The sequence below is a fragment of the Spermophilus citellus genome, assembly GCF_964194105.1.
Source record: "Spermophilus citellus genome assembly, chromosome: 16".
NCBI lineage: Eukaryota > Metazoa > Chordata > Mammalia > Rodentia > Sciuridae > Spermophilus > Spermophilus citellus.
In genome coordinates this window covers 52,410,861-52,555,039 of record NC_138196.1, presented here as the reverse complement: position 1 = coordinate 52,555,039, position 144,179 = coordinate 52,410,861, and the positions used below count along the sequence as shown (strand labels likewise).

Genomic DNA, 144,179 nt, shown 5'->3' with positions numbered 1-144,179 from the left:
ATTTTAGCATTTTTTATGATAGGTATTTTTTCTTATCATTTCAGGGTTCAGGTTTGTTTGTTTATTTTTGTTTTGTTTTTCTTGTTTCTTTTTGTCTCCTTCTCCCCTAACAATCAAATTCTCTTCTCTCTTTCCCTTTCCCTTTACTTTGAATTTTCTATTTTATTTTATTTTTCTCTTCCTTCTTTATAGTCATCACTTGCTACATCTCTTCGGCATTCTTTGTCGACATTTTGAACATTCTAAACTTTCCTTTACCTTCCTGGCACATTTTCATTCATCTTATGAAATGTGTTTGTACAATCCTTAGAACTACTTGGTTTCTATAACTCTTGTCCCCATTATTCATCTTGTTGCAGTTATTAGTACTGGCATAGTTGACACCTGCTGTTTATTTCAATGCCAGATCTAGTTCGTGGCTATTTATTGGCTTTTACTTTTGGCAGTTACTGACCCCTCCGTTTCTATTCTTTGGGTAATCGGTGTTGTAAATGTCATAATAGGCACTGATATTTACTCTAATGCTATATATCATTTGCTTTGGTTATTGCTATTATTCATTTCCCCCTTTAGTATGAGGTGCTGGGAAATCTACAAGAACACAACAAGTTCACAAGCAAGGGATTCTGCTGCCGAACTAATCCCAGGCAACAGACAGCACAACTTGCTCCACACACAAATTAACCACACTCAAACTTTAGCAATATGTAATTGCAAAGAATATAGAAACAAGAGCCCCAAACTAATGACAGCTAATGACCAGGCCCCAAGTAGGAACACATGGGGGGGCCCTCAGTTTGCACTCATGGACATTCACTCTTACATAGTAAAAAGAGAGAATTACAACAAAGATCGTGCATAATGCTTCTATAAAGGATCTCAATCTAGATCATTCTATGACACTTTGGCAACAGAAGTCTGTGCCCTACAAAGGCCAGCACATAATAGTGGAAGAGAAATCCCTCTCAGAAGACGCATAAAACCCAAAACATGAATATAAAAAATTTGAAAATTAAGGTAACACAATGTCTCCTAAAGTTAATTCACCAGATAATTGACTCCAAAGATACTGAAGTGAAAAAAAATATCAGATAAAGAATTCAAAAGAATGGTTACAAAAATGACCAATGAATTCCAAGAGAAAACAGAAAAAATAATTAAATTAATGAAAGAATTCAGAAGAGAATGTGAATGAAAAAATTAAAATTAAGATAGAAATACTGGGGCTGGTATTATGGCTCAGTGGTAGAGCATTTCCTTGCAAGTGTGAGCACTGGGTTTGATTCTCAGCACTGAATATAGATAAATGAATAAAATAAAGGTCCATTAACAACTAAAAAAAATTTAGAAAATAAAAGATAGAAATACTGAAAAATACCCAAACAGAAATGAAAGACACAATAAAGCAAACAAAATGTTCAGTTGAAAGTCTCCCTAATAGAGTAGACCATGCAGAGGAAAACCTTAGACAAAATTCAGCACCCAATCATGATAAAAGCCCTGAAGAAACTAGGGATACAAGGAACCTACCTGAACATCATAAAGGCCACATACAAAAAACCCAAAGCCAAAATCATATTGAATGTAAAAAACTGAAAGCATTTCCTTTAAAATCTGGAACAAAACAAGGATGCCCACTCTCATAACTCCTATTCAATATAATGCTAGAAATTCTAGCCAGATCAATTAAGCAAGAGAAGGAAATAAAAGAGATAAAAATAGGAAAGCAATAACTCAAATTTTCACTATTTGCAGGTGATGTAGTCCTATACTTAGAAGACCCAAAAATCTCAACCAGAAGACTCCTATAACAAACAAATTCAGCAAAATGGCAGGTTACAAAATCAACATACAAAAACAATAGCTGTCCTATATACCAATAAATAATCTGCCAAGAAGAATACAGGAAAATAATCCCATTCACAATAGCCCCTCAAAAAAAAAAAAAAAAAAAAAAAAGGAAAGAAAGAAAGAGAAGAAATCCTAAGAATAAATCTAACCAAGGAGGTGAAAGATCTCTACAATGAAAACTATAGAAGACTGAAGAAAGATATTGAAGAAGACACATGAAAATGAATAGACCTCTGATGTCCTTGGAAAGGTAGAATTAATATTGTTAAAACACCAAACTACCAAAAGCAATATACAGATTCAATGTGATACCCATCAAAATACCAATGATTTTCTTTACAGAACTCAGAAAAACAGTCCTAAAATTCATTTGGAAAAATAAAAGACCCAGAATAGCCAAAGCAATTTTCAGTCAAAATAGCAATGCTGGACGCATCGTAATACCTGACTTCAAATTATACTGCAGAGCTATAATAACAAAAACTGCAGGTTACTGGCATAAAAACGGACACATAGAGCAATGGTACGGAATAGAAGACACCGAGATAAATCACACAGATACAGTCATCTGATCCTTGACAAAGGTACTGAAAACATACATTGGAGAAAAGACAGACTTTTTTTTTTTTTAAGAGAGAGTGAGAGACACAGAGAGAGAGAGAGAATTTTTTAATCTTTTTTTTTTTTTTTTTTTTTTTTTTTTTTAGTTTTCGGCGGGCACAACATCTTTGCTTGTATGTGGTGCTGAGGATCGAACCTGGGCCGAACGCATGCCAGGCGAGCGCTACCGCTTGAGCCACATCCCCAGCCCAAAAGACAGACTTTTTAACCAATGGTGCTGGGAAAACTGGTTATACATATGTTGAAGAACATGATGAGATCCTTATCTCCCACTCTGCACAAAAATCAACTTAATGGATCAAAGATCTAGGAATTAGACCAGAAACTATGCAACTCCTAGAACAAAGCATAGGGTCAATATTCCAACATATAGGCTCAGGCAACAACCTTCTCAATAGGACCTCTAAAGTTCAGGAAATGATGCCAGGAGTTAGAAAGCGGGATAGCATCAAAATTTAAAATTTTCTGCAAAGTAAAGGAAACAATTGAAAGTATAAAGAGAACCTACAGAATGGGAGGAAACTTGGCTATCTACTCTTCCGACAGAAGACTAATATCCAGAATATATCAAGAAGTGAAAAACAAACAAACAAATAACTCAGGTAATAAATGGGCAAATTAACTAAACAGACACTTCTCAAAAGAAGAAATACAAATGGTTAACACATATATGAAAAAATGTTTATCATTGTTAGCAATTGGGGAAATGTAAATCAAAACTACACTGAAATTTCATTTCACTCCATTTAGAATTACAGCCATTAAAAATATAAAACAGGGACTGGGGATATAGCTTAGTCAGTAGAGTGCTTGCCTCACATGCACAAGGCCCTGAGTTCAATCCTCAGTACCAAAAAAAAAAAAAAAAAATAGTACAAAACATAAGTGCTGGAAAGCATGTGGAGAAAAAGAAACGCTTTTGCAATATTGGTGGGATTGTAAATTACTACAACCACTATGGAAATCAGTATGCAGTTTTCTAAAAAAAAACTAGGAATGACCTAGCTATACCACTCCTTGATATTTATCCTAAAGAATTAAGATATATATATATATATATATTCCTTAATAGAATTAAAGATTATATATCTTTATCTTTATTATATCTATTATATATATACATATATATGTGTGTGTATACACACACATACACACACGCACACACACACAAATGTATGAATTCACAATATCACAATAGCCAAACTAGGGAACCAGCCTAGGTTTCCATCAAGAGAAGAATGAATAAAGAAAATGTGGCATATATACACAATGGAATTTTCTTCAGCCATAAAGAAAAATGAAAGTATGTCAGTTGCAGGAAAATGGATAGAACCTGAGAATCTTCTGTTAAGTGAAATAAGCCAAACTCAGAAAATCAAGAGCTGTATGTTTTATCTCATATATGGAAGCTAGAAAGGAAAAGGGAAAAGAAATGTGTGGGGTGTCATGAAAATCAAAGGGAGATCTACAGAGTTGAGGAAAGGGACCAGAGGGAAGGAGTAGGAGAGAGAACAGGGAAATACCAGGGAATGATTATATAGCTATATTGTGTGCCTGTACAAATACATAACAATGAATTCCACCATTATGTAAAATTATAATGTACCAGTAAAAATGTAGAAAAAAGAATGTAAATAGTATAACTATTTTATAAAAACTCTTTGGCCATTTCCTAAGCATTTAGATACATATTTATTTTATGATCTAGTCATTCTCCTAGATAATAAGCCAAGAGAAATGGAAACATATCTATATGAAGGCTTGTGCATGAATGCTTATAACTTTATTTGTAATATCCCAGAACAGAGAACGACCTAAATGTCCTTTAACAGGTGAATGAATAAACAAACCATGGTGTACATATACCAAGGAATACTGCTCAGGAACAGAAAGAAGTGAAATATTGATACATACAACCACATGGATAAATCTCAAAATAACTATGCTAAGTGAAATAGGCTGGAGAAAAAAAAGGATTTCATGTAGTTTTTCACTTACATAAAATTTTAGAAAATATAAACTGATATAAGCAGGTATTACCTGCGGGACAAAAAAGAGGAAGGGATTACCAAGGGTCACATTTTAGTCAGATTACTGTCTGTGTCACAAATATCTGAGGTAAATTTCAAAGGAGGTAAAAGGTTGAATTTGACTCATGGTTGCAGGGTTTTAGTCCACGGTGGCTCGGCCACATTGATTTGGGCCTGTGGAAGCACAGTGCATCATGACAGGAAGCACCCAGCAGAGAAAACCTGATCAACTCATCATGGTGGCTAGGAAGCAAAGAGAAAGAAATGGGCCCCTGGTCCCTATACCCCCCTTGATGACACACCCCAATGGCCCCATTTCTTCCATTAGGCCCCACCACCTCCCAATAGTGCCACAGGCTGGAAATCAAGACTTCCACACAGGAGCCTTCAGGGTTATTTAAGAACCAAACCCTAATGGGATAGAAGGAAACCTGTGGGTTCATAGAGATGCTCAGTATCTTAGGTGTGGTAGTGTTTTCATGGGTGTACATGAGAAAACTTATCAAATCGCAACTTTGAAATATGTTCACTTAGCAGGTGTGGTAGCTCACACCTGTAATCCCAGCAGCTAGGGAGGCTGAGGCAGGAGGATCGTGAGTTCAAAGCCAGCCTCAGCAAAAGCAAGGTGTTAAGCAACTCAGTGAGACCCTGTCTCTAAATAAAATACAAACTGGGTCTGGGGATGCGGCTCGGTGGGCAAGTGCCTCTGAGTTCAATCCCTGGTACCAAAAAAAAAAAAAAAAAAAAAAAGAGAGAAAAAGAAATATGTTCACTTAAATATTGTACATTTCAATTGTATATCAATTATACTCCAATAAACCTAAAAAAAATCTCACTACTTCTTGCTCAATATATCATTTCTTTAGTTGGAAAACTTCCTTCCCTGGTTACTGCCAACATGATTATTGGATGAGAGACCCAGTGGTCTGGTTTGAATATGAAGAATCCCCCCAAAAGCTCTTGTGTTAATGCAAGAATATTCAGAGGTGAAATGATTAGAGTACATGATCTATAACCTAATTATTCCATCCTATTTTGACTGGGTGGGAGCTGTAGGCAGATGGGGTGTGATTGGAGAAGGTGGGTCACTGGGGGCATGCCCTGAATGAGTTCATCTCCTGGAGCCCCACCCCCTCCCTCTCTCTACTTCCCTGTGGCCATGAGCTGAGTAGCTTTCCTCTGTCTCAAGTTTTGTCCAAGATGTTTTGCCTCACCTGGGGCTCAGAGCAATGGGGTCATCCACCATGGACTGAACTACTGAAACCTTGAGTTCAAAATAAACTTCCTCCTCTTAAGTTGTTCTTCTCAGGTCTTTGGGTCACAGCACAAAGACCTAATTAACATACCCAGTATTGATACCAAGTTGCAGCTCCCAGCTTGATTATAGACTTTTCTGAGTGCCTATTAAGAAAGGTCAGACATCTTTGAGATGCTAAAATGAATGCAGAAACTGGATTAGAAATGATTGAGGAAGCAACAGGGATGGGTAGAACATGGGTGGGGCAGCTGGGTTCAAGATGTAGTGCTGCACCAGAAACTGATACAAGCTAACTTGAGCCAAAAGGGAATTTATAGAAAGGAAAAAAAGAAAAGAAAATGAGACAGGACCAAAAGGAGTGCCACAGAATGAGATTTGTAACATAAGTAGAACCAGCTTCTCCAAAGGATCTCCAGAGCAGAAACCAGGTCTTCCCCCTTCCCCTCCCAACATATGTTCTTTTTTATTTTTATTTTTAGTTAAACATGATAGTAGAACATATTTTGGCAGAATGTACATACAGAAAGTATACTTTATTCTATTTAGGATCCCACTCTGTGGTTGTACATGATGTGGAGTTGACCTGGTTGTGTATACAAATATATAAATACAAGGCTAGGAAAGTTATGACCATTAATTCTACTGTCTTTCCTATTTTCTTCCCCCCTCCCTCCCCTTCATTTCCCTTTATCTAGTCCAATTTCTATTATTCCCTTTCCCAATCAACCTTTTTTGGGGTTAGCATCTACAAATCAGAGAGAACATTCAGCCTTTTGGAGGGGGGGCAGGATTGGCTTATTTCACTTGGCATGATATTCTCCAATTCCATTCATTTACTGGCAAGTGCTATAAAGAAATTTTTTTTTTGTTTCTCACAGGTTTATTTACAAAAGACACAAGGAAATTAACTGCAGCACTATTTGTAACAGCAAAAGACCTGGAAACAACCTAGCTGCCCATCATAGGAGGCTGGAAAATTAAGGTGGAATACTATATCACTGTTAAAAATAATGATGTGATCAACGACATGTAGTATATGTATATATAGAATAGCCAGCCGCCCTGTGGCATACACCTGTCATCCCAGAGACTTGGGAAGCTGAGGCAGGAGGATCACAAGTTCAAAGCCAGCCTCAGCAAAAGCGAGGTGCTAAGCAACTCAGCAAGGCCCTGTTTCTAAATAAAATACAGAATAGGGATAGAAGGCTCAGGGGTCAAGGGCCCCTGGGTTCAATCCCTGGTACCCATGCAAAAAAAAGTTTTGCTGAAAAAGAGTTGGCCACATTACACTGGCAGCAGCTTTATGCATCTTGCATTTACCACAGGTCACGTCTGTATCAAGACTGGAGCACAACTGGACCTACACCGTCCAGGTCTGGGTAAGTACATTCTAGGATGCTCACACTACCAGGTCCCTGAAGTGAAGCCTCACACAACCCTCTCTCCCTTTTGCAAGTGCTATAATTTCATTCTTCTTTATAGCTGAGTAATATTCCATCATGTATATATAACACATTTTCTTTATCCATTCATCTGTTGAAGGACATCAGGTCGTTTTCATAGCTTGACTAATGTGAGTTGAATTACTGTAAATATGGATGCAGCTGCGTCACTGTAGTATGCTGATTTTAAGTCTTTTGGGTATAGACTACGAAGTGGGATAACTGGGTCAAAGGGTAGTTCCATTCCAAGTTTTCTAAGGAATCTCCATACAGCAGAAACCAGATCTTAAGGCAGGTTGAGCACCCTAATCTGAAAATCCAAAATGCTCCAAACTCTGAAATATATTTGACCATTGACATCACAAGTGGAAAATTCCAGACCATGAAACTTGTTTTCATGTGAAAACTCATTCAAAATACTATATAAAATTATCTTTAGGCTATGTGTATACGGTATATATCAAACATAAATGAATTTCACATTTAGATTTGGATCCCATCCCCAAGATATCTCATTATATGTATACAAATATTCCAGGATCTGAAAACAGTCTAACATCTGAAATACTTCCCAAAGCCCAAGTATTTCAGCTAAGGGGTAGTCAACCTATACTGTCACCTAGAATTCTCCTTCCTCTGGTCATAAATCAAATTCCAGAGACAGAGCATCCAGTTGGACCACTTTGAGTCCTGTGCCTTCTCCTTGACTAGAGAAGATAAGCATCTTATTAGCAAAGACAATAAAATAAAATACAATAAAAGGGATTTGGGAAACTATTGACAAGCAAAAGTAGAATGAATATGAATGCAAAAAAAAAATATCCCCAGCAAACAACCACTTTATCAACTATATACTGCTGCACAGTGGACTTAGTGGCTTAAGACAATGATTTCCTATCTTGCACAATTCTGTAGGTTAGCTGGGTAGTTCCTCTTCCAGTTTTGCCTGGCCTGCAGTTGCTTTCGGTGAAAGGCTGTTGGACTAGAAGCTCAAGGATAGCCACACTCTAACCTCAGGAGGTTGGTACTGGCGGCTGGCTGAGGCATCTTGTGTCTTTTCCATACGGCCGGCCTCTCACCCTCCAACAGGCTAGATCTACTGCATTCAGGGACATTACAGCAGCGTTCCACGTGGAAGAAGGCAAAACCTGCCAGACCTTTCGAGTTTGACCTGTAGAAACCATTTTATCTTTTCCAGCACATTTTACAGACCAGAGTAAGTCATCTTAGATTCCAGAAAGTAAAGAATAGACTGCACCACTGCCTGGGAGGAATAGCTAAGTCTCAATGCAAAAAGGATGCATGCTGGGAGAGGGAGAGGAAGCCATTCTTTTGAGCTCCTACTCTAGGCCCCAACAGACCAAACCAAACCAGAGTCGCTTGTGTTAAGTGCCACATAATCAAACTGAAACTTTAAAAACAGGAAAATCCCCAGCTTAAAAAAAAAAAAAAAAGAGGAAATTCACAGCAACCCATCAAAAGGAGCTCAGTCAATCTGAGCTGACATGATAAAGAGGTTCCCTCTGCTTCAACCCATAAAGGGAATTAACCTGAAGTAACCTGATGTTAACCAATCAATCTACTTTTGTACAACGCTGTTTCCTGGTTCCTGTGCATACTACCTCACAAAATCTCACTGTTATCCACCCCCACAGAGTTCCTGTCTATTTTATAGACTGAATGCTGCCGGGTTAGAGAATCATTAATAAAAGTCAAAGAGATCTTAAAAATTCAATTGAAATTGGATGTTGAAATTTTGTTCTTAGACACCACCAAATGAAGTACACCACTATCAAAATACTTTATTTTCCTTGTATATGAAATGAGAGTGATAAGACTTCAAGGATTATTATGGACTAAATAAAATAACATTTTAAATGCCTAACATATAAAAGATAGTTGGTGAAAGGTCCTTTTTTTGAAATGTCATTATAGATTAAGATTATGAACAGGGATATCTGAAGGGAAAGTCTCTTGTCTAGAATATTTGCAGGGTCACCTGCTCTCTTTTCCTTGAAGGAGTCTCCAGAGTATATGACAAGGAACTGAGTTTTTTCTAGAACTTGTGAGGTAAAGAGTTGCTTACCCCTAAATAGGGGAAAAGACTAAACACACTAAATGTCTAATTTGATTTTTCTTCACTTCTTTTTTGTCTAGTGTATGTGTGTACATTGGTCAGTGTCCAATCAGAAAAACAGAAATCCTCTAGGAATTTCAGTAGAGGGAAGTTAACATAGGAAATTGGCTACAAATGTGTTAAAAGTTCTGAAGGAGAACAAAGGGGGAAGCAGAGATCACTGAGAGATTAGTAATCGAAGGAAGCTACTATCATCCTAAGGCTGACCGAACCAAAGAAGAAATGCTGTTATCCAGAATCCATGATTGCTGAGGTTGCTGGGATACCCACTGCCCCACCGCTGTGTTGGAAACTTTCAGGAATCCAGGAAGCTGAACTTGAATCAATAGTTGTCTGTTACAGATGCTGATGCAGCCAGACCCAGAGCCAGGGAATGCTGTGTTATAGAGGCTTCAGGAGCACCCCAGCCTCCAGGCTATGAAAATTCTCCTACCTGAGCAGAAACTCACATTCACTCACCATCACTGCTGCTGCTGTGGCTGCTACTGCAGCCATGGCCAAAGACTTCAACAGATGAAGAAATAAAAATAGGTTGCTCCCCTCCACCTTCTTTCTATCTCTCACCAGCCTCTGCCATTGGTAGACAGCCATCTGGGAATTATGGGAAATGTAGTTTGCAGCCTTCCAACCCTTCCTGAGAAGGGCAGGGAGAGTGGGAGTATACTGGGGAAGCCAACAGGCAACTAACCAGCACAAAGTGTGACTTATGCACAGATGTTTCCCATAGTACTGCTGCATGTGTGTATCTCCAGATGTTTTCCATTTGGGTCTGTTTGAAGTGAAGTGAACATGGGTTGAATGTTTCAAAACTTCTAATAGAACACTATCACACCACATTTAACCATCCGATGATCAAACCCCTCTTCCTTCTGGCCTTTTACTCTTTTCCTCTTTGGGTTTGGCACATGATATATAAATTCTGGCAAAAAAAAAAAAACAACTTATATTTCACAGTCTACTTCATAAAATACTGGTGGGATATTTCTAGTCTCCTACTTCTATCTTGTCTCCTGACTGTCTACTTGAAAGTGCTTAATTAAATACCAAGTGCACTGTATATATTACACAGGGCATCTCATGCAACAGATACATAAACTCCTTGTCTTCCTTAAATGGTCTCAAAAGATTCTCCCAGTGTCTCTCAAAATTGTCTATCATTCTTTTTGCAGGGGCAGGGGCAGTACCAGGGATTGACCTCAGGGCACTTGACCACTGAGCCACACCCCCAGCCCTATTTTGTATTTTATTTAGACACAGAATCTCACTGAGTTGCTTAGTATCTCAGTTTTGCTGAGGCTGGCTTTGAACTTGTGATCCTCAGCCAAAGTCACTTTCTTTCTGATCTATTGTTGGAATTAAGATGTTAAGTAACTAAGATCAGGAGGAATGCCAGGTAATAGGACAAGGGTTAGACAATTTCTTTGGACACAGGGTATAGAAGCAGGGAGGAGAGCCCTGGGGCTGGGATGACAATGTACTTGTCCCCGTTGTTTTATACTTCACTAATAACATCTCTCAGAAGTTGAGAGAGGACTGAGCTACTTCCATTTTTTTTTCCCAAGAAAGCAGTATAAGTTTGAATTTTTGGTTCCAGCCTAATTTCCTACTGATTCCCCCAGGTGGGCCCATTTTTCTTACATGCACTCTAATTTGTAGGAGTAACTCTCCTCTGAGAAAGCTCCTTTCATCACACACAAGACCTTCCTTTCCAAGAGGTTGTGAGTATCGTAAGGCAGAACCCATGCCTGCTCTTTAACTGGTATTCCTAGAGACCAACTACATCACTGTGTACCCAGGGATTGATCTATAAATAGCCCCTGACCAACTGAAAAAACATATTAACCTTTTTAAAAACAAATCTCCAGTGTTTTTGGAAAAATATGAGCGCTGAGGACAATTTTATGGGCTCACATTGGGATATGTGAGCTACATTTTGAGCAACTACAAAACATTAAGAAGTCAGTGACAAGGAACAAATGGAAGTAAGCAATAAATATATTGCCATTTTCTAAAATCTCAGAGTTTTAAAATGGGGCGCCATCAGACAGTATTTTCTGCCTTCATCAGACAGTATTTTCTGCCTTCCTCTTGGAGTTATGTCCTTATCCTCCAAACCTTGCTTTCCTCCTCCTCCTTCTCTTCTGAAAAGGAAGGAGGAAGAGGTGGAGGTGAAGGCGGAGAAGGAGGGAACTATTGGGAAGCTGGGAGGGTACTATTGGGAAACTGCTACCTAAAAATTCCTTCTGTCTCTACATTTTGTCCTCCTAACCTACTTCTGTGGAAGAGCCCAGTGATCAAAGTATTACCCATTTAAATCAAAGGGAACTCAGAAAGGGGGGCGGTATAGAAAGAAAGGGAGAAAGAGGATCTAAGGTCATAGAAAAAGCTATTCCAGGTGAATATCACTTATAGAAAAGTGTTTTTAATACCATTTTGTGAAAAAAAAATTATAGAAAGCAGTTTAAACCAAGGAATTTCTTCTTGGTGAGGAATTTGGTGCTGGTTTTTGGTATTTCAAAATTAATTCACTTTTTAGCAAGTGAAAAGAAAAGCAATAAGGGTGATCTGCAATCCATCTATTATACAACATGTGCATAGAGATCATTCAAAAGCTTGAAATAATACATCTCAGAGGCGATTTCTTAAAAACCAATCCCCAAAACACAAATGTTTTCTCTAAGGTGACCAACCCATAATGGGGTAGGCAGGGGGGCATGGGAGGAATAGAGGAACTCAGAGGGGTGGGAGGGGAAGGGAAGGGGCATGGGGTAATTAATGATGGTTGAATGTGATGATCATTATTATCCAAAGTACATGTATGAAGACATGAATTGGTGTGAACATACTTTATATACATATATGAAAAATTGTGTTCTATATGTGTAATAAGAATTGTAATGCATTCCTCTGTCATGTATTTAAAAAATAAAATCAATTAAATATTTTAAAAAATGGATTGGTTCTAACTCTGAATGAACTCCATAGACATTTCAAAATATTGCTTTCCTGTCTTCAATGTTAGCTCTTCTCTTCACTATGGAACAACAAACAGTGCTGCAGAAAATAGATTTTCCCACAGTTCTGGAGTCTTCAACTCCAAATGGGTTGGGATGGGTGGCAAGTGCATGATCTTCTATCTCTGGGCCTGAGAACTCTCTTTCCTTCTCTGTAATTTCATATTTCTATTACTGAAGAATTTACCCAATAACCTAGGAAACATCTTCTGGAGAGCAATACCAACTCCGACTCCTCCTCTATCTTGTTCATTTTCTGCAGTATGCAGAAAGGAAGTCATAACTTAAAAATAAAATTCACAGATAAACATTTGGCCAACATCTAAATCTTAATAATCTGAACTCCCAGTGTCTCATGGTGCACTTTTCCCAATGTCATTAACAGTTACGTGAATATTCAGACACTTCAGACCATCAGAGCTAGAATCTTCCTGAGGCAGCTAATTCACCAAAGTCAGTGGTGTCTTCCACTGCTTGGAAATATGCTGCCTCTGGTTGGGTTTGAGTCTCACACCTCTGAAACCAGATTTAAAGACAGGTAGTGTAGCTAGCTAACTCAGGTCTGATGGAGAAAATGGAGTTCAATTGAGTTGGAGGAAATCGGAAACTGCCCCTGGGAGATTGAAATGTTAATGTCCCCAAAGCCTGCCCTCCACTGCCCATCCTGAATTGTCAATAAAGCAACTCTGGAGGGAGCTGAGGGGGAATTACTAATTAATTCTCCCTGGACCCCCTTCCTGCTCTATCACTCCTCCCTGACCTTCCCACTGGCACCCCCTCACCCCATTACATATGCAGGATGAGGGGAAATGAACAAGATAAAGGAGAGGAATGTAAAAGGCAAAGAAAACTTTAGATGGGAGGGAATTCCTCATCCCAGATTCTACCTTTTGGGTCCCTTTCTTCCACGGGGAGAAGTCTGTTCTACTATCCTTCAAATAAAGCCTCTTACTTTCTACTTTATGCTTGCCGCTTGCCTCTGTGTGCTTCTCTGGTGTTATACTTCAACATCTGAGGAAGCAGGACTCCTCAAGGTAACTGGTAACCGGCGGTATCACCTCCAGTCCTATATGTTGCTGCTATGTCCATTTACCTAGAGATAAATTCCTCAAGAAAGTACAGCCCAGTGGGGTTGCTATTGTCCTTGGATCTCCTCAAGTGCTGCTTGCTCCTAGACATGAGTTATATGTAAAAGAACTGCTCTCTGGACCAAAGTGACAAACTGATGTGACTCCATTTTTGAGAAAACAGCTTCTACCTCAAGGCCTGTCCAGCGGGAGGGGGCATGACCCTTGTCCTTGGAAAAACCCACAGAGCTTCCTAAGCACATAGCCACCCTGCTGAGTTGTTTGTCTATAAGTAACAGGAGAGATCTGCTGCACCAAGTGTCCCTGACTAAGTTAGGCTAGGTGAGGACCCATAGCAACCCCCTAGCAACCACCCATCAGCATGAAACAGAGAAAATACCTGGGATTCCAGATGACCCCCAGTAGTTTATGGTGGTTGATAACATGTTGGGAAACCATGTAGTTCAGCACATACACCCCTCGTGGCTTAAACCAATCCGTTCAAAGGAATCCCCCTCTTGTACTAGCCAATCACCCCTACCCAACTTGTTCTTGCCAATGAATGTGCTAATCAATGATATGAGTTGTTGTTTGATTTTCCCGAGGTGTGAAATGATTTGCTGTGTGATGTGACACATAGAGTATCCCCCAAAAAAACCTATAAAATCTCACTGAACAAAAGACTGGCACTCACTCCTTGGGACCACTGTGTCGGAAACAGTCGTGAGTCCAGGCTCGAGCTTGCAATAAAGACTCTTGTGTGATTGCATCAGATTCGGCTCCTGGAGGTCTATGGGGGTCCCATGAATCTGGCATTACAAAAGAATCTCTCACCAATGTCTCTGCTTCCACAAAATTATCAAAGCAACAGCTTCCCTCTCTGGAGGCTGCCTCACCTGATGGAAGTCCCTGGGTGTGGCCTGGTAACACTTAGAACTCAGAGCAGCTGGGAGGAGGTCCTTCACAGAGGAGGTCCTTCTCAGAGAGAAAGCACATTTTGACACCTTCAGTGAATGAACTTTTCCAGACTACTCTTCAGCAAGAGATTCATTTCAACATCTGATACACATATTTATTTATATTTTTTAGGTCATTTCCTGGTAGTAGTCAGAAATTGTACTGATGACTGACTTTTTAAATAATTCTGCAACTGGCCTCACTGTTTCCAAAGCCTTTTACCCAGAGACAAGGCCCTGTGACCCAGACATCAATGCGAGGCCAGCAGTGGAGCCATCTGACACCCAGGGGCTGGGAAGTCTATTAAAAGACTTCAATTGGTAGTCCTGTGCTTCGCTGGATAAATTGTTTTTCTGAATATAAATATTCACTCCATACAAAAAAATAAAATGATACATCTAGTCTTAGAGAAGCAATGCACCCCCCATTGTTACTTTATGCACACTCATGTCCTCAATCCCTTCCTAGTTGGTCTCCCCACCCCCTGGCCACAATGAACTGGGTATTTGTTTGCTGACTGTAATTCTGGTTTCACAGTCTTCCCTCCCTTCATGTTAGAAGTTGCAAAGTTGCATAAACAACCTTATCTTTTGGCAGCAATTAAAAATACATATATATGTCCTTTTCTTTTCTCTCCACTGCCTGCCTACCATGTTATATCATATTATGTCAGCTTCCCAGGTTTTTCTCTAAAGGATTGTCCTTAAATACAAAGCACACAGAAAAACACTGCCCTATAGGATTGCTAATCCAGTGGCATGACTGGAGTTCAGTGGATTATGAAGATTATGGTGTTAATTGAAGGTCAAGGTCCACCGTAATTCATGCCACTCCTTTAAAACACAAAGGCCCGATATCATTCTCACCGCCCCAGCATAAAATCTGATACCTTGGAAGCAGGTTGGGTGTGGCAGCACAATGACTTGCTGAAACCAACTAGCAAGTAAATATTGGCACCTGCCAGAGCTGCTTCATGGAGCTGGAGCTGAGGGAGAAAAGAGAAGTTACCTTCTCGATTCCTTATTCCTCTTGCCTCGAACAAACTCCCCATTAAAACCAAGTTTAATTGCCTCCCTTTTGTAAAGCCTTTCAAAGAACTCATAATTGCCGTTGGTAGAGCTCCTTAATGAGTAATTTAAATCCAATTCACTTATATATTGAATTTGATCAGCACTTACTAATCCATAACATGTAACTCATTTTTCATGATTATTTCTTAAATGAGTGAGTGGAAAAAAATTGCACATGCCTACCTGATTCCCAAATCTCTTTCTGAATCTTTTTGTAACGGCGATAGAGCACGCTGCAGCTTTTATTTCCTTTTTAGTCCCACCTTCCCATAGCTCTGTCTTCTTGGGGAAATTTCAATGAACACTGACACACTGTCAATATCTTTCTTGTTATGCAGAAATGAAAGGGCTCCCCATTGTGTGCAGAAAAACAGCATTTACAGGTCTTCTAGCATCCCACCCTTTTTTTCCACATTATGGGGCCTCAGTTTCCCTGATTGTCTCTGTGGCTATCCTTTCACCCTCAGGAGGATTTGTTTTTTCCAACAACAAGGCATGCAGTGCTGGGTGTGGTCTAGCCTGGGCACAACTGATCACAGAGTTTATTTCTAAGTGAACAGCAGGCAGCAGGAGAAAACCTGAAAATAAAGTGATTTCTATGTGGTGCTTCAGGAACAAGGGTCCAAGGTCTTCAACAAGGGTCCAAGGTCATCCCTGAGTCCAGGAGCAAGAGTATGAGGACAGGTGCAGCAAATGGCAAGGACAGAAGCACAGCACAAAGTGTCTTCAATGTGCACAGCTGGGAGGAGCTGGGGAGCCACAGAGTACACACACAAGTTCCTTCCCTCCAGGAGTGTCACCTTCATATGAAGAGAGTAAATTTGAAAGGAGAGGAAAGAAAGAGACTCAGAAACAAACAGGGGGAAGAGAAGGAGAGGGAAGCAGACAGGGAAAAAATCTAATTGGAGATGAATTATGAGGACAAGAGGTGGTTTTAGAGTACATCTGAAGCCCTGGATTCGATCCTAAGCACCTCATAAAAATAAATGAATAAAATAAAGGTACTGTGTCCAACTACAACCAAAAAATAAATATTCAAAAAAAAAAGAAAGCAAATCTGAAAGCTCATGTTGTAACTTAGTAGTAGAGCACTTGCCTAGTATGTGTGAGGCACTAAGTTCGATCCTTAGCACCACATAAAAATAAATACATCAATTAAATACATCAAAAAAAATAAATACATCAAATACATCAAACTAAAAAAAATTCATTTTTTTTTCAAAGAGTAAATCTAAGGTTGAAAAACAGGTAGACATTCATTGCACACATTAATATAGAGAAGGCCCTGTATCTGTGGAGCCAGGGTATGGATTTGAAAATCCACCTATCTTCTTGGTGATATGTTAATGAGGCATTTTTTTCCCCTCAATGTCCTGTGGGAGGCAGAGCATTAAACTCATTGAAGGATGCATCTCTGGAACTACCTCTTCTGCTTTTATTTCATCCAGGAGTCCCAGTGCCACAAAAACGCAGGAGGATGCGTTAAAGGGTAAATTACAGGGATAAGGCAGCTGGAAGGCTAAAGCAGCAGTTTTTGTAGGTTGAGCCCAGGGGCATTACTGCCTTTTGGGGAGAAGGTTTTAAATGCCCAGAGTCCAAAACCATGAGAGCAGCAGCCAGGCATGCATGTGAATTACTACCTCAGGCCATCATGATTGCACCAGCCAGTGGTTTCCAGGCCAAACACTTCTCACCAGCCCACCTAACACCACAGTCCACCATGTTGGATGGACTTCCATGTTTTCTTCTCTCACCTTGAAGGTAATCCTCCATGGCTTTATTCATTCTTTTTTTTTTCTTTTTCATTCTTGAACTCAAGATCACATTCACCCTTGTTTGAACTCACAGTTCTCATTACTTCTACCAATTATAGTTTGCTCTTACTCAATTTTTCCAAGCACACTAATATTTTGAAATAAGGAAAAATTAGACTTTTCAAAATTAAATTGAAAGCTTTGGCATTGCATTTAAATCTTTAAATTAAAAAAAAAAAAAAAAAGTCTGGCCAGCCAGCCAAAGTATCATCTATTAATGCAAATAGGAGCTGGTTTCATGACTTCAAGAAGATGGACTTTCCACTACATCTGCAGAAGTTGTTAGTGAAAATGAAGAATATGCAAAGATACATCTCCTGGTATATAAAAAGAAATGAATGACCAAGCAGGCTACTTTAGGGATTACATTTTTTAATTTTAATGAAGTAGGTCACTATTAAAAAAAATTATCCCAAAGAACATTCCATTATCAAGGAGACAGGATGAGCCAGAGTATCAAACTTCAAAGAATGGACCAACTGACGTAGATGAAATGCCAGTGGAAAGTTAACTGAACTGATATTTTTTTAATTAGCATTTTTGTTTTTGTTAGTGCTCTGGTTATAAATTTCTTAAATTTTGAGTACTATTCCTCAGTCTTAATTTTCCATTCATCTTAATCATTTTTCATACTTGATTTTGCAGAAGTGAAACTTAGGGTGTGGGGGATGGAATGGATGAACAGATGGAGGGACAATAGAAACTCCAGTATTTGGCAATTTCTGCCTTATATTGACCTCTGACACTTTTTCTGGTTTCTTGTATCACTTAACTTTACTCTTTGCGTTAGTTTTCTAATGTTGCTGTAACAAATTACTATAAAGTTGATGGCTTAAAACAACACAAATGTGTTACCTTAGTCCCAATGTCAGAAACCTGCGATCCTTTTTACTGGACTAAAACCAAGGCATAGGCAGGTTATTTTCCTTCTTATATTTTCCAACTTCTAGTGACTGCTTTAGTTCCTTGGTTCCCTTCTATCTTTCAAATCCAACCACAGTTGGCCAGGTCTTTTTACATTACATCATTTGGACTCTCCTACCTTTTTTGCTTAAATGGACCCTTAGGTTACATTAGAATCACCTGGGTCATCTAAAATCATCTCCTCATCTCCAATTTTTAACTCAATCACATCTGCAATATTCCTTTTGTGATACTAGGTAACATAATTGAAAGATTCTAGAAACGATGTTACATATCTTCTAGGTCATAAAAGGCCATCAAATTTTGGTCTGTTTGCTGGAACACTTGCACTTGGATCCTGAGCTTCCATGTTAAAAGTCCAGGTGCCCCGAGGCCACCATACTGTGAGGAAATCACACCACATGGAGAGGCTCTGGGTAGGTGCTCCGGTCATCAGCCCTCAACTTCCAATGGTCCAGTCAGGCACCAGATAAGTGAGGGAAGGAGTCTTTAATATACCCTAACTGCTGTGTTACTCCCAGCTATCAAGGTCACAAATATGGAACAAAACAAGTCATTCCTACTGTCCAATTATTAAACCCACAAATTCCATGAGCATAAATAGGTTGTTGCTTTAAGCCTCTAAATTTAGAAGTCACTTCTCATGCAGCAATAGTAACTGAGGCACCAGGTAGGAGCAGTACCAAAGTACAAAACAACAACAGATTGGTTTAATCATCTTAATTGGCTTTATTTTTTTATTGTAGAATCTGGCAAAATGTCATTCATAAAATAGAGTTAGAGTTCCAACCTACAGAGCAGAGGGGGTTGGTTTTATACTGAGAAAAGGGCTGAAGAAAATAAAAACAAAAAGCAAACAAAAAAGTGGACGGGTCATTTCTCTCTTTTTCATTTTTTTAAATTGACATAAAACAATTGTACACGTTTATGGACTAGGATTTGTCACTCCAAGTTACTCCCTTGTAAGGTGGGGAATGGGAGATTAGACAATAAAAAATAAATTAAACCACTGGTTGGTTAATATCAGGTTACTTTAGGTTATCCTTTTTGTGTGTGAGGATTAGGGCAGAGGGAATTCTGTTATCATGCCAATTGAAACTGTACTGTTCCGGAAATTTGTCAGTTATCTCTATAATCTTGATTTCTTGGAAGGTCAAATAAACAGGTTAGTTTCAGTTGGTGATATGAAATATAGTGTGTGTGACTCCATTTTGACTTTTAGCCTGGTCTGTTGGGGTCTAGTACTGGCGCTTAGCCTCCAAACAATGGCCTCCTCTGATTTCTATTTATAAGCAGCAGACATATTTTCACTGAATTTATTGTCTGGGAAGTTTTTTTTTTTTTTAAATCAGAGTTATGACTACAGCCATTATGTTAACAGATAAATGAGCATCTGGGATGACTAGAAGACCATTAGTGGCTTCTCCAGAGTCTCAGACACAGTAATAAATGAGAGGAAATATGACAAAATCAATTCTAAGAGCATTATTTTACTATAAGCAAGAAAAAAATATTCTCTGGGAACAAACCACGTTTCTACAAGAGAAAAGTGAGCAGAATTGTGGTGCCTAGAGATCACTGAGAAAAGGCACATATCTCCTTGCCACATCCCCCAGAGTGAACTGCCCCTAGCCCAGGGAAGACCACCATCAATTCTGGCAAGAGTGGCCTCCACAGGACACTTATCAAGAAGGTGAGGGGCAGCCCCGTGAAAAGCCTTCTCTGTGGTTTTATGCAATTGTCTTTTATGTCACAGTGTAGCACACGCGTGCGCACACACACACACACACACACACACACACACACACACACCCCGACTCTGCACAGCTGACAGTGAGACAGGACTTCCTGGTGCCTGGGTGTAGTAATTCTTGCTGGGAAGAAAAGGGAAGTGCACACTTCCAGTGAGTTCTGCCTTATGTGGCTAAAATGTGAGGAACTTGGCAAACTTCCCAAATCTATAAGAAAGACTGATGAAGGAAAGGGAAATAATCCCCACCAAAGCTGCTCAAGTGTGGAAGAGAAGTCCTCATTCAAGGATATTTCCTTGTATGGGAGGGGTTAGAATGAAAAAAAAAAAAAAAGCTAGGTCAATTTTGTCATATTATCTGTCAGTGACGTAGTCTCTGAGTCACTGTACAAAACCTTTGGGAACCCAATTAATCACTATTTTTGGACTAATTTTTTCCTTTGCTTAAACTGTCCAAAGAATTTTATCTAAACTGTAATGACAAAATAGAGTCCTTGATGTTTCTTCTCTGATTAAATTAATTCAGCAATAATTATTTATTGAGTATTTATTGTTTACTACTGAGCAGTTAACATCAAAAATGTTCATTGGGATAAAGACACCCCCAAGGAAAAAAAACTTTTAAAATATGTAATAAGTGGATTTTCTGCCAAGTGCAGTGGCACACGCCTGTAATCCCAGCAGCTGGGGAGGCTGAGATGGGAGGATTGCAAGTTCAAAGCCTGCTTCAGCAAAAGCGAGGCACTAAGTAACTTAGTGAGACTCTGTCTCTAAATAAAATACAAAATAGGGCTGGGGATGTGGCTCAGTGGTCAAGTGCCCCTGAGTTCAATCCCTGGTACCAAAAAAATAGATAGACAGATTTTCCTTCTGAGGAGTAGAATTTATTCTGCAATAAAAATCTACTACACATTCAAAGACCCACCCTTAAATTTAAAATATCAAGCTCCCTTTATATCCTGAAATGTGAAACAGGGACTGGGTCTTGGTTTGAGGGTGCTTGGTCTTACTTAGTATAATCACCTACCAGACACCCTCGATTATTTGGCCACTACATAGCCAGATCTCCATCATACCTGGGCTGACATGCTAGAAAAAGTCCATTACAATAATCTTGTATTAAGGTAGTATTAACTGCTATTGCAAATAAACTCTCAAACTTCAGAGACAAAACACTATCCAAATATATCCAAAAATATATTCGTGTCATGTCCAAACAGCACAAGATGAAGAAAAACTCCACTCCACAAAATCCTGTGAAGACCCCAGCTGAGAGAGGTGATGCCACCCTAAAGTGTGACTCCCAATGCCACCAACGGCACTGACACCCAGCAAAAGGACAGGATTGTGAACGCAAAGAATCACGGGTCAATAAGGGCCAAGTTTTATGGGACAGGCCCAAAAGAGTTGTACATCGCTTCTGCCCACCTTCCAGTAGCTAGAACCAAGCCATCTGGCTCAAATTAGATGGGAGTGGTGGTTCCGGACACTGCCATCCCTGGCTGAGCAGCCACTTTCCAGCAACACAGAAAGGGAGCAGTGTTCTTTGGTGAATAATAAACCCACGTGGCTACACTTATCATTTACACTGAATTCTGCCCACCCAAGCTTTGGGATAGATGCCATCAATTATTAAATCAAGCCAACTCCTACCAGATCCACAAGACCCTGCATAGCTGTCTTGTTCTGTATTACAGTTAGATTGGAGGAGTTCTGTGGAATTAAGAGATGGTGCCTTCCATGCATACATGGAAAAGATGAATGAGGTTATGCCTGCCTGGCTCACACTCAGTACAGGAACATTATGACCCTTTGTGTTCCCAGGGCTCATTTACCCAAAGAGATCCACCAAAACGCCAGAGGACTTTATGTAAGAGAATTATGTTCCTTAGTTCTCAATGATAGATGAACCCATTAACATTAGCAGTACCCCTTGGGCAGCTCTGGGACACTGGCACCAGGCATCAAGAAGATTTGCTATGGACTAGGCCCTAGCTATAATTTCACTTAGTAATAAATTCAACTTGTCCTTTTCCCCCTGTGGACATCTAGTTATGATATAATGGGTGTACTTAATGTGGAGGAAAAGCAAGTGTGTTTAGAGAATGTTCATTTACACAATGAATTGGCCTGCTCAATGGACCCGTCATCCTCCTTTCATGCAAATTTAGATTATTTTTTAAGTAATGGTAATATAAACCACCATTTATTGTTATCCTATTACGCTAGGTACTGTGTGAAGTACAGTATAATTTAAAAAAAAATTTTAATAGAAACATCAGCTCTGCAAGGTAGACATTATCATTTTTAAATGAGGTACCTCAGCAAGGTTGGTAAGCTCGTTCAAGGTGAATGATGAATGCCTGGGCTGAGAACCTGAGTCCAGGCTCGTGTAACTCTCAAATGTATTCTCCTTTCTCCATGCCACATGAGTACCACCAGTTCCTCAGCTCAACACAAGGCAACAATCTACCCATCAATCCCTTCTTAAAAAGACCTACCCAAGTAAGCCCTCTAAGAGTACTCTTGCCATCATGAAACTTGTGCAGAAAATTTGAAGAAATACATTGTTGTAGAGTAAGTGTTCATCATATATAACTGCATATAAACAAATGCCACTCCTACTCCTCTTCAGCCATGTTTAGGATAAGTTGCAAAGACACAAATGATGTTTTGGATTCTTGTAAGTGTTCACTTATCTTCATCTCCCATATCTGCTCCTTCATAGTCAATAAATCAATAATGTGGGGCTGTTGTTGTAGCTCAGCAGTAAAGCGCTCGCTTAGCACGTGCGAGGCCTTGGGTTTAATCCTCAGCACCACATAAAAAATAAATAAATTAAATAAAGGTATTGTGTCCAACTACACCTAAAAAATGAATATTTTAAAAAATAAAAAAATAAAAAATAAATCAATAATGTATGTATCCCTTTTATTTCTCCAAAGATGTTATAAAAGCAGCATTGACTCAGAGAGTGACCAACTTGTCACTCCAATAGTCCTTTTGCCAAACCAGATTTTCAGAAAGTTTCTAAAGCCAAGAATCCACCACAGAGGAGCATATTCTCCAATGAAACATTTGTGTGTGTGTCTTTGAAGACTTTAGGCACAAACAGAGATTTTCGGTGTTGAAGATTATAGCAAAGAAAAGTTCAATGCACATTCCTTTACTGCTCTTATTAAAATAATGACCTCACTTATTGTGGTACCTAATATTGCCAGGCATTGTGCTGAATGCTTTACACACATGATCTTATTCAATCCATGCAATGATTCTACAAAGACCATAATACTATTATTCCATTTTATAGAACAAAGTAATAACAAAGAGTCAGATTAAGTAAGCACAGAGCAAACTACAGCGGAAAAACTTGTGTTCAGATTTGCTCTTGTCTCTGTACCAGCCCTACTTGGAGATCTCAGAGTTGTTTGCAAACAATGTCAGCCAGAAGGAAACCCTGGCATGGGGTACTGAAACCGTGGCAGTGTCGCTGTTACGCAGTTACAAGAAAGGGAACGCAGTGTTCTGACATTGCTCAAGGACTATAAACAGAACAAATGGAATCTCTCAGAATTGGTGTTAATCCGTTCCTGGAGGTTGATTTCAGAAAAAGGCCTTTTTGTGTAGCATTTGATTAACAAGGATGACCTCCAAAATACTAAAGTGGCAAGAGCAATCAACGGCTGTTCTGTGAGTGTACGCATTTAAGGTGGTTTATCTCTTCCTAAACAAATGGTTTCCTTGCTTATATTAGGTCTCAAATACTTGCTGAGCTATTTAAGAATTCCAAGGAAGCCTGGAATGAGCTTTTATAAGGAAAATTCCACGGCTGACATTTGTTGGCAAAAAGTAATTTTACAAATATGATAGAGCATCTCAGTCCTTCGAAGTGGATCTCAATGCCATCTATTTCAGATTTTCAACCACTTCCAGAGGAAGCAGAGAGTTGGAATTACATGAAGGGCCTTTCAAACACAATAAATAAGTCAAAATAACAAACTCTCTGAAAATGTTTCATTTACTTCAGATGAACATGCTCATCTGCAAAACTACAAATGTTATTTTATATGTAACCAAGGGTTTAATAATTTATAGACACAAATGAATTCATAAGATGTGCCACAAATTCGTTAGTGTTTGAAACTTGTCAGGTTCTTCAGGTATTATCTTATTTAATCCTGATAACACCTTGTCCATTTGTGAAGAAAAGAATTCTCATGTCTATGGTACAGATTGGGAACCTGAAATTCAGAAAGGTTAAGTCCACACGGGTTATCAGTGGCTGAGGTCTCTCTATATCCCAAGACAGGCTCTCTCACTTTTCTGAATAACACATCTAGCCCAAATGTATAATTACCACCTGAGATGCAGCAAAATTTCAGCATCACTTTGAACTTTCTATTCCTCTGAGACATCTAAGGAATCTTTGAGAAGAGAGGAAAAAAATTTATGTACAATTTCTTTCTTTATTTACACCCATAGCCATTTATTATTCCACACTGTGTCCAGGCCCAAAGTCTACCCATCTCTGTGTCTACCACGGATCACAAAACTCCCTTTCTTTAAGCTTCAAGAATTTGCTGACAATTTTCCATATATCATAAAATTCTTTTGCTTTTATTATTCAGTACCTTCACACCATTAACAATTTGGAGCTATAAAATCATCTGTCCTCCCTTGGAAGATCTTCTAGCCATTTGATCACAGGAATAACTTCCTCTTCCCTAAAATCATTGGGGCCATTCTGGCAGCATTCAGGAGTAGGGATTTTATGTGCTATTGACTTCATGTGGGAAATGCTACCCCTTTTCAATTTCTTTTATTCTTCCCAACGATATCCACAGGATTTGATCCCTACCAGTGCAGGCTATGGGGTGTAATGAGAATCACAAAAAAAATGGATGTTAGCTGCAAGCTCTGAGCTTGTGGACTTCTTCCTCATTCACCTAACTTCACTGCAGCTGGAGCTGAGGTAATCCAGCATGTTCTTCCTGTTCTCAGGATCTTGAAAAATCTTGCTATAATTTAACATCATCCTTCAGCTCCTGAAAGATATTGATGACACTATAGGCTTAGAAAATTCATCAAATAATCCTATTCCCTATTTCTTTCTGTTAAAGAAAGCCAATTTCAGTGTCCCCTATTCTCAAGAGATCACATTGTCAGAATTTCTTTGTCAGGAGTGCATGGAATGATTTGAAGATGAGACACAAAGATGGTTATCCTTCTTGTTCCAAAACACAAGGAAATAGTTGTCTTAATTGGCTTCTTTAAAGTCTTTCCAGACCTATGTGTTGCCCACTTCTCTACTAAAGAACTGACAGGCAAGAGTCCTTTTCCAACAGCATGGCTTCCCTCTACATTAAAACTCATTCATGTTCTGAGCTTCAAAAGACCAAATCCAGAGAAAGCCTGGAACAAACCTGCTGTGGTTAATAGCTTGCAAAGAGCCTAAGTAAGAAGCTCTTTCTTACCAAGTCAAATCTTTGGGATGAAGAAATAGAAGAGGAACTAATCGAAATTCCAGATAGCCAGATGTGGTGGTGCGTGCCTGTAATTCCAGCAGCTCTGGAGGCTGAGGCAGGAGGATCACAAGTTCAAAGTCAGCCTCAGCAAATTAGCAAGGCCCGAAGCAACTTAGTGAGACACTGTCTCATAAGAAAAAAATAAAATGTGTTGGGGATGTGGCTCAGTGGTTAAGTGCTCCTGAGTTTAATTCCTGGTATTGGAAAAAAAGAAAGAAAGAAAGAAATTCAAGAGAGAAAGAGACAGAACTGGATTTAAGATTTGTGGGACCACTAAGGAAAAGGATGGAAGATTATAAATATAAAAGTAGGTATGAGGGCTGGGACTGTAGCTCAGTGGTCAAGCTCTCGCCTCGCATGTGTGAGGCACTGGGTTTAATCCTCAGCACCGCTTAAAAAATAATAAAGATACTGTGTGTTCATCTACAACTAAATAAATATTTTTTAAAGTAGGTATGAATTTCAAAGAACATAAGACAATATATATCTTTTTTAAACAACAAGTAACACAAACATTATAAAATCCAGAAACTTAATGATTTTTCATTAACTGCTTAAAACACTTCTTTTCATGAATTTCCATACATTTATTAGCTACCTGTTTTATGAAATTTTTAATGGAAATAATAGAATTATAATGCTGACTTTTCTCTACATAGTTGATCAAAAATTTTTTTTATTATTGAGAAGTTTGGGAAAGTTTCTTTCAGTTTCACAAGTTCATTATGGATAGTGTCATCTAAATATGTAAATTGCTTTCTTGTTTGGGAAAACCTTTATGGTCTTTCTTTCATATAGGGCTTGTTATAGACGCATTCATCCTTCACAGAACTGTCACAGGCTGTCTCCAAAAAACAGTTATTCTGACAAATTCTGTTTCATAAAAACTCTATTTAAAGCTAAAAAATACACATGATGGGCTTAAAATAGCATATTCCTCATTGCCAAGGTTATTCTTAATGGGAAAGAACTACACTTTTGAATAGGCATCATTGAGAACTAAATTCTCTATTTACTTTGATGAAGGGAAGAATTTCCCACAGACTGGCTTCTGGTTGCACACATTTCAAACACTGTTTCTCCCCCACTCTCCATTTCTTCCAGGGCCAGTGCAAACTGCCATGTGTTCTCTGGCCCTGCACATTTATGTCTTGACACCGGGTAAATCAGTTCTGTGGTCTCAGGGAGTATTCCTGGAAGTTGTTCCTCATCACGATGGCTATTCATAACTCCGTCAAATTGTCTGAAAACCATATAAATATATCCCATTTAACCCAAACTAAATCTATTTCCAACCATCTCCATGAAAGCAAATAAAAAAAAAGAGGACCACTCCCAACACCAACAAAAGGAAAATAGAAACAGAGAGGAAGTCAGAGCAGAAAAAGGCAGCAGTCTTCACTTGTTTAAATATTTTACTTTTGCAAATTTTATGCATGTTATGACCATTTGAACACATTTGAAAGACGTTCTTAGGGTCTTAGAAGAAACCCAAGCAAGTCAAGGACTTGTAGTAGTCTAAGCATCAGTAGCTTCATGGTAAGCACTCCTGAAATGCCAGAGAAGACAGAGAATGGCTGTAGGTACTATACCTCTCTCATCACTGCTAGGCATTACATGAATCTCCCCTCCCGGAACCCCAAGCCCAACACACCACCACATAGAAGAATACAGAATATAACACTGAATTCAAGGTGATTAACTGAAAAGAGACTGCAGTTTCATTTATCTATTTTTGCATAATAAACTGTCCTAATACTTAGTGGTATGAAGCACAACTATTTTATCATGCTCCAAGATTCTGTAGGTCAATGCTACAGTTTGGATATTGAATATACCCCAAAGGCCCATGTGTTAAAGGCTCGGTCCCCAGGGTGGTAGAACCTTTGAGAGGTGGGACCCAGTGAGAGGTCCTTAGGTCACTGGGGCATGTGCCTTAAAAGGAGATAGTCCATGATTGATTAGCCCACTGCTTTTTGGCAGTAATCATGGTGGTAACATATAGCAGAGCAAAACTGCTCACCTCATGACCAGAAAGCAAGAGAGAGAATGGAATAAAACAGGACCCTACAATCTTTTTTGGGGGGTGCCCCAAATAACATAAAGGCCCACATTCTAAAGGTTCCCTCACCTCTCAATAGTACAATCTTGGGAACCAACCCCTTAACACATGGGTTTTTTAGGGGACATTTATGCTCTAGCAGAGGGAGTCAAAGCAGTACAAATCTGTGATGATGAGTAGCTGTTTTTTTGACCTACCCTTCACACCACCAATGCTATACCCCAGGAAACATGGCATATATCTGGAGTTCTGCTACAAGTTTTATTTACATACCTGCCTCCCATCAAATATATAAGTTCCTAGAATCCAAACTATGTTATATTCTTATCTGTATTTCCCAGGAATTCCTCTAGTGCTCGACACATAGTAGATGCTTATTTTGAACAAATAAATGACAGGAAGCTTTAGAGACTGTGAAACTGTGTACATCATGTTCCCACTGATTGATTTCTAGCTACCATCTATTTTGTTCTACCTGGTCCAATGCTGCTGCAGGGCTGAGGTGCTCCAAAAAGTCCAAGATGTGGAGAGCAGCTGTTACGACCCTTGACAGTCACCTTAGGACACCTGAGCACTCTTTTTTTCAGGGAGTGGGGTATACTGGGGATTGAACTCAGAGACTCTCAACCACTGAGTCACATCTCCAGCCCTTTTTGTATTTTATTTAGAGACAGGGCCTCACTGAGTTGTTTAGTGTTTAGTGTTGTTGCTGAGGCTGGCTTTGAACTCGTGACCTTCCTTTCTCAGCCTCCCGAGCTGCTGGGATTACAGGTATGCGACACCGCGCCTGGCACCTGAGCACTCTTGATTCAACATTTGCCCGGCCCAGCTAGTCCCTTTGGTTAAGGAGCTCAGCATGGGAAGTTTGCTGAGGCAGATGAGAGAGCCAGGGAGAGGAGGGAGGTCTGAAGTCTGAATGCCAAGTGCATCACTTCCTTCCAATCACAGGTGCCATCCAATGTCGCTGGCTGGATGATCTCATTTCTTATGGATTTCATGGACCACATGTCAAAGGAGAAGTGGTTTGAGGGTTTTGATGGTAGGCTTGACCATAAGTTTACAGTTTCACTTACAAATTCCAGGAGACCTAGCTTTGGGCTCTATATTTTCAATGAAATGTCTTCTTCCCAATTAGCCAAGAACCACAAACAAAGCTCTCTTTTTTGACATTTGTTTTTGGTTTCTGGCTAAATGGAGAGCTAACATTTAAGCCAGCTGAATATAAATGCCTGTTGATTTACTTGATATGAATTCAACAAGTGTGTATAAGCCGTAGCTATGCACAAAGCTCAATGCATTGGGGGATTTTATAAAAAGTCCAGGGTGGTAGGGCCTTCCACTATCTAATTAGAAAAATAGAGCAAAGCCACTTTGGAAAAATACAGAAGAAAAACTAGGCAGGGTCTGACCATGAGCGTCCATGAGTGGCCCAGTCATTGGGAGATGAGAGAAATGAGAGCACTGTGGGTCAGAAGAGGCATGAGATAGACTGGAGAGGCTGAGTAGGGTAAGGGACAAGAAAGGGAACGGAAGGGTATTCGACACAGGTAGAATGACATGAGCAAAGGCTTAGAGGTTGTCCAAAAATGTTTCTGTTATGAATAAACACAGGAAGGAATAATATTGAGTGTGTTAATTGAGAACAGATGAAAAGCTCTCCGGAAGAGTTAAGTTTTTCATCATGTAGGGAGGAAAAATTTTTCCTCTCCCCTGTATGTCCAGTGACTGGGGATAGAACATTTATGCTCTGCTGTCAGAAATCAGAAAAAGAGAACAAAGAACTCTTCCTGCATCTGCCAATTTTCAATTGCTTTCAGCCCAAAATAATCTTCATGCTAAAGTGGCAGATTTGGGGTTGGCATATTCTGGACCCTTTCAATCATGGATGTCATCATTTGCCAAAATTAAGTCACTGGAATTCTAGTCTTATAATCTTTATTTGACCATGGGAAAATAGTTCCCAGGATCTGTCCCTCAGGGATTCACACTGTGTTATTAATAAAGACTCTGAATAGTTCCTGGTAAAGAAATCTGTTTAGATTGGTTTAAAGCTCTATTAAACATAAAAAGATCAACATCACCAGTAATTAGGGAAGTGCAAATTAAAAATAGAACATACCTATTAGAGTGGATAACTTGAAAAAGAAAAATAAACAGTCAACACCAAGTGTTAATGAGGATGCTGGGAACCCATGCACACTGGGTGGAGTGTGAAAGGGTGCCATACTTTGGGAAATAGTTTGAAGGTCTTTTTAGATAAAGTTAAACACCCTCTCAGTAAGTTGGAGCTGCTATAATAAAGTGCCACGCACGGATTGGCTTAAATATCAGGCATGTATTTCTCACAATTCTGGAAGCTGGAGTTCTGATCAGTGTGGTTTCCGATGAGGGCTCTCTTCCTGGGTGGCAGATGGCCACCTTCTTGCTGTGTCCTCATATTGAGTCCGTAAGATTCATTCACCATATGCCCAGCAATCTCACGCCTATATATTTGCCCAAATTAAATAAAAGCTGTGTTTACACAAAACTAGAATGCAAATGTTTCAATGGCTTATTCATCATCACACCAATCTGAAAACAACTCGAATTTCCTTCAATGGATGAATGAACATGTCAATATAATGGAATAATACAGTAATTAAAAAATGACCTGAAGATACCCACGCAGATGAATATCCAATACATTAGGTGAAGGAAAAGAAGCCAGACCAAAAAGGCTACATATTATATAATTCCATTTGTGTGATATCTTGGATTAAGCAAAACTTACAAAAACAGAAAGCTGATAAGTGGATGCCAGAGTCTGGGACTAAGGGAAGGGACAAAGAGACATAAGGGAAATCTTTTGAAGGAGGGAAATGTTCTAATTAATGATTGAGGTGATTTTTTACATGGCTGTACTTTTGACAAAAAAACATAAAATTAATGTTTAGCAAGTTATTTTTACTGTATATAAATTATATCCCAATCATTAAAAAAAAAGATTTTTAAAAAATCACACAGAGACGGGCATGGTGGTGCATTCCTGTAATCCCAGTGGCTCGAGAGGCTGAGAGAGAAGAATCACAAGTTCAAAGCCAGCCTCAGCAATGGCAAGGCGCTAAAGCAACTCAGTGAGACTCTGTCTCAAAATAAAATACAAAACAGGGCTGGGGATGTGGCTCAGTGGTCAAGTGCCCCTGAGTTCAATTCTATGGAACTATTTAGTTTGTGAATGGGGTTTGCAATCAAAGATTCGGCATTCACTCTGTTACACAAGGATCCACCATTTATTCATTCATCTCTACCACATGCATTGTTCTAGATGCTGGGGCATTTAAAGGCAAATAAATAATGGAAATAAGTGGCTTAATTCTCGGTGTTGAAAAGAGACTCTCCCCCCTCCTTTCTTCCAGAATTTCTTTCTCCGTCCTTATAAAATGTTCTTAAATCTTTTTAATGGCTAAATAAGCCTCTTGCCAGTCTCATAACTCAAGAATGTTTTTCTTGGACCTGAGAGCCATCTCGGTGAAATGTAGTCACCAACGAAGGTAATGCTCTATCTCCCAGTTTCCCGGGAGAAAATAGGGCTAACTTCAGCTGTCACTTGATTCCAAATTACAAAAATTACCCAGGAAATGAATGGTGTGTGTTTACTTGGCTATATAAAAAGATGGGGTTTCTTTCTGTCCTTGAAATCTCTTCAGTGGTGCCAGAGCCTAAAAAAACAATACCCCAACATATCTTGTTTTGAACTATAAATGAGAGTCCCAGGGGAAGAGGGGGCAGCCAATGCAGGAAAGGGCTTTTGCTGCAGTTCCCTTATCTGCCTATAGACCTTATCTGCTAAAGAGGAGCACAAATGTCTTCAAATCTTACAAAAAATTATTAACCTCAGAGATTAAACTCAGACATCACAACTAGAGCCCAGAGGGATGTTTGTCCTGGGCTCCATTAAAAATCATTTACTTGTCTTCTAAACTTGCCTACAGTCTTTTCACCCAGCCCCTTCTCCCCTCTGAAGAGTGTATTAAAGCCTCAACTATCTGTCTCCTCTTTGAGTTTTGTATTTTGTATAGCTTTTGTGCACATGTGCACATTAATAAACTTGTATATTTTTTTCTCTTATTAATCTGCCTGTTGTCAATTTGAGCAGACTCAATTACTGAACCTTCAGAGGGACAATCTGAACTTCTGTATGGTAGATTGCCTGTGATGAGCCTGATGACCTGAATCAATGCTTACTAAATGACAAAATCACTTTCTCTTATATATTTGTAGAGAGGTTTTCTGGGTTGAGGTAAGATTTTTGTTTTTAATTAATTCTCCTAACAGTCAACAGCAGTAAACAAGAAAAAGAAAGCCTCCCCAAGTGCTATTAACATTGGAAGAGTTAGCGAGTACAGAAAACATTTAAAAAAAAAAAGTAAATTTACATGGTATCCTGGACAGTAATAAATGCTATGGGAGAAAGTGTGGGGATCAAGGAATGTACTAGTAGGAATTTGAAATTATTAATATGTGGAGTAGGGGAGAAAAAATAATTTCCTTTTACCTCTTTGAGCTCTTATTTGGGAAGGACCCCTGTAACAAAAGACAGATTCACAAGAGGAAAACAGAAATTAATTAACATCTATATCTCATATATACATGGGAGGTACCCAGACAAATTGAATAAATCTCAAAAAGGTGATTTTTTTTAAAGAGAGAGAGAGAGAAAGAGAGAGAATTTTTTTTAATATTTATTTTTTAGTTTTTGGCGGACATAACATCTTTGTTTGTATGTGGTGCTGAAGATCCAACCCGGGCCACACGTATGCCATGTGAGCACGCTACTGCTTGAGCCACATCCCCAGCCCAAAAGGTGATTTTTAATTCAGGTTTATCATCTTCAGCTGAAAAAAGAAAGAAGGAGGGTGAGGGGTAGCTTTGAAAACCATGAGGGTCAACTAGGAAAATCATGGTGACCAAGGGAGAGGTTTGTTATGCACATTTTCCATCACTGATACGAATTTCTGGTTATTTGAAGTCCTTCTCATATGGATACTCAGATGCAGACCAGACACTCTTGCAAATGGAGATTCTCCTTATGGATACTTCCCCCACCAAAGGGTAACTTCTCATCTGTTTTCAGAGCTTCTCCTGTGCTTGCATTTTCTCACAATAATCAGCTCAAAATGATCTTTATGCCAAGGAAGCAAGTTTTGGAGTGACATATCCTAGTATCCCACAGTGATCAGAGAAGACCTCACTGAGAAATTGAAATGTAACAAAAAAAAAAAATGAAGGAGATAAAGAAGAAAGCCCTTTGGCTATCTACAGGAAGAACACTCTGGGCAAAGAGAACAGCTGGTGCAGAAGCCCTGAAGCAGGTATATGCCTAATGAGAACTGGAATAGCAGGCTGGACACCTGGGATCTAGCCCCAGCTCTACAGATCTTTCTGTATATAAGCCCATTTTCCTCATCTACTAAATAAAGGCATTTGGATCTCTTCCAGCTTGAATCTTAGATTCCAGATGTTCAAACTTCACTGCCTTATCTTCTTTTGAGACTGCCACTTGCTTTTCTGCCTATATAACCCACTTGCCCTGCTCCCAAGCCCGAGACTTACTCTTTCTCTATCCATCCCAAGTAGGTTGGAGGAACCTAGGCTTGGACTGTTTTTATCTGTTGTTGAATCTTTTTTATTTAATTTTTTTTTTAGTTGTAGATGGACACAGACCTTTATTTTGTTTATTTATTTTTATGTGGAGCTGAGGATCGAACCCAGGTCCCCACACGTGCTAGGCGAGCGCTCTATCCTGAGCCACAAACTCAGGCCCTCTGCTGTGGAATCTTTTATGGTAATTCCACTTCATCATCATCTTCTTTAAAAAGAGATTTAGCAGTTTTGCTTAATTGCAAGTCATCCCCATCCCTTCATCCCTCAATGGCTAACTCCAGCAGCCTGACAAATACTATATATTCCCAATTCTAAGATGCCATCAATTGTAAGATGTACTATCAATCTATCAATTTAATAGCAACCTTTCAGTGGAAGGAATAAAGAAGGAAGAAAGCTTGGAAAGGAAGGAAGGAAGGAAAGAAAGAAAAGAAAAAGAAATAAGGCAAAGAAAGGGGGGAATGGACTTGGGGTTTATACACTCATCAGAGGCTAAATAATCTTCCAAATCATTTTGGACACTCCCAGTTACTCGCCGCCTTTGGAGACACTCCACTTTTCAGCCAAGATCATGAGCTTGGCCTCTTTAGCACCCTCAAGATTGACAAGGTAATTTCAGGGCATCATGGAGAATCCTGGCAGTTTACTGCCATTTCCTCTTTGGTTAGACTTATAATTTTGTTTTCCCTTTTTTCAAGATAAACATGATGCAGCTTCTTTTGAAAATCACTAGATGCTTTTGATAGTCTTCAGAGCCTGAATAACAGTTCTTTTTATGGTACATGAAGTAGTCACACCAGTTTCTTCTAGCTTGAAACTGTCATTTACTTGATGCCACCGAGCAATGTATCGTGCCCAGGACGCAGCAGGAGATCTTAGGCACAAGTCGTGGCCTTGTTACAGTAAAGCAGAATAAACTTTGTGAAGATGTTTTCAGTGACAGTGAGGGACATGAATCTAAGTAAGCAGTATGTGATGTCACCGAACAGATACTTCTAAGCAGTGGCTAAGATTATGTAGCCACAGGCAGTGCCAACCACACGGGCACCTCACTCCTGTATGCAGTCCCGATTTCCTAAATGTTAACATGTGAAAAAATAAAGTGAGACTTAAACTGGAGGTGACATACAGTCAAAAAAATCACAAAGCCTTGAGAGTTCCATTTAGCCTACAAAGCTGGAGCTGTGTCTGTTGACTCAAAACGTGTGTCTATCTCAGCCAGGCACTGTGGCACATGTCGGTAATGCCAACAGCTCCAGAGGTTGAGGCAGGAGGATGGTGAGTTCCAAGCCAGCCTCAGCAAAAGCGAGATGCTGAGCAACTTAGTGAGACCTTGTCTCTAAATAAAATACAAAATAGGGCTGGGATGTGGCTCAGTGGTTGAGTGCCCCTGAGTTCCAGTACCCCTCTCCCCCCAAAAAAGAAATTTGTGTCCATCTCTTCTCTTTGTGTCCTTACAACTCCCTCTCCATCTCCGATCCTGGAGATAAAAGAGTTCAAATCACTGTTTAGAGGGGAAAACCAATCTAAAAGGGAAGGAAAGAAGACAATAGTTAAACTTATTTTAAGCTTCCTATCTAAACCGCCATTAAGCTAATTTCTTCTAGATTAAGACTTCATTTCTGGAAGGTTCACGACAAAGGCACATTTTCATGGCTGTGCTAGGAGAAGCACAGTCTCTTTTCTAGGACCTTGACTCTCATCTGGATTAGTGGTGACATATAGCTGTTGTGAAACACCAACCTGAATCTAAGAAGGGAATTAGGAGTTAATCCCATGAAAATATTTTTCAGTTTTGTACATTCATGTGTGTGGTTATTTTTTTGCTTTTGGTGGATTTTGTTTCCTCTTTGTGATGAAGTTGTAAAGCAAACAACCTTTTCATGGTGGTTAAAAGCTCCCACACAAAAGCCCCTCCCTTCCTGTTTTACCAGGAAGAGCTTTGCTTTGCAGCCTCTGAAACAATTCCTAGCTAGTCCTTCACAAGAAAGAATAGATCCTCCAATGTGGGAATAAGTGGTAAGATCCTACACAGGAGGGCAACACCAAACCAGGCCAATATGCAGGTGTCTCTAGAAGGAATTTTACAAAGCTCCGGAAGAAACCCCTGGTGGCAGCTTGGTGCTTCTGTCTCCAAGAGTCTGCCCTGGAGTGAGAGTCAATCTGCCCAGTGTGTCTAGCTGCTCCAGCTGGTAACTGGAGTCCTGCAAATTCACAGGAATCACAAGACACAGCAAACAGGACCCCAGGCTTCTCCTCAGCACTCACCCCAGCTGTACTGCCTTAGCTGCACTTCATCACTGGACAGTAAAGAACAACAGCTCTATGGGGACAGCTAGAAAGGTGTTCATTTCTGGCCATGAAGTCCTTCATGTTTATCCCCCATGTTCACGTCATGCAAGCTTTCAAATATATCTTCTGTATACAGTTGGTTACTTTTATAGGGAAAAGGCTTTTTTTCAACATTACTGAATATCTCTGTGTGGCAGGTGAGGACCTGGACTTTTCCATGTGCTGTTGATCCTGTTAGCACCGATCGCCCTGCACTAGTAAGCTACAAATGAAAATGGAAATAAAAAGGCATTTAGAAGAACAGACGTTTGGTCTAAATAAAACGTCATCACTACTTCAAAGGGATATGTAAATTCACCTCAGCACCTGCTTGTGTTCAGTAGTCATTCCTCACAACCTTTTAAAACTAATTACTAACTTTGATACAGACGCTGATACTTCTTTAGCAGATTCTGCCCACAGGTTGCCTTGTGGTCAGTAAAAACATCATAGTTCTTTCTGGTATCACAAATGTCTGCAAACGTGTTATGAAAACTACATATTTATTATCAGCCTCCTTGAGAATCAACTTTTGTAAAACAGCCTGCTGTTGCCAAAATTGATTATTGTAAAAGGAGGAAAAAAAAGAATTACCAAATAACAAAATAAATAGTTGTCGATATAAGCTTTACAATAAACGACAAAACCAACTGTAGCATCAGCATTCTATGCTCTGTATGTATTCTAAGGAAGGACTTGCCCAGTGCAGTGGTACATACCTGTAATTCCAGCAGCTCAGGAGGCTGAGGCAGGAGGATCACGAGTTCAAAGCCAGCCTCAGCAATTTAGCAAGGCCTTAAGCAATTTAGTGAGCACCTGTCTCTAAATAAAATATTTAAAAAGAGGGTTGGGGATGTGGGTCAGTGGTTAAGCACTCTTGGTTCAATCCTTGGTACCAAAAACAAACAAACAAACAAAAAAGATAAAGGAAGGATTTGCAGCTTTTATTTCTTACATGTATGCTATATGCAACTAACTGATCATCCCCCATATTTCCCACTAACTCTCCTAAATGGCACTGTGATGACACTGCACAACCCACAGGCCACAGCACAGAGCACCAACACAACCAATTGGTATATTGGATGTCCAGCACGAACAGAGGTATCAATGACCTCTAACCAGGCCCAGGGACCTGATAGATAACTCCTATACCTAGATACTTGCATAAAAAGCAAATTTCATTTATAATAATCCCACATACTATGCTTAAATGGGAGATAATAGTATTGTGTCCGAAAAAAGTCAGAAAAGAGGACAGTATCATGTTAAAGCAACAATTGTTTTGCCAACAAGACCATAACAGAAGACAGAATAAAAGCAGAGGTCTCCCAAATCCATTCAGGTTGATTTAATGCAAGCATAAATATGAAAATATGATCAATTTGTCAAAATGATCCATGAACATTTTAGAAGATGATATATTCTTTATTATTAGGCTGTCATGTTGAATGTGTATAATAATATCTATTATTAATTAGATTGTTTCTGCCTATATATTTATTTTCTTTCCATTCAAACTATCATGAAATGAGTGTGATATGTCCTATTAATATTGTGTTTCTATTTCTCTTCTCTTCTCATAGTTTCTGCTTCATATTAGTGATCATTATGTTATTTGGTGCGTGGATATTCATAATTGTTGTAGCCTCACTGTAAATCAAGATTTGCAACATTACATAGTATCCATATCATCTCATTGAAAGATTTTTGGGTGATTTCACTTGTCTGTTATAAGAATCACAATCCCACCTTATTATTTTTATTTTTCTGATACATAGGCTTAAAAATTAGCTTTAATTTAACTCTTTTGTGGGGCTGGGGATGTGGCTCAAGTGGTAGCGCGCTCGCCTGGCATGTGTGCGGCCCAGGTTCGATCCTCAGTACCACATACAAACAAAGATGTTGTGTCTGCCGAAAACTAAAAATAAAATAAAATATTTTTAAAAATTCTCTCTCTCTCTTTCTTTCTCTCTCTCTCTCACTCACTCTCTCCTTAAAAAAAAAAAAAACTCTTTTGTGTGTTTTGGAGTCATGTCTATTAAATGCCAATTTGAGAACTGGCTCATTTGTCACTCTAACAAGAAAAAAAGAGAAACCAGTAAAGTCTATTCATTATATTGATATGACTCACACCTTTAGTCTCAAGTGTTACATTAGTTTAAAATTACTTCATGTATCATGTTTACTGAATTTCTTTAATTGGCATATTTTCTTTCTTTTTTATTCATTTATTTTGGCATTTCAGGATATTTGTATGTTTGTTTCAGGAGTTACCTTTTTATTTCTTCCATTTATTGTATGTATAATTTCCCTTTCTTCTTACTCAACATTTTATGGTCTGGTATGTCCAGCTGTACTCTTCTCCCTCATCCATTATCTAAATAATTGTCAGTTATACTGATCTATTTTCCTTCTTCTCTCTCCCACTTCCACTTTTGGTCATGTATTTCTTATTTTTCCAGAACACACAACATATACACATTACTCTTAAATCCAGGGCCCATCCTTGTATTCGGCTGAGCTATACAATTAAATATATTAAATTTTCACTATGCAATAAAGTTACATCATAAAACACCTTTCCATTACCAGTCCTTCGGCTAAAGTTTTCCCAGTATCTCTTGGACAGAGAAAGCTCAGCCTATAGGGGAATCTTACTGCACATGTGTGCAGTATTCACTGAGTTATTGCATGTTGAAAGTTTTTTCCTCTAATCTTAGCACTTGGAGGACAGCTTGGCTGGATAAAAAAAATCATTGGCTCATACCTTTTGCCTTTAAGTCTCCTAAGAACTCTACCTAGGACTGTGGGTATGGTTCTGTGGTACAGCACTCACCTACTATGCGCCAGGTCCTGGGTTTGATCCCCAGCATTAAAAAAAAAAAAAAAAGCCTTTGTTTTATTGACTTGCTTTGTGTGCTGCTCATGAGAAGTCTGACATCATTTCACATTCTTCCCTGATAAATCATTTGACATTTGTGACTGGAGATCCTATAGTAAGTTGAATAATAACTTCTAAAAGACACATCCACATCCAAGTCCCTGGAACATGTAATTGTTACCTTATTGGAGAGGAGCTTGAGATGACATCATCCTGGATAATTCAGGTGGGTCCTACTTTCGACGACAAATATTCTTATAAGAGAAAGGCTCAGGGAAATAGATTTAAGAGAGTAGAAGAAGGACTCCACGATGAAGAGGAGAAGCAATATGAAGTCACTCCAGGATAAAGGGAAGAAGCCATGAGAAGATAGAGGCAGAGATTCGGAATGATGCAGCCACAAGCCAAGGAACACTGGCATCATCAGAAGCTGGAAGAGGCAAAGAAAAAAAAAAAAAAAGAATGCTGCTGAGAGCCTTCAGAAGGAGCATGACTCTAACCTCCAGAACTGCTATTGAATAAATTTCTGTTTTTAAAGCACCAAATTTGTGGTTAATTTTTTCAGCAGACCTGGGAAACTAATATAGGACTGAAGTGTGTGTGTGTGTGTGTGTGTGTGTGTGTTTTAAATTTGGAAACTCAGATTTATAAAAGTTCTCGGAATTACTCTTTCTGGGTCAGCTTTCCTAGATACACACAGTTTTTTTAATTTATTATTTTTTTAGCTGTAGATGGACACAATATCTTTATTTTTATTATTTATTTTTGTGAGGTCCTGAGGATTGAACCAAGTACCTCATGCATGCTAGGCAAGTGCTCTACAACTGAGCTACAACCCCAGCCCCACACAGGTTTTTCAATATGAACAGTTATATTTCTCTTATTTCTGGAGAGTTCTCTAGGATTATAGCTCTGTTTCACTAATTACTTTTCTTCTTCAGGAACTTTCATTGTATGTGTGTTAGATCTTGATTAACACACAGAAAAGGACTGGTGCTCCTTGCAGAATTGGCAGTGAAGAGAAACATGGAAGTGAAAAAAAGAAATTTTGAGACTTTCTTGAAGAAACTAAAGAGGTCTGATTTTTTAGATCTCAGTAATCATGTTACAAGGAAAAAATTCCTGTTTTTATTACCCAGTTGGAATTTGAATGGCTCAGGAGTTTCCCATTTGTAGGTACACATGAGATAGTATTAATTCATAAACGGGCTGTCCCTAAACCTGAAAGCCAACCTATGCCAGCTCAGGAATTCAATAGCACTACCCTTGCCACAATTGCCACCCATTGTGAGGTTCCCCCTACCTCTCATACCTCAGGTTCTCTGCCTCTGCATATCAATCCACTACATACACTCTGTCCCTGGCCTGTGAAGGACTGGCTGCCTGCCCTACTGATTTGCTGCTTTTAGTCAAATTCTCATTCCTTAGCCAAGGCTTCTGCCTGCTTTTCTGCCTTAGTCAGTTTGGGCTGCTATGGCAAAATACCTTAGACTGGGTAATTTATAACCAATAGAAATTTACTGCTCACAGTTCTGGAAGCTATGAGGTCCAAGGTTAGGATGCCAGCAGATTCAGTGTCTGGTGAGGGCCTGTTTCTTAGAGATTGTAGCTTCTATGTTTCCTTACATGTTTGTAAGAGGCAAACAAACGTCCTTGGGCCTCTTTTAGAAGGGCACTAATCACATTCCTGAGGGCTTCACTGGGGATTAGGCTTTAACCTAAGAATTTTAGGGTAGGAGGCTGGGCAGGGGATACAGTCTTTCAGACTCTAACATCATAACAATATAATGTCTGGAAACTTTTATTGTCCAATTGCCCCTGCCCACTCCAGGGTAGTCTCATCATTCTACTTGATCTGACACCCATGCTCAGGCTACCAAGCAACCTTCACCTAAAAAGGTGAAGTTTTCCATAGCCTCAGCCATTCTCTCAAGGCAAGCAAATCCCTCAAAGGGAGCAGATGTTTTTATGGGCGTTAGCAATGGTTTCAACACTGTACCATGAACAGCTCCTTCCACCTTCAGGATCTAATTGGCCCCATCTGCTCACATCCTCAGGCTAGAGTCTCTCACTGGGATCTGCCTCTGACACACTCTTCTAGCTCTTTTCCCAAGAGGCTTCCCTGTTTTTATGTCAATCAATTCATGTAAACAGAGGCTATAGTAAGGAACAGTCTTGCCCTACACCTGGTATATGTTTATTTAGGCTCTGATAATGCACCTGCCACACAAACCCCCTCATCCTGCCCATGAGCTAGGATAAGATCCTATAATAAGGTAGGAAGATATTGAAAATGCACAAAAGCTTAGAAGTTTAGTCCTCTGCTTCATAATTATGTTGGAATATTCCTTATTTCAGCAGGCTGAATAAAAATATCATGCATTCTGTGAATCTGGTAGAAATTATACAATGGAAACTGTATTTGCTGACCCATAAGGAAGCACATTAATCACTTCAATCATCAAATGTTAATTCAATTCTACCTGGTGGTTTTAGAAGGCATTTAAAAAATTTGTTTGAATCTATGTTGTTTAAAACTATCAGCAGGTTTGGATCACTTCAGTTTCTATTAGAAAAGAATCAATTCTCTGTTCCTTTTAAGCCCAGTCAATAACAGAATTAGGCTTTTTTTTTTTTTCATTGAAGGATAGTTAGGGATGTAGGGGAACATAGGATTTTCTCATAGAGTTTGGGCTCACATGCTTGAGATGGTGCCCTTTTTAGCTATTTTACATGCAGATTGGTTGATATAACCGAATACCTACAATGTATTCCTTACTTTAATAGCATTATCTTGGTGGTGTTAATAGTCCTATTTTATATATAAACTTCTTTTCAAACATAAATGGATTGGCTGAAAGTCCCTGTAAGTAAGTTGAGAATCAAACACAGTCTGATCTGATTTCAGAAAACTATCTTCTTACCATGACACAATGTTGCTTTCTTATATGTCTGGGATGATAATGCCTCTTTCCCGATATTCTTACCTTGGGTTTTTGTTTGTTTGTTTGTTTTTGTTTTCTTTTTACCTCCTGTGGTATTCTTGACACAGTGGTTTTCTCAAGGTGTGACAAATGCCCCCAACAGCACTCAGCCCCCATTCTCACCTCCTTCTCACATGCCCTTCTCCACTGCAAAGGCTGGACATCCAGAATCATATTTCCCACTCTTACTTGCAGTTGGGCTTCTACCTTGGAATTCGTTTCAACCAATGATAGGCACTTGCAAGAGATTTGGAAGTCAGAATTGAGGCAGAAGCCACCTTTCCACCAATTTGGCTGTGACCACAGGAACAGGTAGTTTATGGAGATGTAGGAAGTTTTTGCAGCAGTGTCTCAATATCCAGTCACTCTATCATAGTGTTGAGAGAGAGTTAAGGTGGAGGTGATAGGGACTCTCTGATGAGCAGATTTCAGCAAAAGCAACATGTTCTTAGAGTCCCTGTTCCCTGCAACAGCCTGACTGCCCGCCTTCTCAGTGGTGGCAGAGGTGGAAGCAACCCTGAAGCTGCTCCTCCAGCCTTCCCAGCAAGGCTGTAAACACCTGCTTCTCTCTATTCAATGCCTTTCTGCTTAAAATAGCTCCTGTGGTTTTTGTTTCCTGCAACTGAGCTCTGCTGATACACGCCATTTTCCTGGCCTTTGCAGCTGCCTATCCAGCAATTGATCCTGTAAACACCAAGATGAAAGCTTTGAATATCTGCCCCATCTCCCTTATCTGCCTTCATTTTTTCTCCATAGCATTTATTATCTCCCAATGAATATTTTTATTAGCTGAATGTCCCCCTCAAATTTAAGCTCCATTAGAAGAAAGGCTCTATTCCCTTCTGTACCGCTCTGTAACGCTTAGAACAGTACCAGCAAATAGTGGGAACTCAATGGTGGTGAATGAATGAAATCAGCTTTTCTTCACTCAACACTCCTTAGAATGTATTAGTAATAGATTCATCAACAATGATGCATCCTCATGAAGGATTTTTTTTTTCACCTGGATTTTTAACAGCCTCAAAAAAACCACAAATGACATGCATCCTTAGATCTCAGCATTATATTCAGTGTGACCTATTCCTTCCGGTTTACCTGAGATGTTTTAGCCCTGAAAGTCCAATGTTTGAAGACCTCTCAGTCCTGCAAAAACCAAGATGATCTGTTACCCAAATTAAATTCATGAGCTGTTAAAGAAAGGCACTTGACATTGTATTACCTTAAATCAATCTTGCAAATGAAAGCTTGAAAACATGAATCTATTAAACCAGCCTGAAGTTTCCATCCAGTATCAGTTCAGTTGCATATGATCCTGAAACCACTAGGTTTTTAAAATTTGAGCAACGGCTTAGGCTGCATTTTGCATTTTTTTCCACTACAACTCTCATTTGGCTATATGCTGAGTATTTTACAACCAAGCCTATGAAATCTCTTCTGTATTTCACAGTCACATTAAAAAAGCCATACCTAGCCTTCCCACAGAAAAGATGCTGTAAAGGTTCATAGCATTGGAGAAGTACTGTGGAATATTTAGCAATGTTAATTCTAGGAGTGAATAAAGACATTTTTATCACTAATCATAAAAAAATCATTCCCATCTAGCGGCTAATGTTATCCTAAAACTTTAGGCAATGTGTTCCAGTGTAATCATGTGGACTTGAAATGTCAAGGACACTGAACTGGTGCATTACAGAGAATTTGGAAAATAAGAGCATTCTCAGTAAGACCCAAGCTTCTGGCAGATGTAACATCTTAGGTATTCTCTTTCTCTGGTGACTCATGTGGATGGGTATTTAGATTTTAAAATGTTCGTTTGAACCAAAACTGAAACTTAGATGTGTTATTATTGCCTTGGTTTTTTTTTTTTTTTTTTTTGTGCACCTGCAAAAACAATTGTGTAACTAAATGGACCATTTTCATGGTACAAGCAGTTACATGTGACAGTTCTGTTTCTCCAGCAGTGAATAAGTAAGTGGTTAAATGAGCAGCAGTTGCACAATCCCAACACAATACTTTCTGCAGAGCTAGCAGTCTCTGTCTGAACATGTTTATAAAGCAGATACGGAGAAACTGACCAAATCTCCAAAGGGCAGCTTGCTTAGAGGGATGAAGCACACATACTGCTTCTCATCTGAAAAAACTTGGTCAAAGGATTGCAGAACATGCTCTTGCCAGACTTTGTGAACTCTGAAATAAATGTTCTACGTCTTGATCTTTCCACAGCCTGACCCAGGTTCTTGGACAGATTTAACATTTTTGTTAAAACCGACTATTGGGCCTGACCACTTCCTTCCTTCCAGGGCTATTTTCAGAAGCAGAGAAACAGTGCCTCTGCACCTGTTGTTAGTGTAACTACAAAAGAAAACCTCCACGAAACCTTCATTTGTTCTCTCAGCAGGGTCAGCAGTGCCCAAGTGCAGGCAAGGGATAATACCAGTGTTCAGTGGAGTTGGCCGGGGACTCAGAGGCCAGGCAGCTTCAGGAGGGAGCATCTCACCTACCGTCTTCCTGTATGTATCTTCTGACTTGCAGCTTTGCACAGCCAGAGCTCCCTGCTTCAGGTCTGTGGCTGGCCTCATTGCTAAGAGGCACAGCTGAGGATCACAGCCCTATTGTCTTGACACTGGGAATGATGGGGCAAAGGGGAAGAGAAGCTCATATGAGCAATTGCCTACCAGATACCTGACCTTGTTCCACTTGTTGGGATGTGAATACGTGATCGAGACCCACTACCTCAAGAAGCTTACAGTCCCAGGGGAGATGGGCATCCACCCTCATACCTTTAGGGGAAGTCTACTGCAGCCTGGACAGAAAGCAGGAGCTACTCCAGATCCCCCGGCATTCAGGTTCCTGTCCCTGGCCCCGATCATCCTGGCCATGGGTTTGCCATAGGATGGAGTTTCAGGATGAGATCTGTGGCTAAACCTCATCAGCTAAGCCAGTTTCTGCCTGCATTCTCTTTCCAAGCCCAAACTTGGAATTAGTATTGAGTCTTGATATCTGACCCCTACATGCCAGGAACTCATCTTGGTTATCTAACACATCTTTGTTAAAATTTTCCTAACTTTTTGTCTTTCTTCACAGAAATTTGGCAGAGAAGTGGGATCCTTATTTTCACCTTTTCTCTGGGTCTGTTTGTTCAAAGCTAGAATAACAGGGGACTCCTAAAGCCGAATGAATTTGATGCTCCAAGAATGACCAGGAACAAGTGGAGGTCTAGTGTTCTATCTCACACACTCAGGGCAGGAGGCTGCTTGGAACTTAACATTTTTTTCATTCATATGCAAAATACCACCCCAAAACACAGTTTCTCCGAAACACAGAATCCTGAAACCAAATCACTGATGTTCCTCATTTTTAAAATTTCTGTCTCTGTAGTGGTTACACAATAGTGTACTACACTTTGTATTTGAGGAGAATAAAGAATATTTTATGGTTCTGATGTCCAGAGAATTTGTATTTCTTATGCACACATACTTCTTCTTCTCTGTAAATTCATTTCGATAGACTAAACACGGTCTTTGGTGGTTGCTTCATTTAAACATGGAAAAAATGCTACAGATGGGTATGGGTTTATTTAGACTTTCACACAGCCTTCTGGAAGCCTTTTCACCAAGGTGTGTTTGGTGCGCTGGCCTCCCCCAATTTAAGGCTGGGCAGGAAGTACCTGTGACTGGATTTATAGTCCATAGCTGGGCAACAAGCTTTGTTATCAAGGGAGGGACCCAAGTACTGGCTGCAGAAAATGGAAAATACTGTTCTAGGGGTGGTTACACTGAAATTGCTACTTAAGCACACACACGTACGCACACACAGCTAGACCCATCTTAAAACCGTATCAGCTCACACAGATGCAAAGCAAATGAAGCGCCTGTCTCTTGAACTTCCTCTAAATAACAACAACAAGGTCTGGGCTTGAGTCCCTAAGATGCCCCAACTCACCTGGTTTCCGTCCTTGTGTCTACCTAAGCATTGGATAACTGGCTTCTTCTCCTATACTACTGGTAAGTATTACTCAGAAACAGTCGAGCTTCTCAGAAATATTTTAAGCATGATTCTATTTTTCCCCCACCTCATCTTTAGCACTTAAATCCATGTCTCTGAATCCTGTATTTTTGTCCACCTGGTGAGGTTCAGAAGAGGAAGGCAATGGCCTGGGGCCTGCAGAGCTGCTGACCGAGGTAGGATGGGCGCTGGATGCTCTTTCTGGAGCAGGAAGAGGAAAGCGGGCAGAGAACCAGAGCTGCCCTAAACCCTCTGCAGGGACAGCTTTTGTTACTGCCTTCTTTTAAATTCACTTAAAAACTGGAGGACTAAACAACAGGATTTTGATACGAAGAACAGAACTCATTTACTTAGGACTTATGACTCCTCCTTTCACTAAGAAATTGACATAAACACCTTCCATGAAGGTGCTCCTCCCAGAAGCAGTCAGCCACCCACGTGCCACCCTCTTCCTGCAGCACACCAACCAGCAACAGACTTCAGTTGATTTCTGTTCAGGGTGGATAATTTTACGACCGCTAATTATATCTGCAGCCACATATGGAGAGATAGATATAAAAATAGCCCTTTGTCCTTTTACAAATCGAAGGAAATTTTCAAATATTAACTCTGGCAATCTCCTTACAATCTCCCAGAGGTGGTAGGGTAGGCAAGTAAGTTTTCATGTTCTAAGGCAGCATGAGAGGTTAGGGTGGTGGCTTTCTCAAGGTCAGGCCTACACCTAGAAATACCAAACAGGTGATGGGGACTGGTGTCCTTGAAGTCACACTGCTCTCTCCAGAGGACCAACCCTAAGTTTTGAGGGCAGGGCCTGCATCCAACTTCCTGGTCTTAGAAAGAAGAGTGACTAACACGGAGCAAGAACCCAATGGCGATACCCCACTATCGAAAACTTTCTATCCATGCACCCAGTGTGTGATGAACACAAAACCTCGGTCACGTATGATACTGTGGGTGAGAAAAGGAAAGAACCCAGGTGGCTAGAATCTGCTCACAGTAGAGAACAGTGGAGTGGATTAACAGGCTCCCTCCACAGTCGTTCCAGACTTGGGGTCCTCCCATGCCCATGACCCCTTCCTGCCCAGGTAACCGACAGAAAAGCATTTTACTTCACGTCTCCCATCTCCTCCACATGCAATGGAGATAAACCCCTATTCTGAGCACAACTAGGATGAGCAAGAAGGTAACTCACGTAAAACAATCAGCACAGGGCCCAGTACAGGGTAGGCATTCAGCAGAGGAAGCCAATTTTAGCTTCAGAGTAGGAACTTCCAGGGTCTCTTGTGGTTAACAAGGGGAAAAGTTTTGGCCCCAAAGAAGAAACATTTTGTTGGCCCTGTCCCAGGATTGTGCTCTAAGCAGACACAGACAAAGCCAGGAGTGATGCCCGTTAAAAATTTAACTATATATCATATTCATTTATTATCAATCCACAGGATAATCTGATTGCTACATGAGCTCATAAAAGCTTTTTTTTCACCTTTACAAAATTAAAAAAAAATGTGCCACAAGGATGTAATAACAACTGCTGATAAACAAGAAAAGGAATCTTAAAATTATAAATTTGCTGTAGAAAAGATAAAAAACAATTATATTTTATTTAGAATTTTACCTTGAATAAAATATTCCCCTGTATAAAAAATAAAAAAGCTTGCTCTGGTTAGAATTAGAGTATTTTCGTCTTCAAATCTGGGAATTTGCATAATATTTCCATGATAGTTTTCCTTTGTACCGCGTGGCATTCAAGCATAGCAGATTAGAAAGATTTTTTTTTTTCCTCCAAGCAGTCTTAAAAATGGGACATCTGTGGAGAAGTTCATTTTCTCCTCCTCCTCCTCCTCCAGGATGTGGATCACAGCCTCTGAGGGGAGGAAAAGGAAGAAAGGAACCGTGTGGGAGGGGATGGGAAGGGATGGGTGGAGGGTAAAGGGCAGAGAAGGGGACGATGAATGTGCTGTGGAATAGAGCAAGATCATAAGAAGGCCTATCATAAGTGCTTTAAGATAAGGTGCAGAAGCAGACTGCAGCGTCGCTAGTACTGCCCTATGTACATATTCACAAAGATTAAAAAATTCCAGCTAGTTCACATTTTCTCGTCCATTCTGAAGCATCCACTCCACCACGCTGGCCTTGACCATAGGCAACGCAGCACCTCCACTGCCCGTGTGGCTGTTGGTCCTTGAACTTGAGGGAGTCGCCCTGGGAGATCCAGCAGGCTCTAGAGACACGCGTCTACCAAGGGGCTGGAGTCCTGAGTTAAAAAGAAGCTCCAGGGCTGGAGTTGAACACAGCAATCAATGTTCTATTGTCAAGGCTTTTTCCCTTAGATTTGTCTAAAATAGGTGTCAGAAAGAAAAATAAAACACAAACAAACAACAACACAAAGCCAAGAAATCCCAACAACCACCGGGGAGACTCAAGGGCTTAGCAGCTCTTGACACGGGCCTGGGCGATGTCTGACGTCTTCTTGATGACACTGGCCCGAGTCTCTCGGTCCCGACTGCTGCTGGATGCAGGGGTCACGGAGGGAGTGAGGGGGAGGTCAGGAAACGTGGGCCAGGAGCTGTTGTAAGGCACCGGACAGCTCTCCTCCTTGATGGTGACCTGGAGATCCGGCTTGTTGGAAGTGACGAAGGTCGCCATGCTGGGCAGCAGATAGGTGCTCCGTGTCCCCATGTTGCTGAGGTACTGTTTACCTTCAATGTTCCTCTTCCGCCAGTGTGGTCTCCCCTTTCAAAGAAAATAATCCAGATATATATGTTCTTTTCCTTCCTCTGGATGCCTTTTAAAAAATGTGCCACCAAGGGTGGGCACAACCTGTAATCCTAGTAATTTAGGAGACTGCAGCAGGAGGATCACAAATTCCAGGCCAGCCTGGGCAACTTAGGGAGACCCTGCCTCAAAAAAATTCACAAAAGGCCTGCAGTACAGTGCTTGCCCAGCATGTGCAAGGCCCTGGGTTCAATCTCCAGTTCTCATGTGCGGGTGTTAGAATCACATTTTTTTAAAGTTAATGCAATGAACAAAAGCTTAGCAACTGTACATCCTTCAACTGAAATCTATACCCAGTTCTTCATACCCCAAGCAATGGTTTCTCTTCTCTTTTTATCAGTTCCCACTTGCTAACTCCAAGAAATATGGCTAAGGATATTCTATGAAGGCAGGAAAAGAAAGGGGAAGCTTGCTTTTCGACTCCTCTATGCTCTAGGCACCCACACAGACCATTCAATATGCTTCCGGCCATGATGGACAGTCGGTCAGGGCAACTTAGTCCTCACTGCTGGCCCAATTAGATCTTTGAGTCAACCTGCATTTTCAGAGGAAAGGAAATGAGGAACTCTCGAATAGATAGCGAGTGCCCTTGATTGTTTTCAAATGTGTCCAGCTTAGAGATGCAGGTGCTCAACAAACAGGGGCCCTGTACAGAGGATGGCTTCATTCAGAGTAAAAGGTAATTTTCTGACCTTGAAGAAGAATATATGTGAATGTAGCCACTGTCTTCTCAGAATTCCCACACTTTATTATAATGTATTGAAATCATTAATTGTGAAATCATTAATTCAACAAACCATTAGCTTCTCTCTTCCTCTCCCTCACTCTCTGCTTTCTTCCTCTCACCCCCTTTTCTCTTTCCATCATCATTTACAGCCATTTCCTGCCATTGTGTGGGCCCAGCTATAGGAGGGAAGTCGGAAATAGTCAGACTGGGAATCAAGATTGGACAGCGCTGGCCTCTGGGCAGGATCACGGAGGGAGGGAACCCATGGATGTGTGGAGGTAACTTTGCTAAGCTCTTCCTGGCTTGAATTTCTGGTCATTGCTTTTGGCCGGGCAGGACATTCTATTTCTGCTGGTGAATTAGGATGTTGACAGTGATAAGAATATCAACATTTCCTAGCCTCAATTTCAGTTTCCTTTTCCTGCTGTCATAGCCTCTCTTTCTGAGGATGACATTTTATCCCTTTTCCTCCCATTTGGTGCCCAACAATTTTATAACTTGAAATCTAGAAGGGTGGTGAATTTCAGGTCATGCATATTTTAACAGACACACAAAAACATCCACAAGTAAAACAGGATCACAAGCACAGGCACGTGGGTCGGAGCAGGAAGCAGGCTCACCTCAGCGCTCTCCTCGTCGCTGGGCACGCTGTCGGTAGTTTCGCTTTCTGTTCAAAGAGAGAAAAACATAGGACCATTATTTGTTCCTGTTGCTCAAGTTATTTTGAAGCTCAGGCAGTGTTGATAAAAGATATATCAGCACTTCTTTTCCAAAAGAGAAATGGGTAACCAAATTCATCAAGTCCCCCCCTTTATAAGATCAAACACTTCTATGTGGACAAGCTGGAGGGAGTTTGAATGACTTGGGCCCCCAAGAGAAAGCAGGTGGAGAATGAAGGGGAGGCACACTTCCCAAGAGCCAGCCAGCATGGGGTGCTGTCCCTGTGGCGCCCTTTTCTCCCTATAGCTCTGGCCATGATGCCCCATGCCATCCTCTTCCAGTCCATGTCAGTCATCATGGGGAAGTCCCAACTCAGAGTGAACATTTTCCAAGAAGTCTTCCTACATCATTCCCATTCTACTCAGACCCGCCTTACCCCACATCTGGTTAATCACTATCTTAGATTCTTAAGAGTTGCCTCTTCCACCTGGGTGACCACAGGTAGACAGACTTTCAGGTGGCCTCAGATCGTCATCTGGTATTCAATTTTTTGGAACCTCCTCCTCTTGAGTGTGAGTGGGACCTGTGACTTGCTTTTAACCAACAGAATACAGCAAAGGATCCAGGTTTTACATCTCCATGATCATGTCACATAAGACGGAACCTGTCCTTTTGAGAAGACTCCTGCTTGCTGGTCCCATTGGGGAAGCTCACAAGGAAAAGGACCAAGGGCCAAGTCTGGTTCAACAACCAGTGAGGAACTAAACTCTGTCAAAAACCACCTGAGCTTGGAACTGAACCTCTTCCCAGCTGAACCTCAGATGAGACAGCAGCCCCAGCCAACACCCTGATGGCAGGTCAGTGAGATTCTGCTGCAGAGAACCCACCTGAGCCACACCTGGACTCATGATCCACAGAAACTGTGGGATAAGAACTGTGTATTGTGTTAAGCCATTAAGTCTGTAGTCACACTGTCATTAAGCAACAGATAACTAACCAGTTACTATCCTGATTCCACTTGCCAGCTGTGAGACACGGAGCCAATTTCCTAATTCCTGGGAGCTACATATATGTTTCTCATCTGAAAAAATGGGGAGTGTCCTTCACTTCCACCTTCCAAGGAGGACTGTGTGATGAGTGAGTGAAAAGGGTTAAGGAAAGGCCTACCATGGGGCCTCGCACAGCATAGATAAGGAACTGGAGTTATTCAACATCGAATTTGCATGACAGGCCTGTTGAACAGAGTCAAAATGAATGCACCGAAGGTGGAACTTCCAAACCATAGACTCTTAGGAATCTTTCCATTTGGGACATTTATATTTTAGTGGAGGCCTGAAGAGAAATTGTAATAATGAATATTTGTGGAGTGCTAGGGCCAGGCGGGGCCACAGCCTTTGCATGTAGGCTTTGTTTAGACCTTATAAGGATTCAGAGTTGGACAGCAGGTACTATCGTCCCTCTATATGTAGAAATGCTAGTGTGTTCTAGAGCCTTCCACACTCTTCTACCGTGTCCCTGATGAGGAACTGGCTTCCAATCTCACATCTTCCTTGTGGGACAAGATGGCTGCAGCCCAGACTTGAGTCCTTTCCACCACCCAGAGCATGAGCTACAGATCAGACTCCCTATACATCATTAAAGGCTAAAGAACAGACAACTCATGCCATAGTTGCATTCCTTGGCCCAACAGCAAGCCTGTGGACCCCGCAGATCCCACAGGGCGCATTCTGCATGTTTCTCAGCCATTGTTCTCCAGGAGCTCTGCAAAGGCCTGGGTCATAGCTAGGGCTGAGACATGAGCAGCCAAAGGACAGGCGTCTGCACTCCGTGAACGGAGCATGTTTCCCCAAAGCACAGCTGGAGCATCAGATGCCAAAAGAAGGGTCGAGGCTTAGCTGACAATGATCCCAGCTACGAAGACCAAAGGACAACAATAAGCACATGAAATATTCCAGACAGAAACAAATGAAGAGCAATAGAAAAGGAAACCTCCCTCCAAACATAACCCCACACAAGCCCAGTCTCCAGAGGAGGCAAGAGGCTGGGCTGCTGCTCCCAAGAAGGAAAAAGAGGAACAGAGATGTTGAGAAACTTGCCAAAGTCACGGACTGAGTCAGCACAGAGGACAGAAAACAAAACTGCACTTCTGATTCCAGGGACACCCATCAAACACAGCAACTCTGCTTCCCTATTGGCTCTGTCTCTGGCAAAAGTTCAAGATCCCCTTTCCATTTTTATGCTTAGCTTTGTTTGTGCTCTGAAGCTCAAGTTTCCCTTCTTTCCAAGCATGCCAAGCCCCCTTCATTCTTAACGACCCTCCATAAATACCATGATCTTCCGTTCCTTTCCCTTCAAATAAAAATGTAAACAAATGCCACCTGGCATACTTTGGGGGCTGGAGCCTCAGGAAAATGAGCAATTGACACCAAGGTTCTGGGACTCTATCAAGCCCAAGCTGCAGTTACTGGAGGGTTTGGAAATCAGATCCTGGGTTAAGAGTCCTTGGTAAGCCAGGTGCTGGGGTACATCCCTGTAATTCCAGAGGCTTGGGAGGCTGAGGCAGGAGGATTGCAAGTTCAAGGCCATCTTCAGCAACTTGGTAAGGCCCTATGCAACTTAATGAGACCCTGTCTCAAAAAAAAATTAAAAATTAAAAAAGGGCTGAGGATGTAGCTTAGTGGCAAAGTGACTCTAGGTTCATGTTCTGGTAGCAAAAAAAAAAAAAAAAAAAAAAAAAGACTCTTTGGTCTCCTTGCACGGACCATGAATATGATCAGAATGTCCATTTTCACTAAATACCTAGTTTTCAACTTCAGGGGGAAAGCTGTGGATGAGAAAACGAACACATTGATATTTATTTCTCATGTTCTGGACTTTTGGTTTCAACGAACACAGAAGCTGGTGGAAGACCTTCATTTCTAAATGAAGATGGACTGCTTCTGAAGTAGTTATGAAGACTCTAAATTAGAAACTAAGTGTTGTGGTTTGGATCTTAAATGTCTTTAAAGGATCACGTGTTGAAGATGTGGACCCCAGACAATGGCAGTATTGGGAGCCAGTGGAACCTGTAGGACAGGGGGCCTTGCAGAAGGAAGTGAGGTCACTGGGGGCACGCCCCAGCTCCTCTTCTCCCATGCTCTACCACTGAGCTACACCTCCAGCCCTTCAGTTGTTTATCTCAGGTATTTTGTCAGTGAAAAAAGGCTGACTACCACACTGATGTCTCCAGCTTTTGTTGTTTGAAAAAAGTGGCCTTGATGGAGACACCTGAGGTTCCCACCTAAGGACCCCAGAGTCTTCTCTCCAGACCAACAGTGGTTCTCAGGGCTACTCCCAAATGGCTGCTCAAAGTGCTCACTTCCTCTGTCTCTCGGTTCTACTCTGCCACTGCCGTTTCCACGGTGACTTCTTACATGATAAATGAGTTCACTGCGGCCGCTGCTGCTTCCAGATTCATGTCACTCTGAAATACCAACACGCATTACTTCATTTTGCCTTTTGATTAGTCTGGATCTTGTAAAAACTAATTTCAAAAACAATGGAATAAAAACAATTGGAGTTGCTTTATAAGCATAATCCGAATAAGCAGGAAGTGCTGACACAATAGTTAATAGGTATGTGAGTAATTCACTTAACTTTCTGGTTTATATCCCTGAAAGAAGCTAAAGTAAAAGGTTGGGAAGCAGTATAGATCAGATGACTTCAAAGATTCTTCCAGAGCATCAGTTCTAGGATGTACTGTCTGGGTTCACATTCTCCTTTAGCCCATTTTTTTTTAAAATATATTTTTTAATAATGTTGTATTTTTTTTTACCTTTATTTATTTGTATGTGGTGCTGAGGATTGAATCCAGTGCCTCACACATGCTAGGCAAGCGCTCTACCACTGAGCCACAGCCCAGTTTTTAACACCTCCCTGAGAATATACATTGCTAAGCCATTTCAGGAACATTATGGAAAGAAAAATGATTATGTAATGCATTTTTGCACTATATGATATCTAGCACATTTTCCGAAAGGCTCTTGTTCAAAACTGACAAAAGATTTCTTTCCATCAATCATTTCCTCAATTACTTTCACTAGAAGACTCAGCTGAATGGTTCAAATTAGAATCCCCTTAGTGTCAAAGCTAATGGATCTCTGCTCTACCAACAGCTTGAAAGCCTGATGTGGTTTCCTTAAGGACCCAAAGTCCTCGCTGATGGTTATTGGTCAGTATAATCTCTATTCTCTGGATTACAACCAGTTAATTCTTTGTATATTGCTTCCTTTTCAAGGCTATTCTCCACACCCCCACCACACACACACACCGCCCCCCCCAAATACTACTGTGGTACTCTTTTACAAAACCATCAATAACCTAATCTAATCCTGGTGTCACAGATCAGGCAAAAGGAACTTCATGGTAGACATGAAGTTTAAAAGAAAAAGAAAAAAAAAAATTAAAACAAAAACGAGGGCAAGAGATGTGGCTTAAAGCATTTGTCTAGCATGCATGAGGCCCTGGGCTCAATTCCTAGTACCACAAACAAACAAACAAATAAGATGACTATCCCTGAGCTTCCCTAGGATGGGCTTTGGAACATTCCTTCCCAGTATGAAAATATTACAAATCAAACTAGAATTTTATGTTGTCTTAAAACATCCAATGCAAGTACTTCTCTGAGTTGTTACTGCATACCGTCTCTTCTCTTTCTCACCGTGATATTTTAGACTGAGAAGGCAGATTTGCAAAACTGAATGTGGTTTTGTAACACTACTGGGATTATATTTCATGACCAGTAGGGGGAAAATATAGCAAGTGACCTCCAACTAGCAATTTCCTTAACAGGTAAATGAATGCAAGTGGTTAGGAGGTTGAATTGGGTTTGAATAGCCTGAACAAAGGAATTCTGTCATGAAAAACAGGCAAACAGCCCATTCTACTGAGGAACATAAGACTAAAAGACCTCTACTAGCCATGGTCAGTAACTGATGAATGTCTGTAAGCTCTAGAAAAGCAGCAGCAATGGAACATTTTGGCTCCATCTAATAAACTTCCCTCTAAAAGATTCTGGAGAATTCAGACAATGAAAACAATGGAAAGATCCAGAGGCCAGTCTGAAAAGCCAGGCTCCAACAAAACCTCCCGCTGCCGGTCATCCCGGTACTGGAATCCTTGTTTTGAAATCTATGCAAATATCCTGAAAAGGGTAATGAAATTTTCATTTCTCTCTGCAGGGATCAGCTAGCTGTTCTTGGGATTCTCCTGCTAAAGCAAAATGCCACTGCTGGAACCCCTGCAAGAAGAGATCTTTCCAGAATCCCCAAGGAAGACTTCAGAAAAGACCTGATCCGCAGGTAAACATGAAAGTCAGCTCTCAAGCTCAAATACCCTTTCGCCTGCCAAAAGAAACCCTATTCATACATGGTAACAATGCCAGCAGCAACATGACATAGAAGAAAGCCATGGGATTTTTAGCCATAGTTATATAAATATGAGCAAAATGTCTTAGTCCTTCACATTTCAGGTACCTCTACTCCATGGTTAAGACCTAAACACTCGTCTCCACCTCCTACGGTGGCTTCCTATAAGTATCAAGGAAGTGGATGTGTCCAGGGCAGCACTGAAGTGTGAGGGGTCAAGCCCAGGCCATTGGCATCAGCTACACACAGATGCTGTCTGTGTCACCAGTTTTTCATACCTGGACAGACTGCTTAACCCGCTTCGGCTTAGATTCCTCATTTAAAAAAAATCTTGTTGTTGTTGTTATTATTATTATTATTTTGGTGGGGTTCTTTCTTTTGTTCTTCAAACCTAGAGCTTTGCTAATGCAAGGCAGATGCTTTGCTACTGAGCTACATCCTAGCCCTAGATTCCTCATTTTAAGAGAGAATAATGATGGTATTCCAGCTAACAGGGTTATTTTCTTGATAATTAAGCAAGTCAGTCAACACCAAGCATCTAGCATATTCCCATGGCACAATAAACATGCAACAAATAATACAGTTACTGGAAACTGGCTAAGACCAAATCCGGCCTGGCACATAGAAGAGTTCAAAATAGGTTTGATGAATGAACAAGTGATGACAAGCTTATCACATTTGACAGATTATTCCTTTAGCCAAGGTTTGTTCCCACCTTGCTTTCATGTTCCTAACACAAGAGCAATTTAGGACATAGGCTAAGTGAAATAAGCCAATTGCCAAAGGTCAAATACTATATGATTCCACTCATAAGAGCTACCTAGAGTAGCCGAATTCATAGAGACAGAAAGTAGATTGGTGGTTGCCAGGGGCAGGGTGGAGGGGGAGTGTTTAATGGGTACAGAGTTTCAGTTCTACAAGATGAAAAGAATTCTGGAGACAGTGGTGGTTAAGGGTTGCCCAACACCATGAATGCACTTAATGCCACTGAGTTATACCTGGAAAAATAGCAAATTTGTGCTATATGTATTTTACCACAATTTAAAAAATAAGTTAAAAAAGAAAGTAGGCACTCATGGAAGATGAGGTTAATTTAGTGTCTGTTAATATATATAAACAACCAGGCATTTGAATCCACTCTCAATTGTCATGCTGTTTCTGTGCCAGTCACTGGGGTGGCACCCTAGCTGGAAGACACTCTCCTTGGCAGTCTGCAAACACCGGGAAGAATCCCCAACCATTTCCTAGAGCTAACTGTAGTTTCCCAGGAGAGGGCCTCTGCTTTTTATTTTTAATATATGCAAGCAATAACACTGCTCAGAATTTAAATTTCCTAATTATAATTGAGTTCCAAAAAATTAAATGGAGATCATTAGGAAAATACAAGATGAAGTCATGTTGGTAAAGGAGCCATCATTTTCCTGAAACTGTTTCTAATCCTCTGACTCTGTCTGGACAGATTCCTGAAATTATGGGACCAGTTCTGTGGGGAATTATAAATGGGTTCCGTTGTTTGGACCCATTGGAAGCCGAAATAGATAGGAAAAAAAAGGGAGAAACCAATGGAAGTGACTGATAAACCTGGTGGAATGACATGGCTTTAACAATGACCTTGAGGTCTGAAAGCTGAGTTGAAATCCTGGCCCAAACATTTAATGGCTGTGTGGGGCCCTTAGCATCTGAAAAGAAAGGAATTGGAAAGATGATTTCTAAGGTCCCATTCTAGCTTAATCAATTTGAGATTCCATTAAAACACTCTGTCAAAAAATTTAACTTTGATGAACCACCTTCCCCCAAGAAATCTTATTTGTTAGTCCTGGATGAACATGTCGTGGGCAATCGTGCAGAGAATGCTGTGAACATGTTATCTAGCTGAAAACAAAAAAGTGTCCAAGATGATGCTGGTCAAGAAAATCAAATAACTCCAACAAGAAGAATTCCTAGGACAGAGAGGAGATGCTCTGTTGAGTAGTGAGATGGGGTGGAGCTAGACTAAAGGATGGCTCTGCTCTCTTCCCCCTTCAGTCCCCAGTTTTCCCTCCTGCCCACTCACCTGCGTAGGAAGAAACGGGGGAAATCTGCAGAGGGTACAGCTCACTCATGCTGACTGGCTGCTCATCACTCTCGGTGGTCACCTCCACAACTTGGCAAATGTCTGGCGGATTAGTAACAATCTCTTGATCCTCGATGGTGCTGTCCAGATGGGACTGTCCTACAACTTCAAAGGAAAGAGAACCATCATGCACCACTGTCTCCTGCCCTCACAATTCTAATACACACTCTCAAGAAAGAAAATCTTCCCCCACAGAGACAGCTTGGCAGCCAGGAGTGAGATTCCTGGTCACCACATGTCACCTGCCATGAAGCTGAAGAACAGACCTGAGAGCTGGGTTAATATTACTAGAGAAGCCTCCTACCGTCACCTGGCTCCCAGTGCAAGGTGGCAGTGTCCTACCTAGATCATCAAGAGTTTCAAACTCAATCCAGTCAGGCTGGATCCAGACCTAACCCCAGGCCAGATGTAACAGTGCTTTGAACTTGACCTATTCCTGCTCTCTGCTTTTGCTCAAGGAATATCCTGTACTTATTTTCTAAGAACTTTGGTCCAGAGAGACGTTATCAAACCTCAATGAGAAGAAAAACCATGAAAATCCACCCCATTGTGTTATTTTAAGTCATGGGGGAGGGGGCTCTATTCATACTCTCAGCTTCTTCCTTCTCTGAATATGACCAATTGGCCAAAATACCAAAACAATGTTAAAAGTTGGCTCTCCAATTCTAACAAGCATTAACTGCGTCTCCAAAACAGAATGCTAAGATGAATTCTGACCATCACTAGCTTTGCAACTGCCTCAATATTCTTTTATTAAATTTTAAATTTTGAAACAATTAAAAACTAACATTAGTTGTAAGAAATATTACAGACAGGGTAGGAGCTGTAGCTCAGTGGCAGAGCACTTGCCTAGCATGTGTGAGGCACTGGGTTTGATCCTCAGCACCACATAAAAATAAATAAAATAAAGGCATGCTGTCCATCTACAACAACAAAAATTTTTTTAAGTTTAAAGAAAGAAAGAAAAAATACAGAGAGATCATGTGTGCCCTTTAGTCTATTTCCTCCAACAGTACCATCTTATAAAAACTAGAATTTGATATCATAATCAGATACTGACATTGGTGAAAGTCCACCATCTTGTTGAGATCTCCTAAATTTTACTTGTGTTCCTGTATGTGAGTGTGCATACTTAGTTCTATACAATTTTTATCACATAGGTAGTTTCAAGTACCTACTACTACAGTCAAAATACTAACAAGTTCTGTGAAAGTATTTCTCATGTTACCATACCCACTTTCCTTCAGGACCTCCCTGTCCACTGTCTTCTCTCTAGCCCCTGGCAACCATTCATCTGTTCCATTTCTATATTTTTGTTATTTCAAGGATGTTACATAAATGGACTCATACAGTAATCCTTTGGGATTGGCATTTTTCACTCAGCATAATTCCCTGGAGAGTCACCCAAGGTCCTGTGTGTGTGCCAATAGTTGGTTCTTCTTTACTGGCCGAGTGGTATTCCATGGTATGGTGTACTTCATCTGTTTAACTATTCACCCACTGAAGGATGTCTGGGTTGATACCAGTCTTTAGCTATTACAAATAAGGGTGCTATGAACGTTGGTGTTCAAGTTCTGCATGAACATAAGTTTCCATTTCTCTGGGATAAATGCCCAAGAGTGCAACTGCCAGCTCATATGGGAATTGCATGTTGAGTTTTACAAGAAACGGCCAAACTGTTTCCCAGAGCGGCTGTACATTTATATTCTCACCAGCAATGACTGAGTCATCTAATATCTCTGTGTCCTCACCAGCATTTAGCATTGTCATTATTTTTTATTTTAGCCATTCTGATAGGTAAGTAATGATATTCCATTGTATTTTTAATTTAAATGTCCCAAATGCCCTGTCCTAATTTTACAGAGAATTGACCTTATACTCCTGTTGGCAGTTGATTAGATGAAATGTCCCTGAAAATTGGCTCCAATTAATAAAGGAGAAGATAATAGGATAGTAATTGGGAGGTAGAGCAATATTTTCCCAAGGTCCTCAAAAGCATTCGCCACCATAATCGATGTTATACTAACAATGTGTGTAAGTTCTTTTAACATTTAAACCCATGAGAATGACAGGGAAGCCATCATTATCCTGTTAAAGATGAAAACACTCCAACACAGAGAGGGAGAGTGTCCTGTTCAAACTCACACAGCTTGGATTTTATGCAGTGCCCTTTGTTCCTGTCCTTTTCCTCCCACTTCTGCAACTATACAATATTCAGGTTAGGCAGGAAGGAGCCCCATTGCCGTCTCCTGGAATTGGGAACTGGCTCTTGTTTCAGTCACTCAAAGTTTCTTATTGGCGCCTAGTTGTTTTAAGTCCCTGTTGTAATTACTTTGGGGGTGATGAGAACCTTATCTGATTTCTACTCAGGGAAGGTTTCAGAGTACAGTGGGAATTCCTAGGTTTTGTAACAAAGAAAAGAAGGCACCGAAGAGGCTGGGAACGGGGCTGGGGATGTGATAGGATGTGACAGGAGTTCACAAAGCCACAGCAAACAGAATGGAAGGGAAATGGGATTCTGTTAGGTTTTCCTGGCAGGGATATAATTAAAGAAGAGGCAAGCAGGCTATTTATGGCAAGCAGACTCCCAAATTCTGCTTTCACCCTTCAGACTATCCCATTTGAGTGTGAGGGCATGGATTATGCAGGTCATCAGGCTCCGACTGAGTGCCCACAAGGACCCCTCCCAAGGTTTCCTTTGCCATTTCTCCCTAGTCAATAAAGTGGCAGGAAAAGAAAACAAAGTCCTATCCAGTCCCGAGTCCTAAGAGGCACTTGGTGGGTGGAGACAGAAACCAAGCAAGCACTGTGAGTGTGTGTGTGAGTGTGTGTGTGTGTGTGTGTGTGTGTGTGTGTGTGTTTGAAGAGGGAAGGCACCATGCAAAGTCGAGTGCACCAAGGCAACAAAGGTCTCATGGAGCACCTGCTTGCAAGGTCCCTGTTATCCAGTACCAGGAGGGGCGGCAAGAGAGCCCCAGAGACAAGAGGGTTGCTAAGGAGTCTAGTAGGCGATTAGGCAGCACCAAGTGAGCTAAAGCTTACGGCAGTGAATATGGAGAAGGAGGGGAAGGCAAGAGGGAGAACACGAGATGAAAGCTGAGGAGCTGAAGTATTTCTTTCCAGTTCAAGGAATTCAGTGAGAGTGGGAGGTAGAGCAATGGGAATTTGTTGAGGGCCACAGCCAGTCGGAATGGCCCCTGGCATTTTGCCAATAGTATTGGTTGAGAGGCGAGGCATTAAGATGATGCTGGATTGATTCAATTGTATATTAGACCTTTACTGTTTGCTTTGGATCCTCTACTTTGGAGTTCTCTCGGGGATTCCTGGAGAGTTCACATTGGTTGGGGAAGTGCCGGAGGAGGGATTTCCGGTTGGTAGTTCCTGGAGGAGCAGTGTGGGTGGCATTTGGGAGAGTTCCTGGGGAGCATGTGTGGAGTGTGCTGGTGGAGTTCAGAAATAAAGTTTGCTCCTGCTTCAGTGGCTCGTGATTTGAGCCCAGCCAGACTGTGGCAGGAGTTATCCAGAATGCCCATTTTCTGGAGCCTTCTTGATCACTCCGGCACCTATAGACCTGTGTCTGCTCTGCACACCTCTCACTCTCCGTCCTTGGAACTCAGCCCAAACCACACCATGACAGGACCTTGTGGCATTCCTTGACTTTCTGTTTCATATTTCTTGTTAATTCTGTAAATTTTCACTTAACTTTTTAGCTGTATATACCATATCTCTTCAACCCAATCATGGCTCCTGAGAGCTGAGAACCAGCATTAGAACTTTTGCATCCTGTCAGGACACATGCTCACAGGTGGCACCAGGGAGGAGCGACAAATCTCCGCCCAAAAAACACATGAATGGAAGGTTGAGGCTCACAGGCTGGAGATGAGATCATGCAGAAATTCACAACTTGCAAATGTGGACTGTGACAATTAATGCTTTCTAGAACGTTCCAAGATTCACAGCCAATGGACTCTAATTTAAACTTAAATGCAGCAATGAAGACCTAGGCTATGCTGCTGTGTGGGGGCTGGGGGAGAACATGTTTGGGGGTGACAAAAATGTTCTGACTGGAGTATGGTGGTCACACAACTGAGTGTACCTGTCAAAACATTAAGAACTGTACCCCCAAAAGGAATCAGGGGCACTGTATTTCACTTAACATACATGATCTCAGATGAAAAAAGCAGATCAGTGCCTGTACTCAAATTTTAAGAATATCCCGAGTGCTAGTGACTAGGACAGAATAGTAGTAAGCTTTGGTTTTCTGGGCCAAGATCTAGAAAGCCCGTTTTTATAAGTACATTATCTCCGAGGCCACGCTTCTCCCATGGGAATTCACTGCTGCATGCCTCAGTAAGGGATGAGCACTCCTCTCCATCCCAACCTCACTGAGGGCACTTCAGGAAATTTCCAGCTTGAGACAAAGCCCCTGGGACAAACAGGGAAATCAAAACATTTGAGATTCTCTCTAGATACGCTTCACTGCCATCACTAACCTGTCTCTCTCTGTGGCCATCCTCTGGGCACTGGTCAGTGACCTGACTGGAAATATGAACAGGAAACCTAGCTTCCTGAGCTCATGCCTTAGCCTCTCCTGCCTATCTGCCCCCCACCCCATCTCTCAGTCCTACAGGGAAGGAACAGTCATGATCCTCATTTTAGACATAATGAAATAACAGCATGAGAACTAAATACCTAATTCAAGGTCAGACAGCCAGGAAGTGGCAGAACCAGGATTCAAGGTCAGCTTAACCTGACCCCCAAGTTTCTATTCCTCTGTGACACAGTCTCAAAGCATTAATGAAGTTCAACCTGAGCTCCTCTCCAGCTTTCTAAGCCCCTCTGAGGGGAAAAACTTGCAGTTTCACCTTAATGAATCTTTGAGCCCCTAACCACCAGTGACATTTCTTTTCAACAGTTCTCTAATGGCTGGAGGAGCTAGAAATCCACCAAACCCCTCCATCTTAGTCAGATCAGCCTATCATGCAAATTCAGCCACAGGAGGGTAATTTTATCTCAATCTAGTTGCTGAGAATTACAACAACATTATTCATGGCTGGTTACTGATGAACCGGTTTGATAGCTTGAAAGGTCATTCTTACTTTATTAACAATTGTTGACTTAGTGTAGGGCTCCACCTGAGAAAGCAGCTCACTCCCAGGCTCAAAAGCTGAGACTATTAAAAACAGAAAGGCCCTTGGAGGTGGGTTTGTCCTATCGTTTTACTTTTGAAAAAGCTGAAACTGGAGGCCAGGTAAATTGCCAAGGTCACCCAGGTGGCCCTACAGAGTCGAGAATTAAACTGGCCAGCAAAGCTTATGAAATCAGACCATCAGCATCAACCACAGGGTGAAATTTCTCCTGGACCTTACACGAGAATGTGAGTGTTGGAACCATTAATACCAGCCCTGATGACGCAGCTTATGGAGGCTACTTTTCCTACTCAAACACACTTTAATTTGATTTTGATAATATCATAATCATATTTACCACCTTCTACCCAGAGAATGATTCATCCATGTCTCCTTTCTTCCTCACTAAATCTCTGTAAGGTAGACAGGATCAATATTATTATTTCTGTTTAAATAGGGCAGTATGTAAAATTGTGGATGTGTAACCGACGTGATTCTGCAATCTGCATTTGGGGTAAAATTGGGGGTTCATAACCCACTTCAATCTAATGTATGAAGTATGATATGTCAAGAGCTTTGTAAAGTTGTGAACAACCAATAAAAAAATAAATAAATAAATATATATATATTTAAATTTCTGTTTATATATCTTTATTTCAATTTTAAAAATAATAACAAGTGTGTTATTATCAATTTATATGTAAATTGGGTGTCATAGAGGTTAGGGCATTTGCCCAAGATCTCACGGTAAATAAAAAACTTCAGAAATAGCACGAGAAACCAAGTCCTTTAACTTCTAATCTAGTGCTCTTGTCTTTATAAAATACAGCCATGATCTATATTTTGTAAAACATAACCACTACTGGTTGAAGAGCAATGGTGGGAAAGACGAGGGTTAGCAACTTTAGACACAGAGGTCAATCCTTGTGTGGGTTCGCTCCCCCGGCTGCCTGGGCTGCCTGCTATCCCCACCTCAACAGGTAGGGACAGGCACAGGCACCTGTGATTGGTGGGGCAGGAAGCTTCACCATGTAAGAAAACACAGCACTTGCTACTATACAATAGGGGCCAAACACTGCTTCTCAGTAAAAAACTCAGCAGAAGCTGGGCTTGGTGGTGCATGCCCGTAATCCCAGCAGCTCTGGAGGCTGAGGAAGGAGAATCACAAGTTCAAAGCCAGCCTCAGCAACAGCAAGGCACTAAGCAAATCCGGGAGACCCTGTCTCTATGTTAAAATATAAACTAGGGCTAAGGATGTGCCTCTGAATTCAATCCCTGGTACCAAAATCAAAACAAACAAAAAAACCAGCAGAGAGTGAATCAGTGTCTCAGGGGTCAATGATCTGGGAGCAAAAATTTAGGTATGAGACATGTTCAGGTGGCAGCTTCACTTAGCAACAGAATTGCCAGAGCCTTAGTGGCTGCTCCACACTAATGAAAGCCACCACCAACCTCGTTTTCCCTAATGGCCACATGTGGGTTGCACTGTTTAGAATAATTCAAGTTTAATAATAGGCATAAAAATCACCGGCAGAGACCAGGTGATGCCAGCCTTGGGGAGAACTTGGGCCTTTGCCTTGGGGGCAGTGGTGACAAGGTACTACTGGCATTTGAAACAAATCACTCTGTTTAAGGAATGAAAGGGAGAGAGCAAGTGAAGCCCAGGTGAGAGCCACAGTACAACTAGCAACCGTCAGAACTGAAAGGAGGTGGATTTGAGAAACACAAGAAGGAAAGACCCGTGAATTATCAATAACTAACGTGGAGACAGCAAGGAATAGGGGGAAGGAGAAAAAACATCAAGCCTTGGGGCTTGGGATTGTGGCTCAGCGGTAGAGGCACTGTCTAGCACATGTGAAGCCCTGAGTTCAATCCTCAGCACCACACAAAAATAAATAAATAAAATAAAGGTATTGTTTCCAACTATTTCCAAAAAATAAAAAGTTTTTTTTTTAAATAAAGCCTCAAGAAAAGACAACAGGTTCCTTGATAAATTAAAACTTCATAAGGTTGAAAAAACAGCTGCCAAACCCCAGCAGCAGGGCTCCCAGTTAGCACACAGAGACTGTCCTATCTGTGTGCCAGGCTGTCCCAGGCCCATTCTGCCATGGAAGAAGAAATATGCTGCCCCCTCTGTGTCGGAGGGTACTGGGGTCTTGATTCACTCTTCACATGCAGCTTCATATTGCCAAGATTTTTCCATGGGTCCTGATAAAAAGTGGATGCTCTGTCTCTGGCCCCTATCCCTAATAGCTCGGCCCTCCCAGGGGAAGTCCCAGGGCACAGCTGCTAACCCTGTGAAAACAAGCACGGATGATCTCTTAAAAGGGGTATCCTCCTTTTTTTTTTTTTTTTTTTTTTTTTTTTTTTTAAGAGAGAGTGAGAGAGGAGAGAGAGAATTTTTAATATTTATTTTTTACTTCTCGGCAGACACAACATCTTTGTTGGTATGTGGTGCTGAGGATCGAACCCGGGTCGCACGCATGCCAGGCGAGCGTGCTACCGCTTGAGCCACATCCCCAGCCCTAAAGAACCACCCCAAAGCTACTTCCTATTCTATAGATGCAATTTCACACCTTAAGCACCAGGAACAACAACAGGAGACAATAGAAATGGAAAAAATGGAATCACACCTTGATGTTGGGTCTCATTATCACCTTTGGTCATCCTCAAAATCACATAATTCTGGTGCCAGAGGCTGCCACCCTGGAGTTCTAACTTCATATGAGACACCAAAGTGGGTCTCTACATTGTGAATCTGTTCTCCCCTCCTTCTGCCCCTGTCTGTTGACAGCTGGGTTTCTAGGTTGGGTTAAAAAAGTTACTTAAACTTTGCTTTAGATAAAGTTAGTCAAATTGAAAGCAACTGCCAGGAGTGTGCATTCAAAGCTGCACTCTGGGCATCCAAAATTAAGACAAAATTCAAAATATATTACTTCCTAATTGCTGTTATGTCTAGTTACTCTGGTTTTGCTTTATGAACTTCAGAGTGATGAATAGCATCTTTTGTTTCCAGTGATCTTTGCTTTATGGAAGGGTGGGGTCGCCTTTTATCAAGCAACACAATGGGACTGTAAAGTACTGCCCAGGCAAGTCAGACGGAATGTCCTCTGCACCTGCAAACTTCTTAGGCTGGCCTGGAGAGCATTTCCATACAGCTCAGCAAAAGCACTGCTAACCTTGGCAAGAGGCCAGCACGCACTGTCAGAACAATTCCACATGTTGCTGGCTTCTTCCATTTCCTAAACCAGAAGTCAACACACACACACAACAAAATTCAATGCTAAAGAAATTTAAAGATTAACATTAAACAGAGACGAGTGGGGTGGGAGAAAGGGAGAGAGAAGGGAAACTGTATGGAAATGGAAGGAGACCCTCATTGTTACACAAAATTACATATAAGAGTTTGTGAGGGGAAAGGGGAAAAAAAAACAAGGGAGAGAATTAAACAACAGCAGATGGGGTAGAGAGGGAAAATGAGAGGGAAGGGGAGGGGGGATGGTAGGGGATAGGAAAGATAGCAGAATACAACAGTCATTAATATGGTATTATGTAAAAATGTGGATGTGTAACCGATGTGATTCTGCAACTTGTATTTGGGGTAAAAAATGGGAGTTCATAACCCACTTGAACCAAATGTATGGAAGATGATATGTCATGAGCTTTGTAATGTTTTGAACTACCAATAAAAAAAAAGAAATTTAAAAATAAAAAATGAGTTTTCTTTTTTTCTTCCCTCCTCTTAAAGGGAAATCGGGGATAGGTCTTTTGGGTGCTAAGCTTGGGCACTTAATAAGACAGTAGTGAAGGGACCTTTGGAGACTAGTTTCAGTACGGAGACATCACACTCCTCTCTGGTATGCACAGCTGGATAATTCTGAAAATACATCCAGCTGTTATGGAGAGAGTGGCAAGACCAGGATACAGCCCTCTGACAATTCCTGGGTGTGTATTTTGCGGTGCATTGTGGCAAGAATAAAAGCAAAACATTGCAGCAATGAAGCAAGAGTTCATTTGTCAGGGCAACAGTACCTTTCACATTTTACACAGTTATTCACATAGAAAGGAAAACAGCCAAGTCTGTCCAGAATAAGAATGTACTAGTCGGGCTGGGGTTGTGGCTCAGTGGTAGAGCGCTTACCTAATATGTGTGAGACACTGGGTTTGATCCTCAGCACCACATATAAATAAATGAATAAAATAAAGGTTCATCAACAACTAAAAAATATGTATTTAAAAAAAGAAAAGAAGAATGTACTAGTGGCTGGTCTTCCACTGGATTCAGTTATTGATTTTCAATCCATTTTCCTAAAGAGCTCTGAGACAACATACATACTATCATATTAAGTACTCATTTCAGCTTCTGATTTTAATCTTATAAATGTAGTTCAATACAGTAGGATGAAAAACACCTTATAGCTTTCACCTAGGGGCCTGAACAGAAAACTGAAATGATGTCTGGGTTCAGAAACCCAGGACCTGAAAGCAAGAAACTGTCATTTTTAAATAGAGCATTTTGCAAGCTAAAGAGAGACAGAGCAACAATATCTCAAATGCCAGAGTGGCCTTGGGATGCAAATCCCCGTGTTCCTCCTCTCTCACAACAAATCATGATGCCAAAGATGGCTCATTAATAATCACATGGGAGGCTGTGGGGAAAGAGCACTGTTAGGTGTTCATTGTCTGAGATGGTAACCACAGTGAGCAACGATTGCAAATTACCCTTCTCTTTAAATACTTCATGAATCAACTTACATATAATTACATACCTTCCTAAGGGCCATCAATTAATGAGAAAAATATCCTCAAACTCATTTTGCTGCTCGTTATTATGAACTTGTTATTAACACCAGGAAGTCACTTAATCCAGTAGGTGATTCTCTAACCAGAACTGGCCACTATCTTGGTACCAGGAGAGAGTACAGCCCCTTTCCCCTCACAACAGCCCCAGGTTCGCACCAATCACACAAGAGGGTGAAAACAACCTACAGAGAACTTACACCCTGAACACTCAACCAAAATGATTTTTAAAAAGTGGATCTGGAGGACATTAATGCCAAGAGAAATAAGCCAGACAAACACTGCGTAATTTCACTTATATGTGGAATCTCAAAAAGTCAATCGCACAGGAACAGAGAGAAGACAGGTGGTTACAGGAGAATGGAGGCTAGGGTGGGGAGGAGAAGGAAAGGGAAGATGTTTGATCTCAGAATACAGGGTCCCATGTGCACTGGAGGAATAAGCTTTAGTGTCCAAATGTACTGCATAGTGACCACAGTTAATAATAATGTTCTGTACAACCACAAGAATGGAATCCTAATTAGAATAAGTTATACTCCATGTATGTATAATATGTCCAAATACACTCTGCTGTCATGCATATCTAAAAAGAAATAAAAAATAATAATAATGTTCTGTATATTTCAAAATGTCTAAAAGAATAGATTTTTGAAAACATTTTTAAACCTCAAAAAAAGAAAAGAGAGAGAATAAGTGGTTGAAGTAACCGATGTGTTAATTAGCTTTAATGAATCTTTCTACAATACATGTATAAATCAAAACATTATCCTGTATCCCATAAATACATGCAAGTATTATCTGTCAACTAAAAATAAATGCAATAGTAATGTTTTAAAAAAGTAAAGAAAACCCTGATACAACTCTGGCTTTGTTTTGGCATATCATCTGAGGCTGACCTCACCTCATAAATAAAGGAAACTTCCCCAAACACCAACCATTTCACTCAAAATAAGCTGAATATTAAGAAAATGTGCCTGGAGTTGGGCAAACATCTTCCTGTTTCTAAAGGGCTCAAGGGGCAGCATGCACCTTTCAGGGAATCTTGCTGAGAAAGGCCAGCAGTGCAGAACCAGGGGGTGGGGAGACGCAGCCACAGGGGCAGAAGGAGGTAAAGGGTGGGTCATCAAATGAAGGGGTCCAGCAGGGAGGAAAGTTGGGCTTCTGGTGGGCAAGTGGCTTTACTCACGGGGCCTGAGCTTCCTCCCTGGGAAGTGAGAAATATGTTTAGTCTCCAGGATCCCTCTGGGCTCAAACCCTACCGTGGGACTTACTGCCTCCATCCCAGTGTCAAGTCTGGGTGCTGGGGGAAAGGCCAGTGTCATGAGCTGTGTGTGGACTATGTTGCACATGGTAGCCTAGCGAGGGGATAAGTCTGACACTGGGAACATCCCGTTGGACCCCCACAGGGATTGATCGTCTGATGCAGGTGAACTTCCCCCTCAAGCTCTGCCATGTCCCACACAGCACCTGAGATGGGTTTGACCTGACAAGATGTCAATCAACCTGCTGACAGTAAGACATCATGAAGCAAGACTCCACCCGTGATGTACCCCCTGCCTTTGATGTAGCCCCTTAAATAAACCACCAGAGCCATCTTTTTGCTGTCTAGTTCCAGGGCCCACCCATGTAGACTAGATCTATCAGGGGCTTCACTCTTGTAAATATATTTCTAAATATCTAATATGTGTTTCGTTATTCACTAGTCATTTGAGACTTTAAGTTTTAGGGTGGCTTACCTTCTCCTGGACAGGAAGAAGACCCAAATGAGACTCTGGCCATCACCCACGTTAGGCCAGGCTTTTTGTTTGCCTCACACTGCATCTGTCAGAGACCTCAATGCTTAAGGCAGTCTCTGCATATGCAAGTCTACTCCCCAAACCCCAAAACCAAGGGGAACAAGGAGATGTTATTTATCCCCTGTGTGGCCTCCTGTCACTGTCAAACTGAGGATCTAGAAATGAAGGTGCCCAGGCAGGAAGTTGGCTTTTAAAGCTGTGTTTGATCTCTCTGGTTCTTATTAAACATCAGGAGCCCTGTTGGAACAAAGTTAAATGGACCAAAAGGTACCGGAGGGCCACAAAGCCCCAGCTCCGAATTCTAGGAAAAAGTCACATTGACTGCTGGCCTCTACTCTTGCATGAGGTCCCCACCACCCATTCACCATAGCATCCCGGACACTGCTAAGATGAGTTCCAAGGGAGAGTGTTTCCATTATGTGAGTATGTAAAACACCTGGGCACTTCACGGTCTGGGTCATACTTCAAATTAAAAAAGAAAAAAAAAAAAAAGAAGAAGAAGAAGAAGAAGTTTTAGAAAACATTCTCCAGCAAATTTGGGATAAACCCCAACCTCCTTCCCTGAAGCATGCAAAGGCCCCCTTGACACCTCCCACCCCCCTCTGAGGGGACCTCACTGTGCTCCCTACACTATGTCACACTTGCTTCTTTCTGTTCCCCCAGACTCTGAGGGCATCGTGCCTGCCCCATGTCCCATGCTGTTCTTCACACCAGTCTGCAGGGAAACATCACTCCTGGGACCTCCCAATCTAAATCTGATTCAAGGCTATCCTCTCCCATCTCTTTGTTCTCTTCCTATGAGGTATATACTACAAATGGGAATGCAGTAGCTACCTGTGGGTTTATTTGCTTACTATTTATGTCCCTCCATGAAAATAGGAATTGGGCCTGCCTTGTTCCCCCATCCACTTCCTGCTCAGAGTACTGAGTCTGGTGTGTGCTCCAAAGTACCTACAAAATCACACTGTGCATCTTTGACAACAGGTCTCTGTGCCTCAGTTTCTTCACCTGTAAAATGAGCACCACCTTGGAGGCAAGCGAGCCAAGGAGCAGCTGCTGAGAGAAGGTGCAAGGGCCATCTTCCCCCTCCTTGTTTCCCAAATTAAAAAAAAAAAAAAAATCAGACTCATCCATGTGACTAAATAGTGAAAGAGTAAGAACCAGTCACCATCAGCCATGGGAGAAGAAGCATTTTCCTAGAAGTCGCTCAGGGCCTTCTTTTCTGGGGCAGACCCATCTGAGTTCCTTTATTTCATCCTTAAAGGCCTTTGCTTTTCAGCCCTGAAATCTGGGGAATGGAAGTTGGATTTTGAGATGGTTCCAAGACCTCCTCCTACTGATGATGTTATTTCAAGATCACTGGTTTACAAATTTTAGACCTCAGAGGGCTGCTTGTGCGTATAAAAAATAAGATGTCAAAACGGTTTACCTATGATGTTCACCGTACTATCCACTTCATTTTTTATAGCTGAAGTCAGGACCGCGAGCTCAGGAGAAAGATCACTTACTCCATTACTAAGCCCCAAAGATGACTCAACTGGTTCTTGCTAGGAAGAAGAAAAGAAAAAAGAATTGAGAACACTTCCTTCCCCCTCCCTTTTCTTAGCTTAAACTCTACCCTCTGTCTAAGTTCTTTAATGCTAGAATCATTCGTGTTCATCTACCGTACGCATCCCTACTTCTTTCAATTAACCTTGAGTTAAAGCAGATCGTTTCTGCACACGGCATGCTGCTGGGTATTTGGTTTCCTTCATTTTCCTTCAAGGAAATGGTACCAGCACATCTGGTTTGCCTTTAGGAAATGCTTACAGCGGTGGACAAATGGCTCTTGGGTTCAGTAGAGATACAGAACTGTCCGTGTGAAGTACCGCAGGACAGAGATTCCAAGTCCTCCTCCTTGGCGGGGTGTGCTCCAAAGAGGCAAATCCTTGGCTTTCTCTTTTAGAGAGGAGTCAACCCACCACTTTTATAATAATTTCTTAGGAAAGGCTCTACCTCAACAATTGGCGCAAGAACAGGGACCCAGCACAACCTGTGGGTGAATTCTCCTTGGACATGGTTAGCGGTGGACTGCAGCTACGTGAGCATCCCATACTGGGTGGTGGCTGGCAATTTGTGCTACAGTCACATCAGAAGCCTCTGTTTCTTTGGCCCAAGTCCAGTTAGGCAACCTCATACCTATGGTTTCACATAAATGTTCTTTGAGTGCCTGAGTATCCCATCCAACACATGCATATTAATGAAATAAGAACAAATTCTTTTGCTTGTCATACTTTCTGAATTTCAACTTTCTTCAAGTGCATTCAAGCCCTCCACTCCCTGAGAGTACTGACCAACTCCAAGAAAGCCAGTCCTGAGGTAAGTAGTTTGATGAGAGTATTTCCTCAAGGTAAGATTGCATTTGCTTTGATGATAACAATAAAAATCAGACAAAAGCCACACAGGATGATTCCTGAGGAATCCAAAATGGAAGAAGAGGGTAGCAGAGGAAGGAGCACAAGACTGGGCACAGAGGACCACAGAGGTAGAGATAGAACTGTGCTTTGGAAGGTCAAGAGCAGTCACAGCCTAAGGCATGCTGGGTGTTCTTATCATTACCATTATGGTCTACTTATGTCCTACTTGGAATCAATGCTAACCTCCTCCCAAAATCTTAGAGCAATCACATAGGAAGGGAGATAGTCTCCTTCTTCATGATCCCATGATCCAATGTTAAGGAATTATTTCACTGTGCAGCTGGGTTAAAATTAAAAGAAAAGAAGAGGAAAAAAGAGAGAGAAGAGAGGAAGAGAGAAAGAAAAATAAATCATACGCTGCATGGCTTACCAGACATACTAAAGGTCAAACATAAATAAAGGAAGAACCCAGAACAGCACTCCTGGGCAGATTTTTTTTTTTTCCCTTCCCTGTTTCCTCCAACATCTCTTTTATAAGTTTCAAATAAGAAGCCTAGCATTCCTGGGAAAATACTTCACTTTCTGTGACCTGAGTCACCATTTTTTTTCCCCTCCTTCCTAAAGCCAAACCACTGAATTAATGTCTGCCTTTCCTAACTGTCTCCTCCCACGCTCCCTGTCAGTAGGTACCTATGGTCTCACTTCCACCCCATGTACAGAATCCAGCTCCCAGAGGCTGGTAAGGTCATGGGTTTTGGAATCAGACAAACCAGGGGCCAAAGACAGGCTCCTCTGCTTTTCACTGGTTGCAGGACTTTATTTAACCCCATTAAGCTTTTCTTAGGGCACTCAGACAGTTGTAAACTGAAATCCATGGAAACAAGATCCATGTCACAGGGCTGGTGTGAGGATTAAATGAGACAAATAAGTACGCAGTACTTACTATTAAGTAAATTCCTCACCACAATCAAAGGTTACTGATGAATCTTGATTCTCCCAAACCCAGTGGCCCTCTCCCACTTCTCTTTCCCTAGACCCCAACTCTTATACTTAATAGGGAGCTCTGTACTATACCCCCTTGACAGACTGAATTAAACTGGACACTGCTTCATTCCCTTCATTCCAATAGTACCTTCCTTTTTCTTAAAAAAAAAAAAAAATTAGTTGCAGATGGACACAATACCTTTATTTTATTTATTTATTTTTATGTGGTGCCGAGGATCAAACCCAGTGCCTCACATGTGGTAGCACTCTACCACTGAGCCACAACCCCAGACTTTCCTTTCTTAATGGCATCCTCTATGGTCCCCTTTGAGTCTCTCCCTCCCCAATCATCCCTCGCATTTCATTATTCCACTTTCATCTCCTCAGTTGCCTCCAAAGGAACTCAGTGTAGGGATCAGAGGAAATTGTGCAAAGAACTGCTTTTTTTTTTTTTTAGAAGTTTCTTTTGTTATTTTGGGTTTTTTAAAACTCATTCTGTTTCTAAATTTCTTACCAAAGTAACAAGGCAGTCAGACTTGCATATATTCACAAGCCTAAATTATTCGGACTTCTCAATCAAAGATCTCTGTGCTTCATATGATCTACAGTTTACTTAGTGGCAAGTGATACTTTTTTCACTTTCCACTTGAGAAAATCATTACTCAGAGACTAAATTAACTCTGCAAGATCACACTCCTTTTAATCTGAGGAGATACAAAAAATGAATTCAGTCTTTCATGCACAATGGTTCAATCCCAGGATCTTTCTGTCTTAATAAACCCCTGTATCCTAGACTCATTCCAATGGAGACTGAGAGAATTATCTGGACCTTGTTTTACACCACCATCCCTACCTGTTCTGCAATGGAGCAATACATTTTACCAATGGAGACTGAGAAGCTATTTTGAATTTTGTTTTACTCCTCCCATCTCCATCTCCCACCCCCCCCCCAAAAAAAAAAATCCTGGCAATTTCAGTCTTCAATGGGAACCATCTGATTAGTACTGTCACTGTGGAAGGACGAGATGGTAAGCTGTACAGTAAAATGGAAAGGACTCCACCCAGAACAATAGGCCCATGGAAAAAGGGTCTTCACTAAACTCAGTCAAAATGATGAAATGATTAGAAGTAAGTACATCTAAACCTATAATATATTAAATAACTCAAGGATTCAAGCTGAGAAAAGAAGCGGAAAGTTCTTTATGTACTATGTGCCCAGACATAGTGCAGGTCTAGCAGGTCCTTTCTGATGCCTCACTCCTGACCAGACTCAACCAGGCCTCACACTGCACCATCACCTAGCATGGCTCATATTAACAGATTCCTCTCAGTTCTCTTTTTCATATTAGATAAAGACTCTCCTGTAAATCAAGTAGCCTATAGCATTCTTGGTTTCTGATCCTCTTGCCTTGCTCCAAAGAAAACCATAAAAGTTCATGCATTAACTCTGCCAAATATTTAGGTTTAAGAATATTTTCTAGAATTACAGAACCTAAGGTTTGGTCTACAGTTTAAGAGATTTTAAGCAAAAACAAACCAGCAACAGAGAGTTTAAAGGTAGGAGCAGCTATCTTTAGACCTGTAAATAATCCACATTTGGCTGGTCTCAAGTTAGGCTTGCTGGATGGACTTGGGGTGATCCTAAGTTAGAGGAGTTGAGGGCCTCTACTGGGCCAAGGTTCGAATCCCTCTGCTCCAAGCCCATTCTGTCTCACCCATGTCAAAAGTTCCTTTTCATTACCTCTCTTCCCCTCAAGTAACAGCCATAAGTGACTTTCCACCGTTCCATATCCCAAAATGCCCTAATTCATCCATGCAAAGCTAGTCTCCTTTAAAACAATTTAAGGACATCAAATAGAAGGGTATCTCTAGATCGATCAGGTAACAAAAATTTCAGGCTGACAGCTGAGCTCCACAGAGTGGGCCAGGGAATTGGACCTAGAAGGGTGCACACATCGTGTTACAGCAGCCACAGTCCATAAAGAATAGCTCTAGTACAAAACAGCCTGCAGCCTCTTGCCTAGTCCCAGAAATACGTTCCCTTTCTAGAACGAGGTCATCTTCACTCTCTCCCTTTTCTTCACTGCAGCTTCCCTTTTGACTTCTCTTCCTCTCTCCCCCTTCTTCCTGGGGTCTGTCTGCATCTCACAGAGTGGCTGTCTTGGAGAAGGCATCTGTCTAATGTCATTCTGGAGCAAATGACCATCCACTTACATCCCTCAACACGTACCAGAGTTCTATGCCTGTGACCCAATCTGCTGAAGAACATTTGCTTTACAGGGCTCTCTGCCATTTGGCACTCAAAATTAAACCTGCCCTCTTTTCCATAATGAGCAACATTCCCAGCATCCTTTCTCTGGGCCTCCCCTTTAATTATTCCTGTTTTTATCTTCTGAACCTCCTTCCATGCTCTGGAGAAATGTCTCCTCTGCTCCATTCTCGTGGCTGCCATCTTTGTCTGCATTTGCTATGATGGTCTCTCCTCCCCACCATCCCTTCTGATCACCCCAAGAAAAACCTGCCTTATATACCAACTCTAAAGGGCTGGGGATATAGCTCAGTTGGTAGAGTGATAGAGTGCCTGCCTTGCATGCACAAGGCCTTGGGTTCAATCCCCACAACCAAAACAAAAAACAAACAAGCAAAAAAAAACCCCAAAATACCAACTCTATCATGCTCCAAAAATCTGCTCTAAGGATTTCAACTGTACTTGATGTCACAAAAATCACCCACACTTGCTCAAAGTAGTCCCCTTAAAAGCCACCTATAGAGGAAGAAAGCAATCAGAGTAGGCGGGATAAGCCTGATTGATACCTGTTTCACCCAAGGTAGGATTTTATGTGCTTTTCAAGTGGGTTCCTTGTGTTTTCATCTGATTAAGTTTAAAAACTGAAAGACCTCTTCCAACTTGTGAAGGGACTATTGTAGCAACAGCTAAAACAGGTGGTCACCTGGCCTGCCCCTGAATGACTGAGAGCTCATATGGCTCATGTAGCTGTTAGAGCCATCAGCTCTGTTGGAAAGTTCTGTGGACTGGAATCTGCTGTGTTTTGCAAGTTCTGCCCATGGGTCTGTGTTGAGAACTCACACAAGCCTGTCCTACTCTTCACCAGTGGCTTTAGGCCCCTTTCAATTATATTTCCATCATGACACTAATACTTTGATCTGGAAGCATTTCACAGTTTCAAAGCACACATTACACCTGCAAACCACCCTCTAAGGCAGGAAGTATTCATTTATAACTGCTCTACCTGTACATCTTCATTTTCCACTGTTCCCTCACAAAAATTCCTGCTCTTAAGCCAGTTTCCTGACTCATCCAAGGAAGACTAAACAACAACTATCATCTCTAGAGCTTCATTCATGAAGCTTCTAGTTTTGAGAAATGCTTCCATTTTATCCTACCCAACCCAAAGTTCTCACTGCAGATTCCAAGAGACAGAGAGGCACTAGATGAAGTAACAGAGCACAGGTCCTGGAGATGACTGACTGGAATCCAAGTCCCAGAGTTCCATACGGCAGTGCAACCTTGGCAAAATAACTCAATCTCTCTGTGCCTGTACTTCCTCAATATGTAAAAGGGAGATGACCTATTTATCACAGGGAGATCAAATGAGGTTATAATAATTGCCATTTAGAGGGGTTAAAAAAGCCAACTGTCTACCCTCAGTTTTATCTACTTTTATCCTATGTTCTCTCTCTTGTCTGAATTCTCACAGAACACTACACCATGATATTTTTGAAACACATATATGTACTGATGACATATAGTCTAACATAATTCACTGTTGTTTTTTCCTTTCAAATTTCGTTAGATGGCCACCTTCACACAGGTGGGACTGAGGTCAGGTAAAATGTGGTTCACTAAGTACATAGAATGCATTCACAAAAAGAATACCCGAGGAGATTGAGGCATCATTTCCAAACCAACCATATGGCTGTGAATCTTGGGGGACCAAAGTGAGTGCTGTGACAGCATAAATCATCTGAGTGACCCAGAAAAACTTCAGGTAATTGGCTGGCATATCCTAAACATTGTTTGCTAATTAAAGCCTCAACTGGATTTGAAAATTGGGAAGAGCTTGCCTCGACAGCACGTATTCATAACACTAGGCACACACTGACAAAATTCTGAACAGAAAAAAGCTACCTAGTTTATCCTGTTATAAGTTTGCACAGAACATATAAACTTGGAGCTCAGGTGTTCTAATATACAAAAATAAAGTCATGTATTCATAGCTCAGAAAGGATAAGGTCCTCTCCCTGCACCATTCCAGACCACCTGGGGAATTAACTGTAAAAACCTTCTACAGATACCCCAAGTCAACTCACTGACTTTGGCAGCCAGGAACCACAAACCGTGGGCAGCCCACTGGCCTTACCCATTTTCCACTGCTGTGTTATAAGACATGTAGAAGTAGATTTAAATTCAAAAGTTAGGCTGAACTTATATCTGATGAATCATCTGCCTTCTGCTGAAGGAATGGTGTCCCCCAAGGGATACATTTCAGGGACTGACCATATCTTCATTACAGAGAATTTCATAATACGCACTTTGCTGAGGGGGAACTTGACTCACATGCTGCACCCAAGGGAACCTCTCACTTTCTTCCTGAGCCAACAAGGCCAAGTCCCACTCACAGCCATGCTCTCCTCAACTTGCTCATTTTAATGGACATGTGGAAGTCACTGCAAGGGTAATGTCAATGCAAGGATCCCTTACTTATGAGAACACCTCATGTCATCAATTCTAGGAAGCACATTTCTTCACATTTCCACACCCCTGAAACAGAGATGCCTTATAATCAATTGTGTGTCATTGCTTCATTGGAAGCTGATTTTTCCAAGAAATACGTAAAATAATATATTTCTTATACATCTTATAATCATTGGCATCTGACATTCAATGGAAAATAGTGGGTAGATTTATACAAAATGTGTTAAAATAAACATGTTACTCCATTCTTATTTCTCTCCTACCTGCAGTTGTGAAATTAAATCTGCATCCTAATATAAAATCCCTCACTTCACCACATATTTATTTATGCATCTATTTATTCAAAAATGTTTATGCGTCCATTAAGTTGTCAAAAAATATATTAATTATTTGTTCCATGCCAGGCAGTAAGCTAGATGCTGTGAAAAGTGTAAATATGATACATTCACACTTAAGATTCTATCTAATTTTTCAAAATCACATCTGTATGGAAAAAATACATTTAATAAAATAATCAAACTGCAAGACTTTAAAAAAATCCACACTGTTGTGAGAGATGGCTAACAACTAGTTTTTTTACAATTGCAAGAAAAAAATAATTTTTTTTAAAAAGTGATGTAGGAAACACCTATAGATTAAAAAAAAAACTTGAGACATAAAAAAATCACATGCGAGTCTTATATGGATCTTAATTCATGTAAACAAATTGAATAAAAGGTATAATAATATTTGAGACAACTGGAAATCTGAACACTGGCTGAATATTTGATGATATCAATTAATTACTATTAATGCTTTCATGTAAAATACTGATACTATGGTATTTTAAAGAGCATTTATCTTTCAAATATACAAAATGAAATATCTGTGGAAGAAATAACATAGTGTTTGGAATTTGCTTCCAAATATTGAACTAAACCATAAGAAATTGTTTTTGTAAGTCAAAATAAGTTGAATATCTATGATTTTATGTTGAAAGTCAGAAGTCATTAGAAAATACTAATGAAACAAAATTGGCAAGAAGCTGATTAATGTTGATATTAGGGAGACTGTCTCTGCAGTGAAGTTTACTCATTTGTCTCCTTTCTATGTGTATAAAATATTTCCACAATAAAAACTTAAGTAAATTAGTTCTTAATATTGTGCTACATTATAAATGAGCCAATAACTAAAAATGTCGAAAATGCAACTGGAAGTACCCCTGCTAAAATACTATGTCTACAGTATTTATTTTCCATTGCAGAGGTAAATCTCTCCAAAACTTGAAAATTTTTCCAGGTTTTTCAAAATCTAACTTTGTATCAACATGTTCTGCATCTATGGATTCAACTGCAGACTGAACATACTAGAAAAAGCAATTGTGTCTGCACTGAACACACACAAGCTTTTTTACTTTGTCACTACCCCCTGGACAATAGACAGCTACTTACACAGCCTTTATATTTTGTTAGGTATCATAAGTAATCTAGAGATGATTTAAAGTGAACTGGAAGATATACATTGATTCTATGCAAATACCATACTACTTTATATAAGGCACTTGAGCATCTATGGGTTTTAAGCGGGCATCCTAAAGTCAATCCTCCATGGATAACAAGGGATGTGACCCTCCCATAAGCTTCATTATATATCTGAAATAAATTATATTGCACTTTTATTCTGATGATCTCAATTTACCGGCTTGTTTTTAAACATCATGCTGTCTGGACAGTATGGGTCTTTTTTTCAACAGTGCTTCTAGATTACAAATCAGAATAGTTATGACCACATAGTCTTGGACATATGCCAGTCAACTTTTGCACTTCGGTTTCTTCCTCTGCAAATGGAAGCCCGTGAACTTGATGGTCTCTCAGGTGGCCTATGGGTCTGTGACTGTACCATCTGCTCTTTCTTAGCCACAGAAGCTGTTCCCCAGCTGTGCATGGGATACTTGGCTCTTTTCTCACTGTTTAACAAGGGCTATACAATCCATGCACAAAGGTCCTCAAACATATCAGACAGCCTACTGAAAAGCTCTTGCACATACACACAACCCTACAGAAAACCCTTGAAAGTCATGAGAGATAGTTCTACAGTGGAGAAGAAAGCAACCATGAGAACTACACCAACAGAGTGCGTGAGCTCAGTACTGCATCCCCCTCCTAATGGCCTATGATGGAATATATATAAAATATAGTTAATACATTTTAATAGAAGTACATGATATTTAAGATACATTAAAATATCTTTAATAGCCTGAAAATAAATTTCATAATAATATAAGATGTAAGCTGGCTACTAGAGCGCAGTTGGAACTAACTGGCAGACAACAGTTGTAGTGACCAGATGCAGGCTTTGGACTGTCGAGCACAGTGTCAATTTGTAACTTCATTCATAAATTTCTCAGTGATATTGGATTAAGTGGGGAATATGTGTACCTGTGTCTGCAAGTGAGTACATGCCAAAGAGGAGACACATAAAGCACCTGAGAGAGACTGAACACTCCACAGAGATCATATTATTTGTTTGTCTGAAACAGAACATGAATCATTAATGTGGGACCAATTTTGGCTCTCTCTCTGAACAACCGAAGATTACCTTGATGTGCTTAACTCTGTCTTCTTTTTCTGTCTTTGGTTTCTTTCCTGTGGCAACAAACAATAGTTTGGGATTAATTTGTGGACAGAGAGAGAAACATTTCCCCTACATTGAATTCTAAAACTCTCAGTGAACTTGTTACTTTAATCTACACATGATCAAAATTCAAATGAATCTTTTATGCCTTTGGTGCCTTGAAAGACATTTTTCCAAGTGAGGTAAGGGCAGAATTATCACCTACAGCATTAACAGGTACTCTGCCCTTGTAGCAACCATGGTTGTAGAAATAAAAGAAATCACAAAGGCATCGTGGTATGTATTGAGCGATTGTTATTTTAGTCAGTAAATATCTATACCTTTCTTAGAAGGTCGTTCAGATAAGGGCAACATCCGGTATACTCTGAAGGCATTGTTTCCTTTCTTTATACTTTTATCCTTAACTTCTTCGATATCAGGCAAAGAATTCATGGCACATCGAAAATTCGCCTTCCATGTTTTGGGATCAGGTTTATCTATTCCTGGCTGATGCTTTCCTAACAAAATAGCCAGAGGTGGGGGGGGGGGGGGAAAGGAAAAATTAGACACAGAGTAAAAAAGTTCTGGAAACAAAGTCTTGCTGACCAGGTACTACAGAGAGACCTTCTCATTAGAGCCTTTGCCCACAGTAACCAGCCATTCTGTTTTGTCTGGGACTGAAGGGGAAGGTTCTTAGGATGTTAGAATTTTATTTTTAAAACCTAGACACTTTAGGGCAGGGATGATTTCTACCAAACTGCTTGAGAGAAAAAAATCAACTGGTAGAATGGAGAATCAATGTGAACTCTACGCAAGGGTGAAAGCCCAACAGGCAGAAATAATTTGTGATTTTCAAACACTGAGTAAAAATTTCATCCCTGTAAATAGCTCCCTACTTGAATTTTGTAATGAATAAATATATGCCTGACTACCTTTAGGGAAAACAAATTCAACCCAAGTTTATAGCTCCAGAACAAATGAATGAATATTGCCCTGGTAACACTGGGGAATTTATCAGAATACTACATTGGGGGCCATTTAAAGACTGAGGTCCTGGAGGATGGGTGGAACACCACTTCTCTGTGATGTGACCATAAGTCAGGATATATTATATGTGTAATGAAAACAAACGATAGCACCTGACGCTACACAATACAGGGGGTTGATTACCTGTGTGGATGGCCCAGTTTCTAAATAGTGGTGCGTCTTTTTCCACATCCCACCCATGTCTAGCCGCATGCATCCAGGGGATCTGGAAAATCTTCTTTTCCTGGAGTTAATGAAGGTAAAAAAGAACTGCAGTCATGGGGTTTGGCTAAACATGATGAAGGGTTCTTAAGTTCTAGCTAATAAGATTTCCCACTAAGTACCACTGAGTTGCTGAGTGTCTATGGTACAATCAACCATAAAGCAAATCCACTTCCCCAAAGGGTCCCAAATCTTGACAGTCTACCCTGGAGGACAGTGAGAATCTCCTGGAGCCTGGAAGAGTAGGAATGTATTCCAGGGTCAAAGGGAAGATGTGGATGTGCCAAAGAGTCCTACAATTTGTGCCTGTCTTTTTTTTAACAGTACCATAGATAACTGGTCACCGACTGAAACTTCTAATGCATATCCTTACAGTTTCTTCTCATCATTTGGTAAACAGTAACTCCAGCTGCCTTAGGTAAGTTAAAAATAACACACACCCTTTATGCTGCTAAAGGGAAGTTGAGTGTATCTGAGGTCACTGTCACAGAAACCAAGTATCTCCATCTGCTTGTGTGTTTGACAAAAATAGAGAATTTTGTCTCTTGTTCTAATCCCTAGAGGTCTATAGCCCTGCATGAAATAGCAAGAAGTACGAACAAAAATGTAAGAGACTATGAGAGGACACTCATAAAGTTTCTGGTAAAAAGTTCCTGAATACAATCCTGTCAGATTCTCTCTCTCTTTCTTACAATCAGAGATAACCCCAAACTGTTTAATAAAACAACCCAGGCAAACACATGATTAGAAACTAAAACTTCAGAAACAAAGTCATATTCACAGTGAAACTGCGTGTGGTGCACCCTGGTCCAGCCAGAAAGACAAAGGTCCCCGAAGCACTGTACACATTTGTCTACCCATGTCCACAAGGGGCTTAGTTTTATATCTCACAGTTACTAGCTACCAAACTAAGTATATAATTTTCATTTTTCAGTTGAGAAACAGAACCAAATTATTAAATCAAGGAACTTATGATTAAAAATGTCTATGTTCTAAACCAAGGTCAAGTGATTCCATATACACACTACATATTATCTCCTGGCGTTAGAGGATTCCCTGTCCTGTGACAGACCTGGATTCTTGAAGAGTAGGGCCCAGGAACTGCACTTTTTAAAGAGCTCTCAGGCAATCCTGATTACTGCTAAGTTCAGGATGCACGCACTGGGAAGGAAAGGGAATATCAGGAGGGATTTTCCACCACTTTGGTCTTACATGGTGAAATCCAGAAAGCATCCCAGCGGTCCCTACAGGGACTCAGTACCTCTTCACTAAGCTGAAAATATTTCAGAATGTTGGAGAGTTTCCCAAAAACTGTTACAAGGGAAAACTCTACCATATTTTTAAAAGTCAGTTAATAAAGAAGAACTGAAAGTGAGAGACCTTTTCATAAACTCTTCATTATTCATTCTGTGTCATTTGCAGCCATTGCAGAGTCTCATCTCAGGTAGGCCAAAGTGCAAAGAAAAGTGGTGTTCTTTTTTTGGTTGTTACTGTACATGAAAATCTGAAAACAAAATCCTTCAATGCAGCTTTTTTTTTAATGTTCACATGAACATGAATATAAATGAAAAAGAACTGATTTCCAATGAAATAATTTTCCTGAAATGCACACACACACACACACACACACACAATCTAAAATTTTCTGCTGAAAGACACAGATCCTGAAAAGTTTGCTGTTGTACTTTTTTTGGTAGACCAAGAGAGATCTGGAATGACACCCTGTAAAGTCTACCTTGCAAGGCACAAAGGTAAGGCAGATCCTTATAAGCATTTGTGCACAGCCCCCCCCCCCACACACACACAAAATCAAATCTAGTCTCACAGAAACCATGTAAAAATCATGAAATCAAATAAAAGGGGTAGGAGGGGAAGGGAGGGGGCATGGGGTTAGAAATGATGGTGGAATGAGATGGCCATCATTATCCAAAGTACATGTATGAAGACATGAACGGTGTGAATATACTTTATATACAACCAGAGATATGAAAAATTGTGTTCTTTCTGTGTAATATGAATTGTAATGCATCCTGCTGTCATAGGTAACAAATTAGAATAAAAAAATTAAAAAAAAAAAACAGCTACCAAACCCTGCAATATCCACCAAGGAGGGGCAAGAGGTGTGGCTCAGTGGTACAGCACTTGCCTAGCATGCATGAAGCACTGAGTTCAATCCCCAGCACCGCGAATAAATAAATAGATAGATAGATAGACAGATAGACAAATAAATAAATAAATAATCCACAATGGCTCTTCTTGAAATTGGCAAAAGACCCAAATATACCTCTCTCAATAAACAAATAAACAGCACATGAAAAGATGCTGAACCTCATTAAGTCATTAAGGAACTGCAAATCAAAGCAACAAATACCTCACACCTACCAGAATGACTGGAATTTTAAAAATTTACAATGACAAAAAGCAAAAAAAGAAAATAAAAAGTGTTGATGAGGATGCAGAGAAACTAGCACTCTTCTATGCTGCTGGAAGGAATATAAAATAGTGCAGCCACTTTGAAAAAACAGCTTAGCCATTCCTCAAAAAGGTAAAACACAATTACCAGTTGATCTAGTAATTCTACCCCTGGTTACATACCCTAAGATTGCAACAGGTGTCCAAACAAAAACCTGATATATAAATGTACACGGTAGCTCTACTCACAAAAGCCTCAAGATGCAAACAACTCACCTTTCCATCAGCTGATGAATGTATACACAAAATATTGCATATTCAGCCACAAAAAGGAATTAAAAATGCTACCACAAGGATGAACTTTTTTTTTTTTTTGGTACCGTGGATCAAACTCAGTGGCACTCACCACTGAGCCACATCCTCAGCTCTATTATATATTTTATTTAGAGACAGGGTGTCTCTGAGTTGTTTAGCACCTCACTTTTGCTGAGGCTGGCTTTGAACTCTCGATCCTTCTGCCTCAGCCTCCTGTGCCCCTGGGATTACAGGCTGTGCCACCATGCCCAGTTAAGGATGAACTTTTAAACGTTATGCTAAAAGAAGCTAGATCCAAAGGACAAATATTGAATGATTCCATTTATACGAAATATCCAGAGAAGGCAAAGTTTTATAGACAGAAAAGTAGCTTAGTGGTTGCCCTGAGCTAAGAGAGGAAGAAATGGGCTCTGAGGGCTTACAGGGTACAGTGTTTCCTGTTGACAGGAAAAAAGTTCTGGAACTACATGAGGATGGTTTGCACAAGAGCATGCATGTACTTATTCTCACTGAACTGCACACTTAAAATAGTTAAAATGGTAGATTTAAAAAAAAAAAACTCCATGTAACTTTTGACTATTTACATGGGTTTTTTAAAAAAATTATTGCAAAAAAATAAAGAAGAAACTACAAAAATAAGCATATCACAGATACCGTTTTTATAAAGACCATGTTGAAAGGTAAAAGGTGAGATTCATTTTTAAATCAAAAGAGATTCTACTGAGTAAATGTTCGAATCATAGATCCCTGTATTCTGAGGGACAGTGACACTGCTGCTATGTATCTTTGTAGACTCCGTGACCAGCCCATCAGAGGGCAGAAGACACAAGCACTGCCTGAGCTCTGAAAAGCATCTGTGATTCTCTTGCACAGTGCAGAACACACACTTTGGCTCCTGCAGAAACTAGTCCAGTTATCTCTCTCTTCTTTCTTCCAATATTTTTAAGATATTCTGATCAGTTTGCTTTTTTGTTTTGTTTTGGACTTCTTACTTGGGGCAGAGACAGCCTGATGTTGACACAAACACAAGCCTGTTTTCAAGTAAAGAAAAGGGAAAGTCTGGCACTGCTGAATGGTCTCTGTGCCTGGCTTCAATGCCTGCATCCCAGGGGATGTCCCTCATGCACTAAGAACATCAATAACCAGGATGGGAAACAATGAGCCTGGCAGTGTCTGCCTCCTTCTTCCTAAATAAATGACCCAGAGACACCACAACATTGGACAATTCCAGAACTATCCTAGACCCTTTCAACAGTCAAGGGCAAGAAGGAAAACAAAAAGAACACAGGATGCTGTTCACGATCAGAAGAGGCTTCAAGTCATAAAACCAAACACAACCTGTGAGCTTTCTTTAATAAGAGTCTGATTGAATGAATCAGGTGCATCAGCTGTAAAAAGATATTCTGGGAAAACGGAAAGCCATTTGAATATGAATGGGATAATGATGACATTGAAAATTATTAACTTTATCTAATTGATAACAGCATTGTTGATATGTCCTTAAATCTTATAAACATACATTGTCAGAGAGTGGTTTTATAATAACACACACACACACACAACACACAAAAACACACCCATACATGCATGCACATGCATGCACACACAAAAATACAACAAAAATTAATAGATCTAAGATGTGAGCATATGGGAATTTGCTATTCTATTCATCCTAATCATTAGACTATCCAAACCTACTCATAATAAAAAGAAGTTATTCAAGCCCCAGCCCCATTCATAAGCCACATATAATACTGTTTTGATAAACTTCCTGTTCCTTTGAAGGAATTCAAATGACCTAATCCATTTCTTCCCTCCTTCAAATTTATTAGGAGGAGGAAATGGAAACAAATTTAGCCAGTAATTAATCACCTGTTCGTTTTTTACTAAGAATGTACTGAGTTGGAAAAGCTTCATTGAAGAGAGAGATGTGACAATGGCCAACCCATTATTGATAACTCTGATAATCCTGTGACAATGGCTAACTCGCTATTGATAAGTCTGATAATCCTAACAGAACAAAAACACAGCCACCAACGTTGCTCCTCCTCGAGAACACAACCTGCATCCATGCAGTCGCAGAACAATGCTTATGGAGTGCCTCCTGCTCAGCAGGCGGGAGGCCTGGACAGTTATGACAAGACCGCCATGCACTGCTTGTGGGGCTTCTGAGCCTGGAGACTGCACCATAAATAGGACACATTCTGAAATCAACAGCTATGATTTGGATGTGATTAGAGAGCATCCTCCAAAGTTTCCTTGGTCCCCAGTGTGGAGGTATTGAGGTGGTAGAACCTTTAAGAGATGGAGTCTAATAGTGGATAATTAGTTAAAGAGGACTACTGAATGCACCACTGCTGTCTCACAGGAGAGGATCAGATCTGTTAAGAGTGGAATAGTTCCCCCCTTAAGAATGGCAATTGTAAGAGCAAGTCAGGGTCCTTCTAGATGTCTTTCTTCCTTGTTTACACACTTGGCCCCTTCTACTTCTCTGCCATGTTGTAAAGCAGTTAAGGAAGCCCTCGCCAGGACATGGGCACCCTGCTGATTGGACATTCTAGCTATAATACTGTAAGCCAAATAAACTTGATAAGTTACCCAAGCTCAGGTATTTTGTTACAGCAACACAAAGTGGACTGCAACACTAACTAAGGCATAAGTAAATCAAAGACCCACGGGCAGCATCTGCTTTCTTAGTCCCTGCAGTCTTAGTGAGAAAGAGATTAAACTACTCAAACTAAAAACAGGGATTCTTGGGCAGGGATGCTTGTGAATGGAAAGGAAATATTAGGCTCTAGATGAAATATTTATGTGGACAGATGAATCCCAACAAGTCTAAATCAACAAGAAACCTATAAAAAATCAGCATACTACAGTGATGCAGCCACATTAATGTAATTAATGTTTATAGCAGCTCACCTCACAATAGCTAAACTATGGAACCAACATAAGTGCCCTTCAATAGATGAATGGATAAAGAAAATGTGGTGTATTGCACAATGGAATATTATTCAGCTTTAAAGAAGAATGAAATTATGGCATTTGCCAGTAAATGGATGGAGCTGGAGAATATGCTAGGCAGAATAAGCCAGTCCCCAAAACAAAGGCCAAATGTTTTCTCTGATATGCAGATGCTAATTCACAATAAGGGCGGAGAGTTGGGAAGAACAGAGGCACTTTGGATTGGGTAGAGGAAAGTGCAGGGAGAGAAGGGGTATGGGAGTAGGAAGGATAGTAGAATGAATTCAACACTATTACCCTATGTACATATATGATCACACAACTGGTGTGATTCTACATCATGTAAAACCAAAAGAAAGAGAAATTATACTCCATTTATGTATGATGTGTCAAAGTGCATTCTACTGTCATGTATACTTAATTAGAACAAATTTTTAAAATAATTTTTAAATGCCCATGGGAATGTAGCTTTGGAGAGCTGATACCCTGACCCCATCCAAGGTCTGCAGTGACCATGATGGCACTGCCTGTGGGCACAAACACAGCCACATGCCTGCTGTGGCTAGGTCCCAGTGGGACCCCTACCTGATAGGGAACACGAGACATACTGTGCCAGCACTGTCCTGAGGGGCAGCAGTGGTCAGCAGCCCTTCCACCAGCTGGGCTCATGTACAGCTCTAGCAGAAGAGCCCACAAGATGGCAAAGAAGTCCTCTTCCCCACTCCTACTCAGAAAGAGAACTCTCTCGCCAAGAGCAAATGAATGAAGACCAGCAGAGAAGGACCATCTGTGAGGGACTAAGTGTTCAGTTATGCAAAAAGATATCCATTTGCCTTTTGGTTCTAGATCAGAAAAACATGGACAAAGTGGATGGAAAAAGAGAGGCCTCCATGGACAGTCCTGCAGAGGACGATCCTTGGAGGGTGCCTTGATTTCCTAAGGCTATAACAAAAGACTACAACAGGACAGCTTATAGTAACAGAAACATTCTATCCCAGTTCTGGGAAGCCAGAAATCTGAAATCAAGGTGTCAGCAGGCCTGTATTCCTTTCAAAAACTCTAGGGAAGAATCTTTGCCTCCTTCAGGTTCTGGTGGCTCCAGGAGTTCTTTGGCTTGTGGCTGTGTCATGCCAGTCTCAGTGTCTTCACATAGGTTCTCCTGTGTATGTGTGTATGCGTGTGTGTGCATGAGTGCGTCTTATAAAGACAACTGTCATGGGACTTAGGGCCCAGCCAGAGAATCCAGGATGATCTTTGCTGCATCTGCAAACACCCTTTTTCCAAATAAGGCTGCAGGTTCTGGAGGTTAGAATGGGGACATACCCTGGGGTGGGGGCATCATTCAACTTCCTGTAGAGCACAACCAAATACAGCCTATCAAGTGCCTACTTGACACAGGAGGCCTGATGGCATTGCATGTTCTCCACATACAGAGGCACGTTTTAGAATAAGAAAAAGAGAAAACAGACAACTTTCTTCAAATTCAGGAACATCTACTTCAATCTTACACTAAATCAAGACAGACAATGTTTTCTTGTTATTCAAAATAGAATCCTACTTACCCTCCCCATGCCTTCCACAGTGGGGATCATGTGAATTAACACATATGCCCTGCTTAGAAGAGTACCTGGGAATCGGGCACTTAACAAATGTTAGCTTTTGCTCTTTTTATTTGTTACCCTATGTGTCTCCAACTCCCTTTCCTTCTACCTTCATATACCGCTGCTAACTGAGCTGTAGAAGAAACAACCTGGTTTCTTATTTGTTTCTTTGGAAAAGGAAAATTATGTATCTAAATCTAAAAACACAATAGATAGAACAAGCATAGAAAAATATATTGTCTAAGGCCTCAAGGTGCCCCAATAGAACACACAAAACGAGCACCTTGTTTCAGAAAGGACTCACTTGCCGTATTCAAATACAGGAACATTGAGTTCAAAATAAATGGACAAGGGAAAAAGAACAAAAAAAAAAAAAAAAAGATTTGAGACATCTAAAAAGATAAAATGAAGCCAGGAGTGATACTAAAGAAAAGGAAAATTGCTGCAGCACCTTCTTCCCTTGTTAGAAGCAGGACACAATCTGCAATCTGGCTCTAAGCTCTTGCATCTGGAACAAAGATAAAGCCTGACCAGCTAAATTATTCATCATGTCCTTAAGATTAAAAAAGAAAAGGGTTGGGGGATGGTGACTAGGAAAAAGACATTTGCTCAGAAGAATTGCAATTGTTCCTAGTAGCAGGAGAGAAACTTATCCCTTGGGCCTCCTTAAAACAGGCATGACATATTACATCGAGTCACTTTTCTAAATTATAACTACATATTTTTAGATGTTTGTTATTTTTGCATGCATTATCTCTTCCTGATGCACCCCCAATAGCTAAGATTGATTAGACTGATAGTTCTGAGGTTAACAAAATAAGGGAGTATTTGTGTGTACATGTGTGCGTTGAGGGAGTTGTAAATGATAAGCAATTTCTTTTTTAAGACAGGTGGGAATACCAACAAGGTTTCGTGTAAAGATAAAAATGAGTATTTTTAAAAGACAAAAACGAAGGTTCTTTACATTGAGAGCATTCAGGGAAAAAATCAGTATGCTCCATTCCCAGTATAAAATGGCAGCGTTTCCATGTCCTTTCATCCTAGAAAGATAGGAGAAGCAAGAAAGAACTCTAGAGACTAAAGAAAAGGGCAAGGGCACTGTTATGAGTTAGATATGAGTCTCCTCAAAAGCTCGTGTGTGAGACTATGCGTGGAAGTTCAGTACCAAGGGGCGGCCAGCACCCTACCAGGGCAGTTTCCTGCTTAGATGGTGATGAGCCAACTGGAGGAAGTTTGAAATATTTAGTAAAGAAATAAGATACAGAGCCAGAAATTAGGTTCAAAAAGGAGGAGTTCCTGATAGGTCCTCTAATCCACATAGGAGTTAGAACCAAACAACTAGAAAATGGCTCCAGTCCTTTATTTAAGGGAGAGTACATCAAAGTCAGGGATAAGGTTTCAGCAGGTGGAATCTTGCTTCACGGTGTCTTGCAGTCAACAGGTTGATTGGCATTTTGGCAAGCCACACTCATCTCTGAGAGGCTGTGTGGCTATGTGGCTCCAGTGCACTTAGGACTCTGACAGAGCTAGGTAGGATATCACGTGTACTGGGTGGTCTCAAACCAGCAGGACTGCCACTGGGAGTTCCCAGATACCAGACTTTCCTACCCAATGGCTTCCATGCCCATTTGGTTCATGCACAGTTCGCGGATGGCTCCCAGCAGTTCAGAGGTGAAATGAGAGCCTTAACCTCATCAGTGAATTAATCCACTGATATGGATTGACTTGGTGGTGGTTGTAGGCAGGTAGGCTGCCTTCTACACAGGAAATGTTCAGTATAAGGATTGGACCAATTCAGAGGAAGCAAATAAGAGATGGCTGGAGAAGGTAGGTCACTGGGGGCATGCCTTTAGGGTTTATCTTATGTCCCTGGTAAGCAGAGGTCTCTGTCCCTCTCTCTCACTCTACTTCCTATTTTCCAGGTCCCAAGCGGCCTTCCTCTGCCCTTCTGCCATGATGTTCTGCCTCAATCTCAGACCAAAACAATGAAGTCTGCCATCTATGGACTGAGACTTCTGAAACCATGAGCCCCCAAATAAACTTTTCCTCATCTGTATTGTTCTTATCAGAACTTTTGGTCACAGTGATGGAAAAAGCTGACTAAACAGTCACTAAAGAAAACCATAACAGGGAGCTTCCCATAAAGGTATCCAGAATCCCAAGGTGAGCTGCGACTGGGAACTCAGGATTGAGGTAACTTTCTGAGCTAATGATAAAAACTTTTTTGATATGATAACTTGATGTTCTATGACCATAGTTAGTTGGTTGGTTTTTGTAATAAATTGAGTCTGAGATTTTGAAAACAAATAACAATTTTTACTTTTGGTGGTCCATGGGAGCATATTCTCAGCCAGAACCTCTCAATCTCAATCTCTCACATGCACAAGCATATGCACACACTTACCTTATTAAGCCACTTTAGCCCTGGTATTGTGTTTGAATTTATCTGTTCTTCCAGCCATGGGCGCATCCGCATCCTTTCCACTGGCATGGTACCTTTCTGCAAAAGCAAAAGAAAGATAACATTAGGTATTTCTGTTACTGTCTTGTCTGTATCATCCCTGCTTGTTCCACCCCCCTTCCTCAGGGTTGGGGCTCTAGGTGAGTGTATTCAGGGGTATTGCCTTCTGGCCACCTGCCCCTACTTATCTATCCTGTTCATCCTGTCTTGGTGGGGGTGGTGGAATGGCCCAGTTCCTGCCATTCTCTGAGTGGGCTTTCAGTTGAAGGGACCTATGGACATGATAGGCCTGGTCTTGCAGACACCCAGCTAGCCAGGAGATTCAGACCCCCCTCAGTGACTGCTTCATGTTATTTTACCCCCTCCTACTCTGGCTATGTTTATAGAAGGAACCTTCAACATACCAGGCATTCCAAGGACCAGTATTTTACAATACTTTAGAGTATTTATCCTTCCAAAATCCAAGGATGCCAGAACAAAATAGTTTTGTTATAAAGAGTTATGACAACCAATTGGTTCCTTTTGGGGATATGGGCTACAGAAATGCCTTGAATCCCAAATACTGGAACTTGAGAGTTCTAAAGGAATCAATTAATTTGGTTACCCCCAAGGTTTTTCACTACCAGCCATTTCTGTTTTCAGAGATCACCAGCATTTATCCTTGCTTCAACTCTGCTCTTACTCTGATGTAATCTCTTACTTGCTTCCTCAAGCATTTGTCCTCAGTACAGTCCTCTCCTCTGACCTGAAAGCATCCCCTTTTCCTTCAACTTAACTTTCCTTTTGCAAATCACTCCCTGGTCTGAACATCTTTCCTCATCAGCCCACACAATGCCTCTCCCCACTCCTTCCAAATTCCTTTCGAAAACTTTCCCTCATCCATCAAAATATAGCTGAGTGGAATCACTAATAAAGCATCTTCCACACAGTTTACCCTTCTTCACCCTATTTTTGTCTAAATTTGTATTTAATCTAGGATCTGAAAGCAAAGTTGATGCTAATTCAAGTCTCTACACTATAGGACATTGTGAACAATGTGACATTATAATCCCCTTTTCAACCCCCCCCCCTTTTTTTTGGTGTTGGTGCTGGGGATTGAACCCAGGGCCTTGTGCATGCAAGGCAAGCACTCTACCAACTGAGCTCTACCCCAGCCCTCTTTTCAACCCTTAACTGTCTCTTGTTTGTGGAACTCATTTCTCCTTAAAATGAGTTCTTAAAATTATATCCAGCTGAATATGGAATGAGGTGATCAATATCTCTTTTCCAGCTTGCCCTACCCCGACCAGTGCCAGAGTGCAAGCGTCATGACGTGCACCATGAAGGGCCTCACCTTTACTAGTAGAGGCTACCTGCCTTTTCCTTGTATCCCTCTCACATTTCTAATCCAAGCATGTCGAAGACACCTTCTGCTCCTTGCTCATACCAAGCACTCTGCTCCTATTTCCCTGGCCTTGCCAATCCTCAGCAATACTCCAAGACCCAGAGTCCACTCTCCTTCTCCACAAGGCCTTCCCAGACCACTCCAGCCCAAAGGAATCCTCCTCCTCCTCCAACTCCCACAATACACACAGATCTTGCACCACTCATTTGAAAATCAAACATTGCTTTAGGGTAGCTGTTGTAAGTCAAGTCTTTAATCTTATCTCTTACCTGACCTATAAACTTTTCAGCTATGTGTACCCTCTCTACCTAAGCAAATTGTAAACTCTTTGGGAATAGGAGTTCACTTCTTATATATTCTTTTTATAACCCTACAAAGCCTAAATGCTGCCTTCTACACAGGAAATGTTCAGTATAAGGACTGGACCAATTCTGAAGTTCAGCCCCCTCAGGGCTGCCATTGATGGTTGGGTCCCACCCCCTCAACATCTGCAGGATCCAAGTCTCCATTCTTGGGAACAGTAACAGGAACCTTTGAAACATTATAAAAGACATGAAATGGCTACAGGGAGATCCCAGTATAGCTGCTCTTCATGGATTCCAAGTTATTCCATTCATTCATATACTCATTCAAAGATCATGGATTGAGAATGAAGTTCCAGGAACTAGAAAAGATAAGACAATCCCCGCCATTTTGAAACTCAGTCTAATAGGTGATAGGAAAGAAGGGAATTACCAACATGAAGAGTCTTACACACAAGATGGTAAGAAGTTACAGAAGAGCTCTGAGAGTGTTGGGCAAAGCTATACATAGAAGATTATACCAAGGGACAGTGGTCTGAGTGGATCTAGGGCTCTGTCCCATGAATTGGTGTCCACTAAACCAGTCAGATCCTTCCTTAGGAGAAGATCTTAAGACACAGAGTGGGGGAAGAAGGAAGAGCAGGAGTGGGGGGCAGCTACAGTAGTCCTATGAGACAGCAACAGCCTCCAGTTCTTCTGAGGGGCCAACATAACATGCATAAGTGGTGCCATTGTGCCTACCCTCAGTAATGTGGAAATACAAGAGGCATGCGCAAATAGCCCTGATTCCAGTTCATAGTCATAATAATATTATATTTCTTCCCATCTCTCTCTTTTTTAAAAAATAAATAACTCATGTTGAAAAAAAAAAAAAGATCACCTGAGATATTTCAAAAAAGCTTCTGTCACTAAAACTACAGCCTGTGAGGGAAGATACAGATATCTACATTATTTCCAAATTCTGTAAATGTGAATTTGCCTACTTACTAAAATCTATTGGTTACCACAAAATCAATACTTATGGTGTTTTGTGGTTGTTGCATACACATGCATAGGGGGTGGGGGTGGACACAATTCACCTGGTATGCACAATCCCAGCTGATTTTGAACAAGACACATTTTACCTTCCTGCTTCTGCTCTCCTACTGGAAACAAATGTCCTTTTCACGGTCTACTGAGTGTGACATTTTCCACAGTCTTGTGTTTTTTGTTGGTAAATTTTGCCATTTAAAATGGCCTCTAAGAGCGGTACTGAAGTACTGTGTATTGCTCCTAAGCAAAACAAGGCTGTCATGTATTGAAGACACAGACATACAAAGAATGTCATGTGAAGACACAGAGGGCAGATAGCTACGTAAAGGAAGAAGCAGAGATTGGAACGACTCCATGACCAGTCAAGGAATACCTGGATCTTCTACAAGCTGAAGAAAGAAGGACGGATCCTCCCCAGCCTTCAGGGGTAACAAGGCCCTGTTGACACCTTGATTTTAGACTTTTAGCCTCCAGAACTCTGACAGTGTAGTTTTCTGTTGTCTCTAAGACACCAACATAGGCAGAGATGATGCAAAGGCCTTCGGGTAGGTGTCCAGCAACAGGACAGATGCTTGAGACATGACTGACCTTCCAAGTCCTGGAAAAACAAAACCTAGGACTTTGTTCAACATCCCAGAACTGAAGGAGAAACTTAAGGATTTAAGGAAATGAAAGATATGGTCAGTCTTGTTAGTGGTTGATTATGAAATCTAGACCAGCACTTCAACTTTAATATAGGTAGGAATCTCAATTCGGTATTCTAGTTGACCTGTGATTCTACACTTCTAACAAGCTCCCAGGTCCCTGGACCACACTCTAAGAAGTGAGGATCTAGAATCTCTTTAATATTTACACATGAATTTCTTGAGTATTTTGTGACTTCCTACCAAGTCGTCATTCTGGCTGACAGATCTTCTCCATTGGTCTGTCATATTTTACTGCACCATATATATGTTGGGGCATCAATATTTATATGGCATGCCTTTCTAACAGCCAGCCAAAACTCAAAATAAATCTCTTCCTTAGCCAAAATACTACAGAGCTGTGGTTTGTTCCCCAAAGGTTCATATGCTGGAAGCTTGGTCCTCAGTGTGGTGGTATTGAGGTGGCATACCCTTTAAGAAAGGACCTGCTGTAAGGGAATTAGGCCAGGTGACTCCACCCTCATGAATGGATTAATGCTCTGGGAGTGGGTCGGGTCCTATAGGATTAGATTAGTTCCTGGGTCCTATAGGATTAGATTAGTTCCTGTTGGAATGGGTTGTTAAAGTGAGCCTGGCAGCTCCCCTGAATTCCTCTTCTAAACACACTCCTGCCATTGTGCTGTCATCAGACCTGGTGTCATCAACAGAGTCAACCAGATGCTGGAGCTATACCCCTGAACCTTCAGAACTGTGAGCTAAATAAACCCCTTTTCTTCACCAAGTCCCAACCTCAGTATTTTGTTATAGCCACAGAAAATGGACTAAGACATATGGAAATCAAACATGTCCAGAAATTAATAGTTTTAATAAAATTCATTTTTATGAATATCATTTCACATTTTACCCAAAATGTATATTGAAGTATACACTAGACTTGAAGGAGAAAGTATCTGGGGTTTATTCTTCTCTTTTTCTTGAAGAGTCATTTAACCCTACATCCTGACAGATATGCCCTATGTGCTAACAGCTACAACAGAAACACTGATGAAACGGTTCAGCAGTTTCGACATAGGTGATTGTGAAATCACCTGTGAAAAATGTTAAAATTCTCCAATTGCACAATGCATATGAAGATCACATTTTTGTTAATCATCATTGTCATGGTTGTTAACACACAGAGAGCCAAATAAAGTCCCCTCCACCCTCCAGCCCTACCAGAGGGTCAACCTTACAAGAAGTCACAGTGTGCACACTTTACTGTGACCCCTGAATATAAACAATGTCCTAAGTCCCCAGGAAAAAAAATGGACAATCCCATCCCCACCAAAAAGAGTGCTCAAGACCAATGCCTAGCAAGAGGGATTGTGGTTGACCCAAATTTTAAAACTCTTTAAATCATGACTACTATTAATTTTAAGAGGGCTTTTTTTAAGAAAAGTAAACAGCGAGTATTTAATCAAAGTAGGGGAAATCCTTAGAAAGAACTTCACTTATTTCATTTTTTTTTTAAATAGCTAGGACATCCCCAGAGATGCACAATGAAAAGCTAACCCATTTACATGAAGAAATATCCTCTTTTTCACTTGATTGTATACCCAGCCCCATCTCCCACACACTAGACATGTAATAAATTATTAGTGGTCTTGCTGCATTAAATAGAACAGAAAGTTTTCCATTGGATATTTATCAGAGGATGAGCATATAACTTTGTGGCTTTCTAAGAAGGAAAGTAGAAGGGGAATTCTACCTTAAGCCTACTACCACAACTTGATTGTTTAGTGGTCACTAAAAGCAAAATCTGTTTCTAGAGATTAAAAGGCTGGGCTGAGTACTGAAAAGCAAAGATGCCTACTTGGCATATATTTTTTTAGTTTTTATTACTGAAATGCAGGGTGACACACCACTGTTCTCATTTCTGTAATTCTTCTCTGGGCACAAATACCCAGGCCTCGTGAAACCTGAATTGAGTTGGGGAAGGCAGAGGCTAAGTGGAGAAGACACTGAGGAGCTATTTTTTGCCTAAGAGAATCAAAGTACACAGATATCAGGACTTTTTGTTCTAGTCCTGACTACTGTGGCTGGTGTGTGTCCTTGGGCTTGTCACTCCATCTTTCTGGTCCACTCTTTGATCGTCTAGAAGAGAGAGACACTTCAGAGAGATGAGTTCCAAGGTTATCTATGATTATATGAATGCTTTTGTAATATGAAGCCTCATAATCTGATTCTTTGTTGTTGTTGTGTTGAACTTCTATTCTTATACACTGGGTTAAGAGTCAAATGCTGATTTTATATTCTGTGAACCTAAAATGTGAGTAACCTCTGCACCAAAGGAAGTAAAAAAGTTAAAATATCTACCACTGGGCCTGACAAAAGGCATTTTGTGCAATCAGCTATCGTTGTACCTTTGAGATCTAGGGTCGGGCTCAACTTCAAAACCATGACACCCTTCTGTAAATCAGTTCAGCTCAGTGTAGGTACCTGAGAGCCCGGCTTTTCCATGGCATTTACATTCCAATACTCCCACCAGATGCTTGAAACCACTAATGATATCAAATCCTGTGTATGCTGTGTTTTTTCGTTTTATACATGTCTATGATGAACTTTCATCTTTTCACTTAAAGAAAGAAATTGGTGGCTTCTCCTGAGCATCCAAATAGCCAGCATCACTATTCTTGCCCTCTGGGGCTATTTTAAGTAAAATAAGGGTCACCTGAACATAAGCACTACAATACTATGACAACTGATCTGACATCTGAGATTAAGTGGCTAATGAATGGATATACCACTGGGATACACAGGACAAAGAAATGGTCTACATCCCATGCAGGATGGAGCACCAAGGTAAGAGATTTTTATCATCCTATTCCAAAGAATGTGCAATTTAAAACTTATGAATGGCTTACTTCTGGGATTTTCCTTTTAATATTTTCAGACCACAGTTGACCCAGGGTTAACTGAACTTCAGGAAGCAAAACCTACTTTATGATGAATGTCACTGGTGCTAGGGCTGCTGCATAAAGGCATGCAAGATACTCACTATGTATGATTCATTTAGCATGAATGGCCTTCCATGAGGTTGACAATGTCATGGTCCTGATCACTGTCATTAACAGCTATACTGAATTTTCGTCTATGTAGCTGAGACTTGGATCATGGAATAGTAATGCAATGGCTACTACTTATTGAACACTATCTCTGTGCCAGGTACTAACACTAAGGTTTTATATGAGCTCTGTTAACTTTTTCAATACCAGGAGGTAGGGACTTGATTATCCTTACCACAGACAAGGGGGATAGCTTGGGGAAGTGCTGAAAAACAATCTGCTAGTCAGTCTGGGAGCCAAGACTCATTTTGGCCCATCCAGTGTAAAAAACCCAGACTCATCCTCTACTTTGCTTTCATTTTTGACCTTTGACCTTTCATCTTTGACCAACTTGAATTGTCAATCTGATTGGATTAAAAGGATGCAGGCGATTAAGAGGATTATGGGTGTGTCAATTAGGGTGTGTCTAGGAATGATTGGCATGTGGGATAGCCAACTGAAATGGAGACAGTTGGGAAACACCATCCAATAGGATGATGGCTTGGAAGGAATAAAATCTGGAAGAACAAGGAAACAGCAAGCTCAATTCTTCTTGAATGGATTCTGGATTGTTGCTGCAGTCCTCTGAGAATACCAGACTCTGGCTTCTCCACTCTTCCAAAATAGACTCTGCCAGTGATTGATTATCTAGAAGCCTTTGGTCTCCAACTAGGGTAGCACTGTTTATCCCTCTTGTTCTGGGGCTTCAGCCTCTTGGACTGTGCAGCTACTGGTTCTTGCAGCTCTCCAGCCTGCAGACCGCCATTGTGGACTATCCAGCTTCTGGTTGTGTAAATCAACCTAATAAGTCCCCTTTTTATAATTGTACTTCCTATGGATTCCGTTCCTCTAGAGAACCCTGACTAATACAATCTTACTTTAGGAGGCCCTCTGTTCGAACGGCCTCTTCATTGTTCTACTGAGTTTTCCCAACCCCTCTCTGTCCCGCATACCTCTGACATGTTCATCTTCCTGAAGTACCACTTTAATCATGTTATTTCTCTATCCTAGAGATGTATGAACATCCCTGCTGGATTTCAGGTGATAGAATCCTTGGTGGGGATGTGGGCACTGCTTCTAGTAATGGCAAGGTAAGTGATGAAGCCCTGACTCCCACGTTGAATAACTGAGACACACGAACAAAATATATTTTTTAAAATCTGCTTAAAAGCATCAGAAAGCTATCAAGGTAGTACAGAAATTAGAAGGGTAAGATCTAGGAGAAAAAGAAATGCAGAAAGGTAAGCCTGATGTCTGGGGAGGCTCTTCAGGCCTGGGGCATCTGCTGACTCCTGAAGCTGAGCATAGCTTTTAACATATCCAGGTGACAAGGGGACAAAAAATTACAGATCAATACCCAGCCAGGAAAAGGGGATCCTGGAAATCATTATCTTCAAAACACAAAGACAAAACAAACTCAAAACACCCCAAATTCATGAGCCTTTCAGTTACTACATAACAGAAACAATGAAAGATATAAAGCAATGGAAAGGAGTCTTTAGAGTATTGAGAGAAAATAACTGGCCATTTTATGTCCAGAGAATATTTCCTTCGAGGCATTTTCACTCAGAGAAAGGCCGAGTTTTTCTACAGGGCGGAGTTTTTTTTCTACAGAGCTGCAGTTCATCAGTTCATAGTAAGAGTCAGCAGGTGGATGAAAATTGGGCAAAGAAGGAAAAGAGATGGGAAATAAGTAATAGAGGGCTTAAGTCTGAGTCTGTATTGCAGAAGCTGAGCCCAGCACTGTTCTGCAGCAGTTCTGTAGTAGCTGCATGGTCCTTGTCATCTAACACTCATTCCTACACAGCCGTGTGCCCACTCCTCTTATCAACCTCCAGAAATGTTGCCTCCCAACAAAATCTAACTCAAATCTATTTCCATCCTTTAAACATTCTCCAGTGGACACTCCTGTCTTTGGACAAGTGCTGTCTCAGGATCCAGTCACCCAGTAACAATATTCCTAAGTGCTGCGGAGGATTCAAAGATGTTTAAGATGTGATCACTACCCTCAGGGAACTATGAAGTTAGCTGGGGATAGGAGACATAAATCACATAAAGCTAACTAATGATAGTACAATTATGGTAATAAAATCACGCAATAGAGTTCAGAAGGAATACATGATTAATTGCCAACTAAGTTAACTAGTTCATAAGGAATGTATAAATCATTATTAAATCAGTTTGTAAGGGAAAGCTTTATGGCAAAAGGAAGAAGAGTCTATTGGACAGGGAGGAGTTGCCTACACAGAGAAAAGGTTGTTGGCAAGCTAAACAAGGTAAAAGGGTGGGATCAGTGCCCAAAGCAGGGCTGAGAGACGTGTTTACTGATGTGCGCAAACCAACTGATTCAGGCACCAACCTGGGAGGAGCTTCAGAAGAGCCACTTAGCATGTGAGAAGCAAGTACTGGGTGTTTTACATTAATCATCTCTAACCTACACTACAGCCTTCATCGGTTTAAATACTATTATTTCCACTTCAGAGAGCTAGAAAAGTATAGCTAAAAGGGTAACCCATCCGGGGCTGGGGATGTGGCTCAAGCGGTAGCGGGCTCGCCTGGCATGCGTGCGGCCCGGGTTCGATCCTCAGCACCACATACCAACAAAGATGTTGTGTCCGCCGAGAACTAAAAAATAAATATTAAAAAAAAAATTCTCTCTCTCTCTCCTCTCTCTACTCTATCTTTAAAAAAAAAAAAAAGGGTAACCCATCCCAAAGAATAATAAAAAGAAGAAATAAGAAAGAACAATAAAGGAAAAGAAAAGGATGTATAAGTCACCTAAAACCTCTAAATAAAAAGCCAGAACTTGAACCCAGGTCTTCCTGGAGGATTTCAAATACCCAGCCAAAGTCTGGGCTTGTCTACCTAAGCTACAAAAAACTTCAGAGTGACTTCACTGTTTCCACATGATCGACCAGCCAGCACTCTATATAGGGTGAGAGAGGTGAGGAGATAAGGCAGAAATCACCGTTCTGGTTCAGGATGGTGTCTATGAAAATGTTCAGGGGACTCCTTCCCCATCACACACATGTGCACAAACACATGAAACAATATACTTACAGGAATATAACAGCAATTTTTCATTGTAAGTTTTCCAGAACACACAATAATCCTTCCGAAAATACAAGCTCTTCTTAGGTGATACTCTACACTCCTCATACTGAATATTATGTACCTTCACAGCAAAAATAAGAATTTCCTTGCAAAATATGTGAACCAAGACAAAGCTGGAGATGAATACTAAAAATCATCATCATCATTTTTTTCCACTACAACTTTCACTCCAGTGCTTACAAGGAACCAGATGCTAAGCCAAGGACTTCTCACGCATTATTTCATTTACCTTCCAACAAACTACTTGAGCTATAGTATCTTATCTCCGTTTTGCAGATGAGGAAATGAAGCTACTTAGCAAGTTCAACCTCTGTTAAATGGCAAAGCTAAAACTCAAATCCAGTCTGCCTGCCTCCGACGGGTATGCCCAGAAACCAGTGTTTTTCAAACCTCTGGTAACAACCCATTAGAGTGTCATGAAATCAGTTTATTGGATTAAGATAAAGCATTACTGGATTAGAAACAACACTTCTAAGTTTAATGTATTGGAATATAGAATAGAAAATATGAGAATAGCACAGAGTAAGCATTGTTTTATGAAACAGTTTTATATTATATCACACTCAGACTGTGGTCAAAAGAGTTTTAAAAACATCACACTAGGTTGAACTGCCTCTCAGGGATGAGTGTACAGGTATATGTGTGTGTACAGGGTGTGTGTGTGTGTGTGTGTGTGTGTGTATACGTATGTGGCAGGTAGAAGATGATAACAGTAGAAAATGGAAAGTAGAACAGGACACAGGAAGAAAAGGAGAAGCAAACCCACCCTTTGTACCATACTGTCTACTGGGAAGTAGAAATAATATGTATGAGAGAAACCTATAGTATTTGCTTGACGTGAGAATATCATGTTCAGAGCTAAGACAATATGACCCCCTGTATTAGACAGGAGGTACGAAACCTTCCTATTTGGCTACACTTAATAATTTGATTTGTATATAACACTCTACATACATACCATGGTGGAACCCTAGAGGATGAAGTCAACCACCACTGCCAGTCACGAAATCAAAAAGATATTTTAACACCTGGACAGAGTTCCCCACACAGGGGGAGGGAGGCAAAGGGAATGCCCCTTAGTAGACATATTATCTGCACCAATACAAAATGATTATTTTTAAACTTTTGTTAAACTTCAGGAGGGCTGATGAGCAGTGGAAATCAGCTCTATCATATTCATTATGTCACTAAAATAATCCTTATTTTGTGCATTTATTTGATTTTATTGAACTTTTAAAAGATACATGTCAGAGATTCATTGAATTTGAATCTCTAGCCCAGTCTTTTTTTCCCCCACCAAGGTTTTAAGCAATTGAATCATGAATTCTAATAGGTGGATTTTTTAAGATGAATGATGTGACAGGATTGCTGCAGATGGCTACCCAAAATACATTATACCCCCCAGTTATGATGGTATCTCAAAAGTGCTATGCTGCCCTTCCTATCCCCCCCTACTCCTCCCTAGGGGGGATAGGAAGGGCAGCAGAATAGAACAGACATTATGATTGATGTATGTATATAGGTGACTATGACCAGTGTGATTCTGCAATCTGTATAATTAGAAAAATGAGAAATTATACCCCAATGATACAAATGTATGAATTGCCAAGATCATTGTAATGTCATGTGTAGATAATTTTAAAAAGTGCTATGCAATATTATTACCTGGAGAACTTAAAAAAAAATCCCCTGCCCCACCCTAATAAGAATCTCCAGGGTTAAAGAACAGGAATATCCTAGAATAATTCTGACAAGCCACTAAGTGTGGGATCACTGCCATTCAGTGCCCATCGGCACAGCGGGCTTCCAGATCTCAATGTTTAACAAGCATCTCCCACTGAGCCATGGGAAATGGAGGAAGCCAGTGGTGAATTTCAAAATAAATTCATATGAAATTAAAATTCTTAAATGGCTTTACCACAAAACAAATTTCACATGCTGAGAATCATTCAGATCATAATTTTGCATATTTGCCATGCTATCATACATTTCTTCTTAGGAGAGTTTTTTGTCTTTTGGAAGACAGTCCGTAACTACTTTACAAAAATTACCTTGCCTCTGACCATACCTAATGTGGTGTGAATTAGCCTCCGGTAAGAACATGCACTGCTTCATCACAACCATAAACAGGCAGAAAAACTGACTTAGGGCACTGTGTGCTCAGAAAACAGCAATCTATCTCTGGTTCTTGGTATGGTGGTTGACCCATACCACATGGTTGACCCAGTGGTCATTCCAGAAAACAGTTCTCGGTGCAGCCGAATGAGAACAGGAGTTAAGAGAAAGCCTAGAAAATATATGCAACATGCCGTGTCCGTTCTGACGTATGCATTCCTGAGAGGCCTCAGCAAGCTTAGGGCAGTTCTCTAAGCAAATTTAGGACATCTGGTTGAAGTACACTGATGGGAAAGCAGCAGACCTCTTTCTGAACTTTTCTTGACATTCACTCATTTCCCTGGCCCTCTCACCTGTTGCTTCTTTGGTCACTAAGCAGTGCAGCCTGCCTTCCACCCTGCTGTCCCAATTGCCCACAACCTCTCTCCATCCTCCCAGTGCAGCCTGGTCTCAGGAGCCTCCCTGCTCACCTGTGCTGCTTGCCACACCATCCCTTTATTCAACCCTTCTGCCTGCAGTCTATGTCCGCGTTCTGCTTGGCAATCTCAGAAACAAATTTGTGCCATTAACTCACATGCTTAGAAGCCTTTCAAGGTTTTCCATCTGGTGGTCTTAGGGAAAAGCCCTGGCTCCTTACCATGGCCTTCCAGGGCCCTTCCTATACTCTTCCATACCCTTTGCTTACCTCTGCGCTCCTAGAATGCTACATCACTGCCCAAAAAGTGTCACCTCCCCAACTTGCCTTTCTGTGTCTTGACCTGACTTTGTCCCCTCTCCTAGAACATTGCTCTCTGGCCCAAACTGCCTCCCAACATAGCTCTACGAAATCTAGAAACGATTCGGTTGTAGAAGTCTTAATACAATCAGCGGTTTAATCCCATGATAGGGATTAACTGAGTGGTAACTGAAGTGGTAGGGTGTGGCTGGAGGAGGTGGGAATTGGGGCGTGGCTTTGGAGTATATATTTGTATCTGGCAAGTAGAGTCTCTCTCCGCTTTCTGGTCATCATGTGAGCTGCTCTGTCAGCCATACTCCCCTGCCATGATGTTAAGCCTCACCTCGAGCCCCAAGGAATGGAGCCAGCCTTCTATGGACTAAGACCTCTGAAACAGTGAGCCCCTAAATAAAACTTTTCCTTCTCTATAATTGTTCTGGTTGGGTCCTTTTAGTCACAGCAGTGAAACAGGTGACTAAAAAAATTGCCCATTCTGGCCAACTCAAGATATGTACAGTCCCCTTTCCCTTGAATTCATAAAGCACACTACCTAGAACAGTTATTTAACATGTATCTTACATCCCCTTCCAGTCTCCATTTCATTTCTATGTGCTTTAACCGATGTTAATGTTGCTACATATGTTAATACATTAGACCAGAGAGTCTTATACTGTGTACCAGCAGGCCCTCAGGAAGTACAGACCAGCTCTATGCAGCAGACACCTCCAATAATGGACTTATTCTTTACCTGCACAGTCCAACAAGGGAGATGCTGGCTGCACATGGCCACTGAACACCTCATACGTAGCTGGCATGAATGAGGAAACCCTTGCCACCAAAAAAGGAAACACGGTTTCAAGGTCGGTTCTAATCTTTCCAAATCTCAGTTAACAGTCTGGTGTCTGGCAGAGACAAAATATCAGCAGAGAACACTCCTGTGGAGTTGCCAAAGAGCCAGGTACCACCTGACATTAAAACTGTACTCTGTTGAGAAAATCTTAGTTTTAAAAGGCCTGAGTCACAGTCTGCAAGCTTAATCACCTGTGGAACACAGCCTGTTGGTAAGTGAGGACCTTCTGTGGGGATAACTGCCTGGGAGGGTGTGGCTGGAGGAGGTGGGGATGGGGAGTGGCTTTACCAGACAGGAAGGCGGTGGGAAAAGAGAGTGCCCACACTACACCATGATGAGTTTACCTTAGCTAACAAATATTAGATGCTTGTGAGGCGAGGTCTAAGCACATCAGGAATAATAGCTCACCTGACCCACCACAACGCTATAAGGTAGGTTCGGTTAAGCTACCATTTTATGGATGAAGAAGCCGGTACTTAAAGATTGAATAACCTGTCCATGCTCACAGAGCTACCAAGTGGCAGAGCTCAGATTTGAGCAGGCATCAGTGGCCTCTGGATGAAGCCTGCATGGGCAAGCCAAACTGGGCTCTCTATTAAGAGGCACAGAGGGCCCAATGCCTCGGTCTCCTCAGGCCTCCGCACTGAGGCCTGTGCTGAGGGCCCCCAGCCAGGGCCCAGAGAGCCACAGGCCAGCAGGCACTGTGCCTGATAAGCAGTTTCCCAACCCCCTTTACCCAGCCCCCCTGTTCACCCACACTTCCTGCCCCTTTCAGTGCCTTCCTGGCAAGTGGGAATCAACAGAACATACTGCATATCCTGACCAACCACAGTCTTATTTTTGTAGCTTGCGCTAGGAAAACAATATTTCCCCACACCCATACTCCAAGTAAAAGTATTTTCCTGCTCTCCACCCTCCACCTCCCTCCCCCCTTTTAAGAAAGCAACATGAAAGAACCGGCAGGGACTTTTTCCTCTTGCATCACTTTGAGTGTATTCTCCAGTTGTTTCATTTTAGTTTCTGCTTCTGCCAAAAAAGCAGAGTCACCTGCCCCAACACATAGGCTACCAGGTCCTTGAGGGGTCTTTTGTAGCAGAGGAGGAAGAAAGTGCGCCCTGCCCAGGCTGTTACTAATTAACCTGCAGAACTATTTCAGGAGCACAAATAAATCCCTTTGAAAGCTAATGTTCTACTACCTTAATGCTGCTTTCACATTAACATTTATTTAAGGTGCTGAAAACCACTGAAGGACTAAGCACTTTTAGTATTTGTCCAGTCCCACCTCCTGCTATTTCAGTGTATAGGAAGAGCAAACATGGAGCTATGACGCCATTTTGCTTCCCACTCCAAAGGGGATCTGTTTTATTATCAGGACCTCTTAGGAGTGTCAAACTCCCATGGCCCAAAATTATACCCCAACCTACTTAAATCTTTCAGCACTATCTGTCCTGTACTTCAAGGAACAGTTTTAATACTACCTTTACAAGAACGCTTTCCCTGGGGCTGGGGTTGTGGCTCAACAGTAGAACACTTGCCTAGCAGGTGTGAGGCCCTGGATTCGATCCTCGGCACCACATAAAAATAAATAAATAAATAAGGGTATATTGTGTCCAACTACAGCAAATAAATAAATAAATAGATAAATAAATAAACGAACGCTTTTCCCTGACCAATGTAGATTCATCTGCTACTTATAGGACTCTTAATTATATGACAGTCCTAAGAAATATTTGGATGTTAATTGCAACCAGTCTTGTCTGGCTCTTTTACTAACTTGACAATGTGGAACTTCTTAATGTCATGACCATGGGGTCTAGCACTGTCCTTATTTATTGTGGAGTAGGATAGTAGCCACCATGGAGGATGGCATTCCAGGTCTGACAGCCACCATGCCTGCAAGACAGCACAGCACCCCTGGCAGGGTGGTATGGAAGACCTCCTTGGCGCTTGTGTCCATCCCAAGTGGGCAGAGCATGGGCCTGTGGCCAGTGCTGCATCTTTTACCACTGTACTTTATATGAGATGAGGTTTGAGGACTTGTGACCTTAAATGAGAAATCAACCTGTCACTTCCCTAAAAATCTAAGAGATCCCCTCGTCTCCTCCACCCTCTCTACAACCCTAGAAGCAGCTGAGATCTGGCGGGGATTGTTGGGCTTCACTGAACAACCAGACCCACTTCCCATGGCACTGCGTCAGCGGCCAAAAGCAGAGGGCAGCAGAACCCAAGATGAGGGTGATTTCCTGAGTTTATGGTAAAATTTAAATAAGATCATGTATAGGTGGTTAGCCCACTATCTGATCAATAGCTGATAGTTAATAATGTTTCTGCAGACACAAAATTCACAGTCAAGGATGTTTAAAGAGCATTATTTATATATGTGACTGCATGACCAATATGATTCTGCAACAGAAAAATGAGAAATTATATCCCTTCTATGTATGATATATCAAAATACATAAATGCATTCTACTGTCATGTATAACTAATTAAAACAAATAAAAGATTTAAAAGAAAATTGAAGTTGTCCCAAATACTCAGTAAGATGATGTTTCAATAAAATGTGGTAGAGTCAAATAAGAGAATATTAGGATTATAGAAGCAAATTTAATTCATAAGGGAATGCTTAGAACATAAAGCAAAAAATAAAAATAAAAGTGCCAAGATTGGTTTTTAAACAATCAGGATAATAAAGAGCCAAGCACAAGCTGGAGCGGGGCGGGGGGTGGGGGGGCCTTCCCCATGAACAGTGGAGTCCTACAGTGACACAGCTGTTTCCTCTGCAGTGCTGGTGACAGTTCACCCATCCACAAGTGCTCAAGAAAAATGGCATTTATCCATCAGGGCACCCACCTGGCTGCCAACATGCACCAAGACAGTTGTTTAGCCTGGAAACTGGTAGCAGGGAGATGGGGATGGGGTGTGCTCTAACCCTACAGCATCTGTGCAGAAGGTGCAGATATTTCCAAAATGGTTAGAGTTTTTATTAACTATCAGCTATTGATCAGGGGCTGGAATGCTTTACATCAGGGGGTGTCCTAAGGGGTAAAGTCCAAAGTCCTCACAATGAACGTGAGCCTGAGCTCACACTAAGTTAAGAGTCGGGAAGTCAGCACAGTGCCCTAATTTTAGATGGGAAAATAAGAACAATATGGCAATAGAGAACATTCTTTTCAAAACAACAGAGCTTCCTTCTACCCTGCCTCCCTCCTGCCCTTCCTTTATGACCTCATTTGGCAGACCAAAGTAGATGTTCTGGGTCCAGCAGTGTCCCCATCAACATTCATGTCTACCCAGAACCTTGGAATGTGACCTTATTTAGAAACAGGGTCTCTGCAGATATAATCAAGTTAAAATGAGGTCAGACAAGATTTAAATGGAGCTACAGGGAAAGGAAAAATGGTTTCCCTGAGTTCTTTGGCTGGGCTACAAATTAATAATAGTAATAATAATAAGTCAGATCCACAGGAGAAAACCCCTATTTAATTACATATATATGCTTGGGAGTCCCACAGAGTGCAAGACTACAAGAGTCTGGTGACTGAAGTTTGTACACCATCCTGAACTACAAAAGGAACAAGGGTTGGGTGCTCCTGGGGGCTGGGGGCCACAGAAGTTATGGAAGTGTAAGAAATGCATGGTGAGAGAAGTTTCTCTTATAATGCAGATAAAGTCTCTCAGGAAATAAAAGCTGTCTGGAGCAAACTTCTTCCAGATACAAATACTCTTACTAATGTAGATTTTCTTTATCGATGAAAATATAAAATTTTTCTTTTTAACAAAACCACAGCTTTCCAGAGCTATTCCTATGTCTGCAGTTTCTCAAGATGATCTGCTCTAAATACACCAAAGAAGTGTATTTTAGGGTGACATGTTCAAGCTTCTATATTCATATTTTGAATGGTGTATCCTTAGCCCCAACAGGCCCCAAATCCAATACGACTTATATCCTTTTAAGAGGGAAATTTGGGGGGGCTGGGGCTGTGCCTCAAGTGGTAGAGTGCTCACCTGGCATGCATGAGGCACTGAGTTCAATCCTCAGCACCACATAGAAGTAAAATTAAATATACTGTGTCCACCTAAAACTAAAAAATAAATATTTTTAAAAAGAGGGAAATTTGGACACTGACACACACAGAAAGGTGGAAGACATTTGGAGATAGAGCTTGGAGTGATCCATCTATGTGCCAAGGAATGCAGCAACCGCCAGAAGCCAGAAGAAGGGCACCAGATTCTCCCTCAGAGCCCCAGGAAGGAACCAACTCTGCTGACACCTGGATTTTAGTCTTCTGGCCTCCAGAACTGTGAGCAAATAAATCTGTGTTGTTTGCAGCTGCCTAGTCTGTGGGCACTTGTCATGGAAGCTGTAGGAAACTAATACAGTAGGTACTGTGGGAGAGAAGGCAGAGAAGCAGTGAGTGCCAGGGATTGGCATAAAGAGGGCATCCACCAGGCTGGGAGGAGGCAGCAACATCTTGGTGTGTAGAGTAAGGAGACCGGAGACCCACCTGGGGCAGCAAGGACAGATGCAGGAAGGAGACAGCAACCCAGAGTAGGGTGATGGGCTTTAAGCAGGCGGCAGCTGCCCTGCGCGGGAAGTAAGAACAAGAGGAGTGAAGTGCAGAGGGTGTCTTCATTGTGGTGGAGCAGTGATGGGGACATGCCATTGAACATGTGCACAGTAGGGGTAATGGGAGCCAGGCTTCTCTCTGTTGGGGAAGGAAGAAACAAATATAGAAAGAAAGAAAACTAGAATAATCCAAGGTATTGGATTGGATAGTAGGAACAGGTGTGAACTCATGGTTTTTCATCTATCTCAATAAATACAGAAGTAAATATAGATGTAAAAATATTAAGTATAAATATAAATAATAATAGATTATCTAACTCTGTCCACTAAGAGGGTCTGGTAACAGCAACACAACGATAGAACAAGAACATGTAGTGCCCAAATCTTCATTTCTAAACACACATCTCCACTAAAACGAACTTGAAAGTCTTAGCAGAAATGGATGATCCCAAAGCTGGGCCAGGGAAAGCAAAAGACAAACCAGAACAAGAATGCTCGCTTGGGGCTGGGGATGTGGCTCAAGGGGTAGCACGCTTGCCTGGCATGTGCGGGGCACTGGGTTCAATCCTCAGCACCACATAAAAATAAAATGAAGATGTTGTGTTCACCGAAAACTAAAAAATAAATATTAAAAAAAAAAATGCTCCAGAGAGCAAGGAAGTCCTCAAAGGATGATAGAATATATCAAAAGGACATAGCAGTTAAGTTGATATCTGGCAGAAGGGGCATTATGGAAACATTTGGCAAACCTGAAGGGGGTCTATGGATCAATAGTACCAACACACCATTGTTAATTTCCTGATTCTGATGGTCATGCTGTGGTTGTGTTGGAGAGTATCCTTGCTGTAGGAAAGTCACACCCAAGCATTCAGGAGAGACAGGATGTCACTGTTGGCAAGTTACTCTCCAATGGTTCAGAAAAGAAAAAAAAAAATTCTCTGTACTATTCATGCAACTTAGTGTAAGTCTGAAATTAGTTCAAAAGAAAAAGACTTGGCAAGAAATACAATAGCAAAGTATGTAAGTGATTTACAGTACAGGGATGAAAATGATAGCATTTCTGCAAATACAACAAACTCCAGAAAAGTCCCTCTGTGGTGCTTAAATTAAACTGCTGGCAGTTTATTCTTAATCCCAGCACCGGGACTCCATTAAACACGTACATCAATCACTTATCCACCCATCCATAAGGGGCAGCTCGTTCAAGGAACAATTATCTGAACAAGGAGCCTCTGAGTTTCATTTCCTGGGGAAGAGGGGCAGAGATGGTCCATGATTCATTAAAATTGTTTGGTTACATAAAAAACTAAAAATAAGATGACCAAACAGTTTGCCTGCATTCTTTTTTGAAGTTTCTCAAATTTAGGCAAAGATTTACCTCTAGTCAAACTTCTGCACTAATATTTTTTTAATTTTTTTTTATTAGTTGTTGATAGATCTTTTATTTTATTTATTTATACTTGGTGCTGAAAATCGAACCCAGTGCCTCACACAAGCCAGGCAAGTGCACTACGGCTGAGCCACAGTCCCAGCCTTGCACTAATATTTAAGTGAGGTTATTTAGATTTTAAAACACAAAGCTGGTTTCCCAGAAGCACTGCTCCACCTCACAGGTTAAAGTGGCAACAGAGGAAAAACACCCCCCCACACACACTGGCTGCATATTTTAGATATTTGCCCTTCAGAGGCCCCCACACCACTGAATACCCAGCAGGACATTTCTGAACAGTTCCAAGTTTTCACCAGAGTCCCCAAAACTGGCATTCTCAACATAGTTTCACTTTCTAGCATGACAATAGTTCCCAGTCCCATGGCCTTTCAGCACTTGGCTCAAAAAGGGCCCACCATGAGTAAGGGTTTTGCTCTTTGTTTCTCATTTACAACTTTTCCCATTTGCAGAAGATGGGAGGGAGCCTGAACAAACCTTCAGTTCTACTTGCTGTAGCCTGGCTGCACATTGCAATCACTCCTCTGGCCTCAGAGTACCAAGCGGAGCACATAGAACTATTGTCCAAGAGAACAGCTAAGACACTGTATGAATGGAAAGTGAAACCAGGGGACCAAGAACAACTGCTTCCTCCTACAAAGGCTGTACCAAGAAGCCATTCTGAAGGCTCCTCACCACCCCCAGGCCTGAATCAAGCACTGGTTCTGCTGCAGAGTGTTCTTTCAAAAATACAAATAAGACCTCAACAGTGGACCAGTGGACGGCTGAAAGTCCACTGATGTCGCATGCACAGGATCCCATTCTTATAGCTCTGCTCTCCTTGCTCCCCAAACCTCCACCAGAGGGTCTGCCCAAGGCCCTGCACCTGTTGTCCCTCAACCTCAAGTGAGTCCCCTTTCACTGGGGATTCTCCCCTCCTTTTCCAGATCTAGCTTCAAAATTACTTCCTCAACAAGCCTTCATAGTCTCCCCTGGCCTGGCCAGGCAGATCCACAAATCTGATCGCACCACTGCATGAGACTCTTCATGAGGACCAAAGTCAATTCTGCTTTGTTCATCACTTTGTCCCCAGGGCTTAGAGTACAGCCAAGTCCAGTGCTCAATAAATATTTTAAATAACAACATTACAGCAATCTCCCTAGCCTTAGTTTTGCTCTCCATGGTTTCAGTTACCCAAGATCAACTGTGTTTTGAAAATATTATATGAGAAGTTCCAGAAATAAACAATTGATAAGGTTTAAATAACTCACTATAGTATATTGTTATAATTATCCCATTTTATTATAGTTGTTGTTAATCTCTTATTGTGCCTAATTAAACCTTATCATAGGTATGTATGTATAAGAAAAAAAGTATATAAAATATAAAAATATATATGTATGCTATCCACATATATTCAGTTACCCACAGTTTCAAGTATCCACTGGGAGTCTTGGAAAGTATCCTCTGTGGATAAGTGGAGACTACTGTATACATATCAGGCATCATGAGAAGCAAAGGGAGAACAGAAAGAAAGCTTGCAGCCTAGTAAGAAAAGGTTCACACATATGCAATGGTAATGAGAAAAAATGATGTACTGCTATAAAATAAATGTTGCTGTGGATAATTCTGCCTAAAATGACAGAGGTGTATATATATTTTTTAATTATTTCTTATAAAAAATTCTTTAAATTATTTTAGGTTTGCAAAATATAATATGGAATCTTATTTAATCCAAAGTTTCATATTTAGGAATTCATGAGAAACTTACCAGTGCTCACTAGTACCTTGTTGCCTATTATCAAGAACTCACAGGTTGGTTAGTATGGCTACCATATAATTTATTGAGCAAAATGGAACACTTATGAGTGTGAATGGGGCCTTGTTATAATAGTTATCTTGGAAATAGATATAAAGAGAAACTGTCCTCCAAGAGGTGAGAGACCTGTGGTTGTAGGAGATACCACTCCGGAATAGGCCCACCATCTTTTATTCAAAATCTTTAGACAAGGAGATTATTCAGCATTTAAAAGTGTTTGGATTTTAGAGAGAAGATATGATATATAACAGCCCCAGCAGTATCTAGGGCAGAACCTCTTAATCTAACACAGTATAATTCCACAGCATACTGATTGGGATAATAAAAGCTATGAACAGCTTCATGTCAATTCAAGGCAGACTATACGGCCAAATGAGTCATGATAATTACTTTCGGTTTTCAGAGCTTTTTGGATTGCATATAAAGGCTTTTGGTCCCACTGTAGATTTCAAGTTATTTCTATCTTTGGAATATATTATTGTTATCATGCCATACAGGAAAATCAACATCTTGTTCCTTAAACTGCAGTGACATTACAAATTAATCTGGCACACACTACACTTAATTTAATGAATAATACCACTTTTTAGTTCTGAAATGGAAAAGTTTAATGCAATGTGGGAAAGTATGTTTCCTGAATGTTTTTAATAAAATTTGAAATCCTAAGTAGCCATTTAAAATTATTATTTCCTTTAAATCAGGTCTACCTAGCAATATGAGTTAAGTATTCTACTATACCAACCTAATACATAAAATACATATTAATAAAACAAGAAAAGATTTAAATAAGATTTAACATGTTTTTAACATACCTTCCCCTAAGTGTCCTTTACAATGACATTTTAATGTCATTGTTCTTTCTCCTTTGACATTTTAAATATTTGATTTCAAAAATTAAATTTATTATAAAAAATACCATTATAAGTATTAAATCAGGTTTATTTTTTGTTTACATACATACTATGAATGAGATCCACATCATTTGTTGAGTTTTCGACACAAGCTACTGACCATTGCCATGTCCCTACTCCTCTGTGAAAGCCATGGCAGGAAATAAAACTAAATATGTTGAGTGGTACAAGTGCAAATTTACACAAAAAAATTGAAAAGTTTACCTCCTCCATTTCTTTTATCATTGAATTTTGAATGAAAGGACAAATACATCATTGCAACATGAGAAGAATGATATGCACTGAACCGCTTGGATAGAAATTCAGTTGAGAGATCTCAACACACACTTCCTCCTGGCAATATAATGGAAAAAATTACGAAGGCTAAAGAGGGTCAAGGTGAAGGAGTTCCCAGAGAACTTCTTACTATAAAGGCCAAAATACTCAACCGGTTCTTACATTTACAGATACTGAATTGAACTGTTTATAAACATTTACATGCAAAAGTCAAAACTTGCCTCCAAGAAAAAAAAAACAGAACAAAATAAACAGTCCTGATTCCTCACGGGATGATGGTGGTAGTGGTGATCATGACTACAATGACTGCTGAGCATCTAGATGCACTTGGCATTGAACTATATACATTTTCTCATTTGACTTCACAGTAACCACTATGAAGGTCTTGTATTGGTACCTATGAGATGGGTATCATTAGTACCCTCACTTTAATAGGACACTGCCAAATGTCACATGTCCACAAGACCACATGCCAAAGCTGATTCTTGGTCACTGAGCTCCATTATCATGAGAACTAAGGATTTAAAATGGAGCTTCGATTTTTAGGGGTTTTCTTGGTAATAGAAAACCCCTGGGAAATAAGTCTTTTTCTACATGTGCCCTTTGGGTCCTCAAACATAAAGGCTAAAAAACTGGTGTGCCTGGATACCTTACTTTTTTGGCAATTGTTTCCTCACATCAGGAACATCAGGAACATGAAACATTAAAGTGTCCCCCCCCCCCGCCTCCCCCCCCTCCCCCCCCCCCCCGCCCCACACATCAGAAAGAAAACACAAAACCAAACCGGAATGTTCATTGTGCCATTTCCCAACACTTTCTGCTTGATTCAATCTTTGTTCCGAGTAAAGGACAATTAAAAATACAAATCACCCACAAAGAAAGATGGAACAAGAAGATAAGTGAGCTGCCTGGGACTTTTCCTAAAAGAGGAAGTCTTTTGACTCTATATGACCCCAGGGCTATGCTGATAAAAACAAACACATTTTTTAAAAAATTTTTTTTGTTTTGCAGTCCATCTCAACAAATCCAGCAGCAGACAATCCAGGGTTTAAACCTAAGCACATTCTGGAAAACCTTGGCACCTCTATTTGCCTTTCCTTCTTTAGTGACACAGGGAATCAACGAGACCCCCAACGTGCATCCTTGCACACAGCCAAGTCCCACCAACACCTGGGTGATGGAGAATGAGACAGGAAGACGGGTTCTAAAGGTAAAATATTTCGCACAGTCTCCTGCCTTTCTGTACAGCCAGCAGAAGCGAGGGGCATAAGAAAGCAGGGGGAGCAGGTGAGAACAGAGCAGAGGGGCTCACTCTCCAAAGTATCCACTGTTTTCTCCTTAAAAAAAAAAAAATCCAAATTATAGTTTCGTAAAGAATGAAAATAGCACAGATTTTGTCCCAGGCACACCTATCCTACCTGATGAATGGAGAACAAGAGTTAAAAGAGTTAAAGAAGTCAAATCCATACCTGGGGCTCAGAGAAGGATGACAGCAGCTTGGCCATAGGTATGAAAACTTTTACATGGCACCCTTGCGTTCAGCCGTGCTTCCAGAAATGTTTCCCAAGTAATTTAGTCATGTGTGAAACATGCTTTCTTTAAAATACGAATAAATAAATCTACCATGATCTGTGACAGATACAAACATAATCTGTTTTTGCAAAAAAATGATAAGAAAGCTATGTAAAGTTGCACAGATAGATTATTCTCCAGATACATCTAAATTATGAAAATCTAGGAGTATTTCTTAATCCATCATCTTTTTAGAGTATTTTCTAGAAAAATTCATATAAAACATTTACTACCTAAAAGGGTGGGTTACCTTTAGGAATTTAAAATTTTAAATTACATCGGGGCCACTGGGTGTGTTTGGCCCTCAATCTAGATGGCACCATCTTCTGCAATTCATCAAAGCAAGAATCACAGAAGGATTTCCAAACATAGGGACTCAAGTTCATTCTGAATTTTCAGACCTTCTTTCCATATGGAAAATAGGAAAAGAAGCAACCCAATTTCCCCCGCTAATCAGCATGTCCTCTGGGCACAGCTTCTCCTTTTGGGGGTTAAGGAAAGAGTTCATTTAAGATTGTCCTCCTTTTTCTTTATGAAAGGTTGGTGTCCGGGAGACATCCTTCTAAGACAGAAACTTCACAATCCCACAAGATACTTCCTTGTCCTCATGTACATTGGGTTAATAGCAATAAAGTACTGCTCAATTTGTGACAAAGTTACATCCTGATTAAACCATAATAAGTTGAAAAGATGTTAAGTTTAAAATGTATTTAAGGCCAGGCAGGTGGCGCATGACTGTAATCCCAGTGGCTTGGGAGACTGAGGCAGGAGGATTGCAAGTTCAAAGCCTGCCTCAGCTACTTAGCAAGGCCCTAAGCAACCGAGTGAGACCCTGTCTCTAAATAAAATATAAAAAAGGGCTGGGGATGTGGCTCGCCCTTGGATTCAATTTCTGGTACAAAAAAAAAAAAAAAGGAAAAGAAAGAAAATGCATTTAATACAGCTAATCTACTGCATCTCATGACCTAGCAACATAGCACACTGGTCCATGGCTGACTAGGAGTTGTGTCTCCTGACACTGCTCAGCATCACCAGAGTATCCTGCAGCAGATCTCAAACCCCCAAAAAAGATCATCAGAAAGTTGAAAAATCGTCTTGTCAAACCATTCTAAGTCAGGGACAGTCTGTATGTGGGAAAAGTTTAATAAGATGGAGCATGTAGGAAAACGGTAGACACAAAGTGGATAATTTAGATAGAGCTAGAGGAGGGGCGTGTTGGGAAATGGGCAGGACCTGAATCATGCCAGTGGTTCACGTACCCAGCTATGTTCCACTTCCCATATGACAGACTACAAGAGATGTTTTACCTCACTAAGAATACAGGGACACAAGGAGAAGGAAGATGGAAATACTTTCAGGATTTAAGCTTGAAAAGCCAAATAGCAGGGATTCTTCAATGAGCCAGCAGATTAACAAAGGAAACTATTTGCATGAAATGATAAAATTGTTTTCTGTCATCTGAATTCAAGCCTGTCACTGGCACACTACTTTAAAAACCAGTGCCTTCCCCCAAAGTGTTGGCTGGGAGAAAGAAAAAAAACAAAAACAACTTGCTCTGAAAAAGGATAACAATTGCCTCCCCCACTCCACATCCACAGTCTGTCCCTGACCATCTCCTTCTTGCTGCCAGTTTTACTATGAGGATTTCCTTTGAGTTGTCCTTCTTCCAGTAAACTTGCAATAAAAGTTACATTATTATTATTATTATTATTTTTATTCCATACAATGCAACTTGTAATGTTCCAATCAAGTTAGGATCCAATATACAAACTACAAGCTTATGCACTATAGTTTTCACCAACAGTTCTATCTGTTCTTGGGATAAACCACCCTGATTACCACTGAATCCAACTGGAAAAGAGAGCCAAAATTACAACTTGTGGGACTGGGGTTGTGGCTCAGTGGTAACGCGCTTGCCTAGCATGCAAGGGTTCAATTCTCATGAACCTCATGAACATGAGGCACTGGGTTTGATTCTCAGCACCACATACAAATAAATAAAATAAAGGTCCATCAACAACTAAAAAATATTTTTAAAAAATTACAACTTGTTCTAAGTACAGGATTACCTCTGAAGCAGGGATACATTTCTCCTCTGTAAGATACAGGATTGTCGTTAATTATTTTTTGAAGATATTTACTGCCTCACAACAACTTCCAAATGGTTGTCAGAAGTCACATGTGGCATCTATTGTCCTCTGTTTCCTTCTCTCTGCCATCCCTTTCAGAACCACAACGGTTTGCTTTCCTCTCCTTGTTCAAGTATATGGTAGGCATTTTCGAACTCAGGTGTAGTAATCTTACCCCTTACAATCCATAATTTCTCTAAACCATAGTCTCCTGGTCTATAAACAAAGACCTTAATAGCAACTTGGCAGAGCTACTATGAGAAAATAAATAGAAGGTAGTTTATATTAGTAGGACAAGAACAGAATGAGATTGCATTGGTCTCCCGTAAGAAACTTCATATGGTAGGGTCCATGCTCTGCCTAATAGCAGAGAAGACAAAGCCAGAATATTCCACAAAGAGCAACAGGGTATCCATGGTCCATTTTCTGGAGTAGAAGTATATTCCCCAACTGGGACAATAGTATCCAGATAAATTTTCCCAAACATCTTATTAACTTGGTCAAAATCCTTCAATGACTCCACAACGCCCATTAAATACAATCTGGAGTCCTGGCCATCATAATGCACCTTCATGCCACCTTTCCAACCCCTTCTCCCACTGATTCCTTCCACCTTCTGATGCAAACCAAAGTTCATAACCTCACACACTTGAAAACTAGCTTATACAAAGTTTTTTGGTTTTGGTGCTGGGGATTGAACCCAGGGCCTTGTGCTTGTGAGACAAGCACTCTACCAACTGATCTATACCCCCAGCCCTCTGTATAAAGTTCTTAAAGCAAGAATCCCATCTTGCACATCTTTGAACCTTCCAAATTGTCAAGCACAACACCTTGCACATCTCTGGAGATCTCACTTGGGACAGGAGACAGGAAGAAAAGACAGAGGACATTAACTACAAGTTGAAATGGATAAACTTATTATGAACAAGAGATAAATAAGGGAAACAAAATTACTGAAAAAAGCATGCAAGCCAAAAGAGAATCATTTTACTATATTTGAGACATTTTCCAGGGAAATCAAGCTAAGTATGTTAACAAACTTTTGACTTAGATTTATTCAACATTTCATTCAAAAAACCTTACCGAGCCAAGCGCCGTAAAAAGCATCATGTGCCAAGCATTAAGAAGAGCTCTGTGGAGAACACAGAGAATGAAGACATGATCTCTGCTCTCAAAGAGAGAGATGATGGAGGCAGGCACGGCAACACAAAGACAAGACGTGGGCATTTACCACAGCTGGTCTTTGGTTCAATCTCTATATCTGACTCACCTCCATCATTTGGTTCACCTCATTTGGTTCACCTCGCAGTCATGTGACCCTGCATTTTAGAGAGGTGAAATGTTTGTTGAAGTTTTACTCTATTAGGTAAAAGCCCTAGAGAAAGGAAAGTCTCTGGAAGGCTTCAAAGAAGAAGGGGCATCTGAACTGAACCTGGAAGATGAGGGATCCTCAGGAGCAACATTCTGAACAAAAGGAAGAGAAACAACAAGAATAAAAGGGGGGGATTTAAAGGAGACTTTGAACCATTATTAATACTGAGAAACTGTGCTACAGGGAAAATGGAGAAATGTGGTAGAGAAACAGCTGGAAGGCTTGAGTGAGTCTGGTTAATTAACAGAGAGTCAACTGTCCTTGCACCTTGGGAAAGGTCCCTGTTGACTGACTGGGTAGATACCCAATACATCACAGAGTGGATCCAAACATGACTGATATGCCTCCCGCCTCCCACACACTGTCTGGTCCTCAGCCCTCATTAGAAAACAGCTCAGGATGTTTGTGATGCTAATAGCCAGGTCTGCCTCTGGATGGAAAATAACAAATGAAGAACTAAAGCAATCATTACAATTGAATGCCACCAACATTTATGGAGCACTGCACACACAGAGGTCACTCTGTGGGGCCAAATGCTACCCTGCACTCTCAAACTCACCATTGATTCAAAAAGGCAGTTACTTACAATGGAGTGTAGAGCGTGGTACATTGAAACAAACCCCAGAAGTAGCTGGGACTTTTGAATAAGACCTTCACACCTGATTCCTAAAGGAATGTGAAGAGTCCAGAAAACATCTAATACATGGTTCTCATTGCAGCCAGTCAACCCCAGGTTGTGGGGAGGGCTCCACACCCATGGCGGCACCATCTCCATCTCGGTCTTACTTGGGGAAGCAGACCTCAAGAAGCCTCAACGTGGCCCAGACAACACCTGGACTTCCTCCAGTCTTCCAGGTCCCTCTGGTTTAGGCTTGGAATTAAACTGTGTGGGCTGGGGGTGGGGCAGGGTTATGGCTCATTGGTAGATCTAACCTGCCTCAGGCCCTGGGTGGATTGTCAGCACCTCAAAATAAATAAAAGATACAGAGTTTCCCAGAGGTTATCTTTAAAAAGGAGAGGAGAAGAAAATATTCACCAGGCCCTTCCACAGCCTTCCATAGTGCTGAAAGTCGAAAAGAGCACCTTTGCTGGAGAATCCTAAAATCCTCCACCCTGCTACATTCTCTTGGTTCTCTAACTTGGGTTTCTTATCCAAATTACTGATCCTTCCCCTCTTCACTTACTATAAACCTATCCATAATCACTTCATCCTCTTTATAAATCAAATCAAAACAAAGAAAATCCAAAAAAAGTGCTTTTGTACCCCGGAATGACTTCCTGTTTGAAACCTTCCCAGGTGGAACTCAGTGGTAGAGAGCTTACCTAGCAGTGTGAGGCTCCGGGTCCCATCCCAGTGGGAGGGAGGGAGGGAAGGGGAGGACAGGGTGGGGGCCAAGCTGAGCCAAGCCAGGCCAGGCCTGGTTATTATCAAAAGCACAATCCGATCCTTTCAGCAATGCCCATCCTGTCAATGGACTCCAAATGCACACCCCCTTACACATCCTCTTACACACTGCAGGTGCACAGCTGTGACAAACACAGCTGCTAACAGTCATTAGCTATCATTTTCTGAAATGTAAAGGGGAAAAATGTTCCAAATGCTCAGTAACCTTCCCCCAAAACACCTTGCTTTATCCCCAGAACAAAACCTTTCCTTACTGGAAAACAGGAACACAAGCCCTCAATCAGGTACAGGAAGCCACCAGAGGTGGGCTCTGACACTCCCCGCTGACCTATTTGTTCCAGCTACACCAGGGAGCGCTCCAGGAACCAGCAGCTTAAGGAATTTTCGACCTTTTTGCTGTTCTTTCAACCAAAAATGGCTTGCTCTCCCATACCACACCAGCTGCCTCTGCCTCCCTCCATCCAGAAGTCAGTGGTGAAGCGCACCCCAATGTCCCCTGGCCCATGAGATGGGCCCTCCTCTGCCCTCCCTCCCTCAGCCTTTTGCTGGCTGTGTTTCTCTGAAGCCTGGATTTCCTTATTTTTGTTACTGCAGCTGGTTGTTTACCTGCTTGCCTCACTAAATAAACTACAAGCTCTTTGAGAATGAGGATTGGAAATTTTCAACTTCACATCTTCACAGACCAGTGCTTCACACACAGCTGTTCAAAAACGTCTGTTGAAGGAATTAATTCATCTGAGGGTTTTATTTAAAGTATTTGTTTGCAAATAGAGTCTTCAATTTAATTTCCTCGCTATCATTTGTTTTCACAGTACTTACAGCCAATTCTAAGGACTTTTTTAAACCTCTGTCCCAAACGTTAAGGGAATAAGAATTTTGCAACTCCTCTTACTACACTGCCTTATGTCATATAGATATTACGTATCTTTTTCCCAAATATTAACAACTCATTGTCGAATTCCAGATGTTACCTTGTTCAATAAAGACCAACTTTTCAGAAGGACTGCATGAAACGAAAACTTTTGAGCAGCACATCAAAGTAAGCCAACAATAAATTTCCTACCATACAAGTTATGTTTCCCTCAATTTCTTCATCTACTGTATTTCTTGTGAGGATAAAGAGTTCCCGTTCTGCTGATAATTCACAATAAATACACATATGCTTTTAATAATTTTACTTAACATATCTGTTATTACAGTAATAAATGGCTCCCATCCATTCAAGTAGTACTGAACCATTACTGAGAGGATTGTGTTGAACTTCCTAAGCCCCTCATTGTTATTCTGAGGCTGCCCTGCTCACCTTTACCCTGAGACACCACAGAAGCAAGGAGCCCCTGAGGGTCTTTCTCAGGAGTCCCTAGACACAGAGCTTCCCCTACAAGTAGCTGCTATAATTAATTCTCTTCCATATACAAAGCTCTGCTGTTCTTCCTCTCACCAGAAATATCAGGATTCAAAATAAAAATTATTTACGACACTTAGTAAATAAGTTAGTTCAACAGTACTAAGAACTTAATCTGGCCACAAAACCCCAGGCAGTTTACTTGATTTCAGCAGGGCAAACTGTAATCGCTAAGGGAACTTCAATTTTAGCATTCTATGAGAAGGCTGGGTGCTCTTATCTGATTTTCCATTTACCAGTGCACTCTGATTCACCTCATTCCAGCATAACTTAATTCCTCAACCTGTGTTTTATCAGCCTCACAACGTCAAAATTCAAATTTTGAAAATGATGAAACTGTGACACATTCTACACATACTATAACGAGGGAGAATCTTGGTTAGTTTTTCAGGCCATGCTAAAATGTTCTTTTGGAAACCACAAAAAGAATGACTCGATCCAATAGTTCAACAACCAAAAAAACAAACAATTCAAAAATAGCTGAAGGACTCAAATAGATATTTCTCCTCATGAAAAGATGCTGTACGTCATTAGTTACTAGGGAAATGCCAATCAAACCATAATGAGAAACCCTTCAGAGCCATTAGGATTGCTCTTAAAAAAAAAAAAAAAAAAAAGAAAGAAAGAAAATAACAAATGTTTGGTAAAGATGAAGAAACTGAAATCCATGTTATTGCTGGTGGGGATGTAAAAAAATGGTACAGCCACTAGGGAAAACACTTGTGGTGGTTTTTCAAAATGTTAAACATAGAATTACCACAGGACCCAGCAATTCCACTGAGTTGAAAGAATTGCAAGCAGGGACTCCAACATTCCACACCAATGTTCATAATAAAATTATTCACAACAGCCAGAAGGTAATAGCAACCGTGGATGAATAGATGAACAAAATACAGGGACATGATTACGGGGACATTATTCAGTCTTAAAAAGGAATGAAGTTGTGACACACGCTAGGACACAGACGAACCTGGAAAACATTCTGCTAAGTGAAATAAGTCAGACACAAAGGGACACATGCTGTATGATCCACTTCTGTGAGGTACCTACAATAGTCAAATTCACTCAGCCAGAAATAGAAAGGGGGTTGCCAAGGGCTGAATGAAGCTGAGCTACTATACAATGTGAAGAGAGATTTTGGTTAAGATGATGACAAAGGTCTGGAAACAGATGGTGGTGACAGTTTCAGAACACTGCAAATGTACTTAACACACTGAATTGTACACTTAAAGATGATTATTATGTAAGTTTTATGTTATGTAAATGTTGCCACAGTAAAAAAAAAGAAGGACCCCACATGCATTTATGAATTCACTGCTTGCTGTCGCTGTTTCTTTCAGTCCTCTATGGACGATAACTATTGTTTAATTCAGGTGACTTGAAGTATATAGCTACAGAGACACAGGTACCTGCCACAGTAAAGATGCGTTTCTAAAACTAACTAAGGGCCAGTTTGCCCTTCATGGTGGTGTCTTCTCAGCCTCCACTGATCATGCAAAAAAAACAGGACTTCCCAGCTCCCTCCTCCAGGGAGGAATTTAGGGCAGAAGTATTTATTAAGCAGCAGGGCTAGTGACAGTGTCTACCAGATGGGAGAGGGAACTGGTAATGAAGAGAACTATCCAGACTTAGCCACACCAGTTTTCCTCAATGACAAAAAGACACATCAGTTCTGCATTTCTGTGTACCAAACTGAATGTGGAAGAACTGTGGGAAAACACGAATGAAATATGTTGTTTTATGCCTATTTTACAATGTACCAAGAATCTGTGTTTTCAAAAATAAAATATATTATTATCCTAGGTCAAAAACCTGTCATATTTGCACTGTGGCTTCTTCCCCCACAGTCTGAGACAACTTGGTGCAGCCCATGGAGAGGGACTCTGAAGGGGATTCACAGAATATTAATGGTCCCTGCTTGAGCTCTCTCTTAGTTGCCTAGTGGCTTGATTCTGTTTTCTCTATCTGAATAATGTAGGTTCTTAACTGTGAGGAATGGAGATCATCCACGGGCTAACTCAACTCCACACTGATTACTTTTCTTCTTGTCTACCTTCCTCTCCATATAGTTAGCAGTGAAGAAAGAAACACTGAACGAGTGACTGCACAATCAGAATAGCTTTTTCAGGGGAGCACCCTCTTCTACCCACCTCCCAAATTGTCACCTGACCTTCAAGAATGACAAAGCCATGATGCATTCAAAGCACCTGTAAGAGAAGCAAATCCTCTCCTATGATATTGAAAACTTACCCTGAATTCACACATTAGCAGTATGACCCCATGCCCAAAAACGGAGGGAGAGGTTCATCTTTGTTCACTCCGGGGGCCTCCCTTGCAGGCTCACCAAGTTCCCACCTTCATTAGCACTATTGCGGGTCCCTGGGAGTACCAGAACCCACCACATCCCAAGCACATCTTCTTGAGTCTCATGTTTGACTCCTCTATCCCTGTTTCTCCTTCCTCCTAAGTTCCTTACCTTTAAAGGTAAGCTAAACACTCCATGAGAGTTAAAATTTTCCCATATGAACAAAATCCCAGCATCCTAAGAAAGAATCAACAAGGACTTGCCTTTAGGATTATTATTTTAAAGTGAGATTATACTTTTCTGTTCTTCTGTCAGTTGCAAATCCCTAAACCTACTAGAATTCACTTAAAACTAATCTACTGTGTTTTTATTGGAAGAAGGCAATCAGGAAAGCTCTGACCCACTGAGCAGCTGGGAATTTCGTTGCTGCAGGTTTGGTTTAGTCTTTATTTTTCTAGCTGCTGGCCCTGCTAACATGATTCCGTGAAGGTCGCATTTAATCTTGCAGAGGAAAGCTACCTAAGCAGTTCTTAGGTAGGCTTCAGTAAAAATAAATTGCCTTGGCTCTATGGATAAGTCTGTTGCTTCAACCCAACCATTATAGTCAAGGAGAACAAATGAAGGGAACTGTAAAATACGGCGTTTGATTTCAAAGGAATTGCACTGCATATAGATTATGGGCTCAAAGTGTTTGCTAATAACAATAACAAAATCACTGTTAATAAAGAAGCCATGAAGAAACTAGCAGCTCTCAAATATGTATTTCCAGTCTGTCACCAAATACGGCTTATTTATTTGTACCTGAGGCATCAGTATCACCATTGGGACTAAAAAGTCAGAGGAATGAACTAGTAAAAAAATTTTTTTAAAGACCTGGGTACACAGGAGAAAAGTCAAACAAAAATAAAGTCCCCTTCTGGGTGCTGAACCCTTATAAAATGACAAATCCTAATGAAAAGCAACAAATCTCAATGTTCATGCACTTAATACATATTCCATTAGGTTTCTAACACAAAGCAGATCTGTGTCACCCCTCCTGAGCTGGAATTCTGCCTTCCAAACGAACCTTTGCTTTACAACTGAAAATCGAAGCAACAAATATTTATCCAGCTCTTACTGGGTATCAAGCACTGGTGTGGGATGCAAAGAAAGATGACTCAGCTCCAGGCTCTCAAATCACTGGCCATGTAGGTGACAGAAATGGAAATCTCCAAGAAATCAAAGGTTTCCACAACAGACCAAGAGGCTAGGAAACATGAATAGATTATACAATGTGCTGCTTCTATAGGAATTCCAAGCATTTTATTGTTTTAGGCTAAAAACATCAGGTAAGATTTTGTAGGGAGGAGAAAAGGAGACCCATGCAGTTATACTAGAACAACCACTAACTGAATCCCCTAGATTTCTCACCACATCTTACTTCATTTGCTAATCCTACACCATTCACTAAGGTAGCCACTGGCCACATGTGTCTACTGAACACTTGAAAAGAAGCTAAGCTGAATTAAGACATGTGGCAGGTGAAAGACACATTGGATATTAAAGATTCATTATGAGAAAAAGAATGTAAAATATCTCATTTGCATTTTTACATTAATGACATTGAAATGACAATATTTGGATACAATGGGATTACTATTAAAATTAATTTCGCCTGCCTTCTCACTCTTCTAGATATTTGTGTGGCTTCAGTTGTTTTCTTATTGGCCAGTGTTACCCTGATCAATACTTTTATTTATTTTTTTCTTTTGGCTGTGCTTTCTGCGTTCAGTGTCTGAACTCATAACGGTTCCACCCAACCTTAGTTTCACAACAATCCAAAAATATCTCATATTCATAAAGGGAGTGAAAGTGTTCTAATATTTTTTTTCAGATCACAATGAGGCATTTGACTCTTCTTCAGTTGTGGGAAGTCAGAGTTCACAATCTGATTAAGTCTTCCTAAGAGGACCTGTAAAGGTGGGTGTGTGTGGGGGGAATGCCCTAGCCTCCCGAAACATGGGAACAGACACAATATAAAACAGGGAAGGTAGAGGATGCAGAAACTGTGAACACTGGCTAGGAATATTTTGTTCTTCACATACCAGGAGAATTAAATCTGTAGCCCTTTGTCTAAATTAATTGCTTTCATCCAAAAGGATAATACAATTTCTTATCTCCTCAAAAGGATCAAATACTTACAACCTAGACTAGGTCCCTTGGTTAAGGTCCCAGGGTGTTAGGAATATCCCAATCTCCCTAGGTATTTATACTTCAAAAGAGAGGAAGGCTAGAGCTAGGAGACGTCTCCAGAGTTTTAAAGGCATACATCCTGAAAGGTTAGGGAAAGAACTCTGGATCCTTTCCACCCTGTCTCAAGAGCTAAAGTATAGGATCTCTTTCTCCTCTTGAGAAGGACAGTTGCTTTGTCCCAGTCTGTGCAGTGAAAATGACACCAAAGATCTATCAGTTTTCACAGCACTGAGAATCTAGGTGTGGGGCATCAACACTGCAGTGTCACTGTGATTGCTGACCTTGTTGTAAATATCAGTAAGGAATTCATTTCTCCCCACCCCGAGGTGTTCTGGATTTCTGAAGCATTCATAATTACTGTGAAATGGGGCAACAAGTCGGAACCTTCACAGTTCTTGGCTTGTCCCAACCCTTCAAGTAGCAAGAGCTGCATCAGGACAGCAGTACCTTCTGCACTGGCTAGTCGGAATCCTAGAGCCTGGATCTGAACACAGGCAGACAGAACTGGAAAGGGGCTAAGTCCAAGGCAAGGCAACACCCAAGCTGCTTTTCCTACTCTTCACATTTACCAGAAGTGGGGTCAGAGAGAATATTTCAGCATTGTCTTGAGAACATTTTTCTGGTTACAAGATTAACTGTGTTTGTTTTAAATTTGGAAAATACAAGGCGTAAAAAAGGCAAACACCCACAATCCCACCATCAAAATGATATGTTTTCCTTCAGGATTTTAAAAAATGTTGTATACACCAATACACACATAGGATTTTAAAACAGAACTAGAGGCACAATTTAATATCATTTTTCCCTCATCCACCAACACAGATCAGATATATTTCCTCATCTTTTAAATGCTGTTGGAAAGCATTTAAATTTTTTTTTTAATTTTATAAACTCCCTATATTCTGGATGGGCCATATTACATGAGTCCCTACTGTTGGGATATTCAGGTTGTTTCCAAGTTTTCTTATAACAAAACCTCATTCAATAAATATCCTCATGTATAATTTTTTTATTCCCACCTCCAATTACTAAGTAAGGTCCTAAAAGCAGAATTACTGAAACTGAGTTTAATGTTTTTAAAACTTTAAATGCATAACACTAAGTTAAATTCAATGTATAATCTCAAGTATAGAATACCAAGTTTCCAGATAGTGACCCGCAGTACCCTATTACAGTACCCATAGTTCAACCTTAACCTGTGCCATCTATTAGGAAAGCACAGCATCAGTCCACTCTATTTTCCTAATTTCCTACATAGCTCCTGCCACTGACAAAAGTAAAATAGCACTTAGGAAGAGCAACAAGGGGAAGGGCGGAGGGCCTAAGAGAGTTATTACAATATTTCTGATTAATTTTATTCACATGGATCTTCCCCTGGGGGCCTATTGTTGCCTTCAAGGGCAATTTTAGATGGAGTTTGGAGCCTCACATCATGGGTAGCAATTCTTCCATCTCCAAACAATACTTCACCCCCCAGTACCTCTAAGGTGACTTAAACCATGCCCAAGTGACAACCACTCACAACTGTGTGTTTACTTGTATAAAGTCAGCTCCCAGTTTTCCCATCTTTTTCCCATCCTTGGGATAAAAAAGATCCAACCCCAAAATCAAAAGCAGAAGGTCCACCAGTATTTCCACCAGTCCTTGAATTATTATTAATTAACTACTAATTTGGCTTTCCTCACCTCCAAAACTTTCAATGACATTCCTGAAGAGACAGCCAATCTACCTGATCTACCTGCCTGGTGGCCTCAAGGAGCCAAGAGCTACTACTTAATCTGCTCTCCACCTGCTTTTCTTTTTCATCGCCCATCCCCCAACTCTCATACCCTCCCCATCCTATTCCATCACCCCACTAATACCATTTCCAGGTGTTAAGACACTCACTTTTCCCTGCTGTAATTTTTCTCATCTTCTTCAATAAATCTAGGGTAAAGAGAAGAAAAAATACTCTTTCAAAAATAATATGTTAGATATCGCTTGAAATAAAGCAATTTGTATGCAGTTTTGTCTCACTCAAAATATCAACCTCATGAAATGGAAAAGTCAGTAGGCTTCTGAGCTGATGGGGCCAGGACAGCATTTTCTATCTACAAAGCACTTCTTTGGATCCTCCAAAAAAACCTGATAATCATAAGCTCAATAAGGACAAATTAAAATATAAGCTCATTTTCCTTTGATCACATTAAGTGTGCAAGTATCAAATGCTGTTACACAGAGCAACAGATTGCTAAGTATGCTTGAAAGAAATTATTTATGAAAATTACATAGCAAGTAGTTAACTCTCAAAAATGTTTGTTTAATGAAAACTACTGGACCAGCTTTTATCACACAAAATCCTAAATTAAGATTTTCATTGAACTAATTTACTCTTGTCCTTGAGATAAAAATGTTTAGAACATATCATCAGAAGTCCTGTTTCTCCTATGAAGACATTCTTTGCTCAACTCTAGTTCTTTCTTGCTAATGGAGCTGAATACTAAGCTGTTAAAAGGAGCTATAAGCCAGAACAGAATCAAAACAAACCAGAAAACAAACATAATTCTCTATGGCCTTCTGGACAAAGAGACAACCCGGTAAAACAAAGTCCTTGCCTTTTCAAAATGGAAAATATGAAGTATCACAACCATAACACAAATACTGTTTTTTTTGTAGGACAAGCAAGGTCAACATAGGCAGAGCCTATACAAAGTGACCACAGGTCCCCTGTTCAAAGCATTAATTCAAATATGAAAACATGCTTTCTGCATGGCATGGCCTCTGAATCAATGCAAAGACCAAAGATTTGGCCCTGGGAAGAGATTTCATGCTTCTCCAGCCTTGCTCTGGCTCACAAACCTGAGGGAGACTGTGCTTAGGGATCTGGCATAAACTGGGGAAGAAAAGGTCCATAGTAGGGGCAAGTAAGGCCTCTAAGGAGTGGAAGGGGCGGGGCTCTACTCAGCCTCACATCCATAGGGTTCTATGTGGTTTCTAAAAGCTCCCTCCCCTAAATCACTTTGATTAGACACTATCCTGTAAGGATGACAGGACTCTGGCCACATTTTGCAAATGTAAAAATGAAGGTCCCAAAGGAGGAAGTGGCTAGGTAGTTAATAAAAGAGCTAAAAAGTCAACTCCAGGCTTCTAAGTTCATGCATCTTCCAGTACAGAGCCTTGTACTCAGCTGTTTGTCAACAAATATTTAATAAGTAAATGAAATAACAGCATGATGGATGTGTTCATTTAACAAAATGATTGCTCGAATTACTACATTTAGCAAGTTAATTATTCATTTAAAATAATCCATGTCCCTGGATCCACAGCAGAACTCAAAAATTCTGAAGGTAGGTCCTCCACTGGTTTCAGGACCTCAGGAAGGCTAACAGGACAGAATTTACCCAATACAGATCTGCCCAGACTATCTGACATGCCAACTCTTTTCATTTGGCTGGAATGGGATAAAGGAGACTTGTGATACTAGTTTTCTCAAGTCAAAACAGGAGTCCTGACCAGAAGTCATTTGTGTCTCTTGAGTCACAAAAATGGGCACAAGAAGGCTTCCTACATAAACACAACTTCTTTCACGGATGGTCTGTCAAAAGACGGAATTCCTAAGGGGTTAATCAATTTAAAGGGACCTGAGAAGGTAAAAAGCTGGAGTGTACAGGCCTGCTGCTTGCCCTGAATCCAGAGAGGGCCAGGAATCCTCCGGACAAGGCTACCACCCAGCATTAGCAGTCCAAGGGATGGATTTCAGGGTTATGTATTTCCCTTAGCATTTTATAAAAAATATTGGCTTCAGATTAACTCTGAACCCTGTCAATAATTCACCATCCTTTGTGAAAAAAAAATCAAAGTTTAACCAAACTTCCTTACCTCTTTTCCACCAGGCACTCCCAATGTGAGAGCCAACTCCTCAACACTGCCACTGTGCATTAAGCTGACATTCTATATCAAAGATTGATCCACCCAGGCCAAAAGAAGGGCGGAGATGGGGCAGAGAGAGATGGAAAGTCCTGACCTCCTACTCCTGTGTGGGAAGGAACAGGGTGTCCAATATACATGAAAAGAGTTGGATTTTATTATTAATAATAATTGATATTTCAAAGCTTTTTACTTTTATAATTATTTTGTGTTTTTATATTACATGTTTTAAGAATGCACTATTATATTTATTTTCACATGCTATCACATTATTTTCACATATTATGGTACTGGGCACAGAAGTAAAAAGTCAATAAATGCAAGTTAATCAAGTCACTTTAAGTATGGTATAGCAAACTACTGAAATCAGCTAAGTGTGAAACTGTAGTTAACAGACAATGAATTCAAGAGTCAGAAACATGGTCAAGAAAATTCAAACTAAAGCACAATGATGCTTGAGAAGATGTTTTACCTGATATAAAGAGGGAAAATGTATGGATCCAACCACTGTTATTTATGTATCACTTGGTCTCCAGGGATAAAGCCTAACTTTTCTTCTACCAGGAAAAAAAATTCACTGATATTTTGTCACTATAATAATTTCCTGGTACTTTACATATAATATTTATCTTATGTTTAATTCTTTACCATTACTTACATACTCTCAGAAGAAGTAAAATGCCTTTTTGTAGGAAATGCTATATGAGAAAGTTAACATCTGATCTAGTCACAATTTCCTGGCTTTTTTTTTTTCCTTAATAATATTCGGACAGAATTCTCAGAGTTAATGCTTTCACACTTGTAGATTGCTATAACTTTAGGCACTGTTGTTTTATACACAGTAGCTCAACTGCTTATAAAATCCACCCTATAAATACATAGTTAAGTATTATTATTACCTTTCATAAAACTAACTCCAAAAGGTAATTACTGTATTTATTTTTGTTGCTGTTGATGATTGCTAGCTCATCAACTAGAATGAAATCTCTATAGAGCGTAGTGGCTGGCTTTCTTGTTTTCCGTTGAATCCGCATAGCCTAGTACTGTGTCTGGCACACAGTGAATATTCTATGAATATTTATTAAATGTATAAACAATCCCTTGACTACTTTAAGCTCTTTTTGGTAGAAGGCAGATAAGGGAACATGACCCAGATATCACATTTATAGTTTAGTGGTCTGTTCACTATCAAAAGGCAATTTTGTGAAAATGCTCTAAAAACATCACAACTTATACTAGATAATGCTGAGAATAAAAATGCAATGTCCTTCATAACACAAGAAAATCAATACATATCAAATGTCGAACATCCAAAGTTTCAAATTTTCCACTGCTAAGTTCAAATCACTTTAACTAGCTCTGGGATATTAAATATTTGCCTAATAGAGTATTTCAGAAGGCAGGCAAGAGAAAAATAGGGCTATAGTTCGTAGAACTGTCAGGACTTTACAACAACTCTTAGTTGACCATAGTTTGCTTCAGATTTGACTACAAAACCTTACTTTTATTATGATGACATTTTTACAGGTAAGTAAGTCTGAAATATGTGAATTTCTAACTTTTGAAGGTCAACAAAAAAAACTCATTGAGAATGAAATATGTAGATGTTTAATTTTAAGAAGCAGTTACAAATCATAACAGACAGGAACTCTTGGATGTAAGAAGCCAAAATCTAACTTCTTACACAACAGGCAAAGTTATAAGTTATAATCATTCACTGATTACAGTGAAATTCTGGACTTTGCTACATCAATCAATAGATGTTCCAAGGTTACACCTAGAGATGCCTGTTTAAGTCCTAAATATTCCATCTGCAGATGTGATAAAGCAATCTGTATACGGGGTAAAAATGGGAGTTCATAACCCACTTGAATCAAACTGTGAAATATGATATATTAAGAACTATGAAATGTTTTGAACGACCAACAATAAAAAAAAAAGTTGTCTTAGAAAAAACAAGTTTTTCCAGGATATTTTAGGTTTTTATTTTTTTCCCTTTCTCCCCACACCCACACCCCCTTCCCCCAAAAATAAACAGGGTCACCCTCGAATCCCAGGCAGGGGAATGTGCATCTGTGTAACACGAAGACCATCCACCTTTCACAGACAATCTGTTACCAGACCCCTGTCCGCACCTGTCCTGAACCACCAGAAAGCGCAGGCAGCTTCGTTCAAATGTTACTTGCAGTCGATTTGGAAACTAATAAATGACTGCAGGCTTGACAGCAACCTTGGTGATTCCTGAAAATTCACAACAGGAAATGTAACTATCCTCCACCCTCGCGAGCCATTCATCAAAAGCAGACCAAGTCACAGCCACAGGGAGGCCAGTGGCAGAAGCCAAGGGCCAGCAGCACTTTTCCTCATCTAGACAGAGGCTGCATTTTCTTAGTCCATAACCAAAGACAAGGAGCACTACACTGGAACGAGGCTGAAGGCGGAGGGAGCGGGTACTATGTCCCCAAGTTTCAAACACTACTGGGTTTGAAAGGAGTGAAATCCACCCCGCTAATATATAGCAACCTCGACTGCCAGGCCCAGGAGTCACATTTACAGCCGATCACCAAGGGTCCAGCCTCCACCGGCTGACCCGGGCGTCTCACCTGGTGCCGGCACACAGTCCTCGCTCCCGGCTCGGGCTGCCAGCCCTCCTTCCTTCCCTTTCCTCCTTCTAAGGAGCGAGAGGGTGAGGGTGGCAAACGCACCAAGACCTAGGGCCAACGGGAGACGCGGCCGCGTCCCGGGGAGGGGATGAGTTACACCCAAACCCTTCGCACTTGGAAAGGCTCTCGGAGCGGCTCTTGGGTGCCGGCCCCCAGGCCGTGCAGCTGGCAGCGGGCGGGCGCCGCGATTGGCCGCGGCCCGCATCGCTCGGTGGGCGAGCCCGGCCGGCGAGGCGGAAAGGAAGTGGCGGCCGCGGCTTTGGACCAACCATGTTCGGCCGGCGGGCGAATGTCACCCGGCGCCCAGAGGGGGTCGGAGGGCACGGGGCGGGCACTCACGTCCCCACCCCGCCGCCGCCCGCGCCCCAGGACCCCGAGGGGACGCTGGCCCCGTGCCTGCCCGCAGGGCGCCACTTGGTCCCCGGAGGCTCCCCGCCCCCACCTCACCCGCTCCGTAGCCGAGGCGGGTCAGGCCCAGCGCGCGAGGCCGGCCCGGGGACGCCTGCGGGGACCCGCAGGCGCCCGGCGCTAGGCCGCGGCCGGGGCAGATGACCCCTCGGCGCAGCGCGCTCCCGGGACGCGCCGCCCGAACCCCTCGCGCCCCGGGACAAGTGCAATGACAAAGCCCTAGAGCCAGGCCGGACGCCGGCCGGCGGGAAGGAGAACGCGACGTCCCTCCCGAGTGGCGGCGGCCCAGCCCCCAGGAAGCCGGGCGCGTCGGCCAGGCCCGGCGCCCAGCCCCGCGCGGAGCCCGCCCGCCGGCTCCAGCAGCTGCCACCGGACGCCAGCGACCCTACCCTGAGCCCCACGAGCGTGCGAGCCCTGGGACCGCCTCGAGGCGACCCACTAAGTTTCCTTTGGCCGCGGCGGGAGGCGCCCCTCCCGGCCCCGGCGCGGGCAGCAGGCGGCGGCGGGTGCCTGCTTACTGACGCTGGGGACAGCCTGGAGAGAGGCGCCGCGGCCGGGCACCGGGAGGGACCCGCTCTCCTTCTTGGGATCTGGTGGCGGCAGTGGCTGTAAACACACACAATTTTGTTTTAAATGAGGCCCGACTCCTGCGGACATGTACCCACACACATGACACCTGGGGCGCAGAATCACACAGAGCAGGTCTGTGTCCATGGAGCCACCTCTCCGCATCTGCAAATCCAAAAGTGAAATTAAACCTCCACCAACCTCCTCCTCCTCCTCCTCCTCCTCCCTCTCTACCTCCTCCTCCTCCTCCTTCTCCTTGCAGCCTCAGCAGCCCCAGTAGCAGCAGCAACAGCAGCAGAACCTGCTTCCCCTAAAATCAGATGATCCATAATTGCGCCGACTGTTCCTCCAAAAATCGGTATTAATATTTATGAACCTCGGCATTTTCCGTCTGCAAAACATCGTGTCAAAGCATCAGGTCACGCATACACACACAGCTCTTTCCAGTCCCCATAAACATGCCCTCGAGAGAAACACACGCACAGTCACAACTATTATTTGAAAAAATGTTACCTCTCAGTGTGCTTTTTCACGCTACCAATACAATTCCGCAAGGTATAAGTGTTGCTAGGGTGTGTGAAATGGAAATGAAAGCCCGTCAGTTGAATAATCGCAGGAGCAAAACTAAAAGTTACTCCCCGGCTTGCCTGAGAACAGTCCAGATCGAAAGCAAAACAAGGAGAGGAAACTGCGAAGAGCTGAGGCTGGAAATCCCCCCACCCCCCGCCCTCCTCCCTGCCTCGCTCCCTCCCTCGCCTCGCTCCCTCCCTCGCCTCGCCTCCCCCTCCGCCCTCCTCCCTCCGCCCTTCCTCCCCAGTGTTTGTTTCAAGCTTGTGCAACCGGGAGGTGGAGGCAGAGGGAGGGCGCGAGCTGCCTGGCCGCGAGGTGCGGAAGTTCGCCGCCGCTGTTCATTGGCAGGCAGAGCCGCTTTCATCATTTCTCAGAAAAGTCAATTTCATTTTCACTTCCCCATGGCGCGGCAGCCGGAGCAACAAGCGGCGGCGCGTGAGTCTGTTGCTCGCGCACTGGGGCGCACTACCCCGCGAGTGAGGGCTCCGGGTGGCGGGCGCAGGCTTGGGCTCGGGCCAGAAGCCAGTGGCACTAGAGAAGGAAGGGAGGTGCCAGGCTCTCCATCTAAAGAGTTACCTGAAGGTAGGGGAGGAGGGCACCTGGGGAAGCCAAGGGTGTCTAACCATCCTGTTAGTACTTAACTGCTGCTTAGAACCGCTGTTCGGAGTGAATGAAAACTCATCTTGAAACACTGTTCTCCCCAAAGGAAAGAAAGGAATAACCTCCCTGAAAAGAGTGTTTCTTGTGTCTTTCTTTACCTTTTAGGAAACTTTTTCAGTGATTGAGAGAGTAAGTGGTTTAAGGACCAGCCCTCTCTGCCACCACCTCTGTTTGGGAGGTAGGACGATCCTGAAGGCCTTGCACTAGTAAGTGACATCTGTGCAGGCGAGTGGTCCCCTATGCCACAGAAGTTCTATTAGTGCTGGATGAGTCCGGCCCGGGGTGAGTTACTTTTACTTGATCAATGCCTTGATCTATTGGTTTTGGTCTGGAGGGAAGTTTTATACTGTAGCACTTCCATCCAAGTTCAGATTTGGCTTCCCAAACTTAACTAGTTGGGCATCTTCGGCCTGCTTTCCATACTGTACAATTGGAGATAAAAGAGAGAAAGGAAGAATACAGATACATGCCTGTGACAGGTGCAGCAGCTGTCACCTGTTAGCTGAAACTAGTACAGTTCACTTGGGACCGAACCCTTTTTGGTGACTTAAAGGATTTACATTTAGTTATAAAAGCCCCTTCCTGGGAGGTCACAGCCATCTATGTAAACATTTTCTAAAAAAATAACTCCACCACCACTCTTTGTCACAGAAATACTGAATTCCACTAACTGGAAAAAGGAAAGTTTCCAAATATGCATGTGTGGAAAGGAAATAGCTGAAGGTTTCAAAGTCTATCTTATGGCCATGGTCTCAAAAATAGATCTCACATAGGCACTTATTCTTTATTCCTTCTATAATAACACTTGCTTTCATAGTTCATGCATCAATCACCATAACTATGTGTAATCTGTAGGACACTTAACATACTACCCATTTAGTAGTCATTAGTCATTCTTTTTCTTTCTTTTCTTCTGTACCAAAATTATTGCCTATTTTCCCCGGAGGAAAAGGGCAGTGGAGAAGAAGGGAAGATGTGCCTGTTGTAAACACAATCTTTTCCTTGTTTCAATAAAGGGCACTCCCCTACTTATGGTCTTTGATAAGCACAAAGAAGTTGCTCACAGACTCCCCAAACACACACCAGATATTCTTGATGTTTTCCTTCCCATAATATACATCCAATCAGTTGTATTCGTAATATACACCCAATCAGTCATATCCTATTGACCTGTTGATGCTATGCCCACTTTTCTGCGCCCAGCTTGCCCCTGAGGAACTGCCATGAGTTGTTGCAATTCCTGGGAATCATGCCTCCTGTCTTTCTCCTTGGACTCCTCCTGGCCTGCAGCCATTCTGTTTCCCAAGTTAAGTAGAAAGTCAACTTCAGTGGGCACCCCTTATCCGGGTACCCTCTTGCCCCTGCAAGAGTTCTGTTTCTGTTCTTCACACTTGAATAAAGCCTACCTCTTTGTTGAAAAAAAAATGAGGAGGAAGGAAGGAAGAGAAGGAGAAAGAAAGGAAGATAAACTTAGGTAAAGCCCAATTCCAGCTCTCTCTTTGCCCCTTAAAAAACCTCTCAGCAGCTCTCAGAATAAAGCTGTATTATTTGACAAGACACATAAAGTCCATTGTAATCTGGTGGCAGAGGACTTCTGCAGTCTCATCCCCTGCCATTGCACCCTGCGCAAACCCCTCACTTGCCAAACCAGCTGCTTTCCTGTTTGTGAAAGAGCAGAGCCATTCTCCATTCTTTGTTTTGTCTTTAGCTTGGGACCTGGCACATAGGCACTCAAATTCTAGAGAGTACATAATTACTTGCTCTTTTCTTCAAGTTTTCATTAAATATTTTAGGCTTTATCTGAGAATTTGTTTTATATTTTAATAACTTTTTAACGGAAATGGAACTGGTATTTATTGTACAGAATTCAGAAAATTGTAGAGAAGTTGTAAGAAGAAAATAAGCCATCTAAGATCTCACCAATTGGGAATAAATCTATTGATATTTGTACACATTTCCTACTAGTAATTTTTCTAAAGGGCCATTTCCTATTCTTATCTGCTCAGTCTCTCAGCATCATTTAATAATGCTGATTGTGCTTCCCATTCCCCGCAATGCTTATGTGACATCCTTCTGTCCTGTTTCTTGGCTGGCTCCTCTTTTGCTGCCAGCCCCCTAAATTATGGTGTTTCCAAGCATTCTATCCCCAACCCTCTTATTTTCTCATTCCACATGCTTTCTCTTTGGGCGCTCTCATACACGCCCAAAGCTTCAAATGTAACTACCAACTGTCCCCAACTTAAAATCATTCTACTTACGATTTTTCAACCATATGATGGCAAGAAAATGATAAGCATTCAGGAAAACCAAGCTTCAAATGCTGAATGTTGATCTTTTCCCAGCCTAGCAATATGTGGTATGCTGCTCTCAGCCAGCCTGAAATCCCAGTCAACCACAAGATCACAAAGGGAAAGGATCAATTCCCCTCAGTGTACTGATTGTTAAGCTACTAAATTTCCATAGGTTAGGTGTATCAAAAGCATTTTCAATATACAGTATTTTCAACCCGTAAGTTTATCAGGACATAACCCCATCATAAGTCAAGGAGTATGGAGAGTATGGCAGTAGGGAGTATTTGGAGATGACTCCAAAATCTGGTGGATTTTTTGTTTTGCGATACTAGCGACTGAACCCAGCAGTGTTGTATCACCAAGTTTTATCCCCAGTCCTTTTCTTGTTTTTTATTTTGAGAGAGGTTCTCGCTAAATTGTCCAGGCTGGACTTGAGCTGAAAATCCTCCTGCCTCAGCCTCCCAACTACCTGGGATTACAAGCCATGTGCCACTTTGCCTGGCTAAAATCTAGTTCTGAGTTCTGAGTTCTGGACACAGTACTGCCTAGACATTTCTCAGGTGCAAAAATTATACATGTCTAAAACTAAATTCATAACATCTTTCCCCATAACCTTATTTTTGTCACTTCGCTAACTAGCCAGGAAACTGGGAGATTTCACAGACTCCTTGCTTCCCAAGCCCCTGGAGCTCCCTGAAATATGGGTATTGCTTGCAATTTCCTAGGCCCCTAAACTCATAAAAATAGAATGAATTTCATTCTGTTCTTACACCCTTGATGACATGTCACCGCAAACCAAAGGTGTAAATATGACCCCAAACATCCACATGGTATTGATATATATAGTAAAGAAGTATTTCTTAGCTCTTTGATGAGATGCACAGAGTCCTAAATGTCTATGGTAAAAAGATCAAAATATAAACTTCTGAAGTATAGGGGGGAAAGCACATTTGTCCCTCAAGAATGTATGAACAAGGACCTTAGTCTTTATAATATAAACACTGTCATTTGAGCAGTCTTATATAGTGAAATTAGAATGCTCTCAAGAGTACAGCATGTTATATCTCACCTGTGAAATGGAACATTCTAAGAGACCTACCTGGATATGTTAAGACTAATTTCTTTTCAGGGAAGTTGGGTAGGAACTATGATCACTTGAACAGGGTAGTGATATCTCTCTCATGAGTGAGATATGTAAAGATAATGAAGAAATGTAAAGATAAACTCAGTGAACTTTAAAAATGGGCTTTAAAATTTTTATTTTTCTAATAATAATAGTTAAATAAAAGAATCATTCAAATAGCAAACATTTGCTGAGTGCCCATGAAAAATTGCTGCCTTCCAAGAGTTTTTTTTTACAGTCAAAAAAATTGACATGTTAACCTCCATTGCATCATCCCACTTAAAATCATAGCCTTTGGAACTGTACATTAAAGTCAAGAAGGTGTAATATGATGGCACAATACTGAAGTGCCAGTATTTACAGCTGTGATAAATCAGGGACCCACATTAGTCTGTCAGCTGCTGCTCCAGTTTTCCCTGTGACCACTGGTACCACTTCTGTCCTGGCCACTGGGGCTCTACTCCATGGTGCTATATTTCTCAGGACCATAAGATCATGGAAAATGTGTTTTTCACACTGTATCAGAGCAGTTGACCAATAGAGAATCACAGGTAATGGTCCTGCATTGCAAGGAACATTATTGTGAAATCCAAATTTGAATAAAAAATAAAGCCAAGTTAAATTCTAATTGAGGCAGTAGAATTGCGAAGTTGAAAAAGCCTTTAGTCAAAGTTCAAGGATCCTGGCATCAAGTTGCAGAAATTCTTGAGCATGTTTGACCATTACTTCATTTAATGGTTCCTTTCATTTTACTAGGAACTTGAAATGAGGATTATTTTGATGCAATTATTCTCTGAAAATCATGACTTTAAAATTGAGTAATATATTACCCAATCCTTAGTAATAAATATTCATTTTGTCCTGTTCTCCTGCAGGAAAGAAAAACACACACTCTAAAATTGCCAAGATTTCATTATTTATCTGTGGTATATCTGCATGTGGTTGTGGTGGTGGGCAGAGGGAAGGGGGGATATGATCATTTTTCTGGTCCAAAGGGAAGACTTTCTACTTGGAAAGCTTCATGAATTGTTTTTTGGTGTAATTTCCCAAGTGGCTATGAAACAGTCCTTTTCTCTGTCGTGACAAACTATAAAGTATTGCTTTTGCCTTTAAAGAAAAATGGAGAAAGTGTCTATCACTTTCTCTTGAAGTTCTTGAGTAAGGACTTACAGGACTTGAGAAAATACTTTTAACTATTAGAGATACAAATTTCAAATATATAAACCTAAATTCAAGCAAACCCACTGGATTCACTGGTCGCCATATATTTGAAGAATTTGTGAGCTTTCCAGCCACAGTTTAGGAAGCTTGAGGCTTTTGCTGTTTTCTTCTTCCCCAAACTTTGTAGCATTTTGAATGGTATGCCTTTATTCTCTTTGCAAATATTTAAAAATTTGCCAATCAGCAAGGCAGATGTGGCATAGAACAAGACAGGACCTCTGATCCTCCTGCAGCTTTTATCTAGTGGGGATGATAACAAGCAAACCAATAAAATAATTACAGATTTGTATTTGAGTTCTGATACTGGGCAATCTAGGTTTCCTCTAAAGAAGTGTTTTAAGCCACAACTTGAGGAAAAGAAGTTTGGAATTAGTTTCCCTAGGCTGCTATCACAAAGTTCCACAAACTGAGTGGCTTAAATTAGCAGAAATGTACTGTCTCACAGTTATCAGAGGGTGGAAGTAGAGGCCCAAGTTGTCCAGCAAGCTGAAGGGGAGAATCTGTTTTGTGCCTCCTGGCTTCTGCTGATTTGCTTGGGTGTTCTCTGGCTTCCAAATCCATCACTTTCTATCTTGCCTTGATGTCCACAGAGTGTTCTCCCTATATGTTGTGCATGTCCAAATACCCCCTCCCATTTTTAAGGACAGGTACTATAATGGTCACCTTGAATTAGGAGCTCACGCAATTCCCGTATGACCTCATCTTAACTCAGCACATCTACACTGACCTTTTGTTTCCCCAATAAGGTCTTGGAGGTTAGGGCTTCAACATATGAATTTTGGAGAGGGGAATACAGTTTAACCCATAATCAGTACCCAGTATGCAATGCAATATCCAAGAGAGGAAAGAGTGGGGACAGATTCCCTGAAAAGCAAAAGTGTCTGGGCGTAATCTGGGAACTGACAGAAAGCAAGTGTGACTTCAGAATTGAGTGTGAGGGTAAGGAGGACATGGAATGTGGGGGACAGGTGGGCAGGGGTTAGAGCAAAGAGTTTGAATTTTGTTCTACAAGGAGTGGGAAGATTGTGAAGGGTTCTAACAGGACACACCTGTGGTTTTAAATGATCACACTATAAATTTCCACAGCTGTCTCCTCAACATCAATGAAATGCAAGTATTCCATAGTTTGTTGACTTTTTTAGAGGAATTTGTAACGTTTATTCACTTTCTCTCCATTCATTATATGATGAATTTGCCAAGAAACAGAGCGGTTTTTATATTCAGTCTTTTTTATTCTATTTTTGAATTCTTAAGTCAAATATTCATTCTCCTTTATCTCCGATTTCTGTCTCTACAAATAAATCAAGTTAATCGATTTAATTAATGTCTTTTTATATCCCTTTAAAAGAAAAAAGACACTTTCCCTTTAAAAGAAAGAAGATATATTCAGCTGTGAATTTCAGACATACACTATTTTCTTCACACTGTTTTAGGTGAACAGTGATGATTTTCAGAGATTGTATAACCACAAAACCAACATTTGTTCCAAAATTATAATTTCAAATACATTTCACTTTTTGTTTTTTTAAGTTTTTTATACCTTTATTTTATTTATTTATTTTTTATGTGGTCCTGAGGGTCAAACCCAGGGCCTTGCACTTGCAAGACGAGCGCTCTACCACTGAGCCAAAACCCCAGCGCCGTCACTTTTTTGCTTCTAAAATTTTCAGATTATTTTTCACTGGAAGAAACTCCTTATGTGATAGTTCTCTAAAACTGATTTTTTGTTGGCCAATAAGTAAAAGTAAAATTTCGCGATTTGCCTAAATGTTCTGTAATTTGAAAGTAAATATTAGTTTAAATAGCCTGTCACGCACTTTTTCAACTTCAAACTCTGGCTTGGCTTCAGGCTTTGCTCCTTTCCAAACAACGACGATCCACTTTTTTCTCTTTTAAATAGTGAAGTTCTGAGTGAGATGTCATTTGGGAGAAAATAATCCGTTACTTAAAAATTAAAATAAAAAACAGGAAAAAAAAAGATCAAAGCCACTAATACCATTAGTTTTACTTTAATTTCAGATCATTGGAGACAAAGAAAACACAAACGGCCATGCTTCAAACATCATAAGAACTCAGAGGGCTGGGCTGAGTAGCGCACACCTGTAATCCCAGAGACTCGAGAGGCTGAGACAGGAGGATCATGAGTTCAAAGCCAGCCTCAGAAAAAGCCAGGCATTTAGCAACTCAGTGAGACCCTGTCTCTAAATAAAATCCAAAGAAGGGCTGAGGATGTAGCTCGTGACTGAGAGCCCCTGGGTTCAATCCCCAGTACCAAAATAATAATAATAACAATTCAGAGATGAAAATGTGTAGATCAGGCAACCCCAGGTTATGCAAGCATCTTCAGGTGAATAAGTTCACATCTGGTGAGCTAGGCAGCCCAATCAGCCACATCAGAGATGCCCGCCTTATGGGCCCATCATCAATGCGCAAATTGTCTCCATGTTTCTCATTTTTACTTCCTATCTTGAGAACTTTTCATCTTTTCGGTGATGTAAAACCAGAGCTATGGCTATGCATTTCATAATGTATGCAGTTAATGTTCAGCCCTTTTGACCCTTTCTGACAAACTTTTTTCCCTGATTGAGAAGCTGGAGATACACTATCCCTAATCCTGTTACCTCTCACAATGCTTGTTTATAACTGATCACATCTATACTTCATATTTGTGGGTATTTTTGCTTATTATGAACCTAAATATGAGAGTGGGAAACACTTACGTTATGCTTAGAGGATAAAAGAAAAAAAATTTTTTTTTTTTTTTTTGGTACTGGGGATTGAACTCAGGGGCACTCAACCACTGAGCCACTTCCTCAGCCCTATTTCGCATTTTATTTAGAGACAGGGTCTCACTGAGTTACTTAGGACCTCACTATTGCTGAGCCATCCTCCTGTCTCGGCCTCCCTAGCTACTGGAATTACAGCAAAAAATAAAATTTACTATGTACAGTATGAGCACCACAAAGATGATCACACATAAAACTAAAAGGAAGTACATCAAAATAAAAACAGTGGTTGTCTTTGAGTGATAGGACTATGATGATGGGTTTTTGTTTGTTTGTTGTTTTTTTTCCCCCTATTGAAAAATTAACATTTTTGAGAGTGGCTTTTATTTTTATCAGTGTAAAATTTTAGATAATTTTATAGGTGGGCTCAGAAACATACTTACCTTATGATTTTTATGTAAATTGATTGGAACTTTTACCTGGTTTTTCCACAGTGTTTCAAAAAAGAAAGCACTGAATTCCATATCCGAGATATTTTAAACCATAGTCTGAAGAATTTAAAATTTCTATATCTTCAAGTTACATAGAAGATAATTTTTCCTTATAAATGCTACACAGTTTCTCCTAGTCTTTTATCAAAACACTTATTTTTCCAAAGGATTTGGTCTTATCATAACTTCAAATATAGTCTCTCCAAAAGGACATATAACATACAAGAATGAGATTTCTGTCATTCAGTGCTCCAAAATAGTCGAAAAAGATTAAGAACTCAAAGAAATCTGGAACAACTATGAATCTTTTCTAATTGTAAATTTCATCTTGCTTAAATGCAAATTTCAGTGCCCATATTATTAATGACAAATTCAAGTTCTTGGACATCAAACATGAATGAGGACTTAGAAAAAAAATATAAACCTTTATATTAAGCTCATTATTTTTGCTTTCTTTCTGGCATTTTCATAGATAATCATCATATTGCACGTTCAGTTTCCATATATGACCAGATTAGCAGAAAGAAAGATAATAACATCTCACTTGAGGGCAATTAGGACAAGGGTTTCCCTCCCTTCCTCTGTTTGTCTCATCTCTCTTTCTCCCTCCCTCTTTCCCTCTCTCCCTCTCTCCCTCTCCCCCCTTCCCCCCCACCATGTACACACACACACACACACAAATACAATGCAAATACACACATACTCTAGAGGAGGGTTTCCTGTACCCAGATCCTCATTTGAAATTCAGGACATTTTTTGTTTTACAGAAATAATAAGAAACACTAATAATAAGTATATAGTTTTTCATTCTGGATCAAAAATAAAAGCTTGTGGGCTGAACTGGAAATACACCATTTTCTTACATTGTGTACATGGTAAATTTTTATTCCCCATCTAAACAGCTATTTTCAGAAGAAACTGAAAGCACAGGGGATGTGTGGGCATGAGGCTGCTGTCCCTAGCAGGGCTATGCTCATAATTTTGGAGAAAAGAAAGCGGGGGAAGTCTTCTGATTCCTAATCTCAAGGCACTTACAAGAGTACATTGGGAGACAGAATCCATCATGAAACATCGTTACCACAAGAGAGAAATGGTGTGGAGCCCCACTCCCAGGTAATACTTTCATGTATTCATCTGCTCATTTGTCTGTCTCTTGTCTGTTTTTTATTCTGTTTTGTATAATTTAGATGATATTTTTCTAAAATTAATAATGCATGATTACAGCAGAACATTAGAACACTACAGACTTATCCATAGAAACAAAATTACTCAAAACAACCCAAATTTCTATCAGTACTGAAGGAGTGAATAAACTGTGGTTGATGTATTCTGTGGGATATTAATAGCTGTCAAAAAAAAGAACAAATGAAAGTATTTGTTCATCTGGAAAGGATGGTGCACACCAGGATGTATGATAAAGAATGAAAATCAAGATACAAAGACATTTTCATATCATAATCTTTTATGCAAACACAACAGTGACTTGCCCCAAAAAGTTTGAATTTAAAAGGATAAGAGTATGCATACCAAGCTGTTAATATTGATTTACCTGTGTGTTTTGAGAAAAGAATGATGATTTTAAAACAAAATGAGGATATGGAAAGGCAAAGAAAATTAAAAAGAAAAATAAGAACCACTTTCATTTCTGATTTCTGTTTTATTGTATTAGGAAATCTGTGTGTGTGTGTGTGTGTGTGTGTGAACTTCCTCTGGGTAATTAATTATAAGTACGTATTTCTTGATTACCCAATATGTTTATATCACTTCCGGGACCTTCTGGCAGGAGTCTTTCAACCCAGAGTCACCCAAGGAACTCACCTGGCCACTTTTAAATAGGCAGCTATTTCAGTTCCCTATGAGAGCTGCCTGCTATCCCTGGAGAAGGGCCCATCTTAGCCCTTTGCTCATATCTCCCCAGCCCAAGGGATAAGAGTTTCCTAAACTAAAAACAATGAGGGTTAAAGCTTATTCCCTTCATGCCAGCCTGAGTCCTGTCCCCATTCTAAAGGTTCTCTTCCAGTACTAATGAGTTCTACATGGCCTTGAAGGACCATCATGGCTTCCTTCTGGGCACTCTGATGCACTCACTGGAAGGAAGCAAGCTGTTGATGGGGTCCAGTCCATGAGCCCACTTTGACCACAAAGTGCTGAGTGTATTTCTTCCCAACACTACTTGTAAATCCACAGCACTGATTTGGAGGCACTGGGGAAAGTGGATGCTTTCATCCAGTTTCCTCTGCACCTCTCCAGAACAGTTGTTCACCAGGATGACCGTACATGGCATCAACATGGCACTCGTCAGTCACACACAAAGCTAAACAATTCCAGGTAGTGTTCTGGTTTGTGGCCTCCAAGGGTTCATGGTCTCCAGTGTGGCAGTTTTGAGGTGGTGGAGTCTTGTAGAAGGTGACTAGGTCCTTGGGCGTGCCACCTT

General features: G+C 40.9%; 1 protein-coding gene and 1 long non-coding RNA gene across 12 annotated transcripts; both read right to left on the bottom strand.

Moving 5' to 3' along the window:
* Positions 1–32,284: 32,284 nt before the first annotated feature.
* LOC308635247 lies at positions 32,285–42,156 on the bottom strand. Of its 3 annotated transcripts, none has more exons than XR_014019170.1 (3): positions 41,488–42,156; positions 38,562–38,810; positions 32,285–34,645 (listed from the first exon to the last, which is right to left on the bottom strand). It is a non-coding gene; the product is annotated as an uncharacterized lncRNA (long non-coding RNA). The 3 variants fall into 3 exon arrangements; XR_014019171.1 differs by lacking the exon at positions 41,488–42,156 and adding an exon at positions 41,368–41,486 and having other exon boundaries at positions 32,285–34,691; XR_014019172.1 differs by lacking the exon at positions 41,488–42,156 and adding an exon at positions 41,368–41,486.
* A 4,807-nt stretch (positions 42,157–46,963) lies between these two features.
* Positions 46,964–133,389, bottom strand: IRF2 (interferon regulatory factor 2). Of its 9 annotated transcripts, none has more exons than XM_081269017.1 (10): positions 133,177–133,389; positions 132,898–133,054; positions 90,402–90,497; positions 80,631–80,730; positions 79,802–79,978; positions 79,446–79,492; positions 70,201–70,318; positions 56,987–57,151; positions 49,489–49,535; positions 46,964–48,099 (listed from the first exon to the last, which is right to left on the bottom strand). In XM_081269017.1, the coding sequence occupies exons 3-10, from the start codon at positions 90,486–90,488 to the stop codon at positions 47,794–47,796; spliced, it is 1,047 nt and encodes a 348-aa protein (XP_081125143.1). In that variant the 5' UTR covers positions 90,489–90,497; positions 132,898–133,054; positions 133,177–133,389; the 3' UTR covers positions 46,964–47,793. The 9 variants fall into 9 exon arrangements, with proteins under 9 accessions (XP_081125143.1, XP_081125139.1, XP_081125140.1 ...); XM_081269013.1 differs by lacking the exon at positions 132,898–133,054 and adding an exon at positions 128,978–129,131; XM_081269014.1 differs by lacking the exons at positions 132,898–133,054; positions 133,177–133,389 and adding exons at positions 128,978–129,131; positions 131,629–132,207.
* Positions 133,390–144,179: the final 10,790 nt, after the last annotated feature.

What these genes read in the sequence shown, in the direction of transcription:
- IRF2 (XM_081269013.1), bottom strand. Translation starts at nt 129,037, where the DNA reads ATGCACAGTGGCAGTGTTGAGGAGTTGGCTCTCACATTGGGAGTGCCT. An exon ending in GAGTGCCTGGTGGAAAAGAG is followed by an intron (nt 90,498 to 128,977) that starts GTAAGGAAGTTT and finishes TTGCTTTTGCAG; the next exon opens with AAAGGTACCATGCCAGTGGA. An exon ending in AAACTGGGCCATCCACACAG is followed by an intron (nt 79,979 to 80,630) that starts GTAATCAACCCC and finishes CTATTTTGTTAG; the next exon opens with GAAAGCATCAGCCAGGAATA.